The 142,217-nt window shown below is 44.0% G+C and overlaps 4 protein-coding genes, 1 long non-coding RNA gene and 1 pseudogene across 21 annotated transcripts; 2 read left to right on the forward strand and 4 right to left on the reverse strand.

Moving 5' to 3' along the window:
- The first annotated feature begins 2,710 nt into the window (after nucleotides 1–2,710).
- Nucleotides 2,711–33,611, forward strand: CLBA1 (clathrin binding box of aftiphilin containing 1). Of its 4 annotated transcripts, none has more exons than XM_063399494.1 (7): nucleotides 2,711–2,733; nucleotides 24,499–25,160; nucleotides 25,395–25,514; nucleotides 28,403–28,551; nucleotides 29,952–30,081; nucleotides 31,810–31,923; nucleotides 32,920–33,611. In XM_063399494.1, the coding sequence occupies exons 2-7, from the start codon at nucleotides 24,726–24,728 to the stop codon at nucleotides 33,085–33,087; spliced, it is 1,116 nt and encodes a 371-aa protein (XP_063255564.1). In that variant the 5' UTR covers nucleotides 2,711–2,733; nucleotides 24,499–24,725; the 3' UTR covers nucleotides 33,088–33,611. The 4 variants fall into 4 exon arrangements, with proteins under 4 accessions (XP_063255564.1, XP_063255562.1, XP_063255565.1 ...); XM_063399492.1 differs by lacking the exon at nucleotides 2,711–2,733 and adding an exon at nucleotides 23,772–23,909; XM_063399493.1 differs by lacking the exon at nucleotides 2,711–2,733 and adding an exon at nucleotides 23,773–23,909 and having other exon boundaries at nucleotides 24,726–25,160.
- A 4,700-nt stretch (nucleotides 33,612–38,311) lies between these two features.
- Nucleotides 38,312–52,537, reverse strand: LOC134551638 (SERTA domain-containing protein 2-like). 8 transcript variants are annotated; one of them, XM_063399497.1, is made up of 6 exons: nucleotides 52,380–52,518; nucleotides 51,030–51,233; nucleotides 50,758–50,864; nucleotides 50,457–50,555; nucleotides 49,352–49,470; nucleotides 38,312–41,889 (listed from the first exon to the last, which is right to left on the reverse strand). In XM_063399497.1, exon 6 carries the CDS (start codon nucleotides 41,883–41,885, stop codon nucleotides 41,034–41,036), a length of 852 nt encoding a protein of 283 aa, XP_063255567.1. In that variant the 5' UTR covers nucleotides 41,886–41,889; nucleotides 49,352–49,470; nucleotides 50,457–50,555; nucleotides 50,758–50,864; nucleotides 51,030–51,233; nucleotides 52,380–52,518; the 3' UTR covers nucleotides 38,312–41,033. The 8 variants fall into 8 exon arrangements, with proteins under 8 accessions (XP_063255567.1, XP_063255571.1, XP_063255572.1 ...); XM_063399501.1 differs by lacking the exon at nucleotides 50,758–50,864; XM_063399502.1 differs by lacking the exon at nucleotides 50,457–50,555.
- A 5,956-nt stretch (nucleotides 52,538–58,493) lies between these two features.
- Nucleotides 58,494–68,237, reverse strand: LOC134551640 (cell division cycle-associated protein 4-like). Of its 4 annotated transcripts, XM_063399504.1 has the most exons (6): nucleotides 68,099–68,222; nucleotides 67,286–67,342; nucleotides 65,021–65,113; nucleotides 64,587–64,667; nucleotides 62,351–62,523; nucleotides 58,494–62,194 (listed from the first exon to the last, which is right to left on the reverse strand). In XM_063399504.1, the coding sequence occupies exons 5-6, from the start codon at nucleotides 62,489–62,491 to the stop codon at nucleotides 61,439–61,441; spliced, it is 897 nt and encodes a 298-aa protein (XP_063255574.1). In that variant the 5' UTR covers nucleotides 62,492–62,523; nucleotides 64,587–64,667; nucleotides 65,021–65,113; nucleotides 67,286–67,342; nucleotides 68,099–68,222; the 3' UTR covers nucleotides 58,494–61,438. The 4 variants fall into 4 exon arrangements, with proteins under 4 accessions (XP_063255574.1, XP_063255577.1, XP_063255578.1 ...); XM_063399507.1 differs by lacking the exon at nucleotides 62,351–62,523 and having other exon boundaries at nucleotides 68,099–68,219; XM_063399508.1 differs by lacking the exons at nucleotides 62,351–62,523; nucleotides 65,021–65,113 and having other exon boundaries at nucleotides 68,099–68,219.
- A 1,677-nt stretch (nucleotides 68,238–69,914) lies between these two features.
- On the reverse strand, nucleotides 69,915–73,812 carry LOC134551491 (SHC SH2 domain-binding protein 1-like; annotated as a pseudogene).
- A 613-nt stretch (nucleotides 73,813–74,425) lies between these two features.
- On the forward strand, nucleotides 74,426–119,978 carry LOC134551642 (uncharacterized). 3 transcript variants are annotated; one of them, XR_010080637.1, is made up of 5 exons: nucleotides 74,426–74,706; nucleotides 97,093–97,248; nucleotides 97,840–97,860; nucleotides 100,013–100,118; nucleotides 113,232–119,978. It is a non-coding gene; the product is annotated as an uncharacterized LOC134551642 (long non-coding RNA). The 3 variants fall into 3 exon arrangements; XR_010080636.1 differs by having other exon boundaries at nucleotides 97,093–97,244; XR_010080638.1 differs by lacking the exon at nucleotides 97,840–97,860 and having other exon boundaries at nucleotides 97,093–97,244.
- On the reverse strand, nucleotides 83,751–96,735 carry GPR132 (G protein-coupled receptor 132). 2 transcript variants are annotated; one of them, XM_063399509.1, is made up of 2 exons: nucleotides 95,327–96,735; nucleotides 83,751–86,394 (listed from the first exon to the last, which is right to left on the reverse strand). In XM_063399509.1, the coding sequence occupies exons 1-2, from the start codon at nucleotides 95,327–95,329 to the stop codon at nucleotides 85,267–85,269; spliced, it is 1,131 nt and encodes a 376-aa protein (XP_063255579.1). In that variant the 5' UTR covers nucleotides 95,330–96,735; the 3' UTR covers nucleotides 83,751–85,266. The 2 variants fall into 2 exon arrangements, with proteins under 2 accessions (XP_063255579.1, XP_063255580.1); XM_063399510.1 differs by lacking the exon at nucleotides 95,327–96,735 and adding an exon at nucleotides 88,040–88,385.
- Nucleotides 119,979–142,217: the final 22,239 nt, after the last annotated feature.

Here is a 142,217-nt window from a genome sequence, read left to right on the forward strand (position 1 = left end):
GTCAGTTACTTTTCAAAAGCAAAGAAAATACTCTTAGTGCAGCCTGATGAAAGCTTTCCCATCCCATTTAGCACAAGATCTCAGCTCCCATGTAGAGCAGGGCTTTTAGCCAGCACTTGCCTTATTTAGGGGAGAGAAGTCCCAGAGAAAACTTAAAAATGAGCCTCTCCAAGCCTTCTCCATGCACGGCTGCTCTCAATCCCAGTGAACTGGAGGCACGGGATGCTATATCCCACCCACAGCAGGAGTTTCATCCAGCAATGGAATGGAGATGTCAGAACCTCCCAGAGGCTCTGGAAGGGGTGTGGGGGTGCAGGGCCAGGCAAGAAGAACTGCAGGTTTTCCCTTTCTCATGTCTCTCCCTGGCAGGCAAGCAGGGTTGAACACAAGCATACAAGATACTACAGAGAAAATTAACTCTACCCCCAATAAACTGAGTTTGCCCTCCAGCATGGTGAATTAGAGAGACAGACAAGGAGAAGGGAAAGAAGGAATTAAGGAAAAGGGCCTTTTCTTCTCTGAAAGAAGAAGGGCTGGCAGCTGTAGAGCAGGGTTATCTGACAGCCCCCTGCCACCCCCTTGGTTCTAGCAGGAGAGCTCATCTGCATTGGCTGCCAGGGCTCTGCACCAGGCACAGCAGCAACAATCTTCAGTGTCCTTCAAAAATGTTTGCAGTGATGCTCTCCAGAGCCATCTTTCTGGTACCCCTTTCTTTGACCCCTTCCTCACCCAGGAGCTGACTCTGAACTGCTCCATGTGCAGATGGAGGTCAAAGGCCAGAAACTTTCAGACTCAGAAAGAAGAAAAATTACTTTCTCCACCAAAGAAGGTAGAGGGAGAAAAAACAAAATAATCCCAACCAAACCCCTTGATGGCAGCAGTTTTCCAGGGCAGTGAATTAAGGGAAGTCTCTGTGGCAGAAAGAACATCAGTATGGCATCTTTCTCCATTGCTAAAGAGTTAGAGTAGTAGGTTCATCACAGATTTTGTTTTCATAGCCATAGGTCAGTCTGTGACACTTCAATATTACAGCCCAGGTTGTCTGGAGCACAAGACCTGTTTGGGCATCACAGCTCCCTTCCAGCCCTGTGTCAAATGTTCCCCCATGGAGAATCCCTCCACTGGCATAAGAAAAGCTCAGTGCTGGCATAGCTGGTGAAACACACCACACTTTCTTCACAAAACCACTCATGCAGCAGTGAACTCCTTCAGCTCAGCTCTGCACTGGTGTAAATTAGGAGTAACAACACTGTGGTCCAGTGAGATAAACCCGTGATGAGTAACAGTTTCCCTTGGATTTCCTTATCTCACTGCTGTGACCTGGCTGCTGAAATGTAACCTCAATCCATCACTCATGGAGAATAAATTCCTTCACCAAACTTCAAACCTGGAGTCTGTCAGTCCCTGGCCATCAGGGTTAGGAGATTACTTTACACTGCCTGACCTCTGACACTATTTAAGGGCTCATCTACAGCTACCACTCTTTATAACAATTTAATATTTTCATATTTCACACATGTGATTTCATCTGCCTGGCTGTAATATTAATCAGTGTGCAAAAAGATACTTTTGTTAAAATAGGAGGCAGTGGGCAGACAGGTTTTTTGCACATCTATCACATTCCCTTGGTATAACCTTATTTTACATCAGTCCTATGGGGTCACTCCCGTGTCTCAGACTCATTTCAGATTGTGTTGTCAAACTGTTTTGAAAGAAGTGTCCCAGCTTATTTGGTGGTCACAAGATGTCAATAAACATGGCAAGCATTTGCTTGTTCTAATAAAAAAAAAAAAACCTTGCCCTATGTTGGACAATTAGACAATTTTGTACAGCCCCAAACCATTTCAGGTGTTGCATGAGTTTCATTCCATTATTTCAGCAAACCCTTGAGCCAAAGGATGCTCCAGTTACCACCCAAAGGCCTGTCTGGTTTCACTTCCACACCTCAAACATCCAACATCTTGTATTTGTGTGACTCAAAGACAAGCAGGGTCATGTTGGTGAGAACTGGGCATCAATCATCTCCTTTGAATGCTGTTGGGCTGTACTTTGGACTAACATGTCCAAGAATACCTTATCATACAAAACAAAATCAAGGTGTTTTTACATTTTTTATCCAGGAAACACAGTTCTGTCCCCAGTGTTCAAATGATTCACTCTACTGAGCTCAGTTTTGCTGTGGTTAAACTACAGTAACCAAATTGATTTCGTATAAGAACTGGTGCATTTTGAAGTAGATGAGGAGTGTCTTCCTGCAGCTCTCACCATCCTGAAGTGATACACCTGGGGATTTTTAAAATCTTTTCATGGGTACTTTTGCCTTTGAGTCATAGTGTTTGATCCACTTCTTAAGGATCATTATTAGTTCAGGCAGAAAATATTGGATTGCATTTGAGGACACTGGCCTTGTGGGATTCCTGGTATTGGGACACTGAGTAGCAATAAATGGGAAGAGCATGAGGAGTGATTCAAGGGGGGGAAATAAAGAGGGTTTTACAAAGGGAAGGTGGTTGAGGAACAACAGGGCATTATTTGTCATACATGAGAACTGAAGGCAGTCCAGTGAAAAGAACAAGTAGCAGGTTTATTTTAAAATAAACAAGGGGAAGTACTTGTTCACACAATGCATAACTGAATTGTGACTCATTGCTGCAGGATGTTGTGGAGGACAAAAGCCTGCACAGGTTTCAACAAACTCAGGGAGAAGAAGTCCATTGAGAGCTATTGAGTAAGGTAATTCAGATGTTCCCTATAATTCACAGTCCCTAAAGCAGTGGTTGCAGGGATCTAGGCTGGGATGGCATAAGCTGGGAACAGGTAACTCAGTATGTGCTGTATTTCCTACCTCTTCCCTCAGGAATCTGCTTCTTTTCTCTGTCAGAGAGAGCTGTCAGAGGACTTTCTGATCTAGCAGGCATTTATATTTAGCAACACAAGCTTATTTGTCCAAGAAATTGTGTTTGTATTGATGACTTGCCTGTGGGGAAGATTACTATGAGGGGTCTGCTGTAGGTGAGAGATGTGTGTGTGGCTCTTGTATGGAATAAATCCACTGCTCATCTGCTTTGCTTCCAGGCAGTGAAAGGCTGTGGGGAGCACAGTCACAGTGAGGAGTGCTGGTTTTATCACATACTTGGAGTTTTACTGTGAAGGGGAAAGGCAGAGAACTCAACCAAGGACCTGAGTCCAGCTAATTTTACTGGTTTGTTCTCTTCTAAGTCAGTGGAGGAAGCAAAGGTTGTTTTGGAACTTAAATAAGTGATATACGATTGGTTACCTAAATACAGGCAGATGCTCAGTGTTGGAGAGCACTCACAGGACCCTTAACAACAGTTTTGGATAGCTTGGTTTTCCTCCAGCATCTCTGCCTGCTGGCAGGGCCTCAAGTGATCAAATTAGTGGGGAGGTTCTTGTTCCCATGCACTGAGCAGCCTCTCAGGAAGATCACTGCAAATTCCATCTTTGTGTCTATTTAACCTACTTCATCAAATCTACAAGATCTTGTAAGACTTTTATATCTGAAGTTATCTTTGACTGCATGGGGAATGGGGGGATTTGCAACTGGGCTTGAGAAACAGTGAGAATTAAAAAACTGCTGCTTTTATCCTCCTAAAGGAATTTAAGGGTATCAAGGTCCCACTGCAAAGTATGAGTGACACTGGAGAATGGCAGCCAGGTAAGTGCAGGGTTAATAATATTATAACCACCAGAGAAAGCAATTAATATTGTACCAACCCAAACATCCCTGCAGAGCAGGCAGGCTGTCAAAAATATTTTTTCTTTCTGAGTTTCACTTTGTGAGTGAGGTGGAGAGACTGTGATGAAGGTGTGAACAAGTAAAGCTCAGGGCCAAAGTTGAGAATCAAGCAAATGCTCCAGTGAGGTGGCTCTTCTTTCACAGAAGTCTGTGCCATTGCAGTGATGATCTGTAGTAAAATATGTTCTTTTCCTTGGCTCATTGGATGGAGATTACCTGATCCATCCAACTCTAAAAGCATTGAAAATTCATGTTTTTTCCCTATGATTTGCGTTCTCCTGGCCTTATGTGAAGAAAAAAGATCTGCCCATGTTTTATTGGGCTTGTCTCTTCTGTCAGTTCTCTGAAAATATTATAGAAATTTGATCTGGACATGTTTTCCCCTTAAATTCTGGAAAATGTATTAGGTCAGTCAGATAAAAGAAGCTGTACAAATTAGCTATCAGCTGCTAAATACTTGGCAGCCTGGACAATGCCAGTATCAATCAAGTTAACAGTTCAGTGTTTTCCTCATTCTGCTGGATTAAAAAAGTGAATTGCACTGCTCATGTAAGAAACCAGCAGAGTTCATCTTCTCTGTGCTTGGGCTGCTCTTTACCAAGGAGTCCTCAGTAACATTTTGTTTCCAGTTGCTGTGTTGTGGAATTATGGCTATTCCTCTGTGCTGTCTGAGAAGGAGATTTGGTATTCACTGTTTTGGTGAGATGAAAGAAACTGTAGGAAATTCAGCTTGGGTGGATGGGTGGATGGATGGACGGATGGATGGATGGATGGATGGGTGGATGGATGGATGGATGGATGGATGGATGGATGGATGGATGGATGGATGGATGGATGGATGGATGGATGGATGGATGGATGGATGGATGGATGGATGGATGGATGGAGGGAACTCTGGCTGACACTGAATCCATGCTGAATCCCTCAGGTTTTAGTTAAGGGGCCTTTTTGCTTCTTGTTCAATTTCCCTGTTTTAAACCATATGGAATTAACTGCCCTTGGACGAGGGAGGAATGAGGTGAGAAACTCCAGCAGCTTTGTGCTTTTCTTGTCCTGCCAGAGCTGACTTCTGGAAGGGATTACAGGTCTTGCTTTCAGTGGTCCCTTTCCCTGGGCATTATGAAGTGCTGCACTGTCCTGACCCTTGTCTTTAAGTCCCTAAAACAAGAAAATCATTGAAGATACACCCAGTGTCAACAATAGCAGAATTATCTCATCTTAGGCAATTACTACTTGAAAAAAGAATCCCAATCTCTTAGTCCTGCCCTGAAGACAATGGCAGAAAATCTGGTCCTGGCAGAACCAGCAGGAGACTGAGGCTGTCCTGCCCATGCCCTGCTGCTCCCAGGGTGTCTCACGTGCAGCTCCTGACAGCCCAGCACCACAGCAAGGACCTGCCACTGCCAGCTTAGAGCTGGAGACCATCAGCAGGGAGAGGATGTGGGAGGACTGATTTCTTGGAAAGTGTAATCCCCTTTAGCTTTATGCCCTTTCCTACATAAGAAATGCTCCTTAAAACAACAGTTCTACAACCTTCCTTTTTATGCTGTTCACACCAGCAGCACCACAGAATGTCCCTAACAGGACATCCACACTCACAGCTCCCAGCTGGGTTTGAAGAGATCTTGTTCAAAGTGAAAGCTCTTGCTAGACAAACAAAAAGAGGTTTGAGTTAAAGACAAGTGACTTAAGCCATTTGGGAAGCACATATGTGCCTTACCATCTTGCTGATCTGATGGATGGATTGCTTGAAAAGACAGGATGGGAAGGCACAGACTGCTCCTATCTCCCCTTTGCTGCCTCCGGAGCCTGCTCACTCCAACACAGTTTTATGTGCACTGTGAGCACACAAAACCCACAGACAGCACCCCCAGTGACTGGAATGTTGTGCACTGTGCAGAACCCCCAAAGACCCCTCTCCAGCCACCAGTTCCTTGCATCCAGCTGTCCTGTGGCAGCTCTGTGCTGTAAGATGTGCAGGATGCATTATCCCATTGAGTCTTTAGGTTTGCTTCCTCAGGCTACAGCAAGACCCCTTTAATTAGACCTATGTGGTTGTCCTTTCTTAATAGGAAAAAAAAACTCCACTACATTTATTATATTGCTTTTTTTTCTCCAGGATTAAATGTATTTTGTCCTTCCCCATAATGCAGAATTTCACAAATTTGAGCTGACCTGATTGCTTATCCAGTTGCATAATTGTTTCGTCTACAGAAAACTAAATAAAGACTTTCCAGAGATTTTTATTTTGCCATGTTTAAGTAGGTTTGAAGTGCTAGAATTCAACAGAGCTTTAAAAAACCCAAAACCCCCTTATGCTTTGGAAGATGTTAACTTTGGCTCCTATAATGGACTAGCCATAATACTAAACACATGCTGTCATAACATAGGAAAACAGAGACACACTGACTCTTTTTTTTTCCCCCAGTAATTTTGGACATTGTCTCCATGTGTAACTTTATACACAAATAAGAATTCTTTCTCTCTCACTCCACCCATGCATTTTTAATATTCTCTCTGGAAAGGGTTTCCTTAAACACTTCAAGGAAGCTGCTTCTTCTTCAAAGACTTTTTCCTGCCTTCTCACTTAAAACAAGAACTTGGGTGGCCTCTTTTCTGATAAAGGGCGTCATCTCTGTGAGCTTTGGGGTTTCATCTCTCTCTTCCCCTGAGCATCTGTCCTGGCTGATGCCTGCACACAGGGTGAATGAAACAGGTGCTCTAGAAAGACTCCAGGAGAAAATGTTATGCCAGCAATGTTCCTGTAGCAATAACTGCAATGAGCAGAAATTTAGAGCTGCTTTGGCAGCCACACTGATGAGCACTTTGGATCCAGGGACTGCTGCATTTCAGAAATTGATGGTTCTGGAGGAATGTTTTGGAGCCCAGAGAGCTCTGACAATGCCCCAGTCACCTCAGTGCAGTTGTTCCTCTCTCTAGCAGGGCACAATTTGAACAGTGGGTCACTGTCCAACTGGACTTGTCTATCCTTGATTCAAAAGGGCTGGAAAATGAGGGGGTTCAGCAGATAGGATGGGTGGGCATCTGGAGAACATGATGTACAGGGAGGGGCTGGGGGAACTGGGCTTGTTCAGCCTTAAAAAGCAAAACCTGAGGGAGATTTTCCTGCTCTCTTCAGCTACCTTGTGGCAGGGTATTGGAAGATGCAGGAAGACTTTTCCTGGAGGTGCACAGCAATAGGACAAAATACAAATGGACAAAAGGAGGAGAGTAAGAAGCTCACTTGCTAAAGAAAATTACTAAGAGGACTGAGAAGCACTGGGCAAGGCAGAGGATGGGAAATCTCCATCCTGGAAGACAGTAAAAACCTAGACAAGGTCCAGAGAAACCTGTATAGTTGGCCCTGCTTTGAGGAAAGGCCTAAATGATGACAGGCCCCTAGATGACAACTAGGGGTTCCTTCCAACCTGAATTTTTCAATGTTTCTGCAATTTGTCATCTATTATTCCTTTCAATTTTCTTCTGTGTTTGTAGTTTCCTGTGCTGTGCCCAGTCATTTTATTTGAAACATGCATGAGAAACATTTGTCTGGACCAGATTTCAGGATCTACTGAATGAGGATCTTGGGATTAGGCAGAAATGGCCAATATTTCACCTTAACAAATGTCTCCCTTATACATCATGGCTTGCTTGTTTTACTGACATTCCAATATCAAAGAACTCCTGGTGTGATACCAGAGTGGTAAAATAAAAGAATCTGTTACACAGGTAGGTAAGAGGGAAGGAGGCAGTTTCACACAACAGTAGAAGATTCTGGAGAAGTTTCATTAATTCTGCTTTTGTACAAGGGCTTCTCTCCACAGGAGTACAGTTCTTCCTTTTGATTGCTCCAGCACACTACCAAATGTGAAGATAGGGATCTTGAGCCACCTCCCTTAACTTAGTGAAATCTGTGGTCTAATCCAACAGAGTATCAAAAGCACTGAAAGAGCAGAGACCCAGGAGCAGCCTTGTCTCACAGAAGTTGGAGAAAAGAAGAGAATAAAATGGGCTGCCAACATTGCATCCAGGAAGGCCAGGCCTTTTCTGAAAAGAAATCACACAAGGTTCACTCATCTTTTTTATTGCCATTGGTAGGAAATAAGAAAATGTTCCTATTTCTTCTACTTAAATATTTCCAATACATTAATATGAGGATATAGGAGCACAAATTATTCCTATGCTTGCCAAGTACTTTGATATCTCTGGAAAAAAGGGTCTGTGAAGGTTTTAGCCACTATTAATTAACATGACTGTTAATTTTTGCAAAATACTGCCTGCTTGGAATAGTGTGATGTCACTGTAAGTGGTGCAATAGTGCAACATAATCCAGAGCATGGCCTGTGTTTCTCAGGCACATGTGAGACACAAACACACACACACACAGGGCAAGTGCTCTGTGCTCCAGCCATCCCTCCTTCCTACCCTGGCTTCAGAGCAACAAAGGCAATATTCAGGAACCTCAGCTGTTCCAGTGGGCATTTACCATTTCAATAACCAATGGAGGAACTGGTGGGCCAAAGAGATGAGTCAGCAGTAGTGTGTTTGCTCAATCAGTGCCCAACAACTCCTCCATGTGCTCCAACAGTGCTTTATGAGTGAATTGTGCAATTTCCTACTAAGTTTGCACAACACACTTTGTTTTGGGATGCAGACCTGTGGTTTGTGTTGGCTGCATCCAGCCAGGCATTTCAGCATCCCTACAGCACTACAGGAGCTGATGGAAGCGTGTCATTATCACAGCAATGTAACCCCACAGCTCACACAGAAATCCATCATCAGTGCTGGGCACTTGGGCTCCTCAGACAAGGAGCAGATTCTCTGTGTGCAGTCCAGGATCACCAGGTGCTGGGGGAAGAGCAGAAAGAGCTGTGTAAACTTCACCCACATGCAGTGATGAAGCACCTTCCTATATCTGTTAGCCTGAGCCCTTATCCATTTGGGATCCATACTCTGCACCCTGTCAAGAGAGGGGCCTCAGCCCCCTCATGGGCTTTTTCTTAGGGATAAAATCCACTCTTTTCTTTCAAAATATGTGAGGCAGCATCATACTGAGGAGGAAGGTGTATGCATCTTCCATGAGGAATATTCAGAGTGTTGAAGACAGGGGGCAGCCAGCACCTGTCCCTGACTAAGGTCTGGGACAGTCTAAATGACTTTCAACCTAATTTTCAGCCTCTTTCTGGGACTATTCATGCACAACATCTGAAAATCATCTGCACAAGCAGATGAGCAGGAACAAAGTTTATACTACAGGATTCCTGACTCTGAAGGCACTACCATGATATTGTACTTGCTCTCTTCCTGACAAAATGTATCTTGAATAGCTCTCAGGTGGGAGGGACATTCTCTTTGAGGACATGGTGCCTTAGACCAAGAGGTCTAAGGAGAAATGTTGGCCCTGGTAGCTCTGAGCATGGCATGGTGTCCATCAGCAGCTTGATGAAGAGGATGACCACGTGCAGTGCTCAGATCCAGGCCTTGTCCTATTTACTCACAGACAGTGATCATTTAGCTCACACTACAGACTCATACATCTATGTAAGGATGTGCTGTGTTCACCTCACAGTCTACCAAGGTCCCTTGGGAGATGTTCTGTTTCTGCTACACTTCCTCCCAGATAATGATTGACATATTTTCTTTATTTCTCTTTAGTATTTACATCTGATGGGTGATAACAGGTAAAGAAATGCTGGCACAGCTATGGGCACAAACTCTCCCCCATACAAATGTAATCAGCATTTCAGGTTATAAAGTCTTTGATGACAGACAGTACCTTTCTTGTGGACAGAAAGGTGCTTTCTAGCCATACCAGTCTGAACCCCCACATGCTAAGTACAACCCTGATCTCTATCCCTGTCTCTCAAGTTAGAAGCTTGGGCATGTTTCACCTCTGAAATTCCTGGAGCAAAACCTTCAGGCCCTGCTCTGCTGTGATTGCTGCATGTCCAGAGAGCTCAGCTGGGCAAGACTCTGCTCAGGTGGAGCCCAGAGGCAGCAGAGTGGTGGTGGATCTGTCTCTGCAGCACAGATGTCAGCATGGAGAGGCCAAATCTGAAAATCGCTACAATTGCTTCATAAACAACATGGAGGATAATTAATGACCCCATTATAAAGGCACAGCTATGGAAACAATTGCAATTTGACTTTTGGCAGACATTTTTGGCAGAACTGATATGAAATACTGGGGAGGGCCTCACAGGATTGGGATCTGTTTGCTGCACACAGAATTTGCCTGTCAATTCCTGGGGAAGCTGAGGGGCAGAATCACAGAATGGGTAAGGCTGAACTATCCCACAGAGATGGACAACATTCCTTCCACGTCTGCCAAGAACTCCGTTTCTCTTCCTTGAACTCACTTCAGCTGCAGTCCCTTCAGCCCCACACTGTGTGCTGTATTTCCTTCCCACGTTTCACAAGTTAAGTTGCATGACTAATTTGATAGACTCTCTGACTGCTTTACCCTTGTAATCCAAGGACAACAATTCCAAGTGCCTTGACATTTCAGGTGCTTCTTGGAATTTTTAGGATTTCAGATCAAGATCCATTGAAAAACTCAGTCCCTTCAGTCTTTTCATGCTCAGAAGCCTCAGCCTTCTGATGCATTTTGCATTGTAGGTCCTAAGTGATTTGCTGTCTCATTAAAAAAAAACTAAACAAAACACAAACAAACCAACAAAACAGGAAAAAAATAAATTAAAATGATGCTTATGTGTCTAGGCAAGGAAATGACACACATCCACCTCCTTTCTCAAGCAAACAAACAGCTTCAGAGTGGTTATTTGAGTCACAGCTGCCTGAGGAGAGCTGAGTGCTGAGCTCCAGCCTCGCTCACTCAGGACATCAGAGGGATGCTGCCCCTTGTTTTAACCAGCAAGCAGAGCTGGTCCAGAGGCAGTCTGACCACACAAAGACACAAATCTGCCTGTCACTTCATTCTGCACAAGCCCATATTTCAAGTAACTGTCCACAAAAGCCACTGCAGCCACAGCAACATTTTTTAAACAAACTGCTCCTTGATGTAGTTTTTGATGTATTTATGTAACCTCTTCTTAGGCAAGTGTAGGGGGGTGTGTCTCTAGGGCTAGAATTTAAATGTGCATATTACACACTGATAAATATATAAAGATATAGATAGAGGTACAGGCATGTAATGCAGAATTATGGTGATGCTCTGTAAGAGTTCTGTGAACTCTAGGTGGCCCTATCTAGAGAAGGCCAAGTCACCCCATTTCCAGCTCAGCCACCAGCCTGGCAGCAGACTAACCCAGCAGAAAGACAGAGAATCTTTTTCTTCACTGTTAGAAAGCTGATCTGGCTGGTGGGAAAGCCCAGTGAATGTAAGAGCAAGCTAGAGGGAGCAGACAGACTGGAGGGAGAGACATTGCTCTTTCAGCATCTTTTGGTGAGATCAATTCAGTGCATCCACAGCCCCTGGAAAAGCCTTTTTCTGTCTCTCTTGACTGTGGAAAGAGCCCAGAGAAACAAGTCTTCCCTGTCTCAGCCTTACTAAATACCCCTCACATTGCTTACACCAATTTAGGTGTACCTAATTGTACACCACATTGCTTACACTGATTTAGGACAGCTTGACTAAACAGATCGTGGGACTGATTAAAGCCAATCCATGGAATTTGGGATGCATGAATTTCCACAGTTCAGCCACATCAGTGGGCTTTGATTTCCTCCCTGTTCTTGCCCTCTTCTTCAACCTGTCCGAAGGAGCGTTGCGTGGCCCTGCAGCTTGAGGGTTCTTCAAGCTGTTTCTGTTGTTTGAAGACAACTTGTAACTTGGGAGGGTTTCAGAGGAACAGCTCAGAGAGAATATTAACACACTTCACAGGGGAATTATGTGGCTGTGACAGCGAGAACAGCTTGGACATTTCACCCCAGGCCTCTCTCAAGTCGGAAGATAAGAGCACAATCCCCCCAAGGCAAAATATCATAATGTTTCTTACTTGACACCCTGTACCCATGAAAAATGACTTTCAAAACTGCTCAAATAATATGAAAATAAATATTAGAGGTTCTTCTAACATGTATTTTCTTTAAGATTAATATTTTGCAACTTTATATATACACTGTGAATAATTTAGTCTGATTATTTGAACTGCCACAAACCCCCCTACTCTTTAGCACTATAAATCCACATCATAAATGTAAAAATCTGAACCTCAACTTGCAAATCTATAAAATAACTTGATTCATTTTTGTATTACAGAACAATTAATTAGGGAAAACTTTGGATTAATTGAAACAATGTTTGATGTGAATTTATCATGCAATTATTTCATACGTTGTATTAGAGTAAATTGTTGCCTAAGAGAAGGGAAGAATGTTTTAGGACAGACTTTGTAAATCTTTTCCTGATTTTAACTATTCCAAAGTTGTGACTATTCTAGTAGAAAATCTGAGCAAATGAAGGAAGGGTTTTTACTGAAACACACAAGGAAGAGATCTGTAGCCACAGAACAGACAGAGTATTCTCAAGTCTTTGGCTGAGCCTTGTGTCTTAGTGTCAGGGGCTGCAGAACTGATCTCTAGAAAGCACAGTTGTAAAATCATGGATTCTGTGTCTTGTTGAGAAAATTTCTTCACTTCCTGGGAAAATCATAGAGATAGAGAGGGGTATAGTGCCAGAGCCAGGCTTCACTTATGTACACAATATTTCTGCTGGTTGTAATTGGTTCAAGACTCTATCCATGTTATCCATGTCTATCCAGACATTTGAAATCAGTAATTTGGTCTGGTTTACTGAATGTTGAAATCCTTGCAGGCAATGATGCCAAATTAGCTAAGATTCTGCAGATTTTTTTGGGATATGGTAGAAGAAAAGGGTAAAAATAACTAAAACCAGGACAGAAGAGACCCCTGCCTTACACAGAGTACTCCTAATGGCAGACTGCTGGCCTGGCTATCTGAGGATTGAGGTCAAAGCATCTATTTATGCCCGTGGCTGAACCACCATCTCATGGACAGTTAAGTTTGAGAAGAGGAACAAGTGATGGGTAATCATGTTTTTACCCTCATAAGGGAAAGAACCTCCTGCAGCCCACGCTGAGGGTGGACTGACACTGAGGGACACAGGGCATGGCTGGGCTCACGGTGTCCTTGTGCAGAGCTGGGTGAAACCTGGGCAGCAGATCACTGCAGTGTGCACAAGGAGTGATCCACCAGCAGCCACATGCTCCTGCTGAGCAGATGGAGCACAGATCCTCCCCAGACCTGCAGCTCATGCTCTGCTGGGTGAGCAAAATCCCCAATGTGAGAGGCAAACAAATGCACACGCTCCAGCTGAGCTAACCTGTCTGCCCAGTGGTGGCCAAGCCTTGCTCAGTGAATCAGCAGGAGGGAGGGATGGCTACTGGATCCAGCTCTTTGGATGCTTGTGACCTAAGAGCAGCAGATTTTGGCATGTGGCTCACAGCTCAGAGAGCTCCCACCACCGTGGCTCCACGGCTAAGCTGGCATTTCCTGTACACCACTGACATTTCCCTTGCAGTACCAACATGTCCCTTGCAGAATAGTGTCTGAGGATTGGTTTCAGTCTGTGCAACCACCTGGGATGCTTTTTCCTGTATTACAGGCTCCACTTTGCTGCTTTTCTCTTCCCCCAGCATATTGGCCTTTCCAATACTCAGCAGTCCTGCAATGAGATTTTCTCGCCATAACTTGTCCCCCTGGGGTAGTACTGAAAACAGGATGCTGTAACACACACAAAAAACACCTTCAGTCTCTGCTGAAGGCTGAGGGAAATTGCACTACTGTCCTCCACGAGGCTCCAGCCTGGAAAGCAGCAGCTTGGAGCTGGCTGTGGCTGGGAAGGGCCCCCTGCAGCAGAGCTGATCCTGATGCAGTGACTGCATGCATTTCCCATCTAATGTCACTGACTTCCAAGCCTCTCCTTGGGGCTCTCTGGAAGTTGCTTTGTGCTGCCACAGCCCTTCATGCAGATGTTGTCAAATGAATTCACAGCCCTTACTGGCTTAGTGAGGAGCTCTCATTAACTGGAACTAAATTTAGCCCAGCTCTTCGGTGTGGAAAGATGCTGTATAGAAATGCAAAATGAATACATTAAAAATTAAACAAGGAAAGATCTAAAATACTAACCTTACCACAATATATTCGGTTCAGTCTTCTCTGTAGTCTCAATATTTTTGCCAACTAGCTCTTCTATATAAATTTATATAAATATGGAAGCCTTGGTGTCATTATTTCAAAAGAGAGGACCCAAATCTTTTTTTCCAGTTATAGCAATAAACTGATCTCACTGACTGTGCACATCCAGGTGTTAGCAATAAACTCAAAAATCTGAGGTGTTCTAGCCACCTTATTCTGCAAGGTTCCACTCCTAAACAGCACATCTAAATGGGCTGTAGGAAAAGAGCAACTGGTGAATAGACTGACAGGCTAGTCTATGGCTAAGTATTTCATAAAATTTAATGGCTCACTAGATTTACTTTGAAAGAGCGTTTTATTTAACAAAATGCCTTTTCTTGACATGATCCTATCCATATATAACTTACGTTTTTCCCTGGCACCTTCGTACCCTTGTAAATCATGTCTGTACTCAAGCTAATAATAAATTTATAAGCTCTTATACAATATTCAAAAATGGAAAATTAATATAACGTGTGATTGAACTTCTCTACAAGTGTTTTTTCTTTTAAAAAATGAACTATTGGTGTGTCTGTGCATCCCAAGCAGACATTTTGCTGTATTATTAATTGACATGAACTGTGTGCTTTGATGTCTGAATTGAACAGCCTTTTACTGCAACTGTTTCCTTTAATGTAGAATGTGTGTGGCATGAGTCTCATTGCTAATTGCAACCTTATGATAATATTCTGCAGAGTCCTGCTGACCTCATTTACAATAGCATAAAAGCCGAGGCCAGCTGCTAATAGACTCATGCTAAGCCTTTTCTCTTTGGTGGGTTTTTTTAGCATAAATAGAAATGAACAAAATTTAAATCTTAAAATGCAAGTCCTTGGGCACTGGGGAGAGTTTGGGTCTAGATCCAAGCTTTGAATTTCCAGGCCAGACCCAGGTGCTGCAGCAGAGGTTCCCTGCTTTTGCCGCTGATTTGTTTTGCTCTCAGAAATGTGACCTCAGCATGCAGTGATATAAACCATTAAATAAAACACATGCTGCCCTCTTCCAGCTGGAGCTGTGATAGCGTCCTGAGCACAGGAGGGATTGGCTGTGTTCTCTCCTCTGCCCTCTTTTGATTTGGCTGTAACTTGTCCAGCCTGATATTTATGGCGTTACCGACACGGAGCTGGGAGCAGCCGCCTTTCCCCAGCCAGCTCCTGGCTGTCAGCTCCTGCCTCGGAGGTTTAAACACTTCTCTCTTTGCAAAAACAACTGCCCTGTGATCCTTTTAGTGGTATTTAGTTTTACCACTTCCAATATAGACAAAATGAGGCTAAAGCCTGACTTCTTATGAACTGTGTGCTGCAGAGGGCATCTGGAAACACGACTCAAGGAGGTGCTTGAGTAAGTTTTTAATGCAGTCCATGCAATGCAGGCACAGTTCTAAAACAATTATAGTGTGGGACACACTGTTTTTAGCTGTGAGGGCTGGGGATAGACAAGGTGAGAGCACATGAAGGATGTCAGTAGCAAGGATGGGAAAGAAGGACTTGTTCCCACAGACCTTTCCAACATTCCCAGGCACACAGGGTATCATTCCTGGGGTTGTCCTGTGCCCAGGACAGGAGCTGGACTCGATGATCCTTGTGGTTCCCTTTTATCTCAGGATATTGTATGATTCTGTGGTTATGTGGCAGCCTGCCTGGCTGCTTTGGGCTCACCTGCATCCCAACGTGATGGACTTACTGCAGCTTCACCAGCTGCCATCTGTCACCTGTCCTAGCCCTGGGACACACATTCTACCTCACCCAGCTATGTTTGAGATAGCACATTCCCACCTCCCAGGGGCATACGCATGCAGAGCAGGGGTCTGGAAGTACAGGAGGCAGTTTTCTTCAGCTTCAGAAATTGCCACCTGTTATATTTGACAGCCAAGCCCTTGCCTGTTGTCTGTACTGCAGGCATACTGCTTTACTGGAGATCCTCTGGTAAGAAAGGCAGGTGACTGTCTTACACACATATGCAAAGTTTAAACAAATTCTGTCTTTTTGCTATTTAATTCCACAGAGTTTTTTTCCTGCAAGGGTTTCAGAATCATAGAACGGGTAAAATTGGAAGAGACCACGTTGGGAATTTTGGTCCAACTTCCCTGTTCAAGCAAGACCATCCCAGAGCACACAGCACAGGATTGCATCCAGATGGTGCTTGAGGATCTCCATTGAGAGACACTCCACACCTCCTCTGGGCATCTGTTCCAGTGCATGGTCACTGCACAGTAAAGAAGTTCAGGTGGAACTCCTGTGCATCCGTCTCTGCCCATTGCCTCTTGTCCCATAGCTTGGCACCGCCAAGCAGAGCCTGGTGCATCCTCTTTCCACCTTCAAATACTGATGGGCATTGATGAGACCCCCTCTCAGCCACCTCCTTCCAAGGCAGGACAGGCCCAGATCCCTCAGCCTTTTCTTATGAGAGAGATCTCCATCCCTTCATCATCTCTGTCACCCTCTGCTGGACCCGCTCCAGGAGCTCCATGCCTCTCCTCTCCTGAGGAGCCCAGATTTGGACAAAGCACTCCACACGCACCTCACCAGGGCTGAGGAGAGGGGCAGGATCACCTTCCTGACCTTCTGCCACTGCTCTTCCTAAAGCTCCCCAGGACCCCACTGGCCTTCTTGGCCACAAGGGCTCACTGTTTGGACAGCTTGTTGTCCACTGGGACACCCAGGTCCTTCTCCACAGAGCTTCACCCCCAGCCTGTGCTGGTACCCGGGGTTGTTCTTGCCCAGGTGCAGGACCTGCATTTGTATTTGTTGAATTTCAGCAGGTTCTTCTCTGCCCATCTCTCCAGCCTGTTGAGGTCTTTCTGAAGGGCTGCACAGCCCTCTGGGGTCTTGGCCACTCCTCCCAGCATGGGAGGATGGCATGTATTTTTCATTCATACTGCAGTGCTACATTTTAAGCAATAAAATGACCCCTTTACTGACAAATTAATTTCACAGGGTTTGGAACATGGAGACATCCATGAGGGACTTCATGTCTACTTTTAGGGGCAGCTAATTTAAACCATCTTTAAAGGTATTTCCTGCTGTGCAAGGCAGAGTGCTGATGTTTCCCCCATGTAAAGTGCAGTGATGACCACTAGTGCACCAAGCTTACAGCCTCTGCAGAGCTCACTTGCAGAATTAAGAAGCAAAATCCTTGTAATTAAGGAGCTACAAAGATGCTAATTATCATGATTTTGTGTTCTTTCACGTGCTGCTTGAAGTGGGGACTTGAGTTTTTAAAATATTTTTATGCTAATGCTTTATTTGATTTTTTTTTCCTAGAGATTTGCTAAGTGTCAAATGTAATGACTTCAAGTTGAAGCACAGCACCTCTAATGGAGTGTGTGACCTTTCCACAACCTCACTGAACAGCACCGACGAAATTTCCAGGCAAGCTAATTAATACACTGGTACAGCACCAGGCGGGTGCACCTCTAGCAGCTTAACTCTCAGCTGAGAGGATGAAATCCTCCTGCCCTCCCCACACCCACAGCTCACTAACAATGATGGATTTGGGACCTAATCAGGCATTAAAACAGAGGATTAGTGAGCTGCAGACCACAGCGATCACGGCTCAGTTTGCAGGGCATGCAGGGGACTGGCAAAAATTGCCAAGCATGCTCCCAGTAAATTAATATCTCTGTACCTGAAAAACCTCTGTGAGCAGCAGAGACTGTGGGGTTAAATATATAAATGTGATGGTTTTGAAAGATCAGCGGAAAAGGCAGCACAGAACAGGAGCTTAATGGGAAATTTTAATAGAGGAGCAGGTATAGGTAGGTGAGTGGTGAAGCTCAAATACAATCCAAGTGTGGTACCACATCCCACTGTCTTACATTTAAACAACCCCCTTTGTAAAAATGTGGCTTATGTAGCAGGTTCAGGGAGTGAACTTTCCCCTGTGTCCAGAAAAGGTACCACAAGGAGAATATATGCTCCTAGTTCTTCTGCTTTGACTACACTCAAGGCAAGGAGAAATTGAAGTAGGAAAAGAACACAGCATTAAGAGAAGCAGAAGTTGGAGGTTTCAGAGCTAAAAGAAATGTATAATTGTCTGCTTTAGGATCCTTTTCTTGGCTGAGTTGATCATAAGAAGCAAGATATTTAGATGGCCATTGCTATGTGTACAACTATAAATAATTTGGTGCAATAAGTACTGGGCTTGCACATCAATCCTGGCAGGTGCTGAACTCCCTCCACCTCTGGCTCCTGCCACAGGCCTTCCTGTGGGATGTGTGTGCAGCAGCCTGGTGGCTCTGGAGGAGGACACTGTTGCCAGGCTGTGTCACCTCTCCAGAGCCTCTAGAAGCCAGTCTGGCACCTTGGATATCTGCCAGCCCTGCCGTATGAGGGAAGGAGCCATCCCACCATTTGCTTTACACAAACATGGCAATGTTTGCTGCATGGCTTTGAGGCAGAGACATCCATCCTGGAGCAGGGCTGGGCAGGCAGATCTGATCATTGTTGGTATTTTCATGTAGCTGCTGTGTGAATTATTTCTCCTGCAGCTCATAGCCCCTGTGAAATTGCTTTTAGAGGTGTGCCAGCACTCCTGGGCAGTCTGGTGACATTTATCACTTCCCTGCAGATCTGAGCCCAAAGCTGTAATTCCTTCAGAAACTTTGCCCTCCCACCAAGCAACCTGTATAGAAAAGCAGTACTCACTGTGTTGGAAACTGAAGTGTGGATACAGGGTGGTGGGTTCCAGCTAATGAGGGGAGGGGGTGAAAAAGGCATCTTACAGAATGGCATTGAGGAGATCTGTGGATCCAAGAATAGCACCCTGGAGCCACATCAAGGCACTGTCACTTCTCCAGGGCCTCCAGCATGGTGCCAGAGCCCCTGTGAGCAGCTGCTGCTGTGCTGTGCTCTCATAGCAGGTGTGTGTCTGCCGTGCTCTCAGTGCAGTGTAAAAGGACTTCAAGAGGATCACCTTTGTTCTCTGAAATCTGTTTCTGGCCAGTGCTCTCATACAGTCATAACATTAGCAATCTCCTGCCTCTACCAGCAAATTATTCTGCTACCCAGGAAACCTTTGTCCCTGTCATGTCCTGCTCACTGAATAAAAAGCACCACCACTTCCATCAGGGCCCAAGTCTCAGCTCTCTGAGTTTCCAGGAGGATGAAGGCAGAAGAGAGAACAGTTGGCAAATGGATGGTAAGAAAAAGATCTGATAAAATAATTGAGGGATTCAGCAAGTGGGACTGACAACAGAAGGGAAAGCAGCTGAAGAGAGGGAAGGATTTCAAGTTAGAAGTGTCACTGGATGATGAAGTGGTGGCAGAGTGGAAGGCGGGCAAATGCTGGCAAGCAGGAAGGCGCCTGTGGCACTTGGCCCTTTTCATACAGGCACAAACCCCACTTTGGGATCTTGTGGGAGCTCTGAATGGTTCGAGAGTCTTCTTTTAGCACATGTGCTATGTGAATTGCTGGAAGATCCCAAAGTAGTGCTGCCCACTGGATTTGGAAGATGATGTTTTGTTAAGTGCCAGGGTGGAACGGTGTTTCACTGCCTTTCCCCAGTTTGTGCTCCCCAAAATCACTCTGAGAACCAGACTGTCAAAGAAAGTGTGAGCTTTGCTTTGGAGCCACAATGGTGGGCAAACAAAAACGCTGAAGGCAGCCACTGAACACAGGGCACTGATGCCTCTTGCACATCTTGCTTTTTTCAGAGGTGGATTACAGCTCCTGTATCTTTCACACCTGGGACAAGGACATAAAGTACATCTTCCACCTCCTGCACAGGATGTCACTTTCTTCACGGGCAGGTCCTTCCTCACTGACAGCCCATCAGTGAAGGGGTCCCGTGGGATGGATTTTCCTTGGTCAGCACATAAAGCAGGCGATCCAATACCTCTTTAAAGTGGAGTGTAGAGGGGATTGATCACTTCCCCCGCTCGGGAGAACTGACAGATGTGTTGTGTGCACGAAAGAGAGACAAGGGAGAGCTGCCATCTGCTGTTGGAAAAATCCTGGTTCATCTTTTAGCCCAGGCATTGCTGAGAGCTGCAGGTGGCTCCTTCGTGCCGGTGGCTCCCATCACGCTGGGTTAGCACACAGAGCAATATTCCACAGGGGAAACTGGAATCCGCACCCGCCGTGCTCCGGGGAGGAGAAGAGTTTGCCCTGAAGGGCTCTGTTCTCATGTGTAAATCAGGAAGAAGAGGATGGATTTACTGACCTTTCAAATCATCCATACCAGCAGCAAGCAAAGAGGGAAGAGGGTATGGCAAACCCACTGTGCCTCCAGGAGGGACTTCAGTGGAAAAATGGACCACATCTTCAAATGTGAGCCACAGATAGTCAATTAGATCAGTATTTAGACCTGATCTCTGCAGTGGATTTTCAAAGAGCTGAGCATTCTGTATTATCATGGAAACAAAAGAATTGGTGATGTCCTACACTTCTAAACTCCGGATACTTTAAAAAAACCCATTAATCATTAACTGAAAACACCTCATTTATTGAATTGCCATTTTGAGTCACTCAAAATTATTTATTTGCTTTTGAAAACATGCTTACTTCTATTTTCTAAATGACATTTTATATCAGTTCAGCTAAATTGAACTGTATTATTTTTACAAGAAAAGACATCCAAGTATTTAATACAAATTAAAGAAAATATTTCAATCCTTTAAATAGCAAGTTAATCTTGTTTAAATCTTCAACTATGAAAACTTAAATTTGAAAACAGGTTTGAAAATTCTGAAAAAGTATCCCTTGCTTACTTTTTTTTCCAAAAGAAAAAATGAATGAAGAAAAAAGCAATCCATAAAAAACAATTCTGATCATTTACAAGGGAACCACACAATTCAATAATTCACATCTTTCATAAGCAAACACAAATTTGTAATACAGCAGCATGGTGCTGATTTGATCTGAAAGTAAACACTTTTCAGTTATGATGTTGAATGTTTTCACTGCAAATTGGTATTTCTTTAAAGGATAAAAAGAAAAATATAATAATTGTAGAGTATGTGTACTAAACTCAAATGATTTTCCAGTAGGGATGCTGGCAAGAGCAGTAATAATAGTTTAAGACAAGTATTCAGTCAATTCAGTTGTTTGCTTTGGCCAATTTTTGAGTAATGATATTCTACTCTGGTGGATACATACCTGTGTGTATAAATATAAGCTTATAGTCCATGTCTGAAGCTTTTGACCTCTTTACCTTTTAAATAATGATCAAATTATTAAAAAAAAAAAAAAAAAAAAAAAGAAAAAAAAAGCAAACCAAACCTTCATGGTGATAGTTCAAAAGGAAAATATTGATTTAATGCAGTAATTATGCACAAGGCCTGGTCTGACAAAACTACAGAATTCTTTTTTTCCCTCAAACAGATAACAGGAATTTTATCCCGCTATATTTAGGAGGGAAAAAAAATCTTAATCCAACTGTGTTGATGCTTCTAACTTCAACCAGTGCCATTTAAAGCAGGAGCTGGTGGCCCCAGCAGCACCTGCCACATGCTCAGCTGAGCCCACAGGACTGAATTCAGACGAGGGCAGGTGAAATCCACTTTGCAGGGCAGCTGTACTCTACACCATCTCCTTTTGAAATGAAAACCTTCCAAAACCACACCAGTACAGGTTTTTCTCGTGTTTGTGTGGGCTTTCAGCTGGGAGCAGAAGGCAGCAGTGGTTACACCCAGCAGATGCTGCAGCCACTGCAGGGACTCAGGGCTAGCAACTGCTTTTCCCAAGGTGGGCTCTAAGGTGTGCTGGAGACACAAACAACAGCCTGACGTGGGCAGCCCTTCACAGAGTTTCTGGTGCTACTCTGGGGAGAAGCTGGAGCTTTCTTCTGTTCCCACACCGGTGTCTAAGGCCTGTGGCAGCTTCTGGAGATCCCCAGCCCTCCCACAGCTCCTGCTCTGCTGCAGAGACACCTGGAACTGGGCAGGGTTCGCAAACCACAGCAGCCCTTTCCCTCCAGATGCAAAGCGTGGCAGAGGAGAGGAGCACCCCAGCCTTTGTGCCGTCTGTTTGTGGCCTTTCCCTCCGAGAAGACAAAGGTGGAAGTGTAAAGCCGAGCAAAGTGATATCATTAAAAGAAAAAAAAAAAAGAAAGAAAAAGAAAAAGAAAAAGAAAAAGAAAAAGAAAAAGAAAAAGAAAAAGAAAAAGAAAAAGAAAAAGAAAAAGAAAAAGAAAAAGAAAAAGAAAAAGAAAAAGAAAAAGAAAAAAGCAAATAAAAGAAAAAGAAAAAAGAAAAAAGAAAAGAAAAGAAAAGAAAAGAAAAGAAAAGAAAAGAAAAGAAAAGAAAAGAAAAGAAAAGAAAAGAAAAGAAAAGAAAAGAAAAGAAAAGAAAAGAAAAGAAAAGAAAAAGAAAAAAGAAAAAAAAGAAAAAAAGAAAAAAAAAAAAAAAACAAAAAAAAGCTGATCTCCCCTCAAAACTGGAGAGAGCGCTGGAGGCCCGGAGGTCCCCGGGGCACACAGCAGCAGCAGCAGGGGCGGTGCCGGTGCCGGGCGCTTTGGGGCTGAATCACAGCCCGGCCCGGCCGGTCGGATATCCTGAGAGCTGCAGGCTGCCGCGGGATGGCCACGCAGGGCAGGAAACCGCTCCGAAGCAGAGAGAAAACAAATTTTTAAAAACCCTTTCAGACGGTTGCCAATAAAGTTTCTTTGGCTCTGCGTCTGGGCATCGCTCCCAAATCCAGCCTCTCGCCCAGGATAAAGCACTACAGCCTGGAATGAGAGTCAGATGCGTGGGAGCAGTGCATGTGTCTGTGTCTGGGCTGGAAAACATATGTATGTAGTGCCTAGAGAAAGCTTTTTACTTTGGGCCTTCCTCCAGAAAACCTCTTTCCTTGCTTTTACAACTGTCCCCTGTTCCTTGGGACTATCCAGATGTTTAACCCAGCCTGAGGACAGGGAGCTGAGGAGTTTTCTCTGTGTCATTCCCCCTGACCCCCAGGCCTGGGAGCAGCCAGCCCACACCTCTGTTCCTGCGAGGTGGGTGGGATGGGATGGGATGGGATGGGATGGGATGGGATGGGATGGGATGGGATGGGATGGGATGGGATGGGATGGGATGGGATGGGATGGGATGGGATGGGATGGGATGGGATGGGATGGTCACCCAGGCTGTATAGTGACCTGTGTGCAGCACTGGACCCACAGCTCCTGGCTTTCCCTCTTGGGTGGGGATCAGGACTCAGCAGAGAGGGAGGACAGCCAAAAACCTTGGAGGGCAAAAGAAGAGAGGAAGGAAGAGGGTTGTTGCTGGTCTGTTTCTACTATTTTATCCTGAGGTTCTGTTAATGGGTGGACTGATTGCCACTTTTGTAAAATCCATCTCCTGAAACTTTGCAACTATGTGGGAATTTTAGCTAGCCTGAAATGAAAGGCAAATAGGAACACCACCATCAAACCGTGAATCCTTAGCCTGCCAGGCTGCAGCAAGAAGCCGGAGGAGGGGGGGAAAAAAGTGAACGTTTTTCTTTTTAACACCACAGTTTGAACCCCAGCCTCTTCCCGGCGGCCAGGGCGGCTGTAACCCGAGGGACGCGGCTGCGAACGAGGCCCCGCGGCGAGGATGGAGAGGCGCTGGTCGGGGGGAGACAGCGGGCGCTGAGGACGAGCGGAGCCTCCCTGCCCTCCCCGGGGCGGAGGGAACGGAGGGACCGAGGGCTCGGCTGTCCCCGGGCGGTGCCGGCCCCGGCCCGCCCCGCACACCTCGGCCCGCCCCCGGCGACCTGCGGCGGCCGTGGGGCCGCTCCGTGAGGCGGCTCCGGTGAGGTTGTTCCGGCGGGGCCGCTCCGTGAGGCGGCTCCGTGAGGCTGTCCTGGCTCCTCCCGGCCAGGTGCCATCGCGGGCGGAGCAGCCGCCGCCGCCCCGGGTGAGGCGCCCGCGGCTCCGGACCGCGTCCCCCGCCCCGTCCCTGCCGGGGCTCCGCCGTGTCCCTGAGGGCAGGAGAGGGACCTGCCGCACCCCTGCTCTGTGCCCGGCCCGCCCGCCAAGGAAACCCGGGGATAAAACACACATTTGGTTCTGTTAAGCACCGAGCGGCAGGTCGGTGAGGAGCGCGTGTAGTGAGTGCTTTGTAACCCGCCCCCCAAAACAGCTGGGGAAAGTGCAGGAGGAGATGGGGCTGATCTAGCATGATCAATGCAGCGCTATCTGTGCCATTTACAGATGCCAAACTGAATTTATTTGATCTGCCTCAGTTACCTAAATAGTTGGAAATACTGTATTTTTTCAGGATTCTAGTCGTTGGGATGGAGCAGCCTGTGCAGAAATAGCATTATTTGAGTGTGCATAAAGTGGATGAAGTAGTTACAGAAAATATTTTTAAAGTGTTGGATGTTGACTGTAGTTGTTCTGGTTTGTCTCCAGTATCCTTGGTTAGTACTGAGCTGATAATCCAGCAACTTCTGTTATGTATTTGCTGAGTATTGTTCACTAATTTAATGGCTTTCTTGTGGTGTGGGCAGATAGTTCAGTGTAAATTTTAAATAATTTTGCCTACAGCGATTTTCAGTGGATAATGCTGAAATGTGTTTATTTTAACCCGAGCATTCTTTCTCCTGCCTTATCAGCTATCTTTATTCCTACACAGGCCTTATCACAGAGGTATTTATTTATAATCCTTTCTTTGCAGGCTTAATGCTCTCCACAGAAAGTGAGGCCGAATAACGTGCACATGCCGAGTACTGGAGGAGAGGCTGAAGGACATCCTGTTTTGTTTCAGCACTGTTGTTATTCTTTGGGGTGAAATGAAAAATTTGATTTTGTTTTGGAAACACTCATATTTCTGATGCAACTGAACTTCAGTAACCTTTTTTGCAGTACAGATTTCAACAATTTTTTTTTTTCTCTTGAACAAAGATGCAGAACTTGTCGGTGGTAGAAAGTCTTGCTAATACAGACGTATACTGTGAGCCTCCAAGAGACCTGGCAGCTGAGGCAGGTGGCGTGTCTCTCAATGAAAGTGGCTGTAACTGGAATGAAAGAACAAGTAATGAAGAAATTTTTAATCTTGAAGCAATGCAGCAAAGCCTCCCTGTCATGAACAGCAAAGGGAGAAGTTGTGAGGGGTTTTCTGAGAGCAGCTTTAGTTCCTCAGAACCCAGTGGGTCCTGGGGTGATTTTGAAGGCTTCAAGGAGCCCTTAGACAAATCAGAGAGATTCGGTCATAACCTTGAAGTTTTGGTGAAGTCAGCAAACCGTTGTGGAGCAGATCTGGACCCGAGCAGCAGAGGCTGCAGCGTTTCTGAGCCATCTCTGTGCCATGGGACACAGGCTGAGGGCTCCCTGAGTGAGGTACGTGTTCACAGCAAACCCACAACCAGAAATGGTTGTGTTACTGCTTTCTGCACCTCTGGGTTTGTATCTGTCTTCTCTGTAATGGGTAATGCTGCACAAGCAGAGAAATTGTCCGGCTACTTCGCAGCTACCTCAAGTGGAAGGAAAGCAACTTCTTTACAGTGTTTGACAAATACTTAAGCGGTACTGCTGGAGAGCTTTAAAGAATGTAATGCACTATTTTGCTTCTAGGCACTAGGAATAAGTAGGCACAGAGGCAAGCAAGCACGTAGGCACTGTGAACCTTGCCCTGAAGGACATGCACTGGAAAATTTAGACAAGAAAGAGCATAAGGAACAACAAATCGGGAAGGTGGGTGACAAAAACAGGACAGAAATTCAGTGAGCTGCCTGCAAACTTACTGAACTGAACTCACATACCATTGAGTTAGAAATTGGCAAAAACAATGTCTTTTGTTAGTCAGTATACTCCCTGAATATATCAACAGTTTTTCTGGAATTTTAGACTGATGGTGACACACAAGAAATGAATAGAAATAATATAATTACTTTTTTAGCATAGGATATAGCATTCACTCTTACAATGTTAGAGCTAAAATTCTGAGTAAATAATACAATGAATTTTCATCAGCACACAAGAAAAAAAGCTTTAGGTAAAGGGTTATATCTTATTGGGATAAATGTGCTTCCATGTGGCTCAAACGTGCAGCAGCAAAGGGAAGAAAAGTAACAAAAGGAAAGAAGGAACGTAGAAATACAGAGCAAAATCCCCTTGTTCTTATTAGTTTCATCCTAAATAACAACATTTGAAAAAAGAGAATGATCAGCTAAGACTTCTATGGGGTTAATTTACTTACTGTGTGTAGTCTGTTGGGTGAGTTTTAGTATGTGTAGGGAACTGAGACTTCTCTGGAGACAGGATTTCTTGCCCTTTGCCTAGGAATTTTACTTGTTGCACAAAGGAAAAGCACAAAGATGCAGGTGAGAAAAGCTGCCCACACTGATTGAGTGTAGATACACAAAATACCTGGTTATTGGTGTGCACAAACAGAGAATTCAGGTTTTTGTTATGCTGGAAATGGGGGACAAGAAGTCTTCTGTTGGAGAAAGAGAATGTAATGACTGAAGCTGAAATGGAATATAGCAGGTTGCTTGGTTTCTTTCCAAAAGGAATAGATCTTAATCTGACTGAAGCCTTTTCTTTATTTTGCATTTCTTACAGCCAGAAGGAAATGTCCAGTTCAAGTTAAATAAGTTAACCATGCTTAGAGTTTCAAGTTGTCTTTTCTAGTCTCAAGGTGAAGAGACAGCCACAGAGCTTCTGGAGATTCCTTGGAGTGTAGAATATATGTGTAGCTTGTCCTTTATCCCTGTGCTTTTTGTGTTGTTTGAGATCTTAAAATCTTTGGACTGGGACTCTGGCTTCTGTATGATCAATAGAAAAAAAGGCCAGGTGGATTGGAAGGGACCTCTAGAAATCATCTCAGGTCAGAGGTCTGACCTTCAGTATTTATTGCTTCAGTTAAATGACATAATTAGGATCAGAATCATGTGTTTTAAGATGGAAACAATCATTAATTTCCTTGCAGTACTTGCCTACATGGTTGAACACTCTGAGTATTTTTCATGTGCTCTTTAAACATTGGCCTTTGAGAGAGGGACTGGTGCTTGTGTTTAAGCCATGGGGTATTTTGATATAATAGGATATAGAGGATTTATTCAGAATGTGCTGATGTGAACTTTGTACAATGATTTTTTTTATAATTAGTACAAAGCCACGAGATAAATGGAAATATACCAAAACTTTTTTTCAGAAACAGTCACTGAAATAGACAGTAATAAAGGTAATAAAAAAAAATCTCTAAAAAACCTGGCTTCTCCTTGACTCCCATCCCACTTCAGTTTTGGTGCCTACCTGGAAGTTGTTTTTTTGGTTTTTTTTTCACAGAATTCTGCTTCTCAAGCATCCGTCAGGACCCTCCATGTTGTATCCCTTTTGAAATAATACTCAAATTGATTGAAAGTGTTGTGACATTTTGGGCAAGATTCAAAGGAAGTTACCCAGGAGTCTTTGAATGTCCCAGGAGTGAATCATCAGGACAGGATTTTAGCAAGGCCTTACTTCAGGAGGGAGCAGAATGGGGCACAAATTCTGTTCTTTAAGTGTGGTCAGACGTGCAGAAGCCTTCTGCTAGCTCTGTTGGTTTTGCCTACTTACCCTTAGATTAATCTGTACTCTCTCAGTATTCACCCCACTTGTCTGAGTTGAGTGTAATGAGACTGTGGAAATATTTCAGCTGTTTGAATTGCAATTAAATGAAACTATAAAAATAGGGAGTACCCATGCTTAGGGTTTTCAGACTAAATTGTTGATTGCTGGGCAAAACCCACAAATTGACTGGTTCCATTCTTGAGTTTGCTGCTCCTGCATTGCGGGCAGGATGGTGAAGTCAATTAATTTGCTTTTATTTGGAAAATTGTAGTAATTCCTTCCTTGAAGGAATAAAAAGATACAGCTTCAGAACTAGAAGGCATGCCTCTAGGATAGGATGTAAATTATGCAGGTTTTCTCTTGTAAATGTATTTCTTAGTTGTCAGATAACCCTTCCTACTGGTGGTTACTTCCACTACTCCTGTCTAGATCACTCCTGTGCCGTGGTCAGCCCTCCAAACCTCCTCCTCATCGCTGCTTGGGGAGGAACAAGGATCTAAATCTGCCTCTGACTTTTAACAATAGGCTGGAAAAGGTTTGGTGCAAACGCAGGGATATAGAAACATCCTCACCCCAGCTTTTTGCAGACTTGCACAGTGCAAGCATTTATTGGTAACTGTAGCATTTGGCAGGTGTGTTACATTTGAATTAGGAGTGCTTGTCTACTGAGTTAGCAAAACAAGCTTTCGACTTGATGAGCACATCAGATTTGACCGGGTCTGAATTAGGTGAGCAGAAGGAGGAGTAATAAGTGTTAAATATGCAAATCTATGGCTGAGAAGCTGGGAAGTTAAAGACTAAGTTTCATCAGAAACTGTGGGACTCTTGCTTCCTCTAATTCTTGGTACTCAGAGTATTCAAAACAAAAAAATATGATCTCAGTCCCTCTGCTATGAATATTAATATTAATATAAATTCTAAAAACAATAAGACAATCTCTAGAATTGTTGTAGACTTTGGACTAGGTCCTTCATGAACTGTGGGGATGGCCCATATGGTATATGTAATAAAAATCTCTTTTTTTCTAGGAAGACCACAGCTATGAGGAGATATTTAAATTGGCCTTTCCAGAAGTCTTTGTACCACAGTTCAGAGAGTGCATAAGAAGCTTAGAGCAAGTTCTTGATGCAAATAATGAAGATGTTTGGATTCCTGAACTTTTGAAGAATCAACTTTGGTAATGAGTTTAGATTAACAGTTAAAAAAAAAAAAAAAAAAAGAAAGAAAAAGTTCTTCATCAATTACACTGTTTGTTTCATAATTTAAAAATCAGTGGTACACTTAAAAACCTTTTTAATACTACGCTTTTCAGTGTATAGATCTTACCAGTTTTGTAACACATGGAAAAGGAAATGGATGGTGTTTTAGCCATTGGAAAACAATGAAGGGAATATATCAAAATTACAAATTCCTGCTTAGGGTTTTTCCTGCTGTTGGTGTGCCTTCTTATGACTAAGCCTCTGGAATGCCAGAACCCAACAGGCAGCCTGTTCTTCCTGTTTGCTTGTCCTTTCTTTACAGCACATCCCACTTATTTCTTCATCATTGGAGGCTGCTGCTTCTACTAACAACTTACTTGCCTCTTTTTTTTTTCCCCTCAGTTAGTAACTTCTTCTCATGTTTAACCAGATGTGCTACAGAATCTGTGATGCATCTGGCTTCTTTCCTGGGCAATGTTAATAGCAATTAGTATCATTTTCAAAGCGTTCTCTTGCAACAGCTGGAACACTTCTAGGTTTGTTACGTGTTTATTAAGGATCAGCAGCTTCAGAGCAGTATTGTAGTTACTGAACAGTGATGCAGTTATTTTTTCATAACTTGGAGGCTTTGTGTCTAGAAAGCAGTGTCAGACTTGAGAAATGTCCTAAGACTCAGAAGAAACATAGGCAAAACTTTTAACGTGGGTACCCTTTCAGCCAAGTTCCCTGCATATGTGTTATATCTTAATCAGCATCAAACTGGGGAAATATAATTGTAAAGGGGACTTCACTATTACAGCAGAGTGCCAGGTAAAAACAAAATTTCCTGATCTACTGTGGTGAGTAACTACTGTCAATGCCAAGTGCAAATCAAGTGAAGCCCCACTGAATTTTTATGTGTAAGAATCCAAAGCAGCACATGGAGGGAACTCTCTCCTCACTGTTTCAGCAGTGAGTGCCTTTGGCTTGTTTTGTAGGACAGGTGCTGCAGAGGTGAAGTGTGACCTATGGGATAGAGAAGGACTTGAGAGACAGACAAGGCAAAGTGCAGAACTAACAGGGCTGAACTCTGCCCACATTTCACAGAAGGAGCTGAATGCTGTGAGCTGTTGGCATGTACCAGTCCCTGAAATGTGCTTCTAATGCCCCTCTTATCTGAGGAGCACAAACACACACTTATGCTGACTTACTGCTTCCACTAATGGTCATGCCAGCTCATTAGTACACTGGCTGGTAGTTTGGACAAATGTAAAAAGAGTTTTAAGGCAAGTTGCTTGTTAGATCAAGGTTAGTATACAGCTGTATGTAGTGACAATAATGTTGCATATCTGCACTGGAAACCTCAGCTCAAAACCTCAAACTGTGTTTTGTTTCCTAGCGTGGATTCTGGAAATGTATGGAGAGCACTCAGAGACTTTGATAATACCCCCAGCTTAAGACATCCCTGGAGTAAATCTCATTGCCAAGAAAACCTCTTGAGCATTCTCGGAATAGATGCAAATCAAAAGGTAATTGAACAAGGGTTTTCCATTCTGCCAGCATAAACACTGGGTTGGGAATCTGATCTTCTGTAAGCTGTACATGCAGATGCATGAGGGACTGGATCTGGGTGAGTCACAAGGGATTTTTTTAACAGGGAACTTTTAAAGACAACGGCTTAGTGTTTTCTCATCTTCACATGTAAGTAACTAAGAAATTGTGCAGGATCACACTTCGATTGTCTTTACATTGAAGTCTGCCCAACACAGTTCCCTGTTATTAGGTGGTGCACTCAGCTTTGGTGGAGATGGAGAAGTAGCTTTCAGATGGTGGAGATGGAGAACCAGCTCCCTGGTGTGTGTGCAGTAGGATTGTTTACATTTTTTGCTCAGAGTGTGAGAAAACTGCCTCTAATATCTTTCTGTTAAATGAAAATCAGATCTGAATCAGAGAGGCTGTTACAGTAGTTACTGGATGTTTTTACTGTGAAGAAACTGAAAGTGTGTTCAGTTTCCCCTTTCCTCACATTATTCCTGTCTGCTTTTGTGAGGCTTGAGGGAGAGCATGTTTTAAATTGGATTGAAACCAAACCAGCAGTGTTGAAAGATCTCAAATAGAAATGTCTCTATTTGGCAATCTCTTGTTTTGAGAAGATACAGGTGTCAGGGATATTTTAGAATTCAGTTATTTAGCTGGGATTAATTAGTCACATGTCATTTTCAGAAGTAACTATTTCAATTGATCATTTAAATGCTGAAGCCCTGGGTTGGCAAGGTAATGATTTTATGGGCATATTTGACTTTTCATGCAAGTTACATACAAACAGAGGGACGGTGCTGAAGGTAGAAACCTATTTTGCACTTGAAAAAGTCACTTTATAAAACTAATTTAACAGAGAAAGAATCTCTCTAACATAGCTAAACTCCCATTCTGTTCCTTTCTTGACCCCCAGCATTAAATCAATGCCCAGGCAGCTTAAATTTCCATCATTATTTCTTATCAGTTACTGGAAAACTGTATTGCTTTTAACAATACTGATTAAGACACACTTCTTAGCTTTGGTGCTAGTTAAGGCTAATTCTAATTGGAAATGGCTTTTTCATTAATTGAAGTCACAGACTCATGTGTGTAGGTGATGCCTTGAGGGGCTACCTGGAACAGAGGCTAGACAGAGTTAGAGAATAAAGTAGGTATTTATTAAAAGGCCTTCAAAGGATACACCTTGGGCAGTGCAGAGCCTGGCAGAGGTTACACCCGAGATGGATGATGGTCACCAGTTTTCTCAGACAGATATAAGTTTGTTCTATTTGCATTTCAGAGGTTAATTGTCCAACTATAGCTTCAGGTAATGAAGTCACATTCACCCAGTTTGCTTCTCTCCCTGACTTACTTTTGTTTATATTTTTCAGGCCTGAGGCTGTGTTGATGACCTTGGTTCTCAGGCCTAAAATGATTGTTTAGTCTGACCAAAATGTGAAGAAAGCTAACTAGCATTCTATACAGAGTTCAGAGTTACACACTAATGTAGTACAGAATCTGCAAAATATAAAAACTAAAACTTAGGGCATCGTTCATAGAACTGGCTGTGGTATAAAATTGTTTTAATGCAGAGGGGGACACATGATAAAATACAGCTTCAGAAAGTAAAATTTAGTGGGTGCTATTTGAGGGGAACTTCTCTTTAGGTTGTATGTATTGAAATCAGATAGAAATGCATAAATCAATTAACAAATAAAATGTAAATTATGTTTTTTTAGGATGTTTCAGAGAACCAGACTGATATTTTTGAGGATTCAAATGTCAAAGATAATGAGGACTTTAGATTTGATGGATTCAGTGTTAATGACTGCAAAGCATTGATCCAGACCAAGGTAAGGATTGTTCTGGAAGTGAGCACTTCAGAGAACCATGGTGCATTTAGCATGTTCCTCTCTGCTGTCCCAGCACCTGTTCTCATGTAATGGTTTTGTCCTGGTATAACTTTTGGATGTGGAGTTGATTTTTTGCTCTTTGGAATCTCTCTGACAGCTTCAGAAAAGATACCTTGGTGCTTGTTTGTTTCTTGTTACAGCAATGCCAGTTGAAAGGAAAATTGTGTTGTCCTCCATTGCTGTAAAACACCTGAGTCACCTCAGTCTGTTTTTTAGCAAGGTATTTTGGAGACACTCTTAACCTAAGGTCCCTTCCTCAGCAGAGAATAAAATTGAGCATCTGTTGTCACTATGGAGACAGATAGTTTGAGACACTTTCATTGCTCTGCTTTATTCTATTTACTGCCTTGGACAGTGAAGGTGTATAACTGTTCTGGAACCTTGTACTTAAGAGATGACAGGCTGCAGAATTCAGAAATAAAACTTACAAGGACTGTCCAGCTTATTCCTCCATAATTCAATTCTGCTTTCTTCAGTGAGTACGTGAAGGGGGGATCACAGTGGCTGAATCACACTGGAAACGTGTAAAACACAGGAACAGGGTTTAGACAAAGGAGAAGTGGTTTGAGGTAGACAGAGAAGGAATAAAAGAAAAAAGAATTGTGGTACAAAGTTAAGTAAAATTAATTTATTTTAATTTTTTACAATGTTTTTCTGGGATAGCCTCATAAGGGAAAGAACAAACTCTGCAGCTTTGTGTCTCAAAGAAAAATCAGTTTAAAAACATGTGTTGCTATATCTAATTTAAAGTAAGTCAAATAATACAGTGGGATGTTTTCTATTTATCTTCATATTTATGTGTTTTTTCTCTAAAAAATTTTTAAAAAATTAAAAAAAAATTTTAATGAAAATTTATAAAAATTAGGTTGGCATATGCAAAGTCATTAACCTCCTGTAGGATGGAAAAAATTAACTAAGTTTTTATTTTTCACTCAGCTTTCTGTGTCACCAGACTCCAGACATGGTCGTCTTTTCACCTGTAACCTCTTTCTGAAGACTTCATCATCAGATGAAAACACACAGTGTATAACAATCCCAAGGAAGAAGCAGATTTTTGCTACACACAACCTAAAAATGAAATTTTTTAGTAGTGATGTTTGTTGAACTAAATACAATTTTTAGCTTTTTTTCTCCTTTTTTTTTTTTTTAACTGAATGCAGTTTACCTTTATTTTGTTACTGACTTGGTACTATAGACTACAGACATTCTTTAGGAAAGTGACATATTTCTGTATATGATGGACCTATGGCCACGTTATTAGAGGATATTTCTCCTGTTTAGTTGTCAAATTTTGTAATTTGGCTCTGCTAAGTTTTGCTGCAGAGTTGTGTCTCTTACAGGAAATGCTGCAGCTGCAGCCACACTTCAAGATAACTCTGGTGGACCCTCCTGAACTACTGACCTTTGAGGCCTTAATGCCTCTTCAGTCAAAACCCTTCTTTCCTGCCAAAATCTACACGAGTCTCAGGTGTGTTGTGCTGTGCCTTGTGGCCATCTCTCCTCATACTTGCTCCAGTTTGGATCAGCTGAGATCTTTGTTGCTTTGCCACTGCTGGGTGTAATGAGAAGAGCCTTCTTCATTGGGGGACTTTCAGTGGGGTTTAGCAGAATAAAAGTGTTTTAATTTCTGTCTGGTGAAGCCTGCTGTGGTGATGGGGGTGGAGGCAGCAAAATGCTTCGTTCTGGCATTGGTTTGTGGCTGAAATAAATCACCTTGTTGAAGCTGATTGTCACAGGACGTGTTGGGTTCATTCACACTTACACCTGCTTGTAAAAGCTCAGCAGTGTTGCAGTTCAGGACTCGCATAATGGTGTAAATTCCTGCCCTTTTAAAATTTAATGGGAACTATCAACTGTTGCCCATCATCCTGCATGCTTGAGTGCCACAGGGGATGTACTTCACTGTCATTCAGAAGAATCTGTGTTGGTTCCCTGCCAACTGCAACAGCTTTATTTATTCATTGGCAGTAACTTTTACACTTTTACACAAGTTACTGATCTCTCTGCTGCTCTGGCCATTCTGAATATGAAAATTTTATATGGCTTTTTGTTTAAAAGAGTTGCTAAGCATGGGAACTGATATTTTATGTGCTGAAAGCAAGGAACAAAGCTGGGTGTTCAAAAACTAATTCAGTTAATTATTTAATGATGAGCCTGTTCTGTTCTTAGAATTAAGAATACTATAAAGCAGTGGCAGAGTTCAATCCTTAATCTAGTAAACTGTTCAGCAGTGACATTAAAATTGCTGTAATAACTTCAGTAATGCTTATGATACCTCAGTGCTATTAGCATGGGATGAACTCTGTCCTGCTTACTCGGTAGATGGAACAGATCATTTTGAAAAATGCTCTTTTAAAGTGGCTCTGCAGCTTCCCTGGCCCTGGAGCGAGTCCTGCAATGCTGAACTGGAAACTCCATCTGGATACAAGAGCAGGGTTAACTTTTTCAGTTAACCCTAGATTTGAATTAATTTTCAGTTTCCCTTATACTCTTTCAGAGCTCTTAAACATGTATTAAATAGATTGTAGTCATAAGCTCACAGAATGTTAAATTGCCAGTAAATGGTGAATGAATAGTTGAGGCTGGTAATAAACATTATTAAAATCAATTATAAGATGAAAATCCTATTTTTATGCTTTCAGACAAGCAGGGATCTGCAGAGGGGCTTGAGGGGGCAACTTGTAACATTCACTGATGCATCAGAGCCCTCTATTCCTCTGGGCTTTCAAATTTGCCTTTGCTTTTGTGAGCATTAGATGAATGTATAAAAAATTGCTTGGCACTGTTACTCTGGGAGAAGGATGAAAACGTCATCTTTCCCTCCTATTAGCAGATTTTACAGCCCTGTCCAAGGTACAGAATGGAAAGAGAAAAGGGTTCAGCCCTTGTGATTCAGCAGGGAAGGAAACTGCTGGCGTTCCAAAGGTGATGGGCTCCGCCTTCCAGGTCTTTCTCTTTTGGACAGATGCTTTGGCCACCTGAACCCTCACTGCCTGTGAGCACTGGCTGCACAAAACAACTGAGGGACCTTGTAACTCCCATTTCCAATCTGAGATGAACAAATTCACCATTCCAAGGGAACAGACTAATTTTTGAATGGCAAAGCAATTCAGCTTCAAGGTTGGGGAGTTCTGGCAAGCCCCCAGCCCCCAACAGGATTTGGACACGACCGGCACATTTGGGGGTACCCACAGAGACAGAACTGGACTCTCTCATATGACAAAAGATCAGGGAGACAAATCCAGGTATAGCCAACCATTTTTAGGCACATTTCATGGTAAAAACGTCGCCTGGCCTTCTGTGGTTATGCTGGGAAACGAGGGGTGCCGGAAGCGCCTGTGACGTGCTCGGCACACGCCGTGACCGTGGCTTTCCTTGAGTCATTTCCTCGTTCCTGCTGTCCCTGGCAGCCAGCCCAGGGTGCCAGCACACGCTGTGTCCCCACAGGCAGCACTCTGTGCTCTGCCAGGGGAGTGCAGAGGAGATACCACTTTGTACCTCAGCAGGTTTGAGGCAATGAGTTTCACTGTTTCTTGTCTTAGTTACGAGCCCTCAGCTGTGAAATCCTGAGTTCTGACAGACTAAACGTGTCACTGTACTCTGTGTTTGCGGAAAGCAAATACCACAGGCTTCTGACATTTGCTTAGGGTTTTGAAAAGGTGAAAACAAGAGCAAGAGAGGAGTTCTGGACAGCAGAGTTAGACAGGAATGCCTCTTTCTTCTGCTGGGATTAGAGGGAAAATGTACCCATAGAAAAAAGTTTTACAAAGTTCCAATCAGCAGTGTAATTACTGAAATGCTTCCTTTGTGGAAGGAATGCTGTAAACATTCCTTTGCAAAAAAAAAACCCCTCAAACTAACTTCGTTGTGAAAGACTGAAAATTTTTCAATGCATATTCTAAAATGTGGAATTTGATTAATTATTGTAATTTTAAAAAGAGTCAAGAAAAAGAAGGATGATTTCTAACCATACTATAAGCCCACCATTGGTTGCATATGCAGAAAATGGAGTGAAAAACAAATAAAAGAAATCTTGTAAAGGTGTAAGGTTTTATCAAAATGCAAGGTCATTGCAGGATTTAAAAGCAACCTGAGTTTTTTAATGATGAAGATCAGCTTTAATTGTTTTAAAAATGAGATTTCCCTGGAGTACTCCTACTCCAGTTAAGACAACGGAGGGAATTTGGCTAAAACTGAGCTACCTTCACATTAATTGTTAACTCCCAAATTTCCACGTGGATACAAGTTTAACTTTCCAGATCCACTCTGGAAGATTCAAGAGAAAAAGTTTCTGCTCCTTCTACTGAAATATGTCTGAGAACCTCCTAAAATTGTCTCCCACAGCCCAGCCAGCCTGGCTTAGAGCTCTGCTGGGTGGAGTAAGCAAGCCCTGATGAGGGAAAAATGTATGGAATGAAGTTGCAACATTTTTCTCTTTTTTCAATCAAGGCGAGATGCCTGTGAACGCTGGGCAAATTCCAAAATGCCAAAAATCCTCCAGCTTCCCCAAACATCTGCTTTATTAACACACACTTCTACAGACACACTTCTGCATCTTCAGAGCTTAATGCCTCACTTCTAACATTGAGTTTGAACAGCACAAAATTACTTTTGCTGCTAATTTGTAACTCATTTTCTTCACAGAACTAATGGATAAGTTATTTAATTTTGTGTATTTTACTGTTGCTTGTGCTGGAAAATTAAGTCTTTTAAAGTGTCACTTCCAGCACAGAGGTTACAGAGCTGGACAGAGCACTCTGGGTACACCCAGCCCTCCCCAGGCAGCTGTTTGAAGCAGCACTGCACTGAGCTGTGCTGCTCTGAATGCTTTCAAGTTCAGATCTTTCAGCGTGGTTAAAATCGATGCAAGTGTATGAAAACCTGCACCACCTTTAAACAGTCTCAGCTTGCTCTGAAAGCTTCAAAAATGTTTTCTTTAAATGCTGAACTGCAGCACACCCTTGAAAGGCAGCGTTTTCTGCTGCCATGGGCATCCAGAGCTGCAGCATCCATAGCAGCTTCCTCGGGAATGAGTCAGTCCAGGAGCTGATGGCACGGCGGTCACAGCACCGGATTTCTGTGCACTTCCTTCCAGACCTGTGCTTTTACACTGTGGTCAGCACACAGAGCCATGACAAAGGGAGGAGGAAGTCTGTAAGCAGCAGGCAGTGCAGTCTCATCAGTGAAAGTTGCTGGAGAGTGCTCTGTTATGCCTCAATCTGTATGCTATGAACATTTGTTCCCTTAAAATGGAGGGAACTTGATGTAGTTCTTAAAACGGCACATAAAGAGATTCGTCTCTATTTAAACACGTAAAAAAGAGGGGAAATGGCGATTCTGCTTCAATTTAAACCTTGAAAGTCCATTGCAGAAGGGTCAGGATCTCCCTTTAGAGGGCTACAACAGGAAGAGGATGGAAACCTCCAAACCTGAAGCTGCTGGTTTGCTTTGTACAAGCTGCCTTTCACTAGCCCGGAGTGGCAGGGCTCTTGTCCAGCCTGTCAAGCATACAGGTCTGAAGAGTGACCACTGTGTGTGTCACAGACACTTGTATGTGACACTTGCTTTCAGGTACATCAACCCCTGAAGGGATATTAAGGACTGCAGGGGCTGGGAAATAAAGCCCCGAGGACATCTCTGCTAAAAACCTGTGTCGTGTTCCCAACAGGAATCCCCCCACTCCACTGGCTGGAAAAATGCTCTGTGGCTCATCCCTTCTTTTGTTACAAAGGGGGTGTGGTGCTTTTTAGTGAAAACTTACGAGCCAGAGCAAAGCTGCAGCTTGATTATTAATAGCTCAAGTAGAGAAAACCTATGGATTGTGGTAAATGAGTGTAACAGTGTTAGAAGACCCCAAATTCCAAACTGCAGACTCAGGCTCCCAAGCTGGGAGGATGAGATGCTGTGAAAGACAATGACCACTGAGCAATCGAGGAGCAAACACCATGAAGATCAGCCCTTATTATTATTAATGGTCTGAATTATTGTTATAGGCCTAACTGCCCAGGCATTTCAGTGTTCACAGTCCCTCTTTGGAGGCACCCAGCTCAAGCTTTGGTGCTTCCCTAAAGGAATCCATCCTTCAAACCTCACAGGGAACCCTGTTATGAGGCCTGGCATGTGTAATTTCTGTACAGGTTTGTAAGGTGTTTAGTATTCCTAGGGACAAAGGAGGGGGGAGACTGGGCACGTGGAGAAGGAAAAAAGGTACAAATGCCGAGGGAAAATGTTATATCCTTGTAAGTGAAAGACCAAAGAAAAGGTGGCAAGGCGCCATAGATTTTTTATGTTTTGTTTTTCAGTCACATAGTGAAGGCTCCAAAATATAACTGGTTTAAATGCAAAACTGTGGCTTTTATTTCCAAACATACAATAAATAGGTCCACCACAACTAGCCTCTAACTTCATTTTACATGGAAGGATTTTAAAATTAGTTTGTGCATATTTAAAAATTAAACTTCCCTTTGCACATTATTCCAAACATAACCGAACTGCATTACACACCAGCTCATGGTCTTGGCACTGTGACACAAGCAACCAATTAGAAACAGAGCTCTGTAGCCAGGACTTGTACAAAAATTGCATTTTGAATTGTTGATAAAAGATCTACCAACAATTAAAACTTTTGATGCAGTATACAAAAAACTTCAGTACAGAAATGCTGAAAAGCAAGTTGTCTTCTCTTCTGTTTCTGTAGAGACTGCAAGGTAAGTGGATTTATTAAGAGTTCACTATTTGCTATATGATACAATTTTCATACCAAAATATCTTTACTGCATAGTAACATTCCATCTTTTCAATGCAAAAAGAGATTAGATGCAGTCTTTTTATTTCATCCCTCATCACTGAATTTAAAGACATTTTTAACCGCATCTCTGTTTCATCACAGTGCAGAAGGCCCTTAATATTTCAAGGATTTATTCAGTCATATTTTTAATACAAAAGCAGAGGCTGAGGAAAAGCCAGAGTAGTCTATACACAATGCACAATCTGTGTACATTCTGAAGCTGTACCTCTTCAAGAACTAGTTATACACTCTTCAAACATATCCCTTTATCCAGCAATTCAAAATGCTTTAGATCAGAAGTTTTATATTAGAATCAATACAATATATGCATATAAATACATTTATACCCTTCGGTTGCTGAACAACCCAGATGGCTGCGAGGATGTGACCTGAAATGGTTCTCCATTGGTCTGGGATACCAACTTATGTTGGCAGCTAACTGTTAACCGAGAGAGTCACAGTAAAAAATGGAGCTCTCTGCACAGGGCAGGTGTGCCACAGCATCAGTTAAGACTAGGAACACCAGGTGAGACCCTGACCCCTTCAACAGGGCCAGGATTTCAACTTCTGTGAGATGCAACACACGGGCAACGTTTTTTCCCTCTGCCAACACTCCGTTCATAAAACGTCTCAGCAGAACAACAAAAACCCAAAAAATACAACAAACCAAAGCAAAGGTTTTACAACTGCAAGTTTCCAAGACAGGTGCTGCAGCTTTCAAATACAAAGGAAAAGTTTTATAATTAAAAAAGGAAGAAAAAAAATAACAAAACCCAAACCAAAAAGCGATGTGCAAGTGTGAAACTCAGAAGACGATAGCAGGGCTCGATCTAGACCTCGGGTCAGGCTGAAGCACAGAACCCAAACTGCCTGATGGAAAAACAGTTCTCACTGCAAATCTCATCTCCAGCTGAGCAGGGCGTTTGTGTATCTGTATGAAAACAGCCCTGCCCCACCCAGCACAGCCTGGGGCAGCAGCTCCAGGGTTCCAAGGCCCAGGTGGCTTTGTCCCCTGGGAGGGACAGAGCCACCAGCAGTGACTCCCACAGCCCCACGGGTGCTCCTGGGGCTGTCACAGCAGAGGGTGATGTGCTCTCAGTGCTCTCAGCTTGGCTTCTGAAAGGATGCAGAAATGTTGGCTGAGTATCCTCCAAAGGTGCTAGAGGTCTAAGTTTGAAGAGTTTCTTCCCACAATGCCAGGTATACAAATGTGTATCTTTTTAAATAATATTGCACATAAAAATCATTTTAAAATTTGTAGTGAAAGCAGGGTTGAAGGACAGTGTTTTCCAAAAGAGAATAAAAAGCTACCTGTACATAGTAAATTTTAATTTAAAGAACGCCAAGATTATTCAAAATCTAAGCACATAATACTGACAGAAAAATGTTAAATTGCACAATCTACATATAAATTAATTTGTAAATACTTAAAAGTTTTTAAACATTGAATACCCTTGATTTTACAAATCAGCTAGGTCACTGTCAAAGGATCAACTGAATGAGTTAGAAGTACTTTCCCCCAGAAAGAAACAGAAACAAAAGGATTTGCAGTCTCAGATGAAGCACTGGAAAGAGTTAAAGCATTTCAGCTCAGAGGTAGTGCTAAACACATCCAACTAGAAGTTCATTATATTTGAACTATGATGAAATAACGTAGTAAAATGTAGAAAGACTATAAAATTTACAAAAATAAATAGTTCTGAATGCTTTAGAAAATGCAAGAGACTTTGTTGGTAAGTGTCTTGATCTGCTTTTCTGACCAAAAGAAAGCAAAGCGTGTCTCATTTTTAAAATATACCCATCTCTAGTAACATGTCTGCAATCCACACAATCTAACTCTGCAACTTGACAGATGCCAGCTTGGCATAAACTCTGATATTAAAAATAAAGTGGAGGCTTTGTAAAAGATCACCTCGCATGAAATTTGCTTTGCAAGTAAATTCTTCTGTCAAATTAAAAATTGCACATAAAAAAGTTTTTGAAAGAGGCATGAGGGGTGATGAGGGTATGTGCCCATTGTTCCACATACACCCTGGAAGGAAAATGATGATTGCACAGTTCTGATAAATAATTTTCTTTCTTTAAAAAAAAAAATCTGCCACTTTTTTGGTTTATAAGTTTTGGAATTATTTAGAAAATCCTACTATGGACAAATTATTATTTAGTTTGCTTTTTAAAGAATTCTTTACAACTATTCCAGTGGCTTTTATCCTGAAACCAAATTAAAGTGGCAGTTTAAAAGTATCTTTGGGTAAAACAAGTATCAGGATCCAACCAGAATTTCCATGATGTGGTCCAACTCACTCAGATCTGTTCTGCATATCTGAATGTTGTTTGCTGAAGAAGAGTTACAAGATGGGAAGGTTTTCAATGGTTCTTCTGTAGCAAGAGATGGTGATCTGGGCGGCATCAAGGGAGGGCAACAGAAGTCTGAATCGTACATTGAAGTGTCAATATCTTCAAAAATATCATCTATTGCCAAATCCTTCAAGTAACTGGTTGAATTTGAAATCTCAAAGGAACCAAACACACATTCAGCTCCCTTCAAATCCTGTCTGTCATCTTCTAGTTTCAGACCAGTATTTTCTGGAAACTTTGGCTGGTCATCTCCAGTAGGAACCAGACAAGTAGGTGGGCTTATATCTTCTACAAAGTCTAAATCCTTCAGAATAGATGAAATAGCAGATGACATGTCGTCGTCTGAAACGATCAGCAGGCTGTTCTCAATCGGGTCTTCCACAGAGCGCAGGTCACAGCAGTGAGACTCCTGCTGACCCACACCTGAAGGCAACTGGAGGGCAATGCCAGGTGACTCCATGCCTGCGTAGCTGTGAGAAGCAGGAGCAATGCCAGGGCAGATATTCACTGGCTGCTGGTTGCTCTCCTGCCTCATCTCCTCCTGAATCTGCCGCACGGTGTTGGCGATGAGGACGGAGCGGTGCAGGTTGGGCTCCACCAGCATTTTGTACGTCTGTAACTTGGTGAGGCACATGTTGAGCACCAGCTGCCTCTTGAGCGGGTAGGACAGACTTCGACTGGAATCAAAGGCACTCGAGAGACCAGCCATGCTCTCCTCATAGTCACTCAGCTTGCGCTTTAGGCCTCTCCCCAACATGAACCTGGAAGACAAAAATTGTGAATTAACCTCGGGCAGGCCCAGTGGACAATGCTGAAAACCCTATACTGTACAATCTGTTGGTTAGCTGAGACTTTTGATGTCACAGAATATCAGGAGACAGCAAGAAATCCTACACAATACTACATCCATTGAAAAGATACAATTTCCAGCTATACTCTTACATGGCAACTTCTTTTCTAAACAGGAAATGTGGAAGAAATATACTAAATCTTTTTTTAAAAAGCTATATACTTCTAAGTATAACTGACCGCCCACATGAAATAAAATAGATGCTTACATCAAGGATCAAACAACTCTACAGAGTATTTCATAATTTCCATTTTAACATTCATTCTTGGGTACAGCAGGTAAGATTTCAAACTAGTTCTCAACACCCATTTTCTTCTCATTAAGGCATTCTAATGTCTTGTTCAGTGTCTCTGAGAACTCTGTGTAGGACTGATTCTTCTCTTTTTTTTTCTTTGGTGACCCAAAATTGTTTTACAGCAAGACCAACAGCAGGGCCTCCCATGGGATCCTTGTACCCATTCCACAGCTTGGTAGTTTGGTTAAATGTGGGAGGAAATCTGGCTGGGCCACTGAGCTCACAGACAGACAATGGGTGCTCATGGCTGCCGGTTCACAACTGCTATTGACTTCACACTAAGAACATCAGGCAGGAAGCTATCAAACAGCATTTTAAAGGTGACCAATTCTGGTAAAATAGTCAGGAAAAAAATCAGAATTTCGTTGCTTTCATTCTGCTTTGTGTGTTCTTGCACTGAAATAAAGTAGGTCTAGAACAATGTGGTACTAAAACCTGTACACACACACATCTAAAATATAAGTGATCCAAACAAATACCTGCTTGGGTACTTTGCAGTTACCATCCCAAGTCTAAGGAGTTTTATTAGGGACAAGCAGCCCTATGCAATCACTCATATAAACACAGAAAAGGAGCATACTCTGTACAGAAAAAACTGGTAAAATCTTCGTTACACACACCCTAAACTGTCCGTGAATACAGACACTTCGTTCTCAAACTATTAAAAAAAATTATGCAATCATAAATCAGACACCAGTGGCAGATTAAGGGCAGATCCTTCCTGCACAATGATCCAGACCCTGCATGCTGCCGAGGGCCTCCCAACTTCCTTTTCATGTGAGCACTGGATGCTGCCAGCAATAGCTCAGCTGATGGCCGCAGCTGCCAGCTGCTAGCCTGTTGCTAGACTTTTGGGGACAAGGAGAAGGCAGCAGGATAAAGCCTCTTTTACTTTCAGGATTTCTCCAGATTTGCAGGGAGCATGGCAGGGCTCAATGGCTACATCCATCTGCCCAGACAAGGCTGTTGGAGAACTCGTCTCCTCTGGAGGAAAAGAAAGCAAGCAAGCAGTGCATTCTCCTCAGCAAGACACGCAAGAGAAAACAGCTGCTACAGGAGTTTAGGTGTCAGACTTCTCAACAGTACACACTTTTTTTTTTAAGGACATATCTGGATGAAATTCAACTTGTCCTAGGACTGCATTTTTACTTCGCAGGGAGTAGTCTGGTCTATCTTCAATTCATTAACACAGTCCTTCTTGAAACAGCAACAAACTTTAATTACTTGTAATTTTACCACTGCTGCGATTTTTTAACTTTGGAACTCTGTTTTTCTCCAAAGGTTTCTGCTCAACTGCCACAGCAGCAGCTGAATCTCTTTAAAAACCAGAAGGTGTCTGGATGTGGTGTGCCTGTTCACCTGGGTCATCTTCCCACACTGATCATGTATCCCTCTCCCCCTCCGGCACCCCATTAAGAGCAAACACACCCAGCCAGTACCGAGCACTTCATCACAACAAAATCAGAACGAATCTGGATACAAAGTTCAGGCACAAAATACAATAACAAAGTATTCTGAGGAGGCAGTGTGTGTGTCAAGGATCGTCAAACTACTGACAATAATGTCAGTAACTGGTCATTTTTGACACAATCCATGGAAAATCACATTTATGCAGGCCAAGTAGACTGTTGCTAAATATACCAACTCTCATCGTGAAGACAATAATTTATGCAAATCCTAAACTCACAATAAAATTGTGAACTCTCCATTTTAAGTAGCATTTAAACGTTGTGTACTACCTTAGGCATTACCTCATAGCATCACCATAAGAATAAAACTTATGCATCAAAACAGCTGTTTCTTCACAAAGCACCATCATTCTGTGCACTGCATACTAGTGGGGTTTGTGTGTTTGTTTGTTTTCTCTCAATCAAATTAACAGACCAAAATTTACACTCATAAGGGAATCAAGTTATGACCATGCAGGAAACAGCAATTCTGACATTTCATACATTCAGTATGCTTGGTTTTGATAATTTACTGCTTTTAGTATTTTTTTTAATGCACATTTATACTTTGTTAGACACATGGGACATTGTATTCTTATCTATTTGAATTATATAAATGATGTTAATTCCTAACATCTCAAAAATGTGCTAGTATTTAAATTCTGTAAGCAAGCTTAAAGAGCAAGCAGACTATGATATGCAAGGATGTATAATTTTACAAAAATAACTTAATATAATGTTTTACTTTCCAATTCAACCAGCAGTCTAGTTAGACTAAATATTTCATGCTCATGTAGGAAGACACCTCTTTTTATATTCCTCAAATTACCTCCATAAAATTTGTCCCAGAGCATTTTAGAAATATGTAACAATGCTTGAGCATGACAGAACTTGACTATAAAAATGGAGTGCAAGAAACACTATTTGCTCCAACTTCAAAAAGCTTCTACTTAACATTCTCCCCACTCTCAAGATGTGTTTTTAAAATAAACAAACATAGTACTACCTTACATTTTAGAAATTCTGTCTAACATTGATTTATTTCCTAACAGGAAGGATCTCCTACTCTCCCTCCAGGAGCTAGATGACTTCAGCAGTTAGATAAAAATTTGGAAAAGGCTAATAAAAACCAGAGTACCATTGGTACAGAGGATTTAAAAATGACTAGTGTCATGGTTGCTACAGGAGACATTAAATTTCAGTTCTTGTCAAACACACTCAGCTGCTGACCTACAAAAGACACAAAGCCCCTTTGTTAGCAGCTAATCTACATTTTATCAGGCCTTTTGCTTTACTTTCTAACACAAGAATTTCTGATGGGATCAGATCCTTAACAAACTACTATGTATTTTCTATGTTGCTTGTTCTTCTGTAGCACTGTGTATTTACACCTCATCCCAAACCCAAAATTCAGTCAGATGCTCTCTTTTGCAGCATTACTTTGCAGCAGAAGATGCTGGTGGCATTATTTAATTATGCAGTGCTTATTCCACTTCAATTTTTGGTAGCAGGGCAAATAAGCAGCTGCACACACACACACAAACTGGCAGTTGCCTGCTCAGAGCAGCACAGTCTGGGCACAGTCTAAAGCAGTCTCCAGAAACTGCACTCTCCTTACTCCAGCCTAATTCCAGGAACCTACTCACACCTCAAAAATCTGATCAACTAACAGGATTTTGGGATGTGCCAATCTGATAATTCTGTAATTTGTAAGTAAATAAACTGAATAAAAATCAAAAGTTTATGCCAACTTCAAATGTGAGGTCCATACACTGCTGGTTCAATTATAAATGCAGCAAGCTCTAAGTCACTCTTTTCTTGAACTTGAAAAAGCTCCACAACAGATTTTTTTTTCCATTCAGATGATCTATTTTAGAATCTTTTGTCATGAAAAAAACAGGAACAATGAGGAGCAACACGTCTCAACTTTTTTCCTGGCATTTTCTCATCCTCATTATAGTAATGTGAACTGAGCCCCAGGCCGTTTATGGCAGAATGTTTTTTTAGTGAAAATGGTTTTTCAGATATAGAGAAAAGGAAGCAAAGTGAACCCAGTTTTTGGGAGTACCAAACTCTCTATTCACATCACTGAACTACGATGGAGTCTAAGTAGAAATTCTGCCCTGACAGCATGTTCCTCAGCTCCTTCCAGTCCTCCATGGAGGACATTTCACAGCAACTCCTCCCTGCTAAGATGGGAAGAAGCATCCAAGCACTGTAATCCTACACCACACCAGGGTTTGAAAAAACTTGGGAGGGAAAAGGCACATCCCTGGTTGGCAAATCCACACAATACCAAACAAACAGGCCTAGTCAGGGTGCAGCTACTCAGAAGAAACATTCCAGGGTACCAAGAAAAATTCACATTGCAATGTGTTGTGGACAATACAGGGCCCGTGCCACCATTTCAGTTCCATCTGTCACACAGTCTGACAGTGCAGCTGCCACTGACACATGGTTGGGAAGTACAGCTGGGAACACTCTCAAGGAATAATGCAACATGTGAAAACCTTCAATTACTTCTATCTGGGCAAACTACTACTTTAAAACTTTTTTGGAAGATGAGGGAGAAGAACTAAAGGGAAAAGTTAAACAATGTTTAGAACTCAGGACCTCACAGAGTTTTAATTTTCAGTAGAGAAAAGCTTCAGAAATAATGAGTGTACCAAACACAACTGTCAGGGTTCGTATGGTCTGAACATGAACTTTTCATGCACAAAACAAGCACTGTATTAAACTACACAACAGTTATTTATTTACCACTAAATATGTTTGAATAGCAAGATCATCAATAAAGCATCTGGCCTTCACTATGCAGGTAAAGATAACTGAATTCACAGTAGTTCCTTTTGGCTTTTAAGAGTATTATTAAATTCAAACTTGCTTGATCCTTTCTGTACAGCCACACTGCTGCATTTTTCAGCCCAAGACTGTCTCGAAGTGAAATACTACTTTTTCTTACAGGAAAAAAAGTACTAGCTTTGCAGGTGTGTAAGCACCTCAATGAGTGAAAGTTGCCTGTCCAGTTTGAAGTAATGTAAGTTAAGTATTAAAATCAAAATTAGAGACTCCTTGCCATTGTAATTTGGGCAATTCTCTTTCAAAGTCTCCTTTGTCTCATAAATGTAGAACCCATGTAAGAGTAAAGACAGAGAGAAGTCTCTCTGTGCTGTACACTCGTGTTAGTGACTGACCAAGGCTGGCTGACAACCTGGTGCTCTGCTCTCCCCTCTCTTCCATGGACACATCTCACAAGCACAAATCTATCTGCAGAAGTGCAAAGGAAGACAAACACCCCAACAGTTACGGCTGCTTCCCAGAATTATTCCATGTATGCTGCACGCTACTTTCCCCTATCCAAAACACGTTTCTTGACATAACACAACTTCATGAGCAGTTTTAATTCTGTGCTGGACTGGCTATTGGCTTGTATTTCATGTAGAAGAAAGTGCACAAGAAAAAGGAAAGGCTGAAGGTGCAGTTAACAGACACAGCACAAATCCCCTCCTCCCATCCAGGCTTAGTGCTGATCACTTGGACGTGCCTTACATAACAGTGTAAGCTGTCAGAGCACACACAACATCCTTGATCTGGGGTCCCCAGCATGCGCTGGAGATCCCCACACGACATCTCAGCTGTCACCCAGAGCAAGTGAGAAAAGGACTAAATGCCTTAGAAACATCGAAGTAAAAAGCAGTTTAAACCTGAAGATACTTCCAAATATACAGAAGTGTGTTGAAGTCCCTTGCCTCCCCCACCCCCTCTCAGCACTGCCCCAGTTTAGCCAAGATGAGTAACTGCTGGAGAAGGCACAAGTGACTAAAAGTGTGCATACAGGGAGGAGTGCAGTCCTACCAGCTTACTCCCATACCTAAACTCCTATGCAACAACTTCTTCACAGGGGTCAGAAAGGAGCAGAAAATATCTGCTCAAAGAAGACTTAATGTCAACTTTTTGGTCAACAAATCCTGACCCATAACACAACCACGGTCTGGTACAAAGCAACTGGAACACAGAACCAAGATATGCTACTGTTCAAACTCAAGAAATCCCACCAAAACAACAAACAAACCCCAAAACAAACACACACACCCCAACCCTGAAAACAAAACAGAGAAAAACCCCACACCTTAAGGATTTCCCCACATTTTGAAAGTAAGACTAGCCTGAATAGCATTCATAAGATACAAGAAAGCAACGAGAGGAAGACTGAGTTTAGCACAGAATTATTCTAGAATTAATAACTTTCCCACTGGAAAGTACAAAATAAACCTGTAACATAGACAAATATTTTAGGAACTGAAACTATGTTTAGGAAACACTTAGAAGTAAGTTTTACCTTGGTTTAAAAGTTAGTTTGAAACATCCCACAACAACCTGTTTATATTATGTCTACTGTGATCCGGAAAATTCCTGCACTTAAAGACATCTTTCTAAGTTCCTTACTCCCATTTCATTTCACAAAGCACTGATAAGAGCTTTGCTTTACAAAGAGCTAAGTTTCAGAGCATGGCATTTCACTCTGGGAGTGAAGGAACTCCTCTGTTAGGATCTGTACCTTCCACAGCTAAAACACACAGGTTCCAGTGCTTAGAAATTTCCATCCTTAAAAAAACACAAACTAAACTACTATCACTCTTGTTCTGTCATTTGCGCATCTCGTTCCACATTTATTAATAAAGCTCATGTATATTTTTAAAGAGAATGTGTTTCGCAAGGTTTTTTCAGTGATTTTGAGAGGATTATTTTTAGTGGAAGAAGGGCCCTGGAATCATTTAAACTAAGAATCAATACTAGTTGGCAAAAGTCAATACATGATCAAGAGTTACTAAACCTAGAAACTCCCATAGTAAAACTAAACTATAATTAAATGAGAACATAAGACTCATAAAGGAAACAACAAGAACCAAACCACCACGGTTCCACCAAAGCATCTCATTGGAGAAACAGAGGATCACTAGAGCTGTAAATGCAATGATAGATCTCTTACAGATTGTTCTAGTCAACTGAACACTTCTCAATCTCCTATTTGCTTCAAATACAGATACCAGATGCATTCACCTAATAACACTGACACACATTTTAGGGTTGCAGTGATCTAAAAGATCAATTAATAAAGGACTTATAGCTTATTAAATATTAAAAATTGGCATGCCCACACTTTAAGAGAAAAAACTGGACCATTAACAGTAAAAGCAAACAAGAAGAAAAGCACTTTTCCTGATAGAGGACTGTGCATTTATTCTTTCAGTGACCAAATCAGAAATCATTGAATATTCTCTTGTAGTACACAATTCTACTTCAGTATCCAAAGTCTCACCTTCTCACAAGACAAAATTGCAGCTGAACAGTGGATCTTGCCATAAGACTGAAGTCTTAGTTAAGCAATTTTCAAGAAAAATGTGATCTTAAGGCAATATGCTTTATTGCACACTAATAATTCCCCCTTATGAAGGAAAAAAAAAATTAATGGAAATTCAGAGTTTCACCTCATTTTATATTATATATTCCATTTTTAAAAGATATATTTCAGTTTACCATTTTAATCCACAAATAACATCTGCAGCTCATTATCAGAACATGCCCAATGCACATAAGAAACAATTTCATAAAATCATACAAGTAATTACCCTTAGAAAACAGAGAGGAGTCCAGGCAGGAAGATTCTGGATTTTGCATAAAGCGTGGTCATCCAAGAGTCTTGAACTATCCCAGAGGCCAAGCCATCCACCGAGGTAGGATGATGAGGCTTAAGAGGAAAAACAAAACAAGACCAGAGCATTTAATTACTATGTGGTGGTTTCTGGCTTTTTAAACCAGAAGCATTAAGCACACAATTCAATAATTTTTTTAAATGATTTGTGCTAAATTCTATTAAAGCAGACAAATATGGGTAAAACCCCCTAAAATTCATGAATACACTGAAATAAGGGGACCTAACAGTTTCACCTGTGAACACATAAAATGTGGAAATTATCGTTCATAAATGAATATTACAGAATGTTGATCCTTTAAGTGTTTAAGGCTTTAGGATAAGGACTTGCACTGCTACTTCCTCAAGTAATCGAACACCAATTTACAATTGTAATCATCATCTTCAAAATTACATAATCAGGAGAGAGAATATCATTCACTGTGAAGAACTACATTTCAGAATTATCCCCTACCGCTTACAGGCTGCAAAAGCAGTTAGATTTTTAATTCCCCAACTTTCCTCTTTTTCAGCATACACAAAACCAGTATGAGAAGACAGTTGACAAAGTGTCCTACGACTGTGTCTAATATTCAGTGTGGCACCATTTCCATCAAACCCCTGATATAGCAACATCTGCAGTATGACTAGAGACCACATGGATTAAATCATGGATTAGCTCAAGGCATTGGAAACTGGGAAATGTGAAAAGGCTGAAGTGACAGTAAACTATGGACTAGGCTAGGAAATGTGGAGGGAATCTCACGATCCATGCTCTTGAGGTCTCACCTCCACCTGGAGAATCAAAGTTATGAATTGCAAGAATTAAAGCCCTTGCAGGGGCTAACAGCCTGCAGCCAGGATTGGATGTGACATGCCTGTTTGTGCAGATCACACACACAGACACCTGACCCAGCTACGGCAAACCGCAGGAGCAAGGATCGGCACTATCCGGGCAAACACAGGCCTTCGTGATCACAAAGCAAGAGTTCATACATTATTTCACAAATCTTAAAAGAATACATAGTGAAAGGCAATCTTACATTCAGACAGACGGGCAAGTAAACGCCTACAGTTCATCTTACATAGCAACTCAAAGCCTGATGCTACCAAAGGGCTCCTCCGCTTACAGAACCTCGGAACTGTAAAGATGCAGTAAAACAGCAGTAAAATGCCCGTGACCTACGCAAGCCAAATCTAACCCACAGCAACAAACACAGTAATATCTCCCTCCTCCTCCTAGAAGATGACTTCTTTCCCAGTATAATGATATCCACGCTATCTGTAAATAATTAAAAAAAAAAAAAAAAGCCCCAAGCAAAGAGACAAATGAAGATCCACGACCTATTTGCTCTGAAACAGCAGCACTTCAGATGGTCACTACTGAGGTTCAATAAAGTGTACTTCTTGGGTCACAGGGAGAGGTGTGCAGTCACTGCATTCTCTATACACTGAATATAAAAACACATGCTTTAGAGTTTGAGGATTCTTTAATGCTAAAACAACTTCACAAAGCTAACAAGCACAGTAAAAAGTTTCAGATTTTAGCACCTTAGGTAAAAAACCCCAAACCCCAAAAAATTAGAAGCACTGGATAAAACAAATAGTACTGTTACTTGTGTTTTAGAAGTCCAATATTTTGCTAGAAGGAGATGAAGTCAAGAAGTTTTCAAATTTAATTTCTTTATTAGATACTTCAAAGGATTCCTGCAGAAGTAACTGTGGAGGTTTTGACTTTTGCCCTGTATGATTTCACACTGGGTTGGTTGAGTGTCAGGAAGAAGTACAGAACCAAGGTTATTAGGTTTAGTTTTTACAATCTGTTAGGAAAAAAAAAAACAACCATAGAAGACACAGAGTAGCTGCAAATCACTATTAATTGTATCTCTAGTGGATTACTTTTTGTCTTCCCTTCCTAATAGTTCATATTTAGGGGTCACTTCAGAATTTGGAGATTATAGCATCATTTCAACATTAATGGTATTTCCCACACTGCAGTTAGCTGCCTGAACTACGGAATTTTACCCACATCAAAAATTAAGTGGAAAACTACTGCATAAGGCTCCTACCTATGCTTTTAGAAACGAGCATTCCAACACAGTTTGAAAAATTCCAGGCCTAACTAGGGCAGAAATTATTAACTCCACCTATTTGCGAGCTTAATCTGCAATATGCATAAAGACCAATCTTATGCTCCTCCGGTAGTATCCACCTGCTCGTAGCCCAGACTAACACACGTTTCCTACGCCGAACAAAACCTACTATTAAAAATGTAATTGCAGCTTATACGTAAATCGCAACTACTAAGCGGCAGCAATGAGGAGTACCAGGATGGAACCGCTGGGATCCAGGGAAAGCCCTTTCCTGCCGCCCTCCCGCCGCCGCTCCCGCGGCTCCTGCCACCATTTGGCCTTTGTGGAAGGAGCGTCGGTGCTTCCTGCGGGCGTCCCGCGCCCCCCCCGCGGCCGTGGGCAGCGGTAACCAGAGACAGCCTTGGGCTTCCCGAGCTGCGAAAAGTTACACTCCTCCCCCTTCCTCCGCCCGGCTCGCTCAGACCCCGGCCGGGCTAATTATAACTGCGCGAACAACTTCCACCGCCGGCCGCGCTCCGGGCGCTCCCCCCGCGCCCGGCCCGGCTCCCCGCGGCCGCCTTGCCCGCACCCCGGCCCCGCTGTGCCCCCGGCCCCAGCCCAGCTCCCTGGGGCCGCCGTCCCTCCGCACCGCACCACCCCGGGGCCCGCCGCCCGCTCCACCTGTCCCCGCTGTCCCCTCCTCTCCCACCGCACCGCCGGGTGCCCCTCCGCCCCTCACCGGCAAGGCCCCCCGCCCCGTCGGGGCTCCCGCCGCCCCCGCCTCGGCCTCGGCCTCCCGCCGTGCCCGGCCATCACCCCGCGGCCGCCGCTGCCCTCCCCCTGCCCCCGGCTCCCAGCCCCGCGCCCTCCCGCGCCTCCCGACCGGCGCCTCACCTGGGAGCAGAGGAACCCCCGTTCCTTCGCAGCCGGCCGAGCTCCCTCCCTTCGGCGGGGCTGGGACTCGGGCCGGGAGGAGGCGGAGGCAGCGCCACCCCCGCCGGGCCCCGGCAGCCTCCGCTCCGCCCTTCCCTCCGCCCGCCGCTCCCGCGGGGGGGCGCTGCGCGCGCCGCGCGCGCCAGCTGCCCGCCCTCCCATTGGCCGGCGGCCCTTTCAACCTGCCCCGGCAACCATTTTCTGATTGGCCGCCGAGCCTAGGGGGCGGGGCTACGGCTGGCCCCGCGGCACCGCCCAATGAGAGAGCCGGGAGAGCTGAGGGGGCGGGGCATCGCGCCCGCCTCGCCCAATGAGGACACGGGCGCCGCCGAGTCCCGCGTTCCCCCGCGCGGCTCTCCGGGGGCGGCCCCGCCCGCGCTGCCGGGGGCGGCGGAGCGGCCGCGCCGGGCTCGGGCCGGCACCGCGCTGTTCCGGCCGCTGCCGCCGCCGCACTTTGCGCCTTGAAACGCCGCGGAGCCACGGGCCAGCCCGGACCCAAGCCCACAACCACCCCTGCCCCCCGTCCTTTTTTTTTTTTTTCAATAAACTCGCGGTCCGTCTGTGACCGAAACTACCAAATTTCAGTAAAAGGCACGCCCAGGGCCTCTACAGAGCAGCGTTCCTACAACGCCCGGTGCCAGGGCTGTTGGGAAACGAGGCGCACACGTCTCCCGACCAGCCCTAGCGCTACGTCAAACATTGCACAATTCTCCTATGAATATTCACTTGATTTTTTTTTCCTCTCAAAGATGAGGTGGTTTTAGCCATGCTCAAACGTCGTATTTGCTTTTCACGGGCATTTGCGTAATCAAGTTACACTGGCGTGAGTGTTTGTACAAACCAGATTTCAAAATCTGACATTGAAGTATTTGTAAAGATCGATTTTGATTCTTTGTCAAACCCTGCCATGGGTTGGTTTACCTGATGCATCCCCGAAGAGCTGCTTGATCTAAACCCATCTCTGAAAGAGTCAATCTCTAGGACATTAAAATCAAACAAAACTCAAGGACATGTGCACAGACCAAGTTCACACACAAGGTTCCATGCTGGTCCCATAAATACTACAGAAACATTTGAAATTGTCTGGTGGAGATACACTACAATTTTGATGAAAGATCAGCTGCTTTTTGTGATTATTCAGCAAAGGAGATTTTTTCTTTTAACTTGCAGGTCCAACAGATTTTAACCCTTGTGTCTCCTGATGGGCGCTCGTGAAGGAGTACAAGTGTGCAAGGCCTGACCCAAATGCAGGGGCGAAGGACAGAGGGACAGAAAGCAGGAGCTGAACCCTGCAGGTCCCTTGCTGAGGACGAGGGGACCGTCTCTCCAGGCCACCTCTCTCCTGCAGCGTGGTGCCCCCAGTTCCTCAGCCACAGCTGTGCTCTGACCTCACTGCTGGGGGTCATGGAGCACAGAAGGGGAGCGAGTGCTGCCATGAGAAGCACTAATGAATCCTTTTTGACACGCTGCCGGAGCTGTGTCACCTCCCCGAATGGCTGAAGGGTGACACCTCGACCTCCATGGTCCATCTGCTGCACCAAGTGTAAGTGTCAGCACTGAGGGGGAGAGTGGACCAAATGCTTCCCCAGACCCCTTCCTTCCCACCACACACTGTGGCTTAAGGGGAGAAGTAACTCTGAGATGTTCAGGATTCTTCTGTCCGCTAAAGTCAGCCAGGGACAACCAGGAGTATTGCACCAGGACCGACCCCTGCCATATGCTGGGGATTATCTCCAAGGAATACACACAGGATAGGCGTAGCTGGTGCAGAAGGGACAGATCTGGAATCTTTATGTCTAATACAGAATACAAAGGGGCAGTTTAACCAGCAGTACCACCAGAGTGCCCCCATAGTTTTAGCCAAGATTAGGCTTTGCAGACTTGACCCATGCCAAAAGTCTGTGACCTCTGGCAGCCCTGCAGCACCAGTGCAGTCCTGGACAATTGTTCCCGTTCTACAGCTCAAGGCAATGCTTGAGCCTCTGGTGCAGCCATTCTCCTCCAGTCCAGCAGACCTTCCAGAAACACACCAACACCGGTCACCTTCACTTTCCTTGCTCTTTCTTGAGTGATTAATCTAAGGTGGTCAGCTGTTCTGTAAGCAGTTTTTGTTCTGTGCAACAGAAAAGCGTGAATGTGCCTTGTATAGCGGGGTGTTTCTAGAAAGGTCAGTTGTTTCAAGCATGCTCTGACAAGAGCTACAGAAAAAAAGCACCTGAGGTTGTTTAAGTGCATGCACCAGAACTTTGGATTCATGGCTTAACACTTGAAGAAGTTAATAGAAATGACACAAAATATGATGATTATTTGTAAAGAGTTTGGTCACTTTTTTGCTAGTGTTAACAGTGGGATTCACATAAAAGAACTGGAACCTTGTTTAGCTTGGCAATAATTAATGTCTTGTGCTGAAAGAGCCATGCTTGTCTCACACAGTAAAGAATTCAGAGGTCTGCACTCACATACAAGATCTTTCTTAACAAAAAACTTCTATTAAAAGGTCCTTACGTTCTCAAATGAGGTCATGTTCTAGGAGACTAATGCTCTCCCATTTTGACTTGAACTAAGCTTGAGGCAAACAGAGGATTGCATATGATTTTTTAATGATTTAAAAGTGGCTTTTCAGTATGACTATACTCACTGCAGCAGGCCAGGATGCCATTCTCATGAGCAGCATATTTGCTTTTGCAGCAAATTTCACATAAACCAGGGAAAAACACAATCCTCAAACCAATCAGCGTCTCTATATAACTCAGCTGAAAGGAACGCTGGAGGTTTGCTACTTCTTCTTACCTTCATACTCAGCATCTATTCAAAAACACAGTTCCAGGAACACAGGGGCTAATGAAGACTGCTTTCCTATGGATTTATGCCTGTCATTAATTACTCTGTGTCTAAGTACGAGCTTTCATTGAAGCTGGTCTCATGCCTGGAAACTTATGTCTCTCCCTTTTCTGGATTATTGGATATCAGTACAGAATGTTGTTTTCTCCTGGTATCTCCACACTTGGAAACTTTCTAAAAATGTAGTGACTGTGAGATCTGCCATATTTGATTGAAATAAATTAGCTATTCTAAAGCTGAATGGCAGAATGATCCTGTTATGTCATCCTTCCATATGGAAGTGAGAAAGGCAGAGCACACTGCATTAATGCCTGGGGTAGTTTTACCACCTCTTTTTGGTGGTAAAGCCTCTGTGAACAAACAAATCCTATGCTTAGTCAAGTTTATTAGAAAAAGCTATGACACAAGATGGTTATTACAAAACCTAACAACACCTTACTGAATATTTCTCAGAGTAGGAAATTAGCCACTGTTCTCTTTTGTAAAAAGAATCATAATTTACAAGAAAAAGCACTTTCCCCATATACCTTTCAAACAAAGCAGAGACACAAAAACAAATGACAGTACCAAGCTTCAATTTAAACAATTGACCATTCAACAATTTTGTCTTAAACTTCAGTTGATGCTTTACATTTTAGCTTTCATGTTTTCCAGATTCTGTACTAGGGGTGTAGTTCTGAGCCTCATATTAAGTGTTAGTAAGCTCTTTTCACAGAGTAGGTAGACAAAACAAATCCTTTTCCTGCTGAAGATCAAGGACAATGAGTACGACTTTCAGGCCCGAAGCACAAACAATGGTGGACAGAAGAGAAAAACAAGAAGGATGAGACCTCACAATCTGAAGCTGTAATTGGACAATTAAACTCCAATATGCAAATTGACCAAAAGTTACAAAAGTGTAAGACCTCACACACAGGTGTGACTGGCTTTCCATTTTGTGACCTTTCTTAGTCCACCTTGGGTGTAGCCCCGGTCAAGCTTTTGTCCTGCCCAAGGTATATCCTAAAGGCCTTTTAATAAATACCTACTTTAGCTCTGTCCAGTCTCAGTTTCAGCCTTCCCAAAGTATCACAGTCAGCTCACTGGACACAGAATAATCCAAACACTTGGTGTTTTCCATATCTACTCTTTCTCTCAGTAATGATTTCAAACACAGAAAAATAAATTTGTTACAAGTTTTTTTTTTTCTTTTAAGTATTAAACTCTTTTGGTTTTTGAGTTTGTTTTTTGTCAACATACCTGCTCTTCCCTTTGGAAGTCTTGTTTTGTAAACTTGCACAACCCCAGGTTGAAGTTGCATTACTTTTTCTTGATTTCCTCTCCAAATCTTGTCTGTAAATGGAACATGAGAAATAGTGTATACAGTTCCTTTGCTGCACCATTTTACTATTGCAGTACATAGCTGCACCTCCCAAAAGCTCTACAGGAATTTCCAAATACAACATACATGGGGATACAATTTCTGTTTAATTCTGGTTTTGCAAGAAGTCATGTAATCACCTATATCTTCAATTACTCTTCCCTAAAAAGATGATAGTTGAAATTACTCAAATATTTCCCTGGCAATGCAAAGTGGCCTCTAGCATTAGGTGTTCCTGTTGACATGTTTGTCATGCTTGAATGTTTACCACAATAATTCTTCAGGACATGAACCACTCATTTTGGGGGAATGTTGGTTAAGCAAATGAATAATTATTGGGTTTTTTTAAGAAAGAGCTACCATACAAACTTATCAAAATCATGTTAAATAATGATTTGTTTTTCACTAGCTTTTTTTTTTAAGGCACTACAAACATATAAAGTAAGTCTCTTTCCTGAAAAATTATTCAGTGAGATTTCACCATGAAAATTCCTAGGGAAAAAGTAGGAAAACTTAACTGTCAGCTATGCAAGTGACAACAAAAGAAGTTCAATCCTTGCAAAACCTTGTATTTGATAAGCTAGACTGACAAAAATATGTATGTTCCCAAAATGTTTATTTCATTTCTTTGAAACTTGATGGCTTTGTACTCTTAGTATTAGTCACAGAATGTGAAATAACACTCATTTAAGAACTGATGAGCAAACAAAATTTGTCACCAGCAGTCTTTTTTTTTTTGCATATGGAACTATACATCCTAGGCATGAGATAGAAGCATACTTTCACTTTGAATAGAAGTAATTTTTGGAAGAATTCTTATTTGTCTTATCATAGATATCAAGAATTATCATAGAAAACAAATGTGTTGGGTTTTTTCATTCTAACTTTTCACAGTTTGTTTATTTATAAGGGAATATGGAATAAGTTGCAAGGCTGTAAAGTCACATCAATCAATATTCTGAGACACAAAAAATCCATAATGATCTGGTAAGTACGATATTAAACTATACTCTCAGTCAATTTACAATAATGCCTTTTAAATTACTTACTAAAGCAGCCCAGACATACCTGACACTTCAGAAAAAAGTCTAAGGACAGCTTTGAGAACAGGTAATTCCTGGTGAGTCTGAAGGCTCAGCTCACGTGTGAATCCCTAACCTGCTGCAGGCTGAAACCCTTCACTGCTGTGCCTCCAAAGCAATCTGGTCAGCAAAGGGACTTTTTTTATTCAAAGACCTGATTCTATCTTCATTGACCAAATTTGTCCTTTAGGAAAATGTAGCTAGTCAGACAGGTGATGTCTTTTGCTAGGCAAACTTCCAGAGCTGTGGCAGAGAGAGAGGGTTAAAAGAAACCAACAAACACCACACGAACAGAGGAGCAATCAGCAGACAAGCCATTGTTACAGCAGCCTGGATCCTTGCACTTCTTGCCTTTGCAGAATGCCTGAGCTCTGATTTTCTGGCAAGGGAAAAGAAGAAATGAAGCCACAGACACAGAATAAGGGGACAGATACTCAGGGTTACCTGCAAAGGAAGCAGATTGGGTATTAGCTGTGTGCTTGACAGTTCTTTCTTTTGTGTGAGTTTACACCAGGCAGACCAACAGCCTTGTCTGACACGTGGCATCGATGCTGTGCAAGCTCCACAATTCTTCCCCGGGAGCACAAGAGAAAAAATGCAGCAAAATCTGTCAGAAGCCTTTCCTAATTTAAGAGGCTAAGGTTGGGTTTTTTTAATTTCCCATTTGTATGTAGAAATTAAGAAAATCTCCACCACCAAGTGTCATCTCTCACCATTTGTAGCAACAGATCACTAAAGAAATGAAATAACAGTTAGAAAATAAGCTTCTTTTTCTATTATTCTTTGGTGGGTTTTTTTTGTTTTGTGTGGTTTTTATTTTTGTTGTTGTTGGTTTTTTTTACCAGGAGTAGTGAAGCGTGAGAAGTTGAATTAGATTGAGACACATTATTAAAGCAATAGGGAGACAAGCTAATTTTACAGACTGGTCTCTGCAAAGTCAGACCAGTTGTAGGCACCCATCAGTTCTGCATGGTGACTGTGCAAGTTCCAGCAATACCAATTATTATACTTGCTGAGCCAAGATATCAGGCTTGTAAGAGCACATAAGACTTGGCATAAGTTTTAAGAATGTAATAAAATAGGATATATATTTCTGTTTAAATGCTTAACTCCACAAATGCCTACTTACCACGTAACACCTTTCCTGTTAAGCCAAGTAATCTTTATAAATTGTCATAACTAGGCACAATGTCCTCAGTAAAGGAATGCACCCAGCTCCATGCTTTGTACAGTAAAAAACACACACATGTGCATTTGACATACACAGTTTAACAGTTATGAACAAACTATACTGATTCCTACCTGTAACATGCAGACTGATGCACACTAAGGAGATGGGGAATAAGCATTTTTAAAATATCTTAACACGAAATTGCTCATTTAATGAAAATAAAGGGCATAGGGGCAGAGGGGAACAGCTGTAATTGCTCAAACCTGTGGTTTTTCAACACAGTTCAGAGCAGTTTTGGGAAAGTTTCCCAGAGGAACAGAAGATATTTAGTTATTCCAATCCATGCTGATGTTCCCTTTATAAAACTCTGAAACTGCCTGGCTCTCTGATTTACCCTAAGGATTCTGCTCTCCAGTTCAGTGGTTCACACAGAGAAGAGCATAAGGAAAAATTATCTGCAGATTTATAATTTTTGAAGGAATCTACTACGAAAAACACTACCAAATAAACCAGCATTATTTCACTGCAACATAAAACAGTTTGTATCTCTTATTTGATCCTCCTGAATCAGCATTTATTACTGCAATACCTATGAGGGATCTCTCTCGATTGAGACATGAAGCATGGGCTTCTCCTTGGTCCAGCTATATCCCACAGACTGAACTTGCAAGTGTCTCTATGCTGTTTTGTCCTTTAACATGAAGTTATTAATTGAAGCTGAAGTGAGAAAGCAAAGTTTAACTACAGCAACTACAAGTTATCTTATGCCAAATTTAATACAAAGAAACATCAAACTTCACTGAAGACTCACACCAAGTGCATGGTTTGAGAAGATGGAGCCAATACGCATTCAGCTGTTGAATTTGCAAAATTTAGCTAAATGATACGATCTTTCCTCAAAGCAGATGATTCTAAAGTACATAAGCTCAGTGGTCTCCTTATTCTTGAAGTGATCCTCATGGCACCCTCACCTCCAATCCCCTTTCCAGGTCTGAGAACCTGTCGCAGGTAGGGTCACTTATGGGAAGGCAGAGCCTGCCACACACAGCAGGGTTCTCTTTTCTTGTTCAGCAGCTTGCTCGGCTCAGATCTACAGAAAACAACCACGTTACTGACAGATGTCTTCCCCTGGCACAGCCATGGCCAACACTTTCCAGAAACCAATCCATTACCTCCCCCCTTCCCTGCTAGCTTGGGGGGCTTTTCCCCAGGAGCAGCTTCTGATGGCAATCATTTGTTATTTTATAATAAAATCATAGCCTATACTCAAATTATCCCTTTCCCCCACAAAAGTGTCCTAGGAAGAAGCTTAGTTATATACACTCTAAACCGAATGTGCTGGAAGAAAAGACCACCACCCCATGTTGTATTACATTTTTTGTTATTAAAAAAATCCAAGAGATAACCCTTGGTAAGAGTGGATGACAAGACATCATGACATACCAACCAGTGAGACTTAAAGGCCGCTAATAACATTTTTTGTAGTAATTAGTGCAAGACAGTTATCTCATATAAACAAATATTTGATGGTAGACTTCAGTGATAAACAATTCACTTGATGACATTTACATATAAATACACATAAATAAAAACCTACATCATTTAGGTTTGTAGTTAACAAAAAGTATGGTCTGAAATGAATTAAATGTAATTGTGTCTAGCTGGATCAAAGCTCTTCCTATAATGATACTCAAGTATGTGGGTATGAAAAGCATAAATGTACAATTCTCAATTTAGTAAAGTACTACTCTATAAAACAGAATCATGAAAACAGCTCTTACATTTTAATGCAAAGTATAAAATTGTATATTTACATTTACATACACTTTACTGAACTACATTGGGTAGCTCATGGTAAAAAAACATCCCTTTTTGAAAATCTTGCAAAAAATACATCAACTGCAGATATGATCAAAAGTTACTAAGTTAGCAGCTGACATAACATCTGTAGTAAAAAATATATTTTAGGAAAATACCTGGAAAAATCTAAACACCAATAAACACTTTAAAACTATTTTTGAAGTAAAAATTGTAGCAAACCCCAGAAGAAGCTAGCAAGGATAACAAGAATTATTGCATACTGCTCTTTAAGAGCCATGTAGCGACTTAGAAGCAGCAGGTATGGTAGGAGTTTTGTTGTGTAACAAAGTGGAAACTGGAGAGGAAAATAGGAAACCAGTTATCCAACTTCTCTCTCTGTTACCATTTTTATGGGAGAAGTATAAGAAGATGAGAGAATCCCTCTCCCTGAGGATATCCATCAAAGGCTAAAACAAATTGGTAAAAGGAACCCAATTGCAAGAGCCTTGGACTTCCAACATAAAAATATTTACCGTATGTACTTACAGTTGAGTGGACAATAAATCAGATTATTACACTACAAGTTGCAGGTTAACTTAAGAGTTAACACTATTTTGCAATAGGAAGTGCTTCTTAATATATATATCTATATAATATATAGATATTTGTAAAATACTCGTGCAGATTTGATAAAACAAACTGTGGAAATTGCTTTCTCAAGTCTTTTCTTCCCATTAACAGATCTTTACTCCCTACACAAGGAGGTTCAGGATTCAACAAGGATTTCCACAATATGATCAAGGTCATTAAGATCAGATTTACAATTAGAGTTAGAAGCTGTATTTGTTGGAGAAGAAAATGTTTCAAGACCATCACAGTGTCCCATTTTTGTGTTGCTCATCATGCCAGTTAACATAGTATCAAGATCATAATAAGAATTGTCAACTTCTGAAAACAGATCTTCAACAGAATTAGGACTTTTATTCTCCAGCGTCTCAAATATTTGATCTAAAGATTTTTGAAAGTTTCCTTTATTTTCTTGTGGATTCTCCATTTCCCACACGTTGCTCTGCAGGTTTCTTGGTGCTTGCACTGAAGAGGCTGTTGACATAGTTTCTGAACTCTCTTGGGCCTGGTCACTCCCAAAGTCTTTACTGAAAGCACCATAGGCTGGAAGGTGCTTTCCCTCAGCTTGATCCCTAGAGGAACGACAGAGGATGTCTGTTGAAACCAGACGATCCAGGGATGCCTGCCCTGGACTCTGTGTATTTATCATCTGCCAAGTCCCATCTTGAGTCATCTCCTCTTGGATCTGCCGTACTGTGTTGGCTATAAGTACTGAACGACACAGGTTGGGTTCCACCAGCATGTGACACAGCTGAAGCTTAACCAGGGACATATCTAGGAGTGACTGCCGCTGGAGATTGTAGGAAGGAATAGCCTTAATACCAGCCAGAGTCCCTTCAATATCTTCTTCACCATCAAAACATTTTCTCTTTAATCCTCGCACAAACATTGTGTCCTGTTAATAAAAGCAAACAAATAATAAAAAAATCATGTACAACATAAACAGCTCAAGAGGGAGGAGGAAAAAAAAGGTACTAAAAAAGAACAGCGAACTTAACTCTTTTATTAAAAAGCAAATTCTTTAAAGATAGAAACATCAGAATTGTCATACCATGTTCTGGAATAGCCAGTGTGGTACTACAGGGGTCAGGAGCATGTGGACAGGGTCCCAAGGGCGCCATTCGGGAACCAGGGGTGAGCAGGTCCACAAGGCAGCGCAGAGGGGCAGGGGCTCCCAGCTCCTGCCTCCCATTAAGCTCCACACGTGATGGAAGTCAGGAGCCGCTGCCTCGCACAGAAGCAAACATCTCACCGATGTATTTCACCTACTGCAGAGGCAGCTTCTCCTTGCTCCTCTGGAGTTGCTACTGGCATGCTTAAACTCTAATTTTGGAAATAAAAATACAACCTGGCACACCATCTTTAAAAGATGTGACCCCTTCAGAACATTAATATGCCTAACAGAGTAAAATGAAAGAAACAAAACATGGATGGGCAGCATATGTGAAAAGATTAGCTTAGTTTGGCTACAAAGAGAGTAATATCTAGATTTGTTCCATGTAAATGGAGACATTCAGCAGAGGTGCCCAAAACAGTCCTTCTGGTTCCCTTCCCTAGGTGAGTAAGTGAACTGTGTAATTCCAGTAAGAACTGGGCAAGCCCAGTAAGGATAGTCACAGTCATCCTCTGTATGGGCTTCTGTACTCCTTTCCCAGTTGACAGTAAGACAGCAAAATTCCTGTATTTGTAGCTCAGGTTCACCAGCTAAAAATACACAAGGTGCACGTAGGCTTTTCAGTATTCACACCTAAAATCACTTGCTGAATTCTCCAAGGGGTGCCTCTCAAGTACCAGCTTCAGCTATTCTTCTGAATTGCACTAATTTTGACAACAGTATCCCATACAAATATTGCAGCTGGTCCCTTGGAATACAAAGTAACTTTTTTTTTTTAATGTGGTGTATATCACTTCTTTCAGTCTTATAAAAATTGGGCTGCAAATGAAAGCTGGTACCCAATCTTTATGTTTATGCTTCTTCCTTATTTTCCTTCTAAGTCTTCTGTCCTTAAAATTCCTGTTTGCCTACTCTTTGGGGACCTTTTTTCAAGGTAGTGACCCAAACAAAACAGTTTTTCAACTAAAAGCTGATAAAACCAAAAAACGATTGCAATGTTTTTCTATATAATTTCCCAATTTTCCTTGATAAGCCCTAAACTCTGCCTTGCTTTTCTGATTGCTACAGTACATTCCACATATTTTCAAGGAATTTTCTCTCAGCTTTTTCAGAGACATTAAAAATCCACCAAAGGGCAACAACACTCTTCCTTTCAAAATATATTATTACATGCTTATCTACTGTGAAAACCTGGGGATAGAACAGTAGCTAGATAAACACTTGGTCTGACTCTGTACAACACTTGTTACATTGCTTGTTACATATTTACAACATATGTTGTATGTTACATATGTTACATACATACATATGTATGTAACATATATTACATATGTTACAACACTTGTTACATATATCCATGAAATAACCTTCCTTAGGATTTGCCATCTTAGAAGATTTCTTTCTGCTGAAGGTACAAAACTCTTAGAAATCATAATGTGCAGAAACTACAATATAGAATGAACTTGGTCTTGTAGTAATTTTTCATACCTTCTTAAAAGCTATCCATGGATTAGCTATGTATTAAATACTTTGGACATTTCTTCTAAAATTTTATCCTGAAACCTAATATATGTGCATTACTCCTACTAAATACAACACATGTTGTTGCTCAGTAGATCCTTTTCCAGATTTTTAGACATTCCAGCAATTTTCCTATCAGAGAATATCCTATTTAATTTTCCTACACTTGTATGTACAGTAATTTCTAACACACCCTCCCCTCCCCTGTGGAACAATCTCTAGGAACATCTTTTGGGACTGTGTACAAATCATGTACGATTGAATCATCAAACATTTAACACTGCACAGAAGCTTCTTTTATTGCAACTTACATTCTTGTGAAGAGTAATTAAAACTTCAATTGAATGTTAACCTCGTTTTCATACATCTATAATTTGGTATTTATATGCCTTCTAAGGCACACCAACAGAACAGAAAACAGGAGAAAACTTGAAAATCTCAATACATCACACACACTTGGGCACCTAGAAGCAGAGGAAAAACATTTATCGATTCTTAAAGGTAAACCTTTTACAGCATTCACTGGATTTTTTTCTAAAACTTGCTTTCAATTTATGTATCCTACATCATAAAGCCCATTCTTTGTCATCCTGTTCTCATAACTGCACAGATACCAGGTTGCAGTTTCATTTAAGAAGCAGAAGTGACTTACCAGGAATTGTGTTTGATGCAGTCCTTCCTCTTCTCCCATGCTACTGAGCAAGAGTCCATACAGTAACAGTGACAGCACCACCTGCCAAGCACAGGGAAGCAGGATGTCAGCCAGGGACAGAGACACAGAACAAAACAGTTTTGCTCCAGCATCTCTCTGCTGTATGATGTGAGCATCATTTCCACAAACATCAGCAGCACTATTAAACCCAATGTACAGTTAGAACACAAATGTGATTGGCCAACGATACCCCGAAATCTGCAGCAGGAGGAAAATGCCGGTTTAATTCCAAGTCCTAGGCTATTCCCCTGACCTTTGGACCAGCCTCTCCCTTATGCCTACACCTTTGCCATTTAAAGAGCAAACAAATTTTTTTTTTATATGAGCATTAAAGTGTGCACAAACAAAAGGTAATGAAAGTAAGTCTTCCTTACTTTTATTACAAAACTCTAGTTTTCACCTTTGGTGTACCAACGCACGTGCATCTCTGTAGCATCTGGAGAAAATGAGCTGGCACAAACACAAAACTGTAACACAGCAAAACATGAGAGAATTTTCCTTTACCAGTATAGAAACTTTATGACTAAGATTTAGTTTGCAAGATGACAATAGCAAAAGTAATGACAGTAGTTAAACTGCTTTAATTATAAAGACTGAGTTTTAAAAACCCATTTAAAGCATAGTAACATTTGATATCTCACATGCAACAATTCCCTTAACTACTGAAACTAAAAAGAATACTGTTCTAACAGGCTACAAAAACTTTTACAATAAACTATGGAAACAATTCAGATACTTTTCTAGACATGTCTGTGCAGTACAAGACAGTTCCGTGTCTGCAACTGAAGTGCATACATAGAAAAGAAACAAATAAAGAGGATGCACATGGACACCTTTTCTTACTTTCTGTTTTGTGTAGTAATAAACAATTTTTCAAGATTGCTTGCTCTCAAATGTGGGGAGGAAGAAGACGGCTGACAAAGGACTTGGGGGTGGGGGTACAGAAAACATGTTTTTCCTCAAGAAGCTGCAAACTTGTTAAAATAACACAATGAAAAAAAACACCTTTAACATTCTCAAGTCAAAATCTTTTTACTTGATCCCATATATTCATAAATGATGCTATGTCATGGAAACTGTATTTCAGGCAACTCACAGTCTCATTTTCTTTTATGGACTGAGCTCACAGCAACTTTAGAAACAGTGTCTTAAGGCATCCAAACTACAACTTCAGTCAGACACCATATTAAGCCAATGATATTTCTTATTTCTGGCAAACACTTTATGACACTATAAAAGTTCAGAAGTTTTTGCTCCCCAGGTACACTTTTAAAACATTCTAGAAATGAAAAGTGATCTCTTTGAGAGCCTGGGTCTGGTAACTATTTGAATCCCCAGATTTCTGCTTTATTGGAGGGTAGGTGACAAGAGCATAAACCTCATTTGAAAAAACCAAACCACACAAAACACACCAAACACCGCCCACTCCTCCCAAATAATTACAGGTAAATATGGTGCAGCCGTGACAAAAATAAATTGAGATATTTTCTGATGCTATTTGGTATATCTGACAATTTTAGAGGGAGAGGCTGTGACCATTTGCCTAGCAAAGCAGTGGACAATACAGGAGGGGACGTTGCTGATGGTCAAAGAGCCACTATCACATCCACACACAAAATGATGGGATGCTGGCAGACCAGTCCAGTCTGTAATCTATTTACATACTACAGAAGGAAAGTTTTCCCATGCAGTATAATGTGTAAAACCTGCTGCATGTGATTCCAGATTCTTCCCTAGGGCAATAACCAAACCACGTGGACCTCTGTTAAGTACAAACTTGAAGAATATGCCCATCACAGCAGTCATTTCTTTGGGTTCCATAAACTATCATTGATGTGTACCTCAGAAACCAAGTTCTCACTAAAAGCATACTAACTTCATAGCTATTATCAGATATAATTAAAACCTTGCACACAAGTGACCTCCTGTAGACTTCTCTGCATTATCTCCAATAAGCACTCATCTCAAGAGAATGCTAAATTTGAAACTTAATTAATTAAAATCTAAGTACCTTTTCCTATTGATTTATGTATTAACATACTCATAAGCCATTATGTAAAACCTTTTGGTACATCAGAGCAAGACTGCTGCTGCTTCAGAGTCAAGGTGTTCAAAGTCCCCCGGTAATTTCAAGCAGCATCTTTCTCTGTCCAAGAGGTAGCATCTGGATGAGCTACATCATCTCCTTTCTTCCACTGCTACCCCAGTGTCATGAGCCCAAACTTCGTGTGTTCAACTAAACTGCTGTTTGAAACAGTTATGAAAAACAAAATGTCAAGGAGACAACAGCAAGTTGCAGCATAATCCACTAGGAAAAAGGAGTTCTGTGGGTTTTGTTGTTTTGCCTTTTTTTTTTAATAATAGCACAGTATCGTGCAATTCCTTACATGTTTTGCTTTTAGATCGACAAATTCCCAGTCTGCTTTACAAATAAGGTACTTGAAATTTGATCTAATTCTCATCAGAGTACCAACTTCAGAACTCCAGGTTCACACTCAATCCAGACTCATACAGTGATATGCTGCCAAAGATACAGTTAAGTACTTAAGGGAAAAAGCTGCTTCCCATCAGTTAGGGTAACAGAGAAGATAGGGAATTTCAGCAGTGCTTATCTTTAGAAGAAAGCAGTCCAGACCTACCTAGGCCAGTGCTGGAGGTTCAGTGAAGCACGGTGCTGCTTTTTGTACGGTGCTGCCCTAAGTACAGTGATGATGGTTAGAACGGCAAGAAGGGGCCGTATCTCCCCTCTACCACTCTAATCCTCTCCACTCCAGCACTGGCTTTTCTAAGAACCGTGGGAAGAAACGAAAGCTCTGTGTAATAGCGGAGAAAAAGACGGAAAGAGAGCCACTCATCCTCTTTAAGCGTGCATGTGTGCCCATACGGTGGTGTCGAGGTACAAGGTGGGATGCAGGCACAGCAGAGGGCTGGTAAGGCCAGAAACATCGCTATTGGGACTGGAACAAAGGCCCCTATAAAGCACTGGGGTCTGCCCACCCCCGGGGCGTGGGGGGCTGGCAGGCACTTCTCCGGCACTCGAGAGATTTGGGAAGGGGTTCCAGCACCCGGGGAAGGACAGGCTGGGCAGCTGAGGCAGTAGCTCGTGGAAACGCAGGCGGGGGCCAGGAGCGCTGAGCGGGGGGAGCCCGCAGAGCCGGGGGGAGAGGCGGGACCGGGGCGGGGAGCGAGGGGGAGCTCCCCGGTAGTGGGAGGGCAGCGGAGTGCCCGGGCGGACGATGAGGCAGCGCGGCTGCGGAAGGGACTGAGCGGAGAAGTGCGGAACGGGGCCCCTGTCCCGCCCGCCCCGGCCCCCTCAGCGCTCCCGGCGGTTACTCATCGCCCCGCGCTCCCGCCGCCATTTTGAACCGACCCCGTCCCCTCCACGGGTTTCGCCGGCACCGGCTTCCCGCAGATCCGACCCAGCCCAGCCCGACCCAGCCCACCGTACTCACCGCCTTTCCGCTGCTGTCGCCGGCGCACGCCCGCGCAGGAATCCCCGCTCCGCTCCCGCCTCACCGCCCGCTCCGCGCCTGAGGGACGGGCGGGGCCAACCGGCCCCGCCTCTCCCCGCCCGCCATCTTATTGTCAAACCCCACAAAGGGACCCGCGTCCGCCGGGGGCGGGCCTTCCCCGGAGACCGCGCCCACTAGGGAGCAACGGCGGCTGCTATTGGCTGCCATCAGGCCCTGCAAGCGCCACTCGCCGCTGCGATTGGCCATACCGCCAGTCTGTCCCGCCCCGGGTTCCGCCCCCGAAGGCGGCGGGGTTGCCATGGCAGCCGGGCCCTTCCCCTCGGCCGTGAGAGGCTGAGGGAGGCGGGGGCGGGGGCGAGGCGGGGCCGCCCCGATTTCAAATCGCAGCCAAGGCCCTGCGGCGCGTCTGGGCTCCCGGCCACGGGCTCCGGCGGGAACAGGTTCAGACCTGGCCGCGCTGCAGCCCGCGGGAAGCCGTGGCGGGGGAGGGGAGAGGGAGCGGGAGCGTCGGCCTGGGCACTCCCCGCCGTCGGGCGCCACATCCCTCAGGGCTGGGGAGCCCCGGAGCTGCGCCCCGCGGGGCTGACAGGAGGCCTCAGCACTCCATTAGCAAGGCTTGTGGTATTTCCTGCTCGGGCCCGGCCGCCCAGCCCCGGGTCTCGCAGCCAGAGCCAGGAACCCGCGTGCTCGGGGCGGGGGTGATGGCTCACAGCCCGCAGGGAGCCGCTGTCTGAACACGAGTCAGCAGTGAGTGCCCGGGTGGGAAAGGAGGCCAGTGGCGTCCTGGCCTCTGTCAGCAATAGTGTGGCCAGCAGGACCAGGGAAGTGACCGTCTCTCTGAACTGGGCCCTGGGGAGGGGACACACCTCATGTGCTGTGTCCAGTCCTGGGCCCCTCAATTCGGGAATATTGAGGGGCTGGAGTGTGTCCAGAGAAGGGAACAGAGCTGGTGAATGGTCTGGAGCACACGTTTTATGAGAAACAGCTGAGGCAGCTTATGGGTGTTTAGCCTGGAGAAGGTTCTCGGGGGGGACCTTATCACTCTCTGCAACCCCCTGACAGGAAGGTGCAGCCGGGGGGGGTCGGGCTCTGCTCCCAGGGAACGAGTGACAGAGCAAGAGAGAACATAGCCTTAAGCTGTGCCGCAGGGAATTAGGCTGGACATTAGGAAGAATTTGCTCACAGAAAAGGTGATTAGGCACTGGAATGGGCTGCCCAGGGGGGTGGTGGAGTCACCGTCCCTGGAGGTGCTGAAGGAAGGCACCAGTGCCATGGTCTACTTGACAAGGTCCTGTTTGGTGACAGGTTGGACTCCATGATCTTAGAAGTCTTTTCCAACCTAACTGATTCTGTCCTAAAGCTGCTGCCGCCCTGCTGGGTGAAGCCCCCTCCCCAAACCTTGCCGCTGTGACCCCAGCCCGATGCAGCTGCACATCTGCAACCACTTAGGCCGCCCCAGCGCCTCTCGGTCGCTCTCCCGGCCCAGCAGCTACGTGCCGTGCCGGCTGCTCCGGGGAAGGAGGGGCGGCTGGCCCGGGCTGCCGGAGAGCCGCAGAGGCGGCAGCTGCTGCCTCCCGCCCTCGGGGCGCGGCGGAACGGGGAGGGGAAGGAAATGGAGAAAGGGTGGGATAGGCAGCAGGAGCTGGGGGATCCTAAGCTTGCGGCTTAGGCTCTGTAGGAAAGGCTGGGAAACAGCAGAGCTGGGGCGTCATAGAATAAAGCAAGAGGAAATAACATATCGATGGCAAAACAAGATCGGCTTTTAGGACAAGACAGTTCACTCAATCATCTCTTGTCACTTCATCTGTCTCCTCTTTGTGGAAGTAGCATCAAGTTCATTTGCAATTTTGAAGTTGCCTTCAGTTTGCTCAGAAATGTCAGCTCTCTCATGAAGCTGTGCATTCAGGTAATTGTTCATGCCCGAAGCCTCTACACAGGTTGGCCATCCCCCAATTAGGTGGGCTGTGTGTTGCCTTTTGTTCTGGCTGCTGAAGCATCCTTTACATCAGAGAACATCATTGATCTGACCAGGAGCACACAATATCCTTTATTATTATGGATCACATTATTGACCATGATTACCTTGGAAATGTCATAATATTCACCTAAGAAGTTGTCTCTAAGTATTCCCTCCTTGCAGCAGTACATACCATTGCTCAACAGAGTGCATGTACTACGTGGATGTATTTCCACACCTTGGCATCACACAGATCTGAGTTTTTCATTAACAGCTTGGCTGATGTCTGCCCTGCTATGCCTCTGGTTTGACATTGTAACACAAAGTTCTCCAGGGAGGTTTTCCTGTGATGGACATTTAAAAACCTCCTTCACAACTTCATGTTGCACTCACTTCAGACTGGAGGTTCTTATATTGGATTCTGTACAGTCAAGAAAGATGTCTCCTTTCTTTTGTTTATTTTACCACACTATAAAAGCCATAGCCTTTGAGTTCAACTGAATCAGCACTGCAGAACAGGCCCTCTAGAACACAGTGACCAGGAAGATGATGACTATGTCTGCTTCATAACAGGCATTTACAGCTGTGGCCTGAGGATTACAGTGAAACTATATTTCTAGGTCTTTACCACTATCAGCTACAAGCCCAGAATCACACTGTGTTCTCAGATGTCAGAATGCAACCTCAATCAAGGCTCAACACATCACACAAAACAATCCAAATCATCCTCCTCCCTGTCCAAGTCCTCCAGATGCAGTGGTAGAAGATCCTGACGTGCTCTACAGCTTGTGCTGTCTGGTCAGGCTCTCCTGACTCATCACATACAACCCACAGCTCCCACACTGGTATCTGGTATCCTTTAAGCTTCAAGGGTTCCAGCTGTCCCATGACTCACACAAGAAAGGCTGAGCTGCACAACTGCTTTCAGAGCTGAGTACTCCATACCAGCCACCCCAACAAGAGCCTCAAACACAATTATATGCCAGATTTCCTGCTGTCCACATGGTGCAAAGACTTTGTCCAGGTACTCAGCTGTGAATTGTGTCACCTCTGAAAGTTTTGCAGTGTTAAGGAAGAGTCTGGCTGTCACAGTGCCTCAAGAGCTCACTGGCTCTGTCCCTGGCTAGCCCAGGCACTGGAACAGGCGCAGCTGAGGGTCAGCCTGCAGCAGAGCGAGCAGGGCTGACTCCTGTGGATTCGTTGTCCCTGAAGGGGACCTTGAGAGTGATGGGAAGGCGACGAGGCAGAGGAATAAAAGGAGGAGACAGCTGTGTGCAAACAGAGCGGTTTATTGAAACCACCTCCTCAGCCCACAACTGGCCAAGGAGAAAACTGTGCAGAGGGGTTTTGTTCTGAGGCAGCAGGGAGGAGCAAAGGGAGGGTCAGCTATCATTAGCCAACCAGGGCCAGTTACCGAGGGAATACAGGGGTGGAGAAACCTAACTCGGACTAATCAGGAGAGGGTAGGAGGGGACTTACAAAGGCGGAAAGAAAGATTGACAACTAATGGAAAGTTACATAACAGAAGCAGGTGTGTGCTAAAAATACCTCTTGTGAGGGAGACAAGGAAATATTAATTAGGATGGGTTAGGGGTACATAGAACTGAACCAGGACATGGAACTGAATCAATACAAAGAACAATAAACTAAATTGATGCACCACCACATTTGGCCCTTAAGTTCTGAGCTAGAGTCAGTTTTTTTCAGCTCGAGGTGGTGCCTCTGGAGAGGGATCCCAAACAGAGAAATCCCTGGGCCTTTATATCCTCACAGTCTGTGCACCTGATCTTCTTGTGCCCAGTGGTAGTTTATGATCTGAAGTCTTCTAACACCTCATGGAATTCTTTCTCCATGTACACGTGGGCAGGCCATTAATTGTTCTTATCTTGCATCCTGGGGCCCTTCAGGATCTCAGCTCTTATCTGAAGATACCCAGTCTTTCTCTGTTTACTCCCCTGCTTAGCTGTCCATGCTAACAAAGTTCATTTAAAGTTCCCTGACACCAAGCTTTGAGCAGGACCCACTCAAGCTGAACTCTCAGCAAGTTACAATTGAACTTGACCCTAGACACTTAATTTCTATTTTATAAGCAAGCAGTGTGATCCCCAACACGCAGTCAGCCAAGATGTAATCCTGCTAATAACTGAATTTCGCGCGAAACAAAAGATAATCAGTGTGAAAAATATCTGGAAAAAGTACATTCCCGTTGGGCACAGTCTCTCCTAAAGCAGTGCCTGGTTTGTCACGATCATGCCTTAGTCACTCGGGGAGCCATCACTCCAGACACTCAGCATATTCCTGGAGCAGATGTAGGCTCTGCCTCCACGGCCGCTCCCGCAGGCCACCGCCTCGCACAGCTGGCTGCAGCACAGCCTGACCCTCCTCCCACGGCCCCCGGCAGCCCCAGCCCAGCAGGAATTCAAATAGGTATTCCCACAACAAATCCTGCACGAACCTTTGAGCCTCCGTGGAGGCCCCTTTCAAGGCAGTGTGGGGGCTGTTCCCTGAAGGATCACAGCTCGGAGAGTTCATTTGCATTGCTCTTTCTAGTGATAGCATCATCTGTATGGAGTAAGGTACTTGAATCCCCTCTCCTTATCCTTTTTCTTCCTTTTTTTTTCTGTGTACCTACAGTAAGAGGATCGCAACATTTTTGTTTGTGTGGTTTTTTCTCCCAATAACCTTTCCAGTGAAACTGGAGGATGTCCTAAGGCTTAAGAACATCATCTATGTTTCTGATAAAACCAGTGAAAATGTGAAAGATTCTCCATCTTTGTTAAAAATCTGAAATCTAGCAGTGTCTCCTCCTTTGATTATTCTCAGCAGAAAGCAACTCTCACATCTCACATGTGTGAAAATCAAAACTCGAAAAGTCAAAATGAAAAAATCTGGACAGATTTTTGCAAAACAATGCAGCCTGAAGTATTTACTAGAAAGCTGGAAAGTGATGTCTGCAAAACAACCTGACAGGAGAAATGGAAATTAAGAAAGTAACTGCACAGAAAGAAAAGGAAAAAAAATGAGGAAATCGCTGGCCAGGATCATCAGGAGAGTTTTAAATCAAAGGGTAATTCAGAGCATATACCCAAAGCTTCTAGACAATTGGAGGCATTGCACCTAGTACAACACTGCAGAGCAGCCTGCTTGCTGAGCAAATGAGTAACATGGGTGACAGGGAAAATGGTGCAAATTAGCTCAGCATGTCTCTCCTGGGAAGCTGGATCACCACTGACACGCAGCGAGATCTCCAGAGTGAGTGGAAGTTCTGAAGGGATTTAAAAGCACTGGCAGCCTGTACAAAATATGAATGGGATGCTCTCTTTGTCTGAAACAGGAGGCACAAAGGCTGGTTTAACACGAGCAGGCATTGCCTCGACCTTTCCAAGCAGGTCGGAGGTGTAGATCCATCCTTAGCACACTGAGGGGGTGATTTGAGCTGCAGTCCCAGCCTCGGGGCAGCAGGGCCGGTCGAGCGGAGCGGCTGCCCTGAGCTCCCTTCCCTTGGCCGGGCAGGGGACGCCCCGTGCTCGGTGGGAGGCCGGGCTTGGCTTCGGTCCCTGCGAGCTACGTGTGCTGCAGCCGTGCCGCCTCCCGAGCGGAGCAGCCGCGGCTGCGGGAGCTGTGCCGGCAGCCAGCTCCGGCTCTCCCCATCGCACAGCCCGCCCGCTCTGCCGGGAGCCCTGCCTGCTCTTCCTCCAGCCGTGGCTGGTACCGGCTGGTGTGACCTGCGTGCCATGGGCGTTGGAAAGCAGCCACTGCTCCCTCCCGCCCAGCCCCCTTCCTTCCCGTCTGGAGCAAGCCTGTGCTGGGCTGTGCTTGATGCCTCGGGAGCTTTGGCTGCTCCTTTCTCAAAGCTTCTCAGCCCCTGCTGAGCTGGCCAGACTTTCACACATAGGCTGTGACGGGAAGGCTGTTTAGAGCTGGATAATATTTATAAAACCGCAGAAGTTAACAGAAACGCAGTGTCCAGGAGCAGGGCTGAAACTACCCTTTTAAAAGACAAAAAAACCTCCAAACCCAACAAAACCAGACATGAGTCAGCCCTGAACTGGAAGCTGTGAGCTGTCACCAGTGTAGTGCTGTGTTCTGGCTAGCGACTCTTTCTGAGAGACAAGGTGTGTTAGCTCCAGCTCTGTGCATTACCAGCACAACTGCCTGTGGTTTGGATGTTTTTTGGCTGAGATCCCACTGGTTCAGAACGAGGACAGAGCTTGCTTGCCTCTGCCTGCTAAAGACAACGTGGACTTGTTCTGAGTCTGTATTGTTTCTTTCATAATTACTGTTTGATTAAAGTATTTAAGATATGTTTGTCTTTTTAATTTGGCTCTAGAATAGGGCAGGAGGCCCACTCCTAGTATACATAGTTTCCTTTATGTCCAGCCTGGCAAATTCTGATTACTTCTGAGATAGGCAGCATTATGAATCAGTCCGGAGTGCTTCTGCAGACAAGCACATTCCTGCAGCACAGCTCCCTAAAAAATCCAGAGGCAGATGGAAATACAGCTAAGGAGTAATTAAATGTGGCTGTTCCTCAAGAAACGAGCCTGTAGTAGCAGCTCAGTGGGCCCCATTAAGCCAAGTACAAGATGCAACTTCACAGCATGCAGTCTGCAGTCACAGCGCACTGAAGGTAAGAGTTTTTGTGTTGTTGCAGTGTGTTAATGCGTGGATCACCAAAGGTGGCTGGAAGTTCTGCTCAGCCTTCAGTGAGGGCAAGCTTCTCCTTCACTGCTCTGAGACTGGATGTTACTCCTAAATGTAGGAGGGGTTAAATGAAGAACAGTGGTCAACTGATGCTGTAAAACAAACTCAAAGGTTTGTTGTAAGCGAGTGAACATTTGTGGGCTGACTGTAGCTTGATGTTGGATGATAATGATGCTGGCATCAAATGTGAGTGGCTTACAAAATGAGAATAGCACAGAGCACTCATCACCCCAGCTAATCCATGCACCAGCTAATACATGTCTGAATATGGCAGTGTTGGCTCAGCTGGAGGTTTGAAAAACTGAACAGTGGTAGGCAGGTGATGGGAGGGGTGTGTGGCTGTCAGCACAACAATGGCAAAGCATTCTGTTCTTAGGCAGAAATCCCTCTGCCTCAGGCCACCAGCCTCAGGCCTTAGGTTTTATGGCTGTGGGTATCTGATCTGTCTACTAGAAGGCCATGGGGATTAGGAGTGACATGAGCCAAGAAATGAGTTCTTTGTAAGAACTTGTACAGACTAAGATACTGTGTGAGCTAAAAGCCACAGCTTTTTTACCCAAGCCAGCTAGTAGCTTTATGGAACCAATAATAAATTGCTGAGAAGAGGTATTAATACATTTTGATTGCAGGAAACAGAGTGAAAACAGGACACAGGGAAGCAGTTAGGCTTGCAGTAGTCCACTACCTCTTAGCCTGCCTGTCTAAAGTGATTTGGTTGGAGTTAAAGACCCCTCACAGGCCCTCACTGTTGGTCAGTGACCATGAATTTCCTCTTACACTGGAGAGGCACTGAAAGAAAGAGTACCCTCATTACAGTATTTGTTTGTGCTTTTAAACCAGAAGGAGGTGACGAAAGTAAAAAGCAGTGTTTTCAGCAAGATCTACAGTTGCCAACCAATTCAGAAAAGGTGTTCTCCATGGCAAGTGAGAAGTGTGTTGAAGTGGACATTGGCAGGGAGGAACAAAGCCCAGATGACACCAAGTTAATGACAATAGGAACATCTAGTGACAAAGCACCATACACTGGACCAAACAGCAAAAGTCTCCAAATGTTGCACCAGCAGTCAGCAAAGATGGATTTTAAAATGCTGCGTGTTGTTTGGGGTTTTATTTGAAGGCAGCTCATTGTGATAGTTCAGGTTTATCTTTGTGAGGGACAAGATTGTTTTGTTGTTGCAAAAAGTGCTGCCTTAGAAAGGATTTTTAAGAACTAGAAGAACGCACCTACTTCTTAATAGGGATTTTTTTAACGTACGTTTTAGATACTTGAGTGCCATGTTATCTGGTGCTGCTTAAAATATGTGTTCTGTATCTAAGCATAAATACCATAGGCTATGACAGTTGCTATAGCAACAAAGCATCTACTATTAAATAGCACCCACAGGCTGAAAAACCATGTGCAGCCTGTCAGTACACAAGGTATTCCTTTCTTTTCAGCCAGCTAAGTACAGCATTTTCATCTCGGGAGCTCGTCTGTTTCTGATGAATGTGCTTGTGCTGGTCATGTGAAGATCTTTTCTCCCCCATCAGCTTTACCTTCCTTTGAAACTGCAGATACTGTAAGAACAAAATAGCCCAGAGTGACTGCAGGCTGAAGAAGTTAATGAATAATTCCTTTTTCATATGTTTTTGAACATGCATTAGAGTGTGTCTTTCAAATCTTTTAGTCCAGATTTGAGTTTGCACCTTTGCTGTTCTGCATCTTTTGATATTACAGTGTTTTGCTCTTGAAACCCAGCCTTTCAGGAGGCACCGTGCTGTTCCTAGAAGCCGTGTCCTTGAAAATTACAATATCAGTGGGAAACTGATTTCTGCAGTCATGGCAGACTGGAGAGTCATAATTCAAAAGCACAGTTAAAACTAACAAAACTTTTAGGAATATGTGGTCCAATTATTTATTTTTAAGCTTGCCCTAAAGTGGGTAAGCATTTGGACCATGAAATGTATGGGGGAAAAGTAGAAAAATGAGAACACTGAGTTTCATATGCAATAATAATTCTGGTGATTGAGTCTTCAGCTGTTGACAGCATTAGTTGTTTTACATTTTCCAAGTCAGAAATGTGATTTTCTTTAGAACCATCATAAATAACAGGGAGGATAAAATTAAGCATCAGAAAGAGAAATGTGCTGGTTATAGAAACAAATGCTTTATCTGCAAATTAAAATGACCTCTGTGAGCCTTGAAGAGTAGAAGGAGGCTGTGATGGCTTATTGGAGTGTTTGGATTGTTTCCAAATTTTGTTTGAGAGTCTGATGAATCAATAGGTTAAAAAGAAAATGTACTGTAGCCACAAATTATTGCTGATGTTGATTTGCTGGTGGTTTAGCAAAATTACATAGTCTGTAAAATATAAATTATAGTAGGAACAAAACAATTACAGTTTAATAAGAGTATAAAAAAAGTGAGGATAAGAAGTGGGTAAACTAAAACATGAAAAGATATATTAAAAATGTGATTTTTTTCCTAAGAGAGTGATTGCTAACACCAGCATGCCTTGTCTGTTTAAAGGGTTAACCCAATTATAAGCATGACTATGAACAGAGATAACAGGCTGTGAGCTGGTCTTGTTCTCTGCTCTGGTCCTGCACCTCAGTGGGAATGACAGCTTTGACTTTTGTAGCAGTAAAGGAATCCTAACTCCTGTCTCCTGGTGGTCTGCCAGTAGCCAGTGGTTTCCCAGCAATCATTTCAGCATGTCTCGTATTAATGGAATAATAAATCTTTAATTTGTGTTACTCACAAATAGTACCAAATGCCAAGAGGCTTGGGATGAAGTCGCAGGAGCTGCCGTGAGCAGTGGTGCAGGATGATGTGGAGAGTGGCTTGCCGAGGCAGAGAGGCAAAGTGGGGCTCATCGAAGAGTTGTTTAGAATTTGCTGGGTGTTTAGATACTGCGTGGGGCTCAGCTGAATGCCTTAGATGGTCTGCTTGCCTCCTGCCACTTACATCCTCTCCAGGGAATCAGGGACAGATCCTGGCAAGTTCCATCCTCCTCCTTTTTTTTTTTTTTTTTTTTTTTAATGCAAGGGAATTATCTTTTCTCCCTGTGATTTCCCTGTTTGTTTTCAGTTCTGTTTTGTTGTGGTTTTTTTTCCTTCTTGTTTCTACTTTTTTTTTTAGCCATCCTCTGAAAAAGGGTGTGCGTTTCTGCCATATTTGGATAAATATTACAGCCTGATCTTGTGTCTCGCTCAACAGCTATTTGTATGCTGAGGATAAGCACACAGACACACTCCTCTGTACAGACTGTTCTACCTAACAGCAGCACAAAGTCTTACAAATTATGTTTACAGGATGTGAACTTTAGGGATATAAGAGGTACTAATGTTTTTTTCTTCCACTGTGAAGTCCACCATGCCCAGCCGGAGAAATAGGGTAGAGTCTGGTGCCCTCTTGTGACTACATTAAACTACTGGAAAAACATTATCCTCTGACTTGAAAGCGGTCAGAGCTTGAATTACCCTGGAAAATACACACAAAAATATCCTAAACAAAAGCTGGAAGTATAGAAAAGGATGAATCAACCTCTCAGTGTTATTTCTGAGATGAAAATGCTGCGTGGTTCAGAATAGAGGCAGTAGAGTCACAACTCATAGTTGACTGATATGTTGAATATTTCTATGATATGTTGCTTTCAGAAAACTTTTCTTCATGCTGTTCAAGTACATATGATACTGAAGGATGGACAAGTCAGGATTATATATAAATACTGCCCTAAATCATGGAAAATTATGCCCAAGCTACATTTCTAAATGAAAAACTCCCCAAATTCTCCAGCAAAAAAAAGTTCAGATTCACATTTAATTTTCCACAGCCTTAAGGGAGGAGGAGGATGGCTATTGTCAGGGCTTTGATTTAATTTCACATTGATTTATTTGGAATGGGTTTCAGTATCTCCAGAGGTCAAAAACAAATAGGAAAAAAAATAAAAGAAAAAAAAGAGAAAGATTATTTTCTGGGATTTTCCCTTTACAGTGCTATTTCTTGTCTTGGAATTTGACTAGAGAACTTGTTCTAGTATCTGAAACTGAATGCCAGGAAGACAAAAAGAGAAATATTTAGTATAATTTCCAGCTTCTCCCCTCTCACGAGAGGGGAATATTTCTGGCCAGAAAAGCCAATGACTCATCGTTTAACAAAGCAAGAAGGGTCCACTCAGTCTCTCATTAGGGAAAGCCCCGTGCTGAGTTATAAAACCACACACACCTTTGAATTCTGATTTTGTGTCGACTGAAGTGGCCGTCTGACCTTTAGTTTCCCATCAAACCTTTCTGACTCTACAGTCTGTCTGTATCTGCTTCACACCACTGTGTACAGAGGGAGATTCTCATTTGTCCTCTTCTTGTTTCTCATGAAACTTCATATTTGTCTTGGCCTGTCTAGAATCTCCTGACTTTTGCAGGTGGGCCATTCCCACAAGTCAAGACAACAAGAAATTGGTGATACTCCTTAGTTTCCTTGCTGTTTAGTGTACATTTTTCTTCTCTTTTCCACATTGCTCCATCCAGTCCTGAGTTTAGTGTGAAACTTGTGCATTTGTCCCCTCTGGGACACCTGTACCTGCCAGCCATGCAGTGATGCATCATTCCACTGACAGCCTTATTTTAGGAAGGATTTGAACAAAAGAATTAGAGACAGTTAGAAACCATACATGCTGCTAAACAGAAAACTATAGGATTTTTTATACCTTATCAAATGTCTTGTATCAAACACATTGCTTCATCACCTATAAATGTCAAACATACAAGAATAAAAGCTACCTGTAGTGGGTCTTATGAGCCTCATCTTCTTGACTGTCTTTAAGAAAGGCAACACCCCCCTGCCCCAAATTAATCATAATAAGTAATAAATTAGTTAGTAATAGTGCTGTTGTCTCAAGTGTATCAGACTGTCAGATACTCATCTAAAAAAACTGGTGCTAAGAAAGTGCTTCCCAACTCATGAAAGTAATGTCAGGAAGGGAAGAGCTTGAGAGGCAGAGTCCACATGGATAGATCTTCAAGAACCAGGGGTTTTAGAGGTTGTTGCTGGTGGCCTCCTGTGTACAGCAGTGCAATAGTGCTACTGATGTCTTCAGTCCTGTAGCCAGACAGGTACTGTGAGCCTTGTGAGTGCCTGGCCCTGAGTGTTTCCAGTCTGTAAATCAACTCTGCAGATAAGTATCACTCTTATCTTTTGAAAACAATAAGACACCTCCAAACACCAGAATATCACAGTGGGAAAATCCCAGGAAAATCCCCAAGGGTCTAATGCCCATGTTACCAGAAGGAGACACAAAGTTAAATGAAAGTCTGCATATTTTTTTTCTTGATACCCCCAGCATAAGTAGAAGCAAATAAAGTACTTTGACTCTGACCCTCAAAGTGCTGACTAATTAGAATTTGTGCTTTAATACCTTACATTTGCCTCCACACTGTTCACTGCTCCATTGCAATAAGCTCTGAATATGCATAGACACACCTGCTCACGCTTTCTAGTATCTCCTGTAAGGGCTTGTATTTTAAACCGAGGAGCTAGACAATGCTCAAGGGAAGAAATGTCACATTTTACAGATGGGGAACTGTGATACAGACTGCTGCATTTCTAAGTAGCTTTCTGAACATGGATATTTGCATATTTGTTCAGAACATCTGTGACTTAAGGTTTACAAGGTTTTTCAGGACTTTGTATATCATACAGCACCCTTTTCCCACAGTATCTCTCTTCTCTTTGATTCTTCATTGCCCTCAAGAAAATATTTCAAGACAGACCTTTAAACACAGAGGGATGCTTTGTGATCATGGGCTGAAATGCACAGCCCTGTCACTGACAGAGACTGCCAAACAGGATGGATCATTTCATAGTGCAGTGAGAGGTTACTCTTGTAGACAATATTCATGTGATGTTTTGTAAAATTTTTACTACGTCTTATCGTATCTCCTCAGCAGACTTTCTGTCTGAAAGGCTGGTTTTTGCTTCCTTACCTCTCAGCATTTCTTACAGAATGGAGTAAGACAAAGACAGCAAAGTCCAAGAAGTTATCAGTGATCTGAATTACAGGTTAGACATAATGAGTTCAGAGCCCTACCCTTTCTTACCAACAACTCATGGTGGCAGCTACTAACAGCTATTAGCAGGGTATTGTTACTAGTATTAGTCCAGTTTGGGATAACACTTCTCTTTTTGTGCTTCACACTTTTGTCACTTTGGATCATGAGGCCATGCTGCATCCCTGCTGCAAATAGAAGCGCCCTCTCCTGTGCAGAGGTTCATTTTGCAGGGAAAGAGGGAGAATAATGCCATGCAAACCACCCACTTCCAGCAGGCACTGGACGAGATAGAGAGGACTGGTACCACATCCTCTAGACCCAGGTGCAGAAGACATGCTGGGAGATCTAACTCTGGGGATGCTGGCACCTGTATGCTTCCCTGCATGCCAAAGAGGTTTAAAAATTATGGCATCTCTCTGATGCAGTCTCCCCACTCTTACTTGCTAGTGTTAGTTTGTGCTGGTTTGAAAATAAGACAGGCATTCCAAACTGTCAGGGAACTTTGGCATTGCTTCAGTGTACAGAGGATGTTTCCCACAAGACCTGTCCTACAGTGTGAGCTGTAGAATTACAGTATCCTCTTTAAGAAATGCCATTAGGTTGAGGATGTTTCTAAAAGCCTGGTTCTGAGTTAGGTTTCATCACTCACTACCCAGCAGAAATTTGACAGTAGGTTGTACGTGAGAGCAGTCACAAGGTCACCAACCGCAGAAGAAACTTGTCACATGTAGAGTGTAAGTACATTCTTATGGGGTTTTGCCAGCTTTGTAGCAAAATTTTAGCAATCCTCTTGCAGTAAAATTTAATACAGAAGATGAAAGCATTTCTTAGTCAGGAATAGAGTTTTATAAGTGAGTTACCCTAAACATTTACTTTCAAAGATTGCAGTCTTCAGATATAACTTAAAATTGATGAATAAGCAAACAAATCATATATATTGTCTGCAAAAACTAGTCTGGCCAGCTCTAGTTCATAGCCACAAATTATTCACTTCATGTTTTATAGTAATACTTAAAATAATCAGCAATGAGCTTATCTCCCATGTCTGAGACACATGTAAAAATACAATAATGTTTTATTTATACAGTAGCCCACTCTTCTTTTAGTCAAATGATGGAAGTTATACCCGAGTAAATGCTGAGTATAAAAGAGTGACATTTTCTAATCCCACTCCCTTACACTAACGAGCAGCTCACCTGCTCTGAGCCTTATGTGTGGAGACCTGGCCACCTAAAGACCAAATCGGGAGGCACAGCCTAGGTTTGGTTCTGTTCTCTCTCTGAACTCATCTTGTAGCTTGGGCTGAGCTGGGGAAGCTGGGGGCCAGATCCAAATGGCTGTGTTGAGAACTGCTGGTCTGATGTGGCAGGTGACCCTTTCTTCACAGCACGAAGCAGTCCCTGAGGGCTCACTGGAGGTGTCTCTGCAGGAGGAAAGGGTGGAAACACCCACACAATCAATCCACTCCTCAGATCTGCTCTGAACTGAGAGGTGCCCTTTGATGTGTATCTCACACTTGTGTCAGTGCTGAGATCCTTCCTTTGCCTGAGTGGCACAGTCAGATACTGTCTGACAAAAAATAGATTGTGTGCTTGAATTATCAGACAAGAAAGTCACTTTATTTGATGAGATATTTTAACAACATGGAATGTTTCTTGATGCCCTCACTCAGCCATAAAGCAGCTTTTCTGTTTATCAAAAAAGTCAGCATTTGCAGTTTTCCCATGTGGATACATTGCTTGCTACCAGGCCCCTAACCCCTTCAGTAATCTATCACAGACAGCACAGCTGGAGATTGTCTAGGTATATTTTTAAGTTAGATCAGGCTGCACAAGTCTTTGTCACTTCCAAAACTTTTGTTTCAGAGCGTGTCTAAACACAGAAACTCCAAGGATTTTCATTAGGAGAAGATGCATAATCACATAGTAATTTAGAACAGCATGCACTTCACTAAGACATAAGATCTGCTGCTGTTGCATCAGACCCTGATAAACCTTGGCCCTGCATCTATGGCACTGGGTTCCAGTGTTGGTTCACAGAATTGAGGAATATCCTGAGTTCGAAGGGACCCACAAGGATCATGAAGTCTAACTCCTGACTCTGCGCAGGACACCTAAGAATCACATCACATACCTGAGAGCGTTGTCCAAACACTTCTTGTACTCTCTCAGGGTTGGGGCTGTGACCACTTCCCTGGGGTACCTGTTTCAGTGCCCAACCACCCTCTGGGTGAAGAACCTTTTTCTAATATCTGGCCTAAGTCTCCTCTGACTCAGCTTCAGGACATCCCTCAGGTCCTATCCCTGTCACCAGAGAGAAGAGACCAGTGCCTGCTCCCTTGATTCCCACCATGAGGAAGCTATAAACCCTTCTGAGGCCTCCCCTCAGTCTCCAGGCTGAACAGACCAAGTGACCTCAGACACTCCTCATATTCTTCCCTCCAGAGCTTTCACTATCCTGTTGGCCCTTCTTTGGCTGTTCTCCAATAGCTTAATGTCTTTTTTATATTGTGGCTCCTAAAACTGCCCACAGGACTTGAGGTGAGACTGCACCAGCTCAGTGCACAGCAGGACAATCCCCTCCTTCCACACTCATTTTTAACAGCAGAAAATCATCGGAGAGGTTTAAATTCATCGAGGTTAACAGCTAACTTTCATCCATGTCAATCAGTTCAGAAGCCTGTACCTCCGGTTTCTTCTAAATTCACTACTATTATTCATTAAAGTTTGCTTTCAGACTATGAAAATCCTGAGGTCGGGGCACTTTGCATGTGCGTCTTCTGAGATGAGTCACCAGCTCTGGCTGGCAGGGTCTGTCATGAGCCATGGTCTGCTGCTGCAGAATTCTTTAGCAATGGAAAGTTGTAGATACTGAGCACTTTGTAGGTCTTTCCTTGATACCTTAGAGAATTTGATCTCTGAGATGCATATAAAAATAGAAATCTAGGATTTTTTAATTAGCTCAACTGAATTTCAGGTCTTTCCAAGAAACAATCTCCAAGTTAGTATTATGTGGACTACTTTTGAGACAAAACCATTTCACAGATAAATACCAGAAGAGTCATTAAATAATTTTAAAAATGAAATATGTAATAAATATAATAAATTGAGGATATATAATTTTGGCATAATGGTTCTTTACAAAAGTAATAATATATAAGAATAAAACATGATATACAATAATATCTATGGCAATTTTAAGATAATAAAAAGTATTTATTTTAATACTGGTTAATATTAATTTGATGCAGAAATGTCAACATCAATAACAATTTCAACATCACAGAAATATACCACCACAGATTAAATGGAATGATGCTATGAAACACTCTACAAACTCGTACTCAAACTGATTCATGATCGGTCTGTTGAATCACATAAAAAGATGAAGTTGCTTACATAAACCTTGCCAGATTTGTATGATTCTTATTTTTTAAATTCTTCTTTGAAGGCACAAGGAACTACTATCAATTAGTTATTCATAAGAGAAGTGGCAGCAGCAACAATGAAATTTGCCCCAGCATATCTGAGGGAGTTCCCAGCTGTGGGGTGGAAGGACTGTGCTCTTCAGACTCCCAGCCTTCCAAACCATCTGTGAGCCTACCCATATCTTCTACAGACTCCTACACAGTAAAAGTGGGATCAATAACAAAAGGGAAGGGTTAGCTTAGTCAGAAAAGAAACATGAGTTCCACACTTTTGGAGATGGCATAAAAGCAGTCCCTGACTCCCCTTGGAAATGTATACATTTTCTGTGTATTTCAGTGCACTCTAGATCTGATTGCAAAACAAGTAAAATTTACTAACTGTAAACTATCAAGCATTAGAATTGTACAGTTTAAGAATTTCAGTGCAGGATCTTGACAAATGCAGCAGCAGTACTGTTGGTCTGTGTTATCAGGCCATTTTTTTCCCTCTAACTCTCCTGAAATGTGTGATGTACTTAAAGTCACATACTGAAGTACGAGGAAGATGTTCAAGGCTCTTGTTGAAAGACTTGTTCATTTTTAATATTTTCCACTGGTTAACCACAAACATTAACAGCAGAACAGACGTATGAGAACCTGAACATGAACCCCAAGAAGCAAAAATTTCAGCCACAAGAACAGTACATTGTTGTCCTCAGCAGTGCTATTTTTTTGTTTTGCTCAGAAGATAAAACTGGTTTTATTTCATATGAAAATGAAAAGAGTCAGTCCAAAAAAATAAGCTTTTAAGATCCCAGTTTGAGTCAAAGTAAATTACTTAGTTTATTCCACATATCCTTAGCAAAGCAGTATTTTCACCAATGAAGAAAAGTTTATTGTAGGAGACAAACAGAAATGTGAATTATTGCTTCCACAGTGTCCTCAAAGAATTAATGGCCCATGCAGGACATGCAAGATGATGTCAGCACATAAAAATTTGTGTCCTGCAGCTGGCATTGGGAAATCCTTATTTGTTCCAGCAGCTACCAGTTAGCTGCCCCTTTCCTGCCCTCCGCCAGTAGTACAGGTTTCCCGAATGTCAGATGAATCTGTTATTTCTTTGTTTTCTTTTCTTTGGCTCTCTTCCTCTGATTCTTTCAGAGTTTCCAATTTTCTGCTGTCAGTATTGCGATCAGTGGATGAATTTAGCTTGGATGAGTTCTGTCTCCATCTTCTCAGGCTCCTATAACAGTCGTCTCTGACGTTTTCACTGACCAAAACATAGATGATTGGATCGGCAACACCGTTTAGAGTGCCTAAACACAGAAACACTGTAAAAATTGGATATATCTTATTTTCAAATGGACATGGACAGTCCTGATGAAATATAAAGTATATGGCTCTTATTATGAGCACCACATGGTATGGAGCAAAGCAGATCAAGAAAATAATAATAATGGCAATAGCCACATACTTCACTTTGGCTTTCTGGCGACAAGTCAAGCTGCTGCTTCTTTTTGTAGTTTGGAAAATTTTGTAGTTTGTAAAAATGAGGATTGTGAAGGGTATGGCAAATCCAAATAGGAATCTAGCAAAGCTGAAAGAAGCCAGTTGTATGTTAAGGGGCACTGTCTCAAAGCAGGTTTTCACATCTGGACATTTTTGCCTATCTTTCATGTAAAATACTGGACTGTGGATTACTGCAACCACAGCAAAGAGAACGCAGACTATTATGATGGCCTTTTTCTGTCCTCTTCTCCCCATTGATTCCAGAGAATACACCAATGCCACATAACGATCCAGAGAGATGCAACACAAAAGCAGAATGCTGAAGTAGATATTGCAGAAGAAGATAAATGCTGTTACTGTGCACGCAGTTTCACCCATGGTCCACTTGTGCCCGTTTTGCACATAGATAATCCAGACAGGCAAGGTACTTAAATACATCAGGTCACACAATGATAAACTGAAGATGTAGATGGCAACTACTTTATTCCTTTGGATTTGTACAAATGTAAGCAGAGAAGTTAAGCAATTTGCTGGAAGACCTACAGCAAAAACGATGCTGTAAACAGTAACCAGAAGTGTCTGACTCTCTTCGTAGGGAATTTCTGGGCAAGTGGAGTTACATGTTTCATTTAGACAATGTTCCATTATTCTTTTTCCAGCTGGTATTTCCTGTGAATCAGAAGACAAAGTGAAAAGTTAGCATTGCATCACTTAAAAACATATAAGTAAAGGTTATGGTCCCATAGGTGTCAACTTGACACGCCAGTGGAGCAAGTGGGATGGGGAATGTTTGAAAGATGCCTCCTCTGACACGAACTGAGAAAAAGAGGGTCAGATCCCTCCACTTCTGAGAGCTGGACTGGATTCTGGAGGGTGTGTGGAAGCTCTCTCAAGGGGGATCTGGAGTTCTGTCCCTGGACGTAAAATCGTCCATCTCCTTTTTGTCAGTTCCCGTTCTAAAATCATACTGTAAATGTGAAAACCACCATCATTCCTCATGCCATGTATCACTTGCACCCAAAATCCCACATGGGAATCAGTCTACAAAAGTAAGGTGGATGAATATGAAGTTGTAGAGCAGCCTAGGCATATTTTAAAAAGAAGCTGGATTCAGTATTGTCCCATCTTCAGAATGACTGGAGAAAAGAATCTGCTTTGTGGAGAAGACGGCATGATATTCAGACCAGTGACAGGACCTGAGGGAATGGCCTGATGTGATATCAGGGGAGATTTAGGTTGGATATTAGAAAAATGTTCTTAACCCAGAGGCTGGTTGAGCTGGAGTTAACTTGCAAACACGGTAGTTGCAATAAGGGCTGGTGGTGACAAGTTTTTTGCTGCCTCTGAGCATCTGCTACCTTTGGCAGAGGAGGAGGCATCTCTTCTGGGCCACCTACCAAACTGCTGCGTAGAGGGGATAAAAAGAGTGCTTGATTTCAGGGTCAGCAGTGGTTCTCTGCTGAGGCCTCATCTGCGAACTGACATACAGAGCTTGTCCTTGACTCAAACATGCCTGGCTTATGAGAGCTGCTGTACACCTGCACACCACAGAGGGCCTTGGAGACCTCCCCTTCCATGGTATTCCATGGTATTCCACGGTATTCCATGGTATTCCATGGAATACAGTTCATAGTCAGGCAGATGGTGACAGCCAGGGCAGGGACAAGGGCACAAGTCATACACCACCTCAGTTACTCATCAGCTTATCTACCCCACACTCCTCAATAAAAACACTTTCAGGAGTGGTTGAGGGTACTCCCTCTCCCCTCCTCCTGGCTTTGCACACTTCTCTTGAGCCTGTGCTTGCCTGAATATTCTCCTTTCTGTATGGCTTCCCCCAGAGCAGTCAGTGATGGCGCAGGGAAGGAAACAGTAGAGGAGTTCTGTGGACACATAGCTGCCAATGCTTGTCTTGCCTCCTTCCCTGCCTCTTTTGCTCCAAGTCTCCTCCCCACGCTCAGCATCCATGAGGCAGCCTCAGGAAGGAGAAGCCTGTGACTTTCTAAGCTATCTGCCTGGAGCAGACATTTTTCCTTGGTATTTGGCATAAGGATTAAGCCATAGGGCTGGGGCTGAGCCGAAGAGACCTTCACCTGTAAAGGGCTGTCAGCTGCCAAGCACGACGCCTCAGCTGACCATGGGCAGCTATAGCCGTGCACTCACACTCTGCAAGAAAAGGCTGGTGCTGAAGGACTGCACTGAAGCTTTGGCCTGTCAGCTTGGGAGCTTGTATCCTTCCCAGCAGGAATGCTGTAAGTCCCAGACCGATACAAGGAAGGAGGAGAGGAGGCCACCCATTTGGTCCACTCCTCACCTTCTCCAGGCTCTCAGCCCTGTCCAGGGAAGAGTCTTCTTCCACTGGCCACTGCATCCACCCCAATTCAGAGCTTCACTTGCCTCCAGTCAGTTCTCCAGGCCTGCAGAGAGGTTTCCTCCTCAAACTGAAGATCACAAAGCAGCACTAAACAGACAGTTTATGAAATTTCTCCTGGTGACGTTTTCCCTTGTTTACACACTTTTAAGGGGAAGGAAGTAACAGCACAATCCACCCTGTGACTAAAGTCAACTTCTTTGTGCCTCTACACCCCCTTCAATTGAAAGCACATTTATATCTTCTTCTCAGACCTTCAAAGTTTAATAGTTTGATGCTTGGCTCTGCCCAGAAGATGCCCAGTTCTGTCTTCCTCAGGGATATCAAGGCTAACCTTCATCTCAAATATTAATTAAAATGAAAAACAGTAATAATTACACAGATAAAAAACTGTACACCATTTTCTATTAATATTTGTGATGATCAGTTTTGGATTGAACACCAGCACTCAAGAGATCTATGCCATGCAGTAATCTTCAAGCATTTACAAAGGGTCAAACATAGCGATGATGGCAAGGATGAGCAACATCCAAGACCGCATTTGTGGGTTACAAACTGTTCCAATGAGTTATCTTTGCTGTCCTCTATTGTTCAGTTGTTGCCTCTCCAACATAGCTGTTTTCACCTTTTTGTGGCCTATCCTGATTTGCTAGGTCTCACCAACCATAACTAGGTGTTACAGCAGGTAGTGGCTGTGCTTTACACCAACAGCTCAATGTATTTTTGTCAGCACTCTGAGGCTTCCTGCTCTGCGAGAGTCACTGCACAAGACAAACCACAGTTATCATGTGCTTGTTTCTTACCTTCAAGATTACAAAACATCTCATCTTCCAGGACAGAGATCACGAAGCACCTGAGCACAAATCACTGGAACATGGGGTAATCCCATCCCACTAAGATTTGTTGTATGCCTGCTCTGTATTTACACTCTTCCATTTCTAATGTTCTTGTGTTGTGTCCTCACTGCTAGACAATTAGATAATTACGTTTCATACTCCTAAAATGCAGTGGCTCCTGCTGCTCATTTGGGGCCAGTTGCATTATTCTTTTCTCAAGAAAAATCATTTCAGTAACACTGAAGTGTAAAAATAAGGAAGTGAAAACAAGCAGGAAAGCAAAAGGCTTTACTTAGTCTTTTTTTTTTTTTTTTTTTTTTTTTTTTTTTTTTTTTTTTTGCTATTTGTGTATAAACTGCTCATGTGAAACTGTTTAAAATTCCAAAGGAGAAGTTGGGGTGATAAAAGTAACCACTATTAGAAAAAGTAAAATTACAGTTATGGCTACAAGGAAGAGAAGGATAAGTTAAAAAATGCACAATAGCTGGACAGAGACTAGTTGAAAGTCTTTGGATTAACTCACCTGAGATACAGGGACAGAAGAAAAAAAAAAGAAAGTGAAATTTGTAACATGAGTACAATTACATGAGCAACGCACATTAATAATATATTTTTTATTTTCTAGTGTTTTTCTGATCATCCATCTTTTCCAGGGATTATTATTAGAGTTGAAAATTTTGAGGCATTTATGTGGATATTAGGAACAATTTAAAATAACCGCTATGATGGTTAAATTAAAACAAACTTTCCCTTCACACTTTCCTTCCTGTCCTCAGTATATGTAAAGAAAAAAACCCTGCATGTCTTAAAGCATAAATCAGCCTTCAGTGAAAGAGGACCTGCGTTTCTGCTGAGGGATTTTGTGTGCTTTCCTGAGTAGAATGTGGTGCTGGAAGGATTTGACACCAGTTGGACACTCAAATCTAATACCGAAACACTTCAGTTCCCAGATGTGACATTTATGCCACCTACAATACTCGTCACCAGCAATGTCACTCCTCCAGTGTCTGAACCTGGGCTTTTCCTTCTCATGCAAAACTTACACTACCTGCCTGTAAATTACCAACTGATAAACTTTTGTGTCTCAACTTGAACGCAAGAAATTGCTGTGGATTATTTGAATCTGCTGTTCTTGAAAGAAGGAAAAATGTTTATGGTATCTTTGAATAGAAACAGATCACGGCCCATTTGCCCAGCAAGTCAATGAACTGCTTTATTTTTTTTTCCATTATTAATAAACAAATTAGTAGAGGAAATCACTCCTATAAGCAAATCTCAGCATAAAAAGGAGAAACGGCCATGGCTTCACTTGGTTACCAATCAGACCAATCATTTTTACTGACAGACAACACAGCAGGATTTGAAGCTATGCAATTTGAACATAAACCCATGTATTTTCAAGCAACATCATTTCAAATTTGAACATAATATATGAACATAATCTTGGCACTATATAGTTTCAAAACTCTGTTTAGAAAAAAAAAGTGTTTTAAAGCTTTCCTGGGAATCCAGCCTGAGCACAACTCTATAATAAAATATTTTTCTTCCACTGGTGGAGCAGGTGCCTAGTGCCAGATAAAACAAGTTAGGGGGTATTTGTAGGCTGAAAGCAACAAGACTGGGATTAGTTATACAGCCTTTAAATTTAATTCTATATTGTAGATATGGGATATAATGCAGATATAAGCAGTCTGAAAAGATATTAAAACAAATATAATAATAAATATAAAAATAAAGAAGATACTTAGTAGAAGAGAGAAGTTACTAATCAACTGCCTCCAAGGAAGGGAGGAGCTCAGCAATATTTCCTGATAAGAGAAAGATACTTGATTTACCTCAAGATAACACTGTTCATAGATATGAACTCTCAATGACTGTACATTTTTAAATACCTAAGTGCAGGTTTTTACATAAATCCATACATCCATTTCCCCCGTTCCACAATCTAGAAATCCCACAATGGAACTAAATGTGCTAATTTGCTAAAATGAGCAGCTGTGGTTTTACTAAGGGAAACTGCCATAATTCAGGTTTGACAAGGGCCCAGTTTTAAAAAGTGATCCTTCCCTTGTCTGGGTGTCCTAGTGCCATATTACCTGGAGAGGAACTGCACAGGAAAGAAGAAAGTCTGGTGGGTAGGAGAGAAAGATGCTGATTAAAGATCCTGATACTGGGTTTAAGACCATATTATTCAACACATATATAAAAGCAGGTAAAACTGCTTAAATGTCATACATTGTAGGTAGGGGAAGTTCACAAGTGGAAAACAGACCCCAAAATCCACCCGTACCAGGGGCCTTTTTTCTCCAGTCTCATTATTCAAAGGCTACAAGTCAGGATTTTGGGACTTCGGACCTAGCAAGGTTTCTCAGTCCTCCCTGAGAGCATCAGAATGCAGGGCAGATTTACACCCTGGTACCTACCAGCTTGTGGAAAAGATCCCAGAGGCAGAGGAATGGCTCCATGGCCAGGAGAGGCATCAGGAAGCCCAGAAAAGCTGTTATAAATTTGAGGCTAAACTACAAAGCCTGTTGAGTCAAAAGGCTGAGGAAAGTGTAGGTCTTGGAGCAGTGGCAGTGAAAGTGAGAAACTGAGAGCAGCTGTGCTTCACATCTGAAACCATCAGGCACTTGAGCCCAATGACTCCCTAAAGCTATTGCAGCTTAATTGGTGGCTTTGACATTGGGGTCTAATTGTGTATTACTTCTGTTGAAGAAGTAGCTCATTTGGAAACCCAGCTGGCCACACTTTCCTACTGGCTTGTGCTGGAGTTGCAAAGTTTTAGAAGAAGAGGATGAGAGTGGTGATTCCTATTCCACGCTCCTGCGTCAGCGTGCTCAAGGATGCTGAAGCACAGCCAAGTGCCAGCAGATTTGGCACTAAGAGCTTATGAGTGGATGAATACTGCTCTGGATTCCCAAAAGAGCAGGCTGGGATGTTGGAGAACAGTCTGGGATATCGGGGAACAAGCTGTTTTAACAAGGTGAGGAGGTCTGGCTATGCTGGCACACTGTTAGAGGTGAATGTGTCTTATGACCAGATTTAAGGGAAATCTGACTTCAAGCAGATGAACAAAGAAGCACCAAGACCTATGTACAAACCCACCAGTGTACCCCTTAAAAAGGGGTGCTCTGTTATCCTTTAGGGAGGGGAGAGAGAAAGGCAACAGAAGACAAACATTTGCTTATAGGATCTCCCCAGCAGCTACTTATGGATACCTACCTCCTTATTCTTGGCCTCCAGGCCTTCAAATGGGAGACTCCTGCCAAACCTTTGGCACCTGCAGTTAGAAACACACTAAGAGCCATGGAAAGGCCCAGTCTAGAGCCACGTCCACCCCAAACTACTGTGACTCAAAATCATCTCTGGGCTAACTTCAGCTGGAGTAGCTGGAGATTTCTGGTCTAGGTTGATACATCTCACCCTTCAGTAAACACCAGGACGTGGCCATGTGTGACACCTGGATCAATGCAAGGCATTAAGAAAGGTCTTTGAGTTCTGAGCAGCCACAGCCACCTTGTGGCCCAGAGAAGGACTTGTTCCTGCAAGGAGGAGCATCATTAGCAGACCTTTGAAGGCGGGATCTCCTCCAGGCAAGATGGTCAGCCTGAGAGCAGCATGGCCAGTCCTATGGCTTGTGGCATCCCTTATAAGGCTGGCACCTCTGTGCTCCTGTGGGGCCTCTGTTGCTGCCACACAAGAACAGGGCAGTGTTGTAGAAGAGTTGATGTGCGTTTTAGTGACCATTCAGTTATCCTACCTTGTGGTAAGTGGCTTTGCTTATTTAAAGTTGGCTTTGGATGGTGGCTGACCAATGGCTCTGTTTGTTTCCCACGTTTGTTTGTTGTTTGTTTGTTGTTGGTTTGTTTTATTAACAGTCAAGGGTTGTGTCTGACCGCAGTGTGGTCCTGTGTGCTGTTGGCCTGTCACTGCTGAGCCCTGCCTGGGCTCTGTCCTTTATTGCTGACCTGGTCACCTCCTGCAGCCTGTCATCACCTGGGTCTGCCTTTCCTATATGTGGTCTCTGTACTGCCACGTTTCATTCCTACCTTTCACCATCGAGCTGCTGCTTTTCCTCCCTCTGCCCCAAGGCAGTGGTTTTCAAACCACTGCTGTCCCAGGAGATTCACAAATGATAAATCATACCTCTTCTGTTGCTCAGGCTCCTGGAAGTCAGAGGATGCTGGATCAGAAGTAAGAGTCCAGTGACACCAAGCAGTGACACTTGCAGAGAATATTTATTCATAACCAAACACATCTGATCAAATTCCCAAATTCACAAGTTTCCCTCTTCCTGCACCGAGACCTTCACTGCAATCATTACAGTCACAGGGATCACAGGGTCTTTCTGCATCCCCAGAATGTGTTTGTCTCTTTCATCCCTCTTAAATCCCCCAGTCAGAGCATCGCTTAACTGTGCAGCAAAGAGTGAGCACAGATAGGATGGCTTCTCTTTGCCAGGAATAGGAAAATGCAAAGATAGTGTTGAGGTTTGACCTTGTGACAGTAGATTATCTCTCCCTGATAGGGGTCTTGGCCTGCCCTTGTGGGTCTGTATGGAAACTGCTGTGGTGGCATCATCAGTAACAAAGATGTTGTTGGGGAAAAGCAGAGCAAAGAGTTGCCCAAAATAATTTCATGATTTGTCAGGCTTGGGCTCACTGGCATACTGGTTGTTACTGAGTAGTCTAGCTAGTTTCATCCCAAAATTGTTTTACTTTTGTCTAAAATGGATGTCTCTCAGCAAGTAGGATTTGTAAAGCCTTGCGAAAGCCACAGTGCCTTCTTTACTTTAAACAATCCTATTTTTAAGAGTGCCTACAAATGGTATTTAACAGTGCTCTGAACTTAGACACAAAAATTTCCTCCTTCTCCATTTACTATGAAACACAAATTCTTGGTTCCTTTTTGTCCTTTGATTTGCTCTCAGCTAATTGGAGAACTTCCATTTTCCTTTTTGACATCTGGGTCACCTCCTACTACCTACTCCCGTACAGCAGCAGGGCTTTCCCCTTAAGCCTTTAGCGATACCAACAAAAACTGTGATGTTCAAAGATTCCTCTTTGCATGTACACACACCTCTGACATGTCTGTCAGCTCAGTCACTTCTGCTGCATCTGTGGTGTTTTGTCTGAATCCTCATCTCTGATCTCTTCTGGCTCTTTATATGTCTACCACAATGAGCATCTCATTCTTTGTTGGCACACTTAGGGTCTACCCTGGAAGTTATTCATGTAAAAATCCCAGTTAGTAGATATTTCCCAAAGTGTCCTGACATGTGGCAGCAAAATTATTTGTGTGATCATGGTGAGGCTGTAAGATCAGTGTCTCCCAAGAGTTTTGGGAAATGCTGAACCTGAAAGAGCCATTTGCACTTTCTGGCAGAAATCTGTACAGAGGGGGTGTCCAATTCAAACTTTAAATTTCTTTAAATATAGTGTCCTGTGTAAAGAACTTTGAAAAACATCTCAGAAGAAAATCAGTCTTGCCCATTATGTATTAATGAACAGAATAAATGCTGGGTTTTTATTTGTTTATTTGTTTGTTTGGAGTTTTGTGGGTTTTTTAAATTGGTTTTGTTTTGTTTTGTTTTGTTTTGTTTTGTTTTCCCATCCTACACCCCTCTTCTTTTTCCCCACAATGAAGTTACTGGACATTAAAGAGCTGCTGGTTTAGAGGCAGCAGCAGATCTAAATGGAATCATGAGAAGGACAGGTTTAAAATAAATCCAGATGCTCTTTGGTCTTTGGCAAAGTAGTCAACTCAAAAAATATTTGAAAAAAAAAGTTAATTTGAACTCCTGTTAGCCACCACATTCCTGAGTGCCAGAGATCAGCAATGCTATGTGAATAAAAGGTGAGAAAAAAAAAGAATGTATTGTATCCAATTAGTCTCTACAGACCAGCAGGTAAACTTGACAATTAAATAGCTGTCTTGCTTTTCCAGCAGAGTAAGGATGAGAGGAAGGGCTGGATGTGAATTCTCCTGAAAAGAAACCCAGCATTCGTATTTCTATTGTAATTCTGTATTCATGGCTCATGCACTGCACTAATAGCTAAAGCAAAGCTCACAGCAACCGCTATTCTGCCAAAATCTTCAATCCTAATAATGGTCTGGCTCTGACTGGAACTAAAGCTCATTTCTAAGAGAAATATGTTTTTTATGGGAAAGGGAATTTGTAAGGAAGACAGGAAGGACTGCATCAACTAGAATTAATTAATTCAGACCCAGCAACTACATCAATCACAAGGAGATTTAGACTACGGTGAGGCATCAACACAGTCTGCATTTCTTGAGCACAAATACACGGCGTGGAGAAACAGTGATCAAAACAGAACAAAGGAAAATGCTGCAAAATAGAAGCAATGCCTTGACTCAGAGATGGAACACTTACCATTTTTTCCCTCGGTGTTTTGCAGAGGAGATGATGGGGTGCTCCAGCTCGTGTCGCGCTCAGAGCCTGCTCTGACAGAACTGCAGGAAGTAGCTGACGGTACCACGCGCAGTCCTAAGGCTGGGAGGTAGAAGAAGTTCTGTAGTCACAACTTCATCGGACTCCCCAGATGTGTCACTTTTAGTTGGTTGTGCACAGAAAGCACAGGCTGCCCACTTCCGGCAGAGCACCTAGGAAGAGAAGCTACCTTAAAAAAAAAAAAAGTTTCAAATTCTGTCACTTGTACAGGGGTGGGAGGTTGTTTCTGTGACTGCCAGAGTCTTGTTTCATACTCTTGTTCTGGATGTGCACCTAAATCACTGCAAACGTACCCCGGAGGGACAAGGGACTGCTGAACTGCCCCAAACCCTGCAGCTGCTCAGGGCCAGGAGCTGATTTCTACAGAGGAAGTAATTCCCACTCTGGGTGTAACACATGAACTCACCGGAATAGATGTGAATTGGCTGAGTATTTAAAAATAGGGAACAGTATTAGAGCCCAGTAAAGGGAGTGGTGATAGGAGGCAGAGCCTATTCTAGTACCAGCTGGGATAGAAAAGGCTGAGAATGCTAAAGAAGATTTGATGGTGGTTTGAGCACCTTCTAGAAGAAGAAGAATTGAGTTGCAGGAGTTCCTTAATAGTGAAGAGCATTGATAAGGAGTGTATGATCTTTACCAAGTGTCCTAGTTCAGGCTTTATGTGGAGGAAGATTCCAGTGTTACATTGCCAGCCTAGACCTCGTTTGTGAGACCTGTTCCACGTGCTTTTGCAGATGTTGTGTGTCACTCAGTCAAAATCAGTTATGACCAGATTTATTAAGTTTTCAGGCAACTTCTCCATCAACTAACTCCTACCAGTTCCACTTGCAGTGAGATGCATATTGAGGGTTTGTCAGTGCTTGCAGACTGCTGAGGGCTAAGGTGGGACAGGAAGGAACAGTAGGGTGACAACCTAAGACAAGCAGAGAACTGAATTTACTTTTGGTACCTGTATTAAAAGTGAAACATTTCGTCTGAAAATTAAAGAAATGCTTGGTATGTACTTTCATTCTGGTGTAAAAAAGTTACTTTGGTTCTGTTCTGGAGAAGGTTTCTGGGAATGAGTCTTTCTGTAAAGAGCAGTTTATTCTCAGGAACCAGAAGGAACTGGGGAAAAAGGAGGCTGAAGCTGGTTTCCATATGTGGAGGAGAGTAGGTGAAATTTCTGTCTGTACCAGCTCAGCTTGACTGGACATATTGCTGTAACTAGTCTGTGCACTGCCTCAAACATGTGATTTCATGTTGTTCCTTCTCTGTGTAGAAATCAAACCCGAAGGAAAACACAATGAAGGAATAGTGTTTCTGAGATGATTACAGCTGATTTGTTTCTTTGTCTTTCATTCAGACATGTGGGATAGAAAAGAGCAGAGTGCTCTCAGACCTGAAGAACTGGAGTTTTCACAGAGACCAGTGGGCTCTTCTGTGGTATTTGTGATGTACCAGCTCATGGTTCCCATTTGGCTGCAATCAGCTGTGGGGTCAAATACCTGCCTTGATTGTTTTCTCCCTGATGTTTGGTTTAGGATAGTTAGAGACACGTTTGCATCTTCCAACTCGATTTTATGATGAAACTTTGAAAATTGCATGGTCCTCCATAGGGAAATGAAAGATAACATGTCTCTGTGCCCTTGAATCTTCTAGTCACACTTGAAAAATATTACTATTTATCTTCTTCATGTTTCTCTCAGCAGTACAGTTTCAATTAACATCGCCCAGAACAATTCCCCTGCAAGATGAAGACTGATCCAAGATTTCATGTTGGAAGATGCTTTCAAAAACTTTTGACAAGATCTTCTGTGACTGGAGATGAACTGGAGATGAATGCCAAGCTAGATCTTCTGTGGGTAATAAAACCAAACGAAACATTTCAAGTAACTTTACTCTCTTTTTGGTAGAGCTAATACAAGCAACACAGCAACATAAATTTTGGTCTGAGCTATATTATACTGGTATCTTACCTAGTCAGTAAAAGAAAGATCAGATGAAGAACCATTTAAAGCAGAGTGCAGAAACTCTCTGGCCAAATACAATTGAAGTAAATGGAAATGTTTCCTTTAACCTCAGTGAGTTTAGGTTGGAAATATTTTGAGAATATTTCTTTCAGCCATTTAATTTCTGGGTGTTTTAGCCAGTTGCCTTTAAGGTAGCATGTTCAAGCAAGGTAAGCTGCATAAGAAATGTCTTCCATGCACTTTTCGTCATTTTCCTACTGAGGTACAGTGACTGTCCAAACAATAAGAGAGAAAAGGGTCCAGCCTTGTTTTAACTCAGTTCTACATTACACAGATTTTTTTATTATTATTTTCACAGCACTATGATAGAGAAATTGCTTATCAACAGAAAAACTGTGAAAGACTGATGGAATCCAGTGTGTTTGAAAGACTTTAAGACTTGAGTTTGACTTGAGTTTTTTACTCCCCTTTTGTTTCATTTAGAAACCATCAAGAGAAAAGCAGGTAGGATATTTCTCTGTTCCACTGCATATGAAAATGGTCTGTGGTAATGTAATCTTCCCCTGGTTGTGACCAGCAAGAAGGTATAAATGGAGGAAATGTCAGATCATCTGCCTCTCCTTTCTCCACCTGCAACTGAATACGGTGTCGTTGTCTTATATTGCAAAAGATTACTCAGGAAGACAATTTTGTACAGTCGTGCATCTTTTTGGTAGGTAACCAAGGTTCATTTTTCTTGGAAAATGGTAGAATATGACTTTAAATTTGCAGCATGGGAAGTGAGGAAATGAAAACAGTGTCTTGAAGTACAGGTCTTAGTAGGAAACAGCCAAATGTCTGTCTCTTCTATTACTAGGCAGTGCACTGAATGGGGTCAGAGCTGCAGACCTGTCTGGGGAAAGCAGCGTATTACAAGATGGCAAAAAAGACTTTCTTAGTCATAAGCAACGCAGAGAGGTGCCCAAGAGTGTCTGTAGGACAGCAGTGTCCAGGGGCTAAGAATCACTGAGCACTGAATTCTGCTCTGTGCTCCTGTGGCCAAAGCACTGTATGAGTACCTCTGCACTGGTATGATACAGAACTGTGCCTAGCAAAGAATCTCAGCTTGCGGTTCAAACTTGGGTTGTCTGTGACAGTGGCTGTGGTCCTGGTGCTCTGGGACAGGGACAAAAGCTGGCCACAGTGCATTTTGCAGTCTTTATCAGGATCAGCCACAGGTTGGATCCCCAAGCCAGAAGGTGTTAAACTGCTAAAACCGAAGCTCAGCTTCCTCCCAGTCACTTCCTACCTGCAGAGTTTTTGCCTCACACGAGGTGCATACACGTGCCACCCTGGCAGCCAGGCCAGCTGAGTGGCAAAACCACTGAGCTGAGGCCAGCACAGAGCTTACACGGATTTCTGTCTGACCATGCATGCCCAATCCATAGCGTGCAGTCTGCAGGAAATGCAGAAGCCTTCCAGTCCTGCTGCTGGAAATTAAAAACATAGGGCTGACAATTGCTAAGATTTTTGATTCAGTGGCTTTTCTACATGTGATGGGTGGGATGACATAGTCAGATTCCTGCTGCTTAGTCAGGTGATAAATGCCTGCACCTCACTTCAGTGTTGGAAAGCCCTCCTGCTTTAGGTTTGCCTGTTTTTGTGAGTGGTGTGTAGAAATTTGGCTGGTTTCCTTTTTCACTGGTGCAGTGAACCACAGTATTGTGTGCCTCAGGGGTGGAAATCCACTAAGCTGAATGTGACTGATCATGCCCTCATGAAGGAAAGGTCTCTCACTCAGAAGAGAAAAGCTTTGTCTATGTTTGACCGTCCTACCCTGTCACGTACTGGGATTAATTAATATGGTCACTGTCAGGAGTTTGCTGGCAGAGCACAGCTGGTTGTCACACAGAGCTTCTGGGAGATCTTTGAAACCACTGACTTCTCTGGAACAACACCACTTTATCCTCTGTGTGCTAAGAGTGGAGAGGTGCCAGTCTGTACCTCAGGGTCTGTGGGACGAGGTGGGGTTGTATCTAACACCTTCTTTGGGACACCCTGCTGCCCGTGGTGTGGCCAAAGCTGAGACAGCGAGTGTGCTGCTGCAGCTCGGGGAAGTTGGCTGCAAACTTTGAATTCAATCTCTGAACATGTGTGTTCCCAAGTATCCCAGCCCATCCACTTTGTTCTTCATTCAGCTCCAGCTGGTGGAATAAAGGGAAACTGAAAACATAAGGGGTTAGCTGGCACCCATCACCACCTGCCACGGTGTGCTCGGCTCTGCTGCTCACCCCACACGTGCAGCCTTGTGACAGAACTTCTGGCTTTCTTAAGAAAACCCCTCCTTATACTAAGAAACTCTAACACCCACAGGGTTAGAATAAGTTGTTAGTGCATGGGGAGGAAAAGGGTGCGGTTCAAAGAATACTCACTCTAGAATTTTTTTTACAAACTTGAAGCAGTAGTAGTGCTGGGCCAAGACCTGAAATTGGTTTAACCTTCACAGATCAGAGAGAAGTTCAAGCTGGTTTCGCATCTTGTGCAAACAGCTAATATGGCTACCCAGAACTCTGTGCTACTGCAAGGCTCTTATATTTTTGGATATTAAATCTTGGGTCAATACAAAAACTGTGTCAACCGTGGAAACAAAGTCATAAAATTCATCCTTCCATTCTAGATCCTGAGGGAGTGGAGTGGCTGAAGAACAAGGAATTGATGCATACAGAAAAGCCTTGGACAAACCTGAGGTTCAGATAAACCAAATCTCACTCAAACACTCTGCAGTAAGTCCAAGTATTTTTATTTGCTACTGTTGTTTTCCCCTTAGCCTCCTTCAGCTTGCTCTTCAGCCAGGCTGGACCCAGCTGATGCAGCAGGGATTCAAAGGGATTTGCTGTTTACATGGCATCAGCTCCTCTTGCTGTGGTCAGGGACCCTCACTGCCAGCTCTCCATGGCAAAGATCCCAGCAATCCACCTTGTAGAGCTGCACCAAACCCCTGCAGGTGGGTGGCTTTAGGGAGCTCGTACCCTGCTAGGGGTGGATGTCACAGAGCTGGCAGGCACCCGTGGGTGACCCCAACACGTCTGCGCTGGTGCTCAGCGCCGAGGGGCACCTTAGAGAAAAGCCGCAGACAGGAAAGCAGGAAACGTTTTGCAGAACAGAGATAACATAGAAAATTATGCTCTGTAAATGGTGTGATTTACTGATTTACACATACAGGGGCTCAGTGTAAGCACACAGGAAAAGGAAATGGAATAGAGGAGGAGGGGGAGAAAAAAGGCAAGAGGACAAGAAAACAGGCTGGCAGGTTTCATTGGGAACAGGACTTCATGTGCTGGGTTTTTTCCTGAGCATGGTGTGTTGTGGAGGTCTGCAGTCACACATGGACACTCAGGATTGTGGGCCCTTTGCTTCAAAAGGATGTCTCTTTTTATCAAAGCGGGCAACTTGTATCATCTTGGGGTCCTTCTGCGTTGAGAATTTCCTGATGTATACAGCTGGAATCACCCTGGGCACGCCAGACCTTATCTAGAGGAAACTAGTTCCTGAGCCACCGATCTGGACTGCAGCTGTGTGATGGAGGAGTCACAGAGGGTAGAGTTGTGAGCTCTGTGCTCTGTTGCTCAGATTTTCTCCAAGAAAGAAGACTTCAGAAGTCTCTGTGACTTCTTTTGGGGTGAAGCCTCCCTTGACATGAGCCTCAGCAAGCAGTGGGATTCACACTCCCGCCAGCAGCAGATCTCTCTGCAGAATCTCTGTGCACAAGTGATTTTTGTGAGCCTTTGCCACACTTTTTATGCTCCACCTGACCGCACCTCAGTGGGGGAGCTCACAGACCTGGACAGGCTCTACTTTACAATTACATGTTTCTTAATTTGGTCCACTTCCTTTGTGTCACTGATCTCCAGTGGGGAAACTGAGGCTCACACATGGGTGGTGAGCTGGGTAATGATTCCACTCTGCAGTGGCTGGAAATTGGAACCATGTCGTGCAGTTGGATGGTTACCTCTGATGTCTTTTTTGAGGCATCTTCTCTGAGTCTTGGGGAGTGCTGGTTGGTGTGAAAGATCCCTTCCAGTCTCTGCTGGAATCATAGAATAGAATCATTTAGATTGGAAAAGACCTCTAAGATCATCCAGTCCAACTGTTAACTCAGCACTGCCAAGTTTACCACCAAACCATGTCCCTAAGTTTCAGAACCACACATTTTTTGAACACTTTCAGGGAAGAGTTCAAAAAATGTATTGTTATAAGCAACCTAATGTTGTGAAGAAAGGAAATTAACTGATGAAGGTATGATATTAAGCCTCCAACTAAAGTGAAAGATTTAGTGACACACATATTTGGAGATATTTGTTTCAGTTTTTCTCAGATAAATTCCCTGATATAGTCTGAAAAAGAAAGTATGGTCTTTCTTGAGATTTCTAGGTATGTATATACCCCAAGGAGAAAAAAATCCAAGCTTTTTCTCCTCCTTTCCCACCAGTTTTTCAGATCCTCTTACTCTGTCATAATAGCAGAACAGACAACAGAAAAACATACTGGAAATCACCCTTGAAAACACTGACTTTTGAGCTCTGGCACATTTTTTTTCAATATAAATATATCTTGCTATAAATTGGTCTTCCTACAGACAACTGGGATTTTTTTTTCTGTGTTCAGCAGTTTGCTTTCACTTAAACAATGAATCTACAGCCTTATTTTCCAAGCATGATTTCCATGCCCTCCTTTCTGTGCTGGGAATGTACTTTTTGAAGATTCATTTTTGAAGCAACCACATAAATTGGAAAGATTCTTCGACATTAAAACACATCCTTTCCATCATCTTTTCTCTTGACACTAGCAGCTTCAATCATTTTGCAAGTTAAATTATTAATGGAAACACAGATGGTGAAACTTCACCTGGTGCTGGGGTGGCACAGGCACATTTTAACACATGACACGGGGGATGGAAAGTCTGTCTGTCTGTCTGTCTGTCTGTCTGTCTGTCTGTCTGTCTGTCTGTGGTATGTGAGAGTGATACCTGTGGTAGCTTTTCTGGAGTGAGTTTGCAGAGTGGAAGCAGGTGAACCTAGACACCACAACTCTCTGTGCACTCCAGGCTACCCAGATATGGGATATTTTTGCATGAAACCTCTGCTCAGCCAAACCTGCAGGTTTCAACATTTTAAGAAATGCAAATATTTTATAATTCTCTGCCAGATTTGGTAGCTAGTGTGTGCTGTCAGATAATGGGACGAAAACAGATACAGCTCAGTTCTGGACTCATCTTGTGGTCTCTTTTCATTAATCTCATCTCTGTCTGAGTTTTCATTTTCTCTGTTTAGAAGACGTCTGTGAATTCTTTTCAAGACTTCCTTTGCAGATATTTTGATATGAAGTGGCAAAAAGATACTGTAAGAAACCCGGTTATTATCAAAAATTAAGGGAAAAAACCCTCAGCTATAGATATCTACATGTAATGAGACATGGAAATCCCAGAATTTTCCAGAACCAAATGCCAATGCTCCCACTGACTTGACTGAATGACAGTGTCATGGTGTGCTGTGCCAGCATCACTGCTCAGGTGTCAGACAAACAGGATCACTGGCAGGAGAAAGGCAGGCTGCAGGCCAGCTGCATCCTGGAGCTGTGGCTTATGGAATACACACAGCAAATACATGGGTGAAAATAAAGGGTGTCTTGTTATGCTACCAAACACCAAAGAAACAAAAATGCAAGTACACCCACGTCTCCCATTCCTCTGCAGAGGCACTTTGCTGTCTGATCAGCTTGGGTGACATCCTGGCACTTTCAGGAGTGGGAGGAAAGGGCTATGAGGACAGAAGAAGAAAGAAGATGGTCCAGAAAGAATGCAGTGTCTTTTCTCTGCTTGGTTTCAAGATATTTGAGATACATGCCTAGCTGTCAGTGAGGACTCTGGGCAATGATAAACAAGCTCGTGTCTTCTGCAAAGAGAGAGAGAGATGGATGTGAATGTTTGCAGGTAGCTGCAGGAGCAGCCACTGGTATCCTACACTTGGTTTTGGCTGCCCTGGAGAAGCCTGACATTGCCCTGCCAGGCAGTCCCTTTGCTCGGGACTTCTTTAAAGACCAGGAAAACAGGTTGCTCCAAGGCCCATCCAACCTGATCCTAAACACTACCAGGGATGGAGCAACCACAGCTTCTCTGGGCAACCTGTGCCAGTGCCTCAGCACCCTCACAGTAAATAATTTCTTCTCATTATCTAAACCTGCCCTCTGACAGTTTGAACGCATTATCCCTTGTCCTGTCACTCCATGCCCTTGTAAAAAGTCTCTCTCCAGCTCTCTTGTAGCCCCTTCAGGCACTGGAAGGTCTCCCTGGAACCTTCTTTATCCCAGGCTGAACACCTGCAACTTTCTTGAGTCTGTCTTCATAGCAGAGATGCTCCAGCACCCTGAGATTCTTCATGGCTTCCTCTGGGCCATCCAACAGATCCACATCCCTCTGATGTTGGGACACTCAGAGTTAGATGTCCAGCAGCACTGCAGGTGGGGTCTCACCAGTGTGGAGCAGAGGGACAGAATCCCCTATCCTGACCTGCCTCTGAGGACATGGTTGGCTTTCAACACCCCGAAGTCCTTCTCAGCAGGAGAAGAGAGTCCTGCTCTTAATCCATCCTGCTTCTGTCTGCTGGCTGGTGGAATGACAGCCAGGGATGTGTCAGCTTTGAAATCTTTTTGCTTTGAAATTTTAGTTTAAAAAATTATTAATAAAATGGACGCAGTGGTTTCCAGGCCTCCTTCCCTGAAAAGCTTCTTAGCAATCTAAAGGCAGAGAAACAGGAGGAGAGAATGAAAGCTGCTTTAAAATACTGTTTATAAAAGAGATATCTTCTAGTGTTCTCTGCGACTGTTCTATGGTTTCCTTAGAGTAGTTTGTTGTAAAAAAATTATGAATCTGTCATGGTAATCTAAGATTTGTGTCCTTTTTCCTAGCAATGACATTTTCTGTTAGGACACCATCTTGTCTCCTGCTTGAGAGGGTCTTAGTAGAAACATCAGTGATAGGACAACAAAACAATAAATAATCTGTTATGATGTCTAAATCCTTTTGAAAAATGGCAATAACATGCTGGTATTTGCTCTTCAAAGTATTATCCATTATTTGGGAATGAAGGAGCTACTTCTTGTTGTTAAAAACCTTATCAAGCTCAATCACAAAATGAAATGAAAAGCTGTATTCAAATGCAACCTAATTTATAAAGCGAATTATTACTTTATTGAATAAGAAATTTAAATAGTCTAAAATGAAAAACCAGATTCTATCAGCTCTTGATCTTTCTTTGGTAACCACCAGATTACAAGTAGTCCCTAATTCTATGTCTGCTACTGAATTTCAGTTCACTTTATTTTAGCATATTTGAAGGGAGTTTGTTTATGGTATAACTGATGGGAAATTCCAGACAGAAAGGAGGAGTTAGTACATACAGAGAGGGACTCTGAGCTTTTCTTCTAAGCCTTGGTTTTTTTCTGAGAAGGAAAGAACAAAACAGCAACACCCGTTTACCAGTGCTTTTTCATCTGGCTGTGTGGGTGGTATGTTGAAATAATAGTTTGGTGAAGATTAAAGAAAAGTCAGACTGCTGTGTAGCTGCTATCAGAGGGGGGAATCCCAGCTCTTTAAAGAGTGTGCACAACTAGACATGAGCAGTGTTATTATAGGGTTCAAAAGAAAAACCAGCCCAAACACTCCCCTTCTCACCAAACCTCCCCTGGATTTCCAGCGTGTGCAGCAGTGGGCCAGGTCTGTGACTGGGAGATCTCTGCCAGAGTGTGGCTGCTGAGCCTGGGCTCTGTGCTGAGGCTGCAGAGGTCCTGCTGGGTTAAAGCATCTCCTGCAGAGATGGACAGCCTTGCTCTGGAGATGCAAAGGATGGAGGCCCCACCAGTCCCCTGATGTGTTTGGTGTTTTGTCACATTTACTAAAGAGCACTGGTGAAATCTCTCCTTTCTTCTAGTCTGGACCCAGCAGAAGACAGTGTGTTGTTGAAATAAAAGGAATACACCTGCTTAGTGCATAAGAAACACACCTATCTCAACCTTCCCACCTAAAGCAAAGCAGTCTTTAATTCCTGGTGTTTTCTTCCATGTAAGTTCAGGATACACAAAAAGACATAACTCCCAGAAGCCATTCTTAGCAGGATGTCAGACACATCATGAACTCCCCCTTCTCTAGAACACATTTAACCCACAGTCTGTTTCCTCTCCTTAGCAATCACACTTTTTGTCATCTGTGGTCCCTAGATACCTACAGATGAATCTTCCTACATGCCAGTGCTGAGCAGTAAAGCACTTCAACAGTTTCAATTTAGTGCCTGGTAAAATCATGGAGAATAATCTGAGAGTTATTATAAAACACTTGAAGAGCAAGACAGACACTGGTCACAGCCAGCACAGGTTCATGAGGGAAAGTCCTGCTTGACAAAATTTCATTTTATGACAAGGTAGCTAGTCATAGTAATAATCCTTGATCAAGGGAAACCAGTTGATGTAATCATTTTGGATTCCAGTAAAGCTTTTGACACTGTCTCTCACAGGATCCTTCTGGACAGAACATCCAGCAAACAGCTGGATAAATACATATCTATGATTCCATGACTCCCCAGCCAGTGTCAGGTTCCTGAGGGTTCCTACAAGGATCTGGGTTGCTCTGTAGAAAGGGCACGATGAAGAGAGGAGGGATGGAAGAGAGTGAGGACTGTACCTCTCCCACAGAAGGCAGGCCAAGTATGTGGAAAATACATCTATGTTTCAGAAGGGAAGCACTTGGGGAACTGACTGTGGCTGGGGAACTCGGCTCCCAGAAGGAAGTCCCAGTCCCTGGTGCTATTTTTGTCTTTTAACAGACAACTGTAATGGATCAAATGGAAAAACAGCCCTGACAGCTGGGTCTGAAACCCGGCTGCTGCCCATGCACCCTGCCAAAGGTCATGCTCAAGGCACCTGTGCTGCCAGTTAGAGGCCTGTGGTGGTAGTTAGGAACTCAAGAAGCAAGTGGTGTTTTGTGAAAATACTTGTGCAGTTAGCCTACATGCAGTCTCAGTAGACTGATAAGAGACTTCATGGGATGGACAAAGCAAACAAAAGACCAAAGAGCAGAGTCCTGAATGTCACACAGGGTGGGTGCTGTTTGTTCTGGTCTTTGCAGGTTGCTATTGTAGGTAGTTCATGGTTTCCTCTTTTCAGATTCCTTTGAAAAGTGCACACAGGTACAGAAGGTAGCAAGAGTGGCTTTCCCAGAGTACCAAAGGTTTGCCTAGAGCAAAATCCAGCCTCCAGTGGTGGCTAAAAGCAGCTCCTGGGGAGAAGCAGTGTAATGGGGCAGCTCCCAGTGTCCTCTCCCCAAAGCTGCTCACTCACTCCATAAGTCAGCATGTCAGGGACTGTTTCAGCAGTGATCTTTCTACTGCTTTGCATGAGCATGAAAATCACTTCCCTACATCTAACACCATATACACAGTCATGGTTCCTTTGTTCCCTTTTCTCATAGTGCTGTACTGGAGCCTTGTGCTGTGACCATTCATTAGTACTTGCAATCTTTCACTTCTCCAGCTCTCACATCAATTATGGGATAAATTTTAATGTTTTACAGGACAAAACGTCCCCTGGTACACCCTTGAAAACCTTGAATCTGTCATGTTTGGGCCAAACTTATCAAAATCGTAACTCAGTTTGGGAAGTAACTCTTGTTCTTTGAAAGATGCCAATTACCATTTACTATTAACTTCTATTTGCTTACCCTGTCCATCCTCTTTACCCATTTGGAGTATTGATACACTATGAGCACTTCTTCAAATGGAAGTGGGAGAGAGATTATGTCATCTCTTTTGGGAATGCTAATTAGCCATAGTTTTTATTTTCAATATTTTTTCTCTAGTATATCTTGCTTATGAGACTCTTGATGTAACCGAGCAAAAATGTCCATCAGCAATCCCGTGTTATACATGTACATGCTCTCACTTCTTTCTGAATATCTATTTATTATTTTACTTTTTTACATTACAATTCATTTTACTACCCCTCTCTAGTAATATTCCTGCACTATCTTTAAGCTCCTTTTGTTCTTAGTAGAAGGAAAAGTATATGTTCTGAGGTTTTTCTATACAGTTCTAATTTTACTTACTAATTTCTCTCAGTTACTTCTGTTTTATGTTAACTGGCAGCTGTTTGCCCCTTTCACAGCTGTGATTGCTTTTCAGTTTCACACTGATTCCTGCACTTTGCTGCTGAACCAGGATGAGATTTTTAGCGTGATCCGTTTGCACTCTTGGCTTGGAAATTCCGACTTTTTGACCATCTGATAAACCCTTCATCAAAGGCCTGAACTTTCATTTGGGTTTTTCTACCCACATTTTGTCTAGCAATGAACCTGGATAGTAATTTTCCTTTGAGCTAGAGAATGTACCTTTTTAATGCTGAGTGTTTAGGGCAGGTAGATAATCAGGTCAAAATCAGGTCACAATGATGCCTGGCATTCAGAGGTCAACAAACGTTCTACCCAGAACTTGGTTCACCACGGTATGTTGCAGTGAACACTCTCACCATGGGTGTGACCCTCATGGGTTAGAGAATTCACCTGTGCCACCCAAATGCTATTTTTCTATTGGCTACTTACATCTCTAGCATGTCTCCCATATGAAGCTCTCTGTGCATACAGAACTCTTCTGTCCACAAATTGGATGAGGGTTAAATGAATAATGGGTTTAAAGAACAGTCATCATGCTTTTTTGACTCTGTGACTTCATCTGGTGATCTGTAGCAGATAATTCTGCAGATACTCTCCCTGTTCTACTGAGTATCTTGCAAATCTGACCTAGCAGCTCACAAGTCCACAGTGATGCTGAACTGAGCATCTTGCAAATCTGACCTAGCAGCTCACAAGTCCACAGTGATGCTGAACTGAGCATCTTGCAAATCTGACCTAGCAGCTCACAAGTCCACAGTGGTACTCAGCAGAACCGCCCCCAGTCTGCCCTTCGTAATCAACAGTTCTATTTCAGTATCAGGACAGTCATCCGGCCAGACTTCTGTGACATCAGCTGCATCAAATTCCATCACAAGTAACTTTCTGTTCCTCTCATTTCTTACCGGCCCTTCTAGCACCTCTATAATTGACCACAAGTTCTCTTTTTCCGTCATTCAGTGCTTCCATCATTCAGTCAGCAAGCTGCTGTCTGTGTGTGGAGTGTCATGACACACATTTTCTTGGCAGTTTATTGTTGCTGCTCTAACCAGCCCTCTATGGCCCTCTCTGAAAATGTGGGCAAACCACATGTGACAGGATTTTTTTCTTTTTTCTGTTTCTGATGTTCCCCTCTTCCTCGATGAGAGGAGACAACCAAAAGCTCATACCCACTGTGCTGGCCATCTACAGCTTATTCACAAGTTGTCCTGCTTTGCTTTGGTACACCAGAATTCAGTCAAATACAAATCTTTTTTTGTGTGTTCAGGCTGGTTTTTTGAAGCATGAAAACAAGAAAGACCTGAATGCTCATGAGAAAATCTTTAGTTTTAGGATTAGTTTCAAGAACAGTTTTGCTGATCTGTTTATACACGTGAACATTGATAAGACAAACTGCTCGTGAGTCACATCGCTGTTACAGTAATGAAAAACGAAACATCATCTGTAGTATCTGGGCTGAGGGAAGGTGGTTGTGAAACAAGCTGTTGTGGTGAGAATGTCTTTCCAGAAGGGGAAAAGGAGGAGAGTATGAGACAGTAACAGCCAGTGTGTTTGGGGGAAAGTGAGAAACACCAGGGGCCAGAGAGCCTCCCACTCTGGGAGCTGCTGCAGAGCGTGGCAGGGCAGTGTCCAGCAGCACAGTCCCAGCTCCTGTCTCCCAGCTCCCATCCCATTGCAGGGCAGCCAAGTCCACTCAGGACTCACCCAGGAGATGTCCTTGCTTGTGGCTGCAGAGCCTGGAGTGGGCTGGGGGAACATAATGGAAATCTTGAGCCAGGTGAAAGCATCTTCTGTGTACAGACAAAGGGCTGCTGAGGCAGAGAGAGACCAGGATCCCATGGATGCTGCATTAGGTGGTGTGGAGAGGGTCAGAGAGAGCTTTGAGAACAGTAAGGAATGTAAGGATGGAGAAGAGTCATCACTGTGCCTAGGAAGTCAGGACAAAACTTGTAGGCATTACAGCCATAGTAGGCACAAAAAGAAAAGGCAGGAAGAGTGGGCTGGTGCAGGGAGGAAAAGGGGGTTTCTATAGCCATGGCATTTGGGATGGGAAGTTAGGGGAGAAGAATTTTGTGCTGCTGAAGGTAGGAATGGTGAAGGAGGTGTGGGCAAGATGAGAAAAGCCCCAGAGTGGTGATGCTATAGGCAAAGGTAGGAGTTACTGTGTCTGACTGCAAGGGGAAGTTTAGGAGACAGGAGAAGAAAAGGAGAGTGAATTTGCCATGAAAGTGAAAGAAGGCATTAACAGGAATGGGAATGGGTCTAAAAGAAAGGTTTGTGTAGGAAGAGCAGTCTTGGAGCTGGTCCTCCTGCAACAATGTGCAAGGGACGTGCAAGAGCTCACAGTTACAGAGAAGTCAGAATAACAGTGCAGATGAAAATACCCTTCTCAGTGGTGAGGTGGTTACTGTGATGGGGAATAGGGATCAGGCTGCCAGAGGAGGGACTGGCAAATGGTGATGGCACCTCCACTGGCAAGGCCTGGAGAGCTGATGTGAGGAGCAGACACCAAGTCCAGCTCCTGGAGCAGACTGGGCTGAAGGTTCACCAAGGAGGATCTGGATGGAGTCACCACTGGATTTGTTAGCTTTTCCTCAGAGATGAAAATGGTAAGGAGGAGCTTGGAAATAGATACTGGGCAGGTGGACAGGCACTATCCTGGGAGGTGAAGCATGAACCCACTGGTTTTGGAAATGAGATGTGGCTATAAGAGAGCTGAGAACACCTTCCCCAAATGGGGAAGGGGCTGGGGGAGCTACTCCAGGGCTTTAAGGAAATGAACCAAAGAACTCCCCTCAGGAGGGAGTTCGGAGAACATCTAGTGATGGCCTGGAGTTTTGTGGGGTTTCCTTCCATCCCTTTGACTGGTGGCTCCAATGACTCAGAGAATTTCCCAAGGCCCTGCTGAGAGCTCTCTCTGCATGCATCGAAACTGGTTTGTGGTTGGTTTCTTTTGAGCATCAAAACTGCAAAAGAAATTTTCTAGCTTCTCTCTCTCTGGGAAATGGAGTAATCACTGGGAAAGCACATGTCAGATAAGGAGCTGGGTTGTCCGTCTGTCTGTCTGTCTGTCTGTCTGCCAGCTTGTGTGTCCCCAGGCAGGACCTCCTGGATGGCTGGATCCTAACACCTCCAGCCAGGGCTGTCACCATCCTGCCACCTTGCCTGGGTCACAACTCCAGGTCTGAAAGGCTACATGAGAGACAGTGTGAATGCAGCCCTGCTTTTGGAGGGAAAGATAACTAATACTTAAAAGTAATATTTTCTTAATTTTTTTTTTTTTTACCTCTTAAAAGTAGAAGCTTTACCTCTTCAGTGCTTTGCTACTTTACTTTACTGCTCATGGATAACCACCACAGCTCTTCTCTCCTCACGGACATGTATTTGTTTCCATGTGTCCGAAAGATTCCCACAGATGGAGAAGCACAGCTCTGCCCAGGAAGCCTCTGGGGAGGAAACATCATGCTGGGCCAGGAGCAGCTCAGCAGAGCTACCTGCTGCTGCTATCAAGCTGCTTTTAGTTTTTGCCTTGGCTGTGTGTTACAGAGACCCCTCAGTGGTGGTGAGGAGCCTGTGCACGCTCTTGGTGTGTGAGCACTAAGCTGGTGCCCATTTACATTTTCCCTGTGTTGTGTCAGACTGGCTGCCTCAATAAATACCCTCAAATGCTTGTTGCCCATGCTGAGGTTCTCTTGTCCTTGCATGACTGAAGGGATCTCACACACTTCCATGCCAAGGACTCAGAGGTGGCACAGAAAAACCATCACAATGCATTCATCCAAAGAGAACCCTTCACAGCTCATGTATTCAGGGATAGCTTCTTGTTTTTTTTCTTGAGTCACTCATTGTAAAACTATTCGAGCTGCTCAGGGATAGAGAAAGTTATCAAGGGGTTTAAAAGAGGCAAATTCAGACATGTCTTGGCTGCTCAGGCTGCACATCCAACCTTTTTGCTCGTAGATGGAATGTAGCTGTTTCCATGTTGAAAAAATAACATGACTAAGATGTAGTGTGTTTGAATAATAAAGCAACCCAGTCTGGGCCCCACTGAGTGTGAAAGCAAGACTCAGCTTGTAACATGTGGCTTTGAAGCCTCTGACTGATTGGTGATGTTTTGTCTGAACCTCTCAAACCATAGGAATTCAGGAATGGCCCAGGCCAACTCTTCAAATACTGTTCTGCAGAATGGATGTCATCTTCCAGGCATGGAATCACAGAATGGTTGGGTTGGAAGAGACCTTAAAGATCATCTTGTTTTAACCCCCTGCCGTGGGCAGGGATGCCTCCCCCTAGACCAGCTTGCTGAAAGCTCCATCCAGCTTGGAGTGGCCATGACTGTGTTCTCCTGAGCCATCAGTCTGTCCCCTTGATCCACTCCTCACAGTCACAGCTCCTCTTGGCTATGCCTGGCTTGGATGATCTTGGTCTTGGGAAACACTCAGATTCATTGCCTGGGACATTCACATTTTTTCATAAGTGTTTTGGAGGAAAAAACCCCATTAAGGTCACAAATTTAAAAGAATAAGCCAAAGCCCACAAAGCTGTGAATGATTCTAAGGTCACTTTCACCTGTCGTTTCAAAGTTTTGGACAGAGCATTCTTGGGGAGCAGTAGCTTCATTTGAGTGATTGACACCTGTCATATTAAAATGTGGACTGGGGAGGACTCCATTTCCAAGAATGGAGACTGTTCCCCAAGGCCCAGAGATGAGCTTAAAATCACAACCAGGCATTACCTTCCCATGATCTGTCCTAGATTTTTAGAGTTGATAAGGGGTCTTATCCCACCCAAGATTTTATAAAGACTTTGTTTTCCCCAACTCAGTCAATATATTTTTCCTAAACCACCACCACCACCAATTAATAAATAAATAATCCTGCATCCCAAAAGCAGATCATTTATTCAGGGTGCTTCCTAGGTATAAAATCTCTGGAGCAGCAACATTTAAGAGGCTGTGGATCAGCTACTTTGCAGTGTCATGAAAATTTCATGCTCTCTTGGCAAGGAAGTTAGTGAGTCAGGCAAATGAGCTCTTATGCTGTCTCCCTGACCTGGATACAGGCATACACAGTTTCAGATTACAGCTCTGTGTGTGTGTGGCTCAGAGAGGAGGCACCCAAGTGCATTTAGGCCTTTGACATCCAAGCAGTCCAAGTTTCAGATGTACAACACCATTAAACACGTTTTGAAAATTTTAGCCCTGGTGACCCTAAAAAAAAAAAAAAAAGTAATAATAATAAAAATAAGCCTTACTGATGGATTATTGGTTTCTAAATGCAAAGGTTCGAGGCATGCACAGAACATCTACCTGAGAGTAACTTTATTGGCCTGCTGGCACTGACTCCTCCTGCTCCTGGCCATGACTGCTGCAGCCTCAAGGCTGAATTCTCCCCTGGTCTGCAAAGTGTGGCTGGAGGTGGAAAAGAAGTGGAAACAGAAAATGTATCAACCGGTTGCTAAAACATAGAAGTTTAAAAAAAGCCAAGTGTGGGGAAAATGAGAGAAAAGAAAGAAGAAAAAGCAGAACAGTAGACCCAGCAGGCAGGTTTAGCTGCAGCAGAAGCAATTAGTTCAAAGTGAGAATCTGAATTTTTGAGCTGCTTACAGCTTGGTTACACCGACTTTGCTGTACTGTGTTGCTTTATTTGCTGCTCCTGACTGTCGCACTCCCACTCTCTCCTGCAAGGCGTCAGGACCAGTGAATCCACCTGGCAAATCTCCGCTTGTCCGAGGGGCTGTGCCGGCCCGGGGATGCTCCAGCCTGGGGCTGAAGGTACCGGCTGTGGCCAGACGATGTCACGCTAACCCCGCGGATGCTCGGCAGCCCGCAGTTCATCTCCCCAGCCGCAAGCACTGCAGTGGAGCTGCCTTCTGTCCTGCTGCATTAATGTCTTCCCAAGCTCTCCTTTTCGTACCAATCACACAGCACAGAAGGTGCCATTAAGGCTTTAAAATTTAATGAGCTCTAATAAAACCTCTCCCTGTGATATACAACCCCAGAACAGGCTATGCTGCGGGAACATTGCATTGTGTGGGCCCTTATATCTTTCCCTCCTTTCTGTTTTAACAGTGGATTCACTTTAATAGCATTTCTGCATCTTTATGTTGTGGAGTTACTGCAGATTAACTCCACGGAGGAAGGTAGGTGTCTGATTCTCTGACGAGGGGTAGCTGCCCCACCCAGCCAGAGCGTTTGCATTCCTGGCACGCCGAGAAGTGCAAACCTGCCTGAACCTTGGCTTGGCTGAAATGATCATGCCTAAATCCTGACTGATGCCTTCCCAGCCCACGGAAATAAACGGGAAGTCCGTCCTCCCTCCTGATTTGACCAAGAGTTCATCCTCTAAATTTACAGGGTGCAAGAAGCTCTGTAAGTGTCTCTATCCCATAAGCTTTCTCAGCACACCAGTGTTGTTCACTGGAAACAGATGGCACTGGTCTAAGCCCTTTCTCAGGCTGTTGCAAACCCAGACTGAACTTCAGTTTCCCATGCAGAGCCTCCCATGTCCTGAAAACGTGCTGTGAGCATCCAGCTGTTAGATCCTCAGGGGTCTGGTCTCAGAGTCTCCTGCTGAAGCTGTTCCATGTGGCATCAATAATTAAAGATTCACTGGACCAGAGAGAAGAAGTGGAAGATGGACTCTCCTTCCCCATGGTCAGGACACTCGTGTGTAATGTGGGAAAGTCAAGTTACAGGTTCCTGCTCCAGTGAACAGCTAACTAGCAGCACAAGTTGGAGCAGCTCCAACAGGAGAGGCTGAGACCCCCCCTCCCTTCCCAGGACCATCCAGGGCCTGCTCATTTGGGCATTTCAATGAAGGAAGAGAAAGAAAACCGAGAGAAACCTGCAAATTCTTCAAGCCCCTTAACTACTGATTAAGAGCTGAGATGTCTCTGTGGGAAGGACCTGAGCTACCTCACATGAAACCTGAAGGAAGAGTGGGATCAAAAGTGTCTGTCCAACTCTGGGTCTGTCTCCAGCCTCAGCTGAAGTCAGGTTCTGGTGGAAGAGCAAAACCACAGGGTAAATGTTTAATGATACCTCCCCAAGATACACACTGAACCCAAGTGGATAAAACACCTGGTCACCTCACCCTTGTTCTCCATGGTTTATTCTTGTGTCTTACCCAGTCATTTCCTACAAGCTTTAGCCCATTATTTTTCTTGTACCCGTGGCAGAGGGCTGGACAGCCAGATCTGAACTGGGACATCTCTGGGGTGGCTGTGTGCCTCTGGGGTGAGCACAGCAACTTGTCTGCAGGTTTGCTGCTGTGCAGCACCAAACATTGTGCACGTCTGAGGCCCACAGGCACCACCACAGCACAGACCTAGGTCTGGTTCTGTGGTGTGTCACCATAAGTGACACCAGTCTCTATTGTCTTTCCCCTGATGCTTTTTTTTTAATGACCTGGGTGTGCAAGATCATCCGAGGTGATTTGATTTTAGTCTCAGATTGGGTTTGCTCATTTTGCAAAAAGAAAGGGAAAAAGAAAAAGTGTTTCTTCTTGAAATAAGCCTCCAGCAAAAGTTCTCTCAATTCACCAGTCTCTTGCAAAAATTTTAGAGAGGAGACAAGGTGTGGAAAGAGAGTCAGTATTTTCTACTTGGTATATTTGGACAGAAAGGCAAGTGCCCAAGTCTGAAGAAGAAAACTCCAGGCTGAGTTTAAAAGCTTCCATTTCATACTGAGAAAACTGCAGGAGTGTCTGAATTTATCCAGATCAGTAGTGGAGCTAGTGAAAAGTGTTTGCAGATCTTCCCCAAAGGATATCCTTACATCACCTCAGCTGGCTGTGACACTTGGCAGAAGTGAGTGGAGCTGCACAGGTGTTAAAACTCAATAGAACACAGAAAACCAAGGCTCTCATGTAAGCTCCTTGTTAGGAGCGTTTTTAGGCACCTTTAAACATGTTTGCAATTCCCCTGATTTCAAGTCAAGCTCCTTGCTTAACACATTAAAAGGCAGAATGACTTCGCTTTGGAAGCCCTGGAGACTTCATGAAGAAGCCGTTTGACCTCCTTGTGTCTCAATCCATCCAGAACATGAGAGTGAAAAATAAACAGCACCTCATTAAAAAAGAAATAGATAGTGTGACTGACCTGAGCTTGCCTTGGTAAATAAATTACAAAGCCATAAAAGTGCTTGAGGAGCTGCTTTGCCCCTTTGAAACAACTCTCTAAACACAGTGCTGGGGGTGGTGCAGAGTGATCACTGAGGAACTCTTACCATTATCTGCCTGTCAAGCCCCCATACATTCCTCCTTGTCTGAGCTAAGCAGAAATTACAAACCAGTGATGAGGGGCTGCAATAAACACCAAAAGAGACTGATTTACCCATGAGCTTTCCCAACTGTTCTTGCCACTCAAAAGCATCCCAAGGTCAGATTAATACCTGTGTCCTTCTCTGTTCCCAAAGGACTCACCTTGATAGTTTAGCTACTCAGGGTTTTAGATGCTGCTGCTGTCAGTGCTGTTTGCTGGGGTGCCCTGTATTTTCTTGGTAAATAGCAGGGTTTGTGAGGCTGGCACAAACAGTTGGACTGGATGGTGTTGGTGGTAAAGTGGGTGTCTTCCAACTCAGGGTATTCTGTGATTCTATGAATAAGGAGCAAAACAGCAAAGGGGTGCTGGGAGAAGGGTCAGAGGAGTGATCTGGGATCTTCAAGATTAAAAGAAATAGCCAGCCAAAGTTTGGGACTGGTATGGGTCTCTAAGCACTGAGATAACAGAGTTTGTCTGAATGAAAACCAGTGCCTCTGTGTCAGCATCAAATCTGAGTGCAGAGTGGAAAAGTCCCATGGATGTAAAAGCAAACGTTGTCTCTAGAAAAGCATTTGTAGGGAGTTCACCACAGATGGGGATGGGTAGTGATATAACAGGATTGAAAGTGGGGAAAGGCTCCATATACCACACAACCAAGTGAATCATGATCCCCTGGCACACCACTGCTTCAGAAACAAACCTAATGCACAGCATCCCATCAAACAGAGCAAACTTCAGCTTCCTGCCCACTGCTGCCTGGATTATCTGCCCATGGATTACCTTCCCATGACCTGAAACTCTCATCCTGCCCATTCCTGCATCCCTGAATAGCCTCTGTCTTTGGGAATGCAACCTGCCAGGGGTCACATGAAGAGATTACAGCCTAGACATTTAAGCTACATTAACACCTGTCCCTGTGCTGTGTCCTAAAGGCAGAATGGCAAAAGGATATTTCCTCCCATGTGTAAACAGAAACCTTCCTGCTGGACCGTGGTCCCATCGAAGGGAAGGTGTAAACTTGCTTTTCAGTAGCTGCAGAATCAGCGCTTAACTAATGTGGAACTGCTGAGGAGAGATAATTTCTTGGCATGGCCTTGTTATGCTACCTTTAAATTCTTGTGTAATTAAAAAGAAGCAAGGAAAAAACCCCAAACCACAACAAGCACCACTTTTGATTGCTCCCCCTATGCTTAATGAAGTCCTAAAGATTAGAGGAATGTGCAGACAAGACACCTGAGCATGGCAGACCAGAGCTTGTGGGCTGTACCCAGCCTGCTGCTGGCACTGCACACAGCCAGTGTGGCTGCAGAGGATCTCTGAGTGATTCAGGTCACTTATTATCCAGGACAGCAAGACTCAGGCTCAGAGAGTGGAGAAAAACAACCGTAGCACTTATGTTAGGTAGCCAAATGCCCTTTGCCCTGGGCAGAAGGTGTGATTTTGTGTGTCCTGACACCTCCTCTGCCTTCTGCTTGCCCATGTGAAGGGCTCTGTCACAACCAGGTGCTGTAAGATGAGGATGGAGTTTGCCTTTGTTTTTAACCATCCAAGCAGCTGTGTTGTGCCTCTGAATGAGTTTGAGATGCATTTGGAAAGCAGCTAAACAGTATTCTCTGCATTTGAGGCAATCATGTTTATTATTTAATTTTACTGCTTAGCATTGGAGGACATTGTTCATCTTGAGGGGGAAGGGGCATTTATTGAGAGAGGTGCAGCACTTCAGAAAGAAGAGTAAGTTAGATTTCCACGATATAAATGTTCTCCCTATGTACAGGGCAGTGAAAGGAGCTGTTTGCTCAGGATGAATTAAAGTATTTAGTTGGCCTCCTCTCCCAGCAGCTCATCTGGGGCCATACCCTGTGGGCTCTGTGGGCTCAGATGGGTTTCTTGATGCTATCAGTAGCAGCAGCATACCTGCAAATGTCTTAGGGGTACAAACCTTGGCCAAGCCACCCCAGGAGCCCGTGGGGCTACCCTGACACACTCTGTTTTCCAGCTTGAGCATTTTTGGGCAATCTGGGTGACTTTGTGGGCAGATTCCCTCAGGCTTATATGTGCTGAGCAATATTTAATGGGACATCTTGGGGAGTGAGAGGCCATTCAGGCTGAGAGGGGACTTGGGACTGGCCGTGACTTGGAAATATTGTGTATAGTTAAGATCTGCACACTCCAGTGAGACAGTTAATGTGGTTAAAATCAATGAGCTGTGCTAATTTACCTCAGCTGAAGCCTGCATTTCACATGGCTTTTCAGTACTTCCTTTAAACCCTATTAATTCTAATGTTTAATTGCAAACAAACTGGATGGTGGATCAGTTAAAGAAAAATCTACTGTAAAGGGTCAAGGATTTAACCTGTACTATCTTTGTGACTCCCATGCAGATCTTTCAGACCAGTTATTTGAATATGTTAAAATCTAATTTGAATTGTTCATCACATAGAACAAGGTAAGCTTTTTTTTAATGAGAGATGTAACTTCAGGGCACTATTAAATTCTAATTAAAAATCAGTCAAAAGCACCCTTTCCTTAGTGTTTGTGCCTGCAGCAACACTTCCACTGTGGTATCAAAAGCTCAGTTCATTACTTCTTAATTAATTTTGCCTTGAGAAGCTCTAAGTTCTCAGAGGACCTGTTGGGTTTTTAGAGTGTTGTCTACATAGTGTTTGCTTGTACACAGCAGCCACAATGACATTCAGATCAGGAATCCTTACCCATTTAATCCAATTTGATACAATGTCTGCAGCCTGCCAGCTTTTGGGAACCTGAAAGATGCCTGAAGTTCACAATACAGAGGATATCCTGTCCGGAGCTACTGGTATTGTAGGGATTTTCCCTTCTCCCTATTCCCAGTGTGCCTATATTGCAGTTGAAAAGATTGGTATATAGGTTGATTGATTTTTTAAAATTTTATTTATTTTTTTTTTAATTTTATATTTTTGGTGAGGAAGATCATGATGAATAGGAAACTTGTCTTGCTCCTGACCCCAAAGAAATCTTGTCTGGAAGTACGTGTTTCTTTTTTCATAAGGAGAGATAAGGATCTAAAATAAGGATAGATAAGGATCTAAGATAAGGATAGATAAGGATCTAAGATAAGGATCCTGCAATCCAGATCTCCCACTGCAAATGATTCATTTCCCCTCCTGGCCTGGCTGTGTGTCTGATGGTGGGGAGCCAGAGCTGACCAGTGCCCTGGGACAAAGAAGGGAAAAGAAGGTAAAAGGGTGGAGGAGAATAATCAACCCAGTCTCACGGGACATTTTTCACTGGTTTAGGGAATTTCCCCCAGAAGAGCTTTGGTGATGAGCAGACAATAAACTTGCTTGGGGTGGCTTGAACATTTGAGCATTCCTCAAACTCTACAAGACAAGGGTTTGGCAGGAGAGTGTGAACCAAACTTGCAAATGTTCCTCTGAGCTGGGCCTAGAGGGGCATGTGTAGCTGCTGTCTATGCCAGGAGGGACCTGGAAGATATAAATTTTTATTAGGAACCTTTGTATTAAGCCTAGTTTGCACAAGCAGACCCTGTAACTATCAAAGGCAGTAGTTCACATCTCCATTCATGTGTGTCCAAGTCTTCTTGCTGCAAGGCACAGAGTTAGATGGGTGGGGCTGAGGGAGCTGTGGAGAAAAAACAGTATAAATTGGGGGTAGGGAAGGCTTAAAATGAGATTTTGAGGCGATGTCAGCTTCCAGCTTTCCTCTTGGAGAAAGTGCACAGAAAAAAAGGGGGAAAAATTAAAAATAGAAAGAAAAAAATCTTGATGAGTGGATGTGGGCAAGGTGTTTTTGATTCTGAGGGAAGCCCCCTTCTTTCCCCAGGTTATCCTGTCCTTTTCTTCAGCAGTGCTTCAAAGAAAGCTCTCATTTACTCTTCTGAAATGCTGGTTTGGGGACAGAACAATGGCTGGATATTTTGCTCCTCCTCTTCTCTGCTGGTGATGGTGAGAGGGTTAAGCAAGAAAACACACTGGACAGCTTATAAATTACCCTCTTAGCTCTCTCATTTCAGAGCCTGTGCATGCTGGCACCAGCAGAAGCAGATCTCAAGGCTGAGGTCCTGAGCCCTGTCTGCCCCTTCCCTGTTGCCAGAGCCACACTTAACAGCAGACTGGATGGATGGATGGATGGATGGATGGATGGATGGATGGATGGATGGATGGATGGAAGGATGGATAGCTCCACATATAAATGGTCTCATTTCATGCTGTAGAGGCCAGGAGAGGTTGAAAATCAGTACAAAGTTTGGTTCATAAGCTGCAGAGTTTTATTCTCCTGCTATATCATAGAGCATCATCACTCAACAACAAGCAGCTACCAGTTGAGATGAGCATCCAGCTGAGTTCAGAAAGCTTCAGCCCAACCTGTGTCAGGAAGAGGGGGTCATTATTTCTTTCTGTCCTCAGAAAAGAGCCAAAGCCTCGAGCTTTTGATGCTGCAGTTGTAGATGTGCTAAGTCAGCTGTGGCCAGAGCTGTGTTGTGCTAACATAGACATGCCAGTCCTGGAGAGAAGAAGCTGAAAGTTTCCTCAGTTTTGATTTTCAGGTTCATTCAATTTTGCCAGCTTTTTGTTACTGACAGGCAGCAGACTTGAGTCTAGTGTGCCCCAGACATGTCTTCATTCAAATGTCAAGAGCCACAAGGGATATGGAGCTCAGAGAGAAGACAAGGAGAAAGAGGGAAGTTTTTGTACTTGAGATGTAGGAGCAAAGCTGGCCTGGCTTTCCATGGAGGAAAAATCACAGCAGGACTGTGCCAAGGCCATAGTGGTTCTAAGATGGCAAGTTCCAGGGGAAAATAGGGAGGCCCTTGCCTATTCCAGGATGTCATAGCTCCCAGTAATTAGTTTATAAGGGGGTGCAGAGAAAGGTCTGGACAGAATGTGAAGTCTGTGGATGTGCAGCCAACAAACCTGAGCTACTCTAAGGAGAGGGATGTGCCTTACACTCAGTATGCAGAAACAACCAGAATTTCTGCCTCTGTGCCTTCCCAGACTGACTGTTTTCACTTTGCACAGAGTGCTGATCAAAGAGGGAATACTCTTTGCTCAAGGAGCCTTTGAAGATAGCAGAAATTTTGGGTGAGGAGGTGAGCAAGGCTGCAGGTTAGTTTTAGCAGGAATCCCTGTATAGTTGAACCTGCCCCTCTTCTTTTTCTGCTGAGAACACCCAGTCATGGGGCTGTCACTGCAGTCTCTGCAAAATCTCCTGGCAGGGAAAGCAAGCCACTTGTGAAAGGCTTCCTAAGGGAAATGCTTGCATCCACTGAGGTTTAGCACACTTGAAAATGTACAAAAAGGAAAAATTCTTGTGTAGGACAGAGGATGGCCTGGATAAGATAAGATAAACCATCTTGTCAGGCTCTCAGAGCCTGTTTGTTTATACACATCACAGCAAGTGAGGGTGCATTGGCAGCATCTTCCAGTTTGCACCTCCTCACTTGCATCTGGGCAGAAACCCATTGAAGAGAGAGCCCAGCTGCAGAGCTGAGAGGGCAGGTGAACCTTCTCCCTCACCCCCTGCTCTCCTTCCAATCCCCCTCCCTCTCCCACCTCCCTCTGTCCTCAGGAAGAGCTGGCCTTTGGAGTACGTGCCTCTGGCCACCCTGTACTCCGTGCTCTGGGATCACCAGGAGCAAGTTGCCAAGGAATTCATTTGTCATTACTTGCTAAATAAATGGAGCGTGATAAGAATCTGCATTCTGCTTCCACAAAAACCTGTAGATGCTGTTGCTGGTGTCCCAGTGGTTTCTCACAAGAATGCCCAAGTCACTTTTTCTTCTCCATAAAGGCCGGAAAGGGCTGCCTGGCTCAGCTGGGGTGGTTGGTTCTTGGGAGGGAGCCTCAGCACTTCCATTATCAGCAGTTGCCACGAAGTGTTGGACAGGGAGGGCTCAGCAGCACGGCAGGAAAAGGTTTCATATCTGGAAATAATCTCACAGAAGTCTCTCCTAGGCCTGAAGTTCTTGGCAGCAACCTTCCATCCAAATTTCCTGAGACAGCAAAGGGCTTTCATCCTTTGGTAAAGCCTGTCAGGTTTTACATATTTTTGAAAAGAAAATAATTTTTTTTCTAAACTCCCCATGACAGGAACCATAAAAAGAATACATCTAGTCACTTTTTATGATGGACACAAACCAACATATTCCACAAATGATTTCCTCAATTGTCTCCTTAGGAACAGGTTTGTCTCCAGAGCACCTGAACACCAGATCTGCAGACACCTGTTTGCTGCTGAAATATTTAATTAGCTGCATAAATATCTCTTCAAATTAAACCTGTGCTGCTTTGCATATGTTAATACATTTATTCTCATAAAATATCTCTGAAGCAGGACTGTATTTCAAGGGTTGGGGTACAAGGGCAAAGTATAACATAAGTTCACATTTTCTGAAGAGCCAGGAGTAAATCCCAGTGGACTGAAAACCCTTCCCCTGCAATTTGTCCAATGTCTGGGGATAACATTCACATCTCCACCTCCAAACTTGGATTGTGCAGTGCCGAGCAGGCATCAGCTAGAGCTCATTAGCTTCAATAGTCTTTTAATTTTTCTATTATTACATAGAGTATTTCCATTATAGAAACACCCAGCACTGGAGAGGGAGGGGATGACTTTTGTGCTTCAAATAGGTCTTCACAAAAGGGCTAAAAAAACCCCCACAAAACACCCAAGATAACATTGTCGTCTGTAATCTTAGTAACGCACCCAAAATGGAAAGCATTCTTGTTGTGAAACTCTCAGGTTGCTGTTTTGTTTGCTCCTTATTAAGAGTTAATAAACAAAAGTGTTTGGGTTAATTCTGTCGTGTGTACTGTGAGTTGCTAAGGAACACGGCTCCACTCTGCCCGAAGTCTCTGTAGTGAGACAACTGAGAGAGGCATTGAAGTGCTGTAAAATAAATGGGATGGAGCATGTTACAGTGTACCAGGTCCTGGCCTGGCTTTTGGAGCATTTTCTTTGTTTGAGGTGTAGAAAAGCCAAAGATGCAGAGTCCAGCTGACATAGCAAGGGCAAAGTTTGGCAGGTGGAAGTTGTGCAGCTTTGGCTGGGACGTGATGCTGGGCTGGGTGTGATGTGCAGCAGGAGGGCAGGCACCAAGAGGCCAAGGCGTGTCGGAGTCCAGGGCATCCCTCTGGCTGCCCTGGATGGTCTGGGACCCTGGCAGGAGGGTCTGGGACCCTGGCAGGGGGATTGGAGACCCTGGCACAGAGCCCAGCATGACACTGTCTTTGACCTCTGTCCCTGGGAGAAACTGCCAACTTTGTATGAAGAATTACAAGCCACAAGAGTTTGATATAAATAGTAGTTAATCACGGGGTGCAAATGCAGAATTTGGGGGTTTTAGAACGGAGTCAGGAAAGGCAAGATGGAGGAATCAGGGTGTGGCCCTGTCCTTCTTCCTTCTTGTTCTTGTCCTTGTCCTCCATCTTCTGCTGTGATGGGTTGTAGGGGATTGGTTTAGGATAGAAGTGACATGTCCAGCATAGGTAGTAGGTATTGGTAATTAATTGTAAATAAAAAATACATCATGGATGATGGTTGGGTCAGGGAAAAGGTACAGAAGGTCCAGTCCTGCCGACCTGGGGGGAGTCAACTCATGCCTTTGCTGCAGCAAGGACCTTTGCTGGGCACAGAAAGAACTGAGAGATAAGAGACAATAAACAACCTTGAGAAACCTGAGCTGGCGAACTCTGACTCTTTCTTCTGCTTCTGGCACGGGCTTTCAAGGAAGAAAAACTCTTAACCAACATATCTTGGGAAGACCAACCCAAGAAAGGTGGTCAGTGAGGAAATTACCACAAAATCTGGGAGGTTTATGGACAAGATTTTTGGTCAGCAGCAGGTGGAGAGGGCTTGGTATCTCTGAAGGTCCATCATAGGGGTGGCCCATCATAGCAGGGAAGGCACATCCCATGTTGTGAGGTGATACAGGGGCTACAGTCCCACCACATTTCCCTGAGGCTTCCCAAAGAAAAGGCTCTCTCAGGTGGGTTTTGGCTCCCAGCAGGGCCAGGAAGGCGAGGATGGGAGAAAGGCAAAGCTGGATTAAATGGTGACTGTGTGAGAGCTCTGAGCAGAGGCTGTGTGTCGTGGGGGGCTCAGGGAAAGGCTCTGGTTTTGCTGTAGCTTTCAGACAAATGGACTCCTCTTCAAAACAGTGCTCATCACTGTCACATGAATGCACATGGAGAATCATTTTCTGCAGACAGGTACAAAAAGAGGTAGTGTGTGTGAGGTCTAATTTCACACTGAAAGCAAGTAGCAGAGAACAAGACACTGTATTTTAACAGCAATAGAGATGGAGCATATTGCTGGTCTGGGAATTACCTGGGAACACTCTGGAAGGTAGTATCGCATCTCTTTAGCAGGCATTGTTCAGTTTTGAAGAAATCCTAATCTGGATCAGAGAATTTCAATCTCTCATAGTGATGTTAGCAGCAGAGTAGTTTGACTATGCCTCAGTCTCCTCCCAGGACAGGTTTTCTCAAGAAAGAGGCACATATGTTTGGGCTGAGGATGCTAAAGGAATAATTGCACACATGTTTCTTAGGATGTTTTCTGTTCCAGGACTGGAGATAGTCTGAATAAAGCAAATCAAGTTAGAAAGTCTTACACTGGTCCATTTGTAGGCTGAGCCACAAGTGTTCAGCATGTGGCACAGCTTTCAGAATTACAATTACAATGCAAACACTCACGTGCTCAGGATACAGCTTTTCAAATGTGAATTTTCCCCTTGAATTCAGTGACTTTAGATAGTATCAATCCTACTGCAAATTGAGCAGGGCTTAGAGGAGAGGGGACAGAAATGAAGTCAAGGAATACCAATCAGCCAAGACAGATGCTGGAGGAATGTGAGCAGTGCAAGTTTCAAACTTTCAGGGCTTCACAGATTCATCAGGGCTAAACTAACACTTGTCAGTGTGGAAAAAAAAAAAAAACCAAAACCTCTCCCAAAACTCCAAAACCTTCAATTTGTGATTGATAACTGCTGGGTTTAGAAATCAAATGACCTCTTTCAGTACATACCCAGAGTTCTTTCCTTCCAGTAGCCAACCAGACAACCTCCCAGTGCCCACAGGCATGATAGGAGAGAGCTCCTCGCAGCCTCTGGGGTTGGGGTTAAAAGCACCAGGCTGGAACTTCTCAGGATCCCACCAAGAATGCTTTAAAAGATACATTTATGGAGCTCATTTATGGCCTCTGCAAACAGAGGCTGGGCAGGATGCATTTCAAACAGCTTATGTGTGGAACACATAGAGATGATGCCTATCCAGTCTGTTTTATTTTGCCTGCAGTGCCTGACATAGCATTGTCTGACAATGAATCACACACATTCAAACAGTCCAGCATGCCACAGATTTAAACATGTAAGTGCCATTTCCTATTGTCCCCTGTCCAAGGGGCTGGTGGAACATCATGTTAAATAATAGGGCTGCTATTAATAAAGCTGGAGAGTCTGTGTTCTGCACTGCTACATGACAAAACACATCCCTGAGGCCGAGGTTCCCTTCTGCTGACACAGGCAGCTAAATCCAGCTGTGCTGGAGCTGCTAGCACGCTTCCCAACCTTGCTGGAGACCCTCTAGAAATACTGAGATGATTAAAACACGACAGAACAATATGACTAATGCAAGCCAGGAACCCACGCTGCTTCTTAAAAATGCTGTTGTGTGTATTTCTGCTGGTGGAAGGCAGGCCAAGTCACTGGAACTGCATCAAGCAGCTGCCTTATTTGTATGACATTTGCTCTGCCAAATGAATGCTTATTCCAGGGAATACATAGACACCCTCAGATCTCAGAAGGAAGGGAAATGGGGGAACACCTATTTTAAAGAGCAGCACCTTGGGAAGGTGGCAAACACTGCAGGCTGAGGCAGTGAGGTGTCAGGGCACAGGCAGCAGACCTGCCACCTCCCAGCAGGAGGAGGAAGTGTGAGTGACACAAGGCAGAGCAGTCAAAGGGTTGTTTGAGTGCTGCATAGTCAGCCAAGGGTGTCAGGTGGATTATAGATACTCCTGATTGCACGTTGCATGAGTATTTTAATATTAATTCTATTCTGACCTGGAAGGGCAGATTTTGTGTCATGGGTTGGTAAAGCTGAACTTCCCCAGACCGACTGTGGCTGTGCAAGGGAGGAACTGGACCTGCCAGTAGGAGCCAGGAAAACAGCCTTGGAGAGAAACTGAGGCCCAGCTTCATTTCACTTGGCTGTAAGGACTTAACTGAGTGCCTGATCACCACTGCATCCTCTAATGAGAGGCAGTGGGAGACACCTAATCCCCACCTCAGTTATGTTTTGGGGTTGTCTGTCTCCTTCAAGGTTGCTTTTTGGTCATTGACATTGTGGGAAATGAATCCAGGACTGAGCAGCACCACAGACCACACCAGGAAGGCTCCTCTCCTCCTCTGGGAGCACAAGGTCTCCCCTGGCTCTTGTCTTCTGCCACTTTTCTGCCTATCTTGACTTTCACTTCATCCCGACCTTGCTCTGTGTGAAGCTCCTTGGCACCCAATCTCCCTCCCAAAATGCAGACTGGGGACTGCTAACACCGAGCCTTTGAAACTCTGACATTTCAGAATCAGTTTTTCCTTCCTCACCTATCAGAGAGAGAGTGAATCTGCCATGTCCCTCTCATGTTTTTCTTCCCCAGATAATGGGGATGCTGGTCTGCTTTTTCACTCTTTGCTTCCCACTGCAATTATCCCACACACCTGGCGCAGACAGGTCACACAGGAAAAAATTCATTTAAATTAGGGTTTGAATCATGCTTTAAATGGCATGTAGGCATCTCAAGGGTCTTTCTGAGACCAACTGAATCTCAATTCATTGAAAGTTTTTTTCTGAGCAAACGAGAGAATTGAATGGAGCTGTGCTCTGCTACGTGGTGCTGAGGTTGATATGGCAACAAAGGTTCTAAAAATGATGAGACGCAAATTATATTCTCCTGTGGTATAAATAGCTGTGTCAAGTTGTTATGGAAACTGTCAAGTAAACTGGGTTAAGAAGGGCTACTTTTCCTGCTCCCTTTTGCCAAGGCTTTCTGAAACTCTCTGTGCCAGCACAGTACGAGGAGGAACTACAAAAGCTGGGCAATGCATTGATCAGATTCTCTACAAATGAGGTGGGATGGCATCACAGCCTCTGTCCTTAGAGGCTGGAGCTTCAAATGACATTGCTGTACCTGCTCTGTTCCTCATGACAGTGAAAATCTTGATGTAGACTCACCAGAAGCCCCTCCTGGAGATCAGGGCCTTGATGCTTTCTGAAGACACAATTGTGTGGGCAGCTTTTTTTTAAGAGAAAACACTCAGGTGGGTGAATGCCAGATGGAACTGCAGTCACAGCTGTGCATACAGTAAAACACATTTGGGGCAGGCAGGTGGAAGAAGCTTCCACCAAGATTAAAAGTGCAGTGCAGTGGGTTTTGAAACCAATGTACCAGCTGTGAACTGGAGGGGGCATCATGTATCCTTTGATGGGAACACAAAGAAGGTGACAATCAAAGCAAAAATGCTGAGTTGCACTTTGGGCACAAACCTTTTGTCTTAAAGTTATTCCAGCAGCAGACAGACCCAAAACATCCAAATCCTCTCTGAAGGATCCTTCTATTCCTCAGCTGAAAGGTTGCTTTGACATCTTGTTTTCAGCCCCGGGCCCTTTTGTGAGCTGCACAGAGGTATCACTTAGGTTAACCTCCCCTTGTGAGGTGCCCACTGTATTACATTGTCAGAGGGGTGATTTTGAGATAACATGCTTGTTCTTGACTCATTTTATGTCCTGAGGAATTTTCCAGTAATGAAGCACAATTTGATGTCTTTGAAAGATACCAGGCAGGTAAATGAACCACTCATCTATTAATGCTGTGCTGTTATTGTCACTGCATCTGTCCAAGGCCATAATTCAAGCAGTACAACTGCTTATGCTATGCACAGCCTTCTTATCCATTTCCACAGATACAGTTATCTGGCACCTGTCCCTCTCAACACAATCAAGATTAGACTCAGAGGCAATGAGGCTGTTGAAAGGTCTGCCTTTCATATTTCCAAAGACATGATAGCAAAGGGAATTTTGAAAGGGTATTCCCGAGCTGATGTGCAGTGGGTATTCAACCCCTATAAAAAGCTCTCTGTCGTACATTCAATGCCCCTTTCCAGGGCTTAGCAGTCAGCATGTGGAGTTATGCCACAAGGGGTTAGTGGAATGTACTTTGTTCCTGTGTATAAATAGCTGGCTTTTAATAAAGAGCGTTCAGAAGTATGCAGAAGCGGACAGGATGTTAAGGCTGAGAAATCATTTTCCTCTGAAGCTGTGCAAAAATAAAAAATAAATTATATAGAAATTCACACATACAGAGGAAAGAGTAAAACACAGTGAATTGGCTTGGTGCCAGCATTACAAAAAGGGGTGAAAAAAAAGGACAAAAAAAAAAGCTCACCTTTGTCTCTGGGAGCAAATTTTTGTTTTATCCCTTCAGTGAAGAAAAATTGCCATTTTCTTGGCAAAAGAATAGAATGTGTGCACAGTGGGGCAAGGCTGTGTGACACGGGGGTCACACGGTAAAAACTGTGCTCTGCAAATCATTTTTGAAAGGTAAATAACTTACACCACACTCATTCTGGGATGGAGCTCCCACGCAGAAGAACCTGACAGAGCTCCTGGCCAGGAGCAAGAGGTGTTGCTTGTGTCACACTGAGGAGAAACCTCAGTCAGGGACAAGGAGGAATCTGTGGTCGAGTTGAGGGGTGTAAGCACAGTGGTCAATCCTACTGCACCCCAGGTGTCCATCTGTCTTGACCACTGCAATTATAAAGACCTCAGATAATGAGCTGTTCCTCTGTCTGGGCATGTTTGTGGTAATGATCTCTGACTCCTCTAGAGTATAAAAATATGAATAAGTAATGAGGAGTGATGAGGAACAGATGCAATGGAGATGGGCAGCAGTAAAAAGAAGCAGGACAGACTGATAATGCAAATATTCCTACTGCATGTAAAGGTTTCAGAAGGAAAGAGGAGAGGATCAAACAGGAGAAGGGTCTAAGTACCTGATTATAGGAACTACCCAAGAGATTATGTCCAAAAGATAGAAACTGAGAAACTCTTATCTACCAAAGTTTGCAGTTTCTATTCCTGAACATTCCTGAGTTACTCCTGACTATAAAAATGTGGAAGACTGTCAGAACTGTTGCCATACCTCCAAATGAGGACAACTGAATAAAAGCAGAAGCAGAGCTACAGAATTGAACCGAGCATTCACATTTCCTGTAGTTTTCTGAGGTCGTTTTAAGGGAGACCTCAGTGAAAGAGGAACTTGGTGACAATTTCTCTGAAGTCATTACAACTCTTGAGCAGCTTCTGGGGAAAAGAAACAAGCAAAACACCCCCTGCATCTCAGGGCACCATGCAGTGATTTTCCAGTCCTTTCAAATTGCTTCACAATGTGTAGGCTGATTGGGATTGCTCCAGTGATTGGGAGCTCTTACATTTTAATGCCAAGTTTCAGAAAGATCTTTCTCGATGTCTGCTCCACCTTTGTTTCCTCTTTTCTTTGTGGTTTGGGTCTACTCAGACTCAGAAGAAAAGTAGATGGGCTGATTCACTAGACTTTGCACTTAAACAGCTTCAGACATTTTCCATTCATTCCAATCCTCCTTGAAGGCATTTATAATATTTTTGCCTTTTTTTTTTTCCCCCACAGCCTTACATGTACATACATCGCACTATCAGATAGGGTAATAATGAGCATTAAAGAAGTGTGCTTGTTCATGTCTTCTGAATGATGTTAGACAAAAATGTACCCTTCAGCTCAGCTCTCTGTAGTTTTGCAGTCACTCAGAGACTGCTCATGGCAGCATCCCTCCTGTTCCCTGAGCTCTATCCATTTCTTAATTTCATGTTCTTCCTTGCACCATTGTTTCTCCCTGAGATTCATGTAGGATTCATGTCCTACTTTCCTACTGCCTTTATTCCCACTCAGCCCATCTCATTTAGCTTTTTTTTTTCCTGAACCCAATCTGTTATCAACTATGTTCTTGAGCCTGTGGTCATCCCTGGAAATGTCATCTCCTATCCCATACACCTAGGGAAAGTTGGCCCCAGAGAATAAACCCATGGTCCTTGCTGTTTTCTTGCCTGTTGGGAGCTACAAATTCCTTGTTGAGTCCTCCCAGGAGATACAGCACCTTTCAGAAATTCCCTTTTTTCTTTTTCCCAAACGGTGGAAATGCCTTACATACTTTGCAGATGTGTAAGGCTGTTACGTAAAGCATCACAAGAAGGCAAGAGCCCTTGCAAATAATAAAACTGCAGGCTAGTTGAAACCAGCCCCCTTATTTCATCTCTCTTAACGAAATGTAAATCTACACCCACACAAACTATGCGTGCTCGGAGCAAAACAGTATTCCCCATTCTGGAGCTGGTGGAGGGGCAGCTGCCCCACAACACCCCTGCTGCCCTGGGCTCCTGCTCCATCTCCTCACCAGGCTGGATCAGCCTGGGCATTGGCATGGGCACTGCCAGGGCACTGAGGCCAGGGAGTGACTTGCCCATCCATAGCTCATCAGACAGCCTTGCCTGATGATCTTCCCTCCCCTGGGGGCTCTGCAGATGTGGAAAGTGCTCAGCCTGTTTTCCTCCAAGAAGTCTGTCATGTGTCCAGGCAGACTTCCCAGGCAAACACAGGCACAAGCACAAAAACAGGAGAGGCGTGTCTGTCCAGCCAGTTCATCCTTTTCCTTCAAACCTTCTCCATCTGAGCAGCTTGGGTCTTGTGCCCTCTTCCCTCCTGCTTGGGACCAGAGCTGTCCCATTTTCACACTGTCTTTTCCACCATGCATAGGTCTGGTTTAAATATGGAATAAAAATAATAACCCCACCTTCCACTGCTCCCTCCAGAAAAGCAAAGGCATGGCAATCTTGGAGCAGCTCTTTAGTGGGCATCTCAAAATGACTGCCACAAAATCCCTGCCAAAGAAGTGACAGGGCAACCTGCAGGATGAGGCATTTCTCAATAGGATATCCAGGAAACTGTTTAACGTGACTAGCTTCAATCAAATTAATTGTCTATTATTCAATTAAAAATAAGGAAGTAAAGAGACAAAACCTTATTTAATTTCTTTCTGTCATCAGCCAATGTAATCTTCAGTTTAATGAACCTGATGGGTTGTCTTCACATGAATAAAGAATTTTTCCTCGGGCCACATGCTCCAGTCATCACTGGGGGCTGGGAAATCTCAGTTCCATTAACAAAGGAGAAGTCCAAAGGTGCTGCTCTGCAAATGGGATAGGGCAATTCCCTGTTGCTATTAAAGTGCCTTAACTGGAAAAGGTGTAGTTGGGCTTGCAAAGGGACAACATACCCCATTTTCTGAGAAAAAATTGCTTCGTTTTCTCACGTATATTTGGTGACAATTCATTTCCTCCCCTCTTCCCAGAGGTTTTATATGCAGTTGTTTCATAATTTGCTGTCAGACCTGAGCAACTGCAGAACAGACACAGACAGGAGCTCAAGAAGAAATTCTTCCATGGAGCAAGGATGTATTGACTCCAACCTGGTATCCAGGAAAACTGCCCAGAACAGTGAGCCTCACCCTCTGCAGGGGACCTGGAAGAGGAACACAGGCTGCATGCAAGCTGCCTCTCTGCTTCTCCCACCTCTGGAAGCAACTCAGGGCCAGGGTTAGTTTCCCTGGAATTTATACTCCTTGAGGCAGTATTGGAAAGCCTCACCTGGATGGTTTTGCCCCCATGTAATCCCCAGCCAAGTGCCTTTCTCTAACAGAATTAAAAAACATAGTTTGAACTGCACCTCTGTGTTTCCTGCACCTACACACAATGTTTATGGTCCAGTTGGAGAAGATGAAGGTCAGCAAACGGTCAGTTAAATTAGACTGGAAAAGGGGCAGCCAGTGGGAACAGGGAAGATAAGGAAGGGCTCTACTGGACATGGTACACCAGGGTATCCCAGCTAATCCAGATGCTGATGGAGCTGGTGATGGCTGTTCCAGCCTCTGTGCCCTACAGCAGCACAGAAATAGGTGGCCAGGAGTCACCTGTCCATTTGGGCCTCAGTTCTGAGCCTCTGCCCACTGCTGTTCACTGAGTGTGCACATTCCATGCACCTTCATGCCATTTCCCCGTGCTTGTCACCCACCCCAGCCAGGTGGGCCACCCTGCAGCAGGCACTCCAGCTTTGTGGAGACTCTTGGGCTGCAGAGGTGATCCTAAATCCTTCCCGATGCTGAGGTGAAGCATTGGCAGACCCCTGGTGGGGCAGTCCCAGCCCCAAGGGGATCCGTGCTCTCCTCTACCTGCATTAGCCCTATATAATGTTTCAGCTGCAGCTAGTGTGACACTGGCACCTTTGTGTCGCTGTGAGGCTTTTGTGCATCAGCCAAAGTGCAATGCTAAACCCATCAAGGTAATGAGTGCCTGCTAATTATTCCACTTATTCCAAAAGGGGGTTGTGTACTGTTGCCTGAGCCATTGGCAGTGTCTGTCTGTGGCTGGGCTAAGCCAGAGGACCGGTGGGCTCCTGCTGGGGCAGCTCTGGTGGCTGCTGGCCCTGCAGCACTGGGTCACACTGGGCTCTCCATGGAGAGGCCCCACTTGCCAGCCAGGAGCTTTGCCCTGGTGGGCAGTGGGAGCCATCACTGTGGTCCTTGTGCCTCCTACACCTTCACCATCCCCTGCTCCAACCCAACCCTGAGCAAGCGTTGAGATCCAGCATTCTCGGTGGGATATTGCAGAAAGGGAATGCAGAAACTGTGGTGATTCAGAGATTCCTTTTTCCCAGGTGAGATGCTCTGGTGGAATTTGAAATCTTCTTTCCCTTGTCAGAAATCTTCTCTGCCACTGTGGCTCCAGAAGGGTGGTCCAGAAGCTGAGAAATGCTTGGACTCTCAGGTTGAGCCTGGCCTGACACAGACCAGGCTTTTCTTATCCCTTGCCAAAAATAAAACAGAAATGAGGCAGAACAAAAAAGTTGGAGGTGTGGAGGGGTTTCTTGTCAGTTCAGACTCCAAGTCAAAGGAGAGAGGTCAGAGGATTCCCTGTGAAGCACTCAGAAACTGTGGGAGCAGATGATAGAGGTTCCTTTAGGTCAGCATCTGGCATTGCAGGGCTGCCTGGCCAGCCTCTGGAGTCTGGAGCAGTGTGCAAATAAAGATAAAGTGACATGACCTCCTGTTAGAAAGGTGGCTAATTGGCTGTGGAGCAATCAGGATGAAGTGCTGTGAGTGGATTTTGGTGTTGGAAGTGCCATCAGTGAAGGTGGCTGTTGCTGCTGGGTGGGGCATCTCCCCATGCCCAGGGTGCAGCATTTGCTGCTGGGGTGGACGAGTCCTGGCTTCACCTTGACCTTCCTGAATGTTTTGTGGATGAAGGGAGGCTCAGGTGTGGCTTGGGGTCACTGCAGGAGTTGAAGGAGCACTTTTGAGTGCAGAACAGCCCTAGTTTAAGAGATTTAACAGACCCCTGTGCCTGCAACCTTGTGTTCTTATGGATGGAGGTGGCAGTGGCTGGACTCCTTTGCACGCCCGCTGCTGTGCACTGCATCTCTTCCAAAGCAGTAGGGTCCTGATCCAGAAACCAGGCTACATTTCATGGAAATAAGTGTTTAGCCATAAGCTCAGCTGTCTTGGTCTATTCTGGCAGCTCCTCAGATTGAACTGGCCTGTTCCTCTGTGTGACAGTCAACAGAAACTCTGGGTTTAAGTCACATATCTGAGAAACCATTTCCCCAGCTTTTAGCAGAAAGGGAAGGCTGGTTAAAGCTATCCACTAAGAACTGTAGCTCCAAAGGCTTTGCATCCTGAGCAGCTCCAGTAATTGTTGCTCCAACAGCAGCCCCTGGCCAAGCCTGATCCCAAACTGAGGCACCCTGAGCAGCAGAGCAAGATTTGCACATCATTCCTACTTTTTGCCAGTTTGATGTGACAGTGACTGCCTCTTCTAGCAGTCACCTGACTATGGTAATTTTGTTCTAAAACATGTGACTCCAGTTATCTCTGAATTAAGACTTGCACTGCAAAATTTAACATTTTTTCTATACAGCCTAGAAAAGCATATTTTTGACAGAGTATGACTTGACACCTTTCTGGAAAGCATGACTACTTGTCTCTTAGTTTGCCCAATGGGAAATGTAAATTACCAGTAAGCTAGCATGACATATCAAATTCAGCTCCCTGAGCAGAGCACATTAAAATGCCATTTTTACATCCCAAATTATATTTCATTATGCAGTTAAAATTTTGACAGTAGCAGTGTGCATAGTGCATTTCATATGCTAACTAAAATAGACTTTTTTAGCTAATTTGCTGAAAAAATATTATGGTATATCTAGGGCATAATGTTTCTGGAGTGAAAAGAACAGCAGCATCAGGGATACAGTCTGTGATCTTTGTTTTGGGTGCTGATTGTAGTTGTACACTCTGCTCAACATGAAGTTACAGACATTTCACCCTCTATTGCTAAAGAACCATCCCCCCTTTTGCTTTTTGTCTAGTTTTAGTAATTTAGATGCAATTGGATTAGATGATCTCTGTAGGCCCCTTCAACTAAAGTCTTCTATTCCACAAAAACAATTTGCTGATTCGATGGGTTATTGTCATAGAAGATGACACATTTTTTCAGATGGCTTTTGAAATCCTTATTTCTTTCAAGAAAGAGAAGAAAAGCTGAGCCTAGGGTTGCAAACTTTATCTAAAATCTGTAGAGGTGGATGTGAGGTTTAGCCCAGGGCAGAGCAGAGACCATTCCTCCCAACACACATTGACAAATAGGAGAGACTTTGCTGACTTTATTTTCTTGAGCTGCTCTCATGTTGTATACTCACTCAGGGAGAGGGGGAAGAGTATAAAGTGTCATCACACCTCTTGGTATGGGCAGCAACAGGACAGGCTGTGACAGCAGGGAAGTGTCATCTATTTGCCACCCACTTCATGACATTGCTTTTTGTGTGCCAGTCAGTTTGGCTGGAACTGGGGATAACCTGCAGCCAGATCCAGCAACTGCTGCTTCCTGACATCACCAGGAGCCAAATTACGGGCCAGGTTGCGCTTCAGCTGCCTCACAGACTTTTGCTTTTAACACTGCTGCTTAGCCCCTCTGCTCTATCCTAAATGTGCTCCCTGAGTCCTCTGTCCCTGGGCATTCCTCCGTAGTCTGGCCTGGCCACATCCCAGCAGGATCTCCCCTGCCTGGCTTGGGTGTTCACTGAGCCCTTCATTCCTCCTGCTGTCACCTCTGCCAGCTCCTGCCTTTCAGGCAGCCCCCAGACGCTGCTCAGAAGGGCAGAACAGATCAAAAACCTGTTTAGGAAGCGGTGTTTCATTAACACACGGCTGCTGGGATGGTGCAGGGCACATGAGGAGAAGCTCCGAGGGCTCTGTGCCCAGGGGCTCCCTCCTCCCGGGCACCAGGGCAGCGCCTCCTGGCAGCCCTGCCTTCACTTGGGCTCCTGCCCGGCCAGCAGAGCACGATAAGAGATAATCAGTGATTAAATCGCAGCCTCTAATCTCGGTAAATGACAGTCACTTCCTCCTAGACTGCCTGGGTCGACGGCGAGTGTTCAGGACAAACCGAACAAATCTGTTTGCTTTGATCCCGAATAAAAACCGGGGAGACGCTTCCCACTCCTAAGGCAAGGCAGGGTGGAAGAAGGCTCCGTGGGCTTTGGCTCTGCAGCCTCTGGGAGCCTCCAGGGAGAAGTTTTGCTGGAGATGGGTGCATCCATCCCACTCCTCCTTGTCCGCACAGCAGCAGAGGGCAGTAGCTCAACACACCATGCAGACGCCTTCCCTTCGGCTCACGGCATCCTACAGCTTTTTGCAGCCTCCAGGTAGCTGCGGATGCGATTAGCATCAATCACGGCTTTTTAAATAAAGCTGGGAGCCCTCTGCAGGGAAGGAGGAGGAGGAGGAGGGCTTGCCTGCAGCCCCAGCCTCTCGCAAGGCACCCACGGGCAGCTCCGAGCGCCTGCAGCTGACTCACCGCCTGCCTCGGTGCCTCCCCGGCAGCCCGGGGGCTGGAGGTGGCACTGGGGAATTAAAGGATGTGTAGGTGGAGCAAACACCCCGGGAACTGAGGCTGAAGGGGCAGGCTGGCTGTCGTTGCTCATCAGGGTCTCCTCTGCAGTGGATTTGGGTCCCGCAGGAGAGGCCAGCAGTCTCTCTGTGTGGTGCAGGTAAGGCTTTCAGCAGTGCCTGTGAGTGCTTGGTCAGTGCAGCCTGCTGCAGAGTCCTGGATGGCAGTCTTGGGAATAAAAACAATTTTACCCTATTGAAGGGTGGTTTCTGATCTAGTACTGAGCACCCAGACGGTGCCTCGGCTGCATAAAAAACCCTTCCTACCTGCACTTTTCTTACCTTGTGGGTATGACAGAGTGACCCTGAAGCCACAGACACACAGGACACAGAAAACAGGCAGAGGAACAAAAATATCACTCCCTTTAACAGGCTCAAAAGCCTCTCCAGAAGCTCCAGAAACCCCAGCAAAGAGAAGGGAAATAATTAATGGAAACCTGTGATGAACCCCACCCTGAAAATACCAGCGCACACACTGCCGGGGCAGAGAGCAATAAACCCAGCACACAAGCAGCAACACGGCAGGAGGGTGCTCAGAGCCACGTTTTACACAACCCAGGGCAGGTATGCGAGTTATTGCCTGGTGCCCTCCTGCCTGGCCAGGACGCAGCCCGAGAGCTGCACGAACACGCTCGGGGAGCTGCAGGTTGTATCTTTGCCTGCTTTGGCAGCTCAGCCCAGCCATTAGCCGGGTGAAGGCCGTGCCTCGGGAGCCGCAGCCGGGCCGGCAGCGCTGCCCGCGTGTGCTGGCGCGTTCCCCCGGCGGCTGCGGGCTCACCCCTGCCCTCCTTGGCAGCTGGCTGCTGCCTTGCACAAGAGAGAGTCATCAGGGGCACAGAGCAAATCTGCAGGAGCCTCTGCTGTGCCTGGATGCTGTGCAGACCCAAGCAGACGCCAAGAAGGGCTGGCACTTGTTAACCCCACCATCTCATGGCATCACAGACTCATTAGGGCTGGAAAAGATCCCTGAGATCATTGAGTCCAACCATTAACCCAGCTCTGCCAAGCTCACCAATAAACCATGTCCCTAAGCACCACATCTAGATATTTTTGAACACTTCCAAGGATGATTGTCTCCTGCAGGGTTGCAGAAATCACGGGCCGTGCTTGCTGCAGCCTTCCAGGAGTCTGGGGGATTATCTGTGTCTGCAAATGCCTTACTGTGTGCCCTGAGACTGGTCTGCCACACCTGGACCTATAACCTTGCACCAGGCCTGGCTCTCTCCTGCCTGCTGCCATCCAGGGGAGCAAACAGCAGGGATGGAGGGGTCCATCCCATGGGAGTGCTTCCTTCTCACTGCTGCAAGGGAACACCTGGCATCAGCTCCATCCTAGGGACAGACCTTGCTCTGCAATCCCTGCCTCAGGCACGTCCATACACTTTGCACCCAGACTTTTCAGCTGCAGTCACTCTGTGCAGAAGCCTAAAGGGAGTCAGCCAGATTAGGGTTTCATACAGGACCTTCAGAGTGTTCAGGCTGGATCAGATTTGTAAGGCTGTTAGCACATTATAAATCCGTACATTCCCCATCTACTTTCTTCACTTCTGTGGAAAAAGAAGGTCCACAGCACCTTGAGGTTCCAGACACGGTTTAGGTATCATCAGAATTTGTTAAAGGACTTTTTCTGCAGTGTCTGAACCACCAGAAGTAAATGGGTTCCTGTCAGCCTCATTGTCTTAAGGAGCTTTTTGTCCACTACTTGGGCCCCGGCATGAACAACACTCAGCTCTGGACACCCAGTCCTGTAAAGAGACTTAGGATGATCCCAGTTAACTTCTTCCTCATTTACAGGAGGATGTCACAGCTCTATCCTGTGCAGAGAGCCACCAAGGTGAAGCTGGGTGACTGAGATCATGCAGCAGCTGAGTGGAAGAGGCTCCAGTTCCTTTGTACCACACTTAAAAACGTCCCCAGACAGGGGGGTTGATGCCACAGGAGTATTTCAGAGCCTCAGATGGTTGAAGGAGAGACAGAAGTCTTGTGCAGACAAGAATGAAGAATCAAATAATGACCTAAGAATGAGGCAAGGAGACATCACTTGCTGGATGGTTCAGAAACTCCTAGAGCTGAGGTCTGGCACTTGATCTCTGCTCTGAGGTTTGGAGACTTGAATCTCCATAAGATGGTCTTATGGTGATAACTTCAAGGACAGTCTTGCAAGAGAAAAGCAGCAGTCCCAGTTGCCATCAGTCCTTACCGGAGCTGGAGAAGGCACTGGCCATGAAGATTTGAAGAGCAGGATTTGCAATTAACTGGCTGTTAATAATCCCCAGGCACTACCTGTTGCTTGCTCTGTAGATGGCAGCACAAGGAAACCAACCAGCTTCATGAACTGTGCAAGGCAGGTACAGAGGTCTGTCATTAACAGGGTCAGTGGAGGGAGTCATTTCACCTGAGACTTGAACCACTTTCAATTTTTAACAGCAACGGGTTAAGAAAACAAGAAAGAAGCCGTGGCTGCAAACAAGTAGTAAAAGTGATTTGTAAAGAAGGAGAGGTCTTATGTCATGTGGAGATAGCCTTCAGCTAAAAACCCTCTGATGGTTACCACATAACTGCAGCTCAAGGGAAGAAAGCCACCTGATTAGGCTTATTAAGAGTCTGTGTTCTTTTGGGCACAAACCTGACATTTATTCTGTATTTAAATAGCAAATAGGGACTCATTTGCTCAATCCCCAAATGTTTTTGCAAAAGGGGCTGGTATGGCAAAATTTTTCAAAACACAACATGTTCTAAAGTGCTTGGAATTTCCATTTGAAAAATGTGGGTAGCTAATAGTTCTCAATCACCCCCTCTGTGTATCTGCCCTGAAATCATTTTGTTGCATTTTGATAACGCTTGGCTTTGCAGTTTAAAGCCACAAATACACCCTCCTGTAGAAAGGCAGGGCTTTTGTTTTTCCTTCCACAGGCACACTGGAAAGGGAGCCTGGAGGGAGCTTCATCTCATGAACTCCCAGGGCTGCTATTTCTGAGCACCGATTTCCTACTTGGGATGTAGATCTTGACCTCCGTGCCCCCCGGCCCACTGGTTTGCATAAACAAAGAGCATCGCAAAGAAGTCAAAGCCGGATGTACCTACAGCAAATAAATCTCTTCCTCTCTGACAAACAGAGGATGAATTGACCTCTTGCACGTCATGTCTGGTTGTCTGACCAAAACTGTCAGTCACAACTTTCTCTCTGGAAGCCTTGGATGAGACAAGGCATAAAAGGGACATAAAAGTGACATCAGTAAGACTGGAACAATGAATGACAGGATTTCCTCTACCATCTCCATTACTTGATTCCTACAGGTTTTCCAGTCATGGCTGGTCAAATCCCAGACAGTGTCTGTGTGCATTTGACTCACACAGGGTGAACTAATAAAGCATCGCCTGTCGCTCCTGTCCCAGCCCCATTTTTGCATTCGTTTTCTGGAAAAAGTCCAGCGAACAAGTTCATCAGCCTGAACATTTGGGCTGGAGTGAATTTTAAAGCAAACATCTGGGATCTCTGCAAACAGGAAATCCACCACACTTCTGGGCTGGAACATTTGTAGCTGAGAAGTGGGTGCTTTCTGCTCTACAGACAAGAGATCCCTGGGACACACCCTGCAATCCACACATCCAGTCAAGCCCTCCCAGTTCTCCTCAAATTTCAGGTGGTGAATCCTAGAAGCACAACACTGAGAGTCATACCAGGAATTACAGCAGGAATTATTATATCGTGAGTCATGGGAAATTAATTTGTGAGTGCTGGACATTGCTCCTGGGTAATCTGGCCATGCCCAGACCAGGGGGGACGTGAACTCCAAGGCACAGCTCGTCTCCTCTCCAGCCTTGTGGAGGGAGTCCTTCCCTGGTGAATTGGGGAGACAGGACAGGGAATCATGTGTGCCCTGGCACAGATTTGGGGCTCAGGAGAAGAATATTTATCAGTCCCATGCTGGCTTTCTGAGCAGTGATGTGGCTGGATGATTTAGGGCGAGTTATTTGCTCAGTTTCACTAACAATGTGACATGCAGTAAAGTGTCACAGACAATTCCATCCCAGTGAGATTTTTCTGCAGGCACACAGAGCCTTGTTTTCTGGCATACACCATCTGGCCCTCTTGGACCTGCATGTGTTTATGACAGCAAAGGGTCTGACCCAGCAATCTCTGTAAGATGTATATATCTCTCTATATATCTATACAGACACACATGTGTACATATATATATATATATATATATATATAAACTCCAGCTTGCAGGGTCAGCATGCAGGGCAGCCTGTAATGAGAAACACCCTCACGTGGGTCATGAAACTGTAGTGTGAGATCTTGGAGTACCAATACTCCTTGGATGCTAACTGAAGCTTTGGAACCTTTTCCCAGCCTTTCAGTTATGTGTGAAATGTGAAAATACAGGCTAACCTCCTCCCCATGGACTGAGGACTAACCAAACCCTCTAAAGCTTCCTTCCAGACCTCCTGGGGATGGGAAACTGAGGCAGCAGCTGCTGCAGAGGAGACTGTGGACACGTGGTGTCTCCAGGACCCTTCCCCATCCTGTTCATGCTGAGTTGGTCCAAAAGAAGCAGCGACATGGGGACAGTGGGGCCGGGCTCCTGGATGGCTGCTGAGCTCGCTTCTCCTCTGGGCTGATCTACAGTGCTGGTGTAAATCCAGGCTGATCTGGCCACCGTCCTTTCCAGTGGGAATGATGCCTGGAATGCACATCTGTATAATTTTTGTCCTGTTTAAAGGCAGATTCCAAGTTTGTGAGGAAACAGCGTATTGGGCAAGAAGACTTTGCACCATCAACCAAAGCACAGAGAGGATCAGTATTCCTGCTGGGACAGGCTGAGTTGTCTCCATTTCCCAGTCCATCCTGGAAACAGGAGCTGTTTTCTCAGAGTCCAGAGGGAAAACTGGGAACTCCATTCAGAGCTCTGAAGTCCACATCTGAAAAACGCACCCACCTCTAGAAAGGATGTGCCTTTCTGAGGGGGAAAAAAAAAAAAAAAAATTGATGTAGATTAGAAGGTATTGGCACAAGTTATTTCCTGGCGGTCCCGGTTGCTTTATATCTCAGAGGAACATAGCCCATACATTTATTTCCATTCTCCTAATGCTTCAAGGGCTTCTCTTTGGAAACACCACATGTGAAGCAAACCAAAGCTGTAATCCCTGCAGTGTCCATTGTGTTTCTGCAGCAGTTTTGGAAAGGAGAAGGGTGCAGGTTGCTGTTAGGCTGGTCATGGAGCATTCCTTCGTTTTGGGTTTGGATGCATGAGCCCTGCATGGGGGCTAAGGGGAGCACACCTGGCTGTTGGGTACAGTGCACTCAGTGCCCTGGGAGGGACCAGGTGCATCCTTTGGGCTTTGTGTCTGCTTTCTGCTTCCCCACAGGCAGCCCGGCCCCAGTCCTGCCTTTCAGCCCCTCACTGACATGGAGGGGAAGAAGAAGAGAAGGAAGGGAAAAATATAAAAGAATGATAGAGACTCCACCCTGATTCCAGGTCAGGTACATCAGCAACCTTCCATTTTCGTGGATCCTGCATTTAAGGATTCATCCTGCCACAGAGGTTTCTAGTGCAACACAGCAACCCACAGGCTGGCAGACAGAAAGTGTCACTGTGTCTCCATTCAGCTGGCTCAGTGCTCCATGAAGACTTTTTCTGGCAGCTGTGAGCACTGGAAAAGGGTTAGGAAGGCTTCAGATGGTAGGGAAGTGTCTCACTCGTTTGTTTGCTGGTTTGATGTTGTTTTAAGAGCAGTACAGCCCCTTGTTCTGCTGCCCCAGTGGCTAACTCCCAGTGCTGGCCTGAGGTTTACTCTGCCAGAAAGGCTTGGAGTACACCCTCAGGCACCCCCTATTTATCTCCACAACACTGCTGTGGGAAGGGAAGTGCTTTTAGCCCTGAAAAAAAATAGCATGCAGTGACTGACAGGCAGATGAAGGCTCAGAACCCCAAATGGACGTAGATAAAAATCAAAGGAAAGTGAGGAACAGAGCTGCATGATCTTCCCTGGAGTGGCACAGGTGGGACAGGATTCCTGACAGCTTGGTAGATTTGCCAGTCCTCAGGCTGCCCTCTGTCCATGCCCTGAAGCTCTTGGACAAGAACCCTGAGAAGAGCAGGGGGCTGGCAGGCAGGAGAGGCCAGGCCTTCTCCCGTGTATCTTAGGATGCAGCTCAGCCAGTATCACATCATGCTGGGCTAGAAATCACATTCACTTCAGTTCCCAAGATAAAGCAGCATATAATATCTCAGTAATTTTCCATCCATCCCTTCAGTCTCATACACTCAGCATTTGCTATCATCAACTTTATTGTCTCTTCCAATGCAAACAGCCCTGCAGC

The sequence above is a fragment of the Prinia subflava genome, chromosome 5 (assembly GCF_021018805.1).
Source record: "Prinia subflava isolate CZ2003 ecotype Zambia chromosome 5, Cam_Psub_1.2, whole genome shotgun sequence".
Lineage (NCBI taxonomy): Eukaryota > Metazoa > Chordata > Aves > Passeriformes > Cisticolidae > Prinia > Prinia subflava.

What these genes read in the sequence shown, in the direction of transcription:
- LOC134551638 (XM_063399500.1), bottom strand. Translation starts at nt 41,885, where the DNA reads ATGTTGGGGAGAGGCCTAAAGCGCAAGCTGAGTGACTATGAGGAGAGC.
- GPR132 (XM_063399510.1), bottom strand. Translation starts at nt 88,096, where the DNA reads ATGCAGTGGCCAGTGGAAGAAGACTCTTCCCTGGACAGGGCTGAGAGC. An exon ending in GGGCTGAGAGCCTGGAGAAG is followed by an intron (nt 86,395 to 88,039) that starts GTGAGGAGTGGA and finishes TCTGATTCACAG; the next exon opens with GAAATACCAGCTGGAAAAAG.
- CLBA1 (XM_063399494.1), top strand. Translation starts at nt 24,726, where the DNA reads ATGCAGAACTTGTCGGTGGTAGAAAGTCTTGCTAATACAGACGTATAC. An exon ending in CTTTTGAAGAATCAACTTTG is followed by an intron (nt 28,552 to 29,951) that starts GTAATGAGTTTA and finishes TTTGTTTCCTAG; the next exon opens with CGTGGATTCTGGAAATGTAT. An exon ending in AAGCATTGATCCAGACCAAG is followed by an intron (nt 31,924 to 32,919) that starts GTAAGGATTGTT and finishes TTTTTCACTCAG; the next exon opens with CTTTCTGTGTCACCAGACTC.
- LOC134551640 (XM_063399504.1), bottom strand. Translation starts at nt 62,491, where the DNA reads ATGGGAGGCAGGAGCTGGGAGCCCCTGCCCCTCTGCGCTGCCTTGTGG. An exon ending in ACTGGCTATTCCAGAACATG is followed by an intron (nt 62,195 to 62,350) that starts GTATGACAATTC and finishes TTTTATTAACAG; the next exon opens with GACACAATGTTTGTGCGAGG.